Source organism: Gossypium hirsutum, chromosome A02, assembly GCF_007990345.1.
Source record: "Gossypium hirsutum isolate 1008001.06 chromosome A02, Gossypium_hirsutum_v2.1, whole genome shotgun sequence".
Taxonomy (NCBI): domain Eukaryota; kingdom Viridiplantae; phylum Streptophyta; class Magnoliopsida; order Malvales; family Malvaceae; genus Gossypium; species Gossypium hirsutum.
Genome location: NC_053425.1, coordinates 32,885,899 through 33,030,077, shown reverse-complemented (window position 1 = coordinate 33,030,077; position 144,179 = coordinate 32,885,899). Strand labels below are relative to the sequence as shown.

At 36.3% G+C, this 144,179-nt stretch overlaps 1 protein-coding gene, 1 non-coding gene and 1 pseudogene across 2 annotated transcripts; all 3 read right to left on the bottom strand.

Annotated features, from left to right (window-relative positions):
• Positions 1-16,725: 16,725 nt before the first annotated feature.
• LOC107962869 (U-box domain-containing protein 15) lies at positions 16,726-19,300 on the bottom strand. Its single transcript, XM_016899425.2, has 4 exons — positions 18,720-19,300; positions 18,532-18,648; positions 18,014-18,436; positions 16,726-17,927 (listed from the first exon to the last, which is right to left on the bottom strand). Exons 1-4 carry the CDS (start codon positions 19,155-19,157, stop codon positions 16,875-16,877), a joined length of 2,031 nt encoding a protein of 676 aa, XP_016754914.1. The 5' UTR covers positions 19,158-19,300; the 3' UTR covers positions 16,726-16,874.
• Positions 19,301-27,807: 8,507 nt separating this feature from the next.
• Positions 27,808-115,206, bottom strand: LOC107963319 (mitochondrial outer membrane protein porin of 34 kDa-like; annotated as a pseudogene).
• On the bottom strand, positions 108,085-108,189 carry LOC121216332 (small nucleolar RNA R71). Its single transcript, XR_005912497.1, has one exon. It is a non-coding gene; the product is annotated as a small nucleolar RNA R71 (small nucleolar RNA).
• Positions 115,207-144,179: the final 28,973 nt, after the last annotated feature.

The window sequence follows — 144,179 nt, the reverse complement described above, 5'->3', positions numbered from 1 at the left end:
TTTTGGTGAGAAACAGACTCCCTAAGGATTTTGAATTTCTCATGAAATGTTCCATTCCCACCGAATCTACCTGCTGCCAATCTTAGCCTTTAGACATGAAAATCGCTGTAGCGCAAATAGGTAGATTGAGTCCAAGGTAGATTCTAGAGTTAAGAAGACTCATTACTATTAGGAATGTCTTTCGCTATTTCTGAAAGGGAAGGAGCCCAAATAGTTTGTGTGCACCCCGATTGTTATCTCAGTCTAGACCTTGGCATAGTTCAGTCTGCTGAAAAGACGTGGTCGTTTAGTGCTAACAGCTAATTATCTCGGGCTCTTGTGGGAAGATGGAGGGATGCCTTTGGTTTCTTCTATACTATGTGTAATATTCCACCCTGCCACTAGCTTACCTCATATTCGGGGTTCAGGGGTAAGTCTTCAGGTAGGGACTTAATTAAAAATGCTTCTAACCCTATTACTCATCTTGCAAGTGCTACTTATTTCTCGCCCCTGATACCCCTATTCCAACCAAAAGTCATTGATATTGAGGCCATGTTCAAAATTTCACAAAAAAACAATGGATGTGGTTGCTTCAAGTACACGAGCTAGTAATAATAGCTGTAAAAGGTCGAGAGCTGAAATGGGGTCCTCTAGTTAATGGCATCAGGTCACCTCCTCACCAACCTAGCAAAAGTTTGGTCTTTCCAAAGGGTGAATTCCTTGCTCCTCTATTAGTACCCACTGCATCACTCCCATCATCTATTTCTCCAGTACGTTCTTTGTCCCTACCTCCGGCTCTTCTTGAACCTTATGTTGATCCACCAATGGCACAAACCTACCTGCTAACACTTCAGTTCCCCGCGCTTCCCTTATTGGTTCCATCACTTATACTCCCCCTTTGGGGGTAGTCCAAACCTTCTTCCCTTGGCGAAATCATCTCCACACAGGCAGTATCCTTTTTTTTTCCTTTTCTTGTCCAACAATGTCAGGACTAGGAGCTGTCCTCAAAATTGAAGGAGTTAACCTACCCTTCTTCCTCTTCTTCTAGAGTCATAAGCCTAATTTTAGTGAGTTGGTGGGTTCCTATTTCATGCTATCAGGAGAGAATACCCTCACAAACTGGGCTCTCTTACAAGCTTGTGTTGAAACTGAGGCCAAATAGGTCGAGTCAGAAAGGGCCCTTCTCTCTAGTAAGCAATCTCTTGCCTTACTCTGCTAGTCACATAAGGCTTTTATTGAGCAGATTAGTGAGCTTACTAAATCTATCTCCATCTGGGAAACCAAGTACCAATCCTTAGGGACAAGAGCAAGGGAGCTGAAGCAAAGAGTTCCCCAATTGGAGACCCGTGAGCAATAATATCTCGCTAATATAGAGCGCATCCAGAAGAAAAATGCGGAGGCATTGGTGAAATATAAGGAGAATACTGAATAGTGCATTCAATATTTTTTGCCTGGGCTAAGGGCTAACTTAATACTGCAAGCACAGGTTGCCACAGGTCCTTTTAACCTAAGTCAAGTAAACTTTGATTGCCTTCGCCAATTTACAAACACTAACCTCAACTTTAACATTTATAGCTCTTTAAGAGTGAGCTAGGAAGAATTTTGGAGGGAATGTAGGGAGTTTCAGAAACTCTTTTACAACCAAAACATGAATGTATCCAACCTTGATTCTTCAGAAGAGTTTATTCTAAGGGAGAATTGAAATGCTTACATGTTTTGTAATCATTTCCTTAAAATATCAATGGAAATTTATTTCTTTTACTTTTTTCTCTTTATCACTCATGCTTTGTCTCTCATTTCTTTTCCTCAGCCTTGATACACTAAATATTGGTCTTCATAATTTGTGCAACTACATCCACTCCTTTATTATTCGTTAGTCCCATATAATGACACAATGGACACAAAAAAATTATTATAACAAGCTTATAGAGCTATATATCGCCTTCCTAAGTCCAAAGGATTGACTGAACCAAAGCTCTAATACCAGAAAAAATTGTAACACCTATACCCGACCCGCTCTCTGAGTCTAGGTCCCTGATGTTACAAATTTTGAATAATTGACTAACATTATTTATTTTGGCTAAGTCAGGCTTATTCCTTTGCTTAATTTCCGATGGCAACCTTATTTTGAAATTAGGCGGACCATTTATAAGCTTAATTGAATTTAGTGAGATTCTCTATAACAAAAATATATATCAAAATTCAAAGCTAAGGGATTGAAGGTTTAAAGGAATTTTCCACTCCCTAGTCAACCCTAGTGATTTTTCACAAATTGATGTGGCCAATTAGCTTTCTCAGTATACCTAAAGAGTTTTTTCTTAAGCAAAATAAACGTTTTTTTGCATAGTTTTTCATAAATTTTAGATTTTAAGTTAATAATTGAAAATGTCTTATTTTTGCTTATTTTTTAGACCTAAATTGGCCAATTGTGCCATGGGGAACCTAACAAGTTGATTGAATGTTGTAGGGATTCGATGATGGCCTGAATGTGAAGAAAACATCACCTAGAAAAGGGATATCGCGATATCGAAGATGGAAGTCGTGATACCCTTGACAATGCCAAAATAATGAGAATAGAGAGAACCTATTATAGTATTGCGATAACAAGGAGGGTATCGTTATACTGAGATCCAAAAAGTCCTAAATTTCAATACTGAACTAGGTATTATGATATCCAAGCCTGACACAACAAAAAATGACTGTAGGGTAGTTTTTGTTCAACGGCCACACCAATCAAAATTAGGTGCCTAGGGACATTTTGGTACAAAATTTAGGGTTAAAACCATCTATTTAAAGCCATTTTTGGCTGAATGAAAATGGAGAGCTTTTCACTTTTGTTTTCCATCATCTTTTTCCTTAGTTTTAAGTTAAGGTTAGGGTTTTTTTCCTTTTCTTTTTCTTTTCATTTTTAGTTTAGATTTTCTCTTTTCTTTATAGGTTAGATTTTAGTTTTGTTGTTTACTTTCTTCCTTATTGTTAAATATTTTGTAAAAAAGAATAGACAAACTCTTAGGCTTCAATGGAACTTCATCAATTGAATGAGCATTTTCTTAAACCCTTTGCTTTCATTTTATGCTTACAATATGTTTGATAAATTTTTTTTTTAGGATTTGAGTTTGAGTATTTGCTAAATTTGTTGGATGGTTGCTTGTTTGGTTGTTTGTTAGCTTAAGTTTATATCTATTCTTGATTGATTGGTTGTTTTATTATATCGAAATGCTTAATATGCTAGAATTGACACATCTAGCGGAAAACCTAGATAAATGAGACTGAGAAGAGACTTTATCCTTAGATAGTTCAAAATGATTGTGCTGAGTAGTGAGACTGGGAGGTAATTTATATGCCTAGGTTGATGTGATCTCAATCGCATCATGTTGTGGCACCACTCGTTGCTATCATGATTGGCCTAAACACGAGGGCCCCAAGTGCAAGATGAAGCTCAATCTCAGCTCAACAAGCTCAATCTTAGTTTTTCCCAACTCGATTTAGCTCACATGAGCTTAATTTAGCTCGTTTGAGCTCAATTTAGCTTACTTTAGCTCGTTTGAGCTTGGCTTAAGTTTATTTCAACTCATTTATTTTAATGTCTGAATAAATTAAGTAATTTATTAATTTAGCTTAAATTACTACAGCTCATAATTATGTTTTGACTTATTACATGTTTTAAATGTGTCTTGGCCGAATTTAATATGTCTTGTTAAGACTTTATTAAATTTGTCTAATTTAATTTATGTTTAATTAGTGTGTCTAAATTATATTAATGTTTGTTCAGCTGAATTTTATGTGATTTAATTTTGGTTCATGTGTTTTTGTAGGTGAGCTAAATTTGGAGAGTAATTAAACAAGGTTCATGCATGATAGGTTTAAATGTATGGGAGTGTGCATGCACAATTGAGGTTCAATGGATGGCATTTAAAGGAGCACATGCATTTGGGACGTTCATGCAAGAGGGAGTTGCTGAAAGTTCATGTATTTGAAGATTCATGGATCATATTTATGGGGGAAAATACATGGGACGTTTCATGCAAGATTCATGCATTTTCAAGATGACCATTCAAGTATTTTAGGCACATTAATGCCTTATTCAGCCAAGGGAGATGTAGGATCATTAAAGAGCTGCACATTCATAGAATTATAGAGATTCTTCAAGGCTAAGGATGCATGAATGCATCAAGTGAAGCATCATGATGGTTCGGCCAATTCATGTACCATCTTCAAGCATGAACTGGATTTTAATGCTATTTGTGTGAACATGTTAAATACCTGTGTGAACAGAATTTAAGTTAGTGTGAACAACATAGATGCCGAATATCAATAGGCATTTTAGGCTTATAAATAGCTTACTTGTTTATTGTAAAAGGTTACAGAATTTGATTATTAAACTTAATAGAACTTTTGTTCTTGTGAGGTTACCTCCTCTCTTCTTTCGTTCGAGTCTCGAAGCGACTTATCTAGCTTGCTAGTGGCGTCCATCCAAACTCAATTGAACTTATCACCAAACCGGTGTGGCGTTCAACCATATTTTTATACCTTTGGTTCTTACCTCTATATAGGTATTGGGTCAAGGTTCGCTTCTATCCTTCATCAAATTTCACCTTAAGCAATATAAGACTCTGGCAATACTTTTTAGTATTGAACATTCTTGACGTTTAAGTTTTATTTTCCATCTCCATCAATTACCTTTTTCTAACCTACCTTGTTTCTATTCTAAACCGAATTTATCAACACCAAACCACTCATCTAAACCCTCTCAAAGCTTCCGCAACCCTTAGCCTAAATCATCCAATTTTGACAACTCCAACTACTCCTCGTAGACGATCGGGCAACTTTGTGAAACGACTCGATTAACCTGGCCGGATCACATCATAGGTGAAACCGAGAGGTAATCTTAGGTGGTATCTTTTAGTCTAGGATGAGATTTCTAACTAAAAGTGGAAAGCAATAAAATTGGTATACGTTCATTCATTTAAATAGCACTCAACTAATCAATCGCCCATCATTTAATCATTTACATTATCTAAAACATTATGAAGAAAGTTTAGTTTAGTTAGTTTAATTAATTGTTTAATTTTAGTTTATAGAAAATTTTATTTGGACTTGCACTAATAATTTTCGACCCAATTAGATTAGTAATTCCTTAACTTATAATTAACTTGATAAACACATTTACCCACTTGAAAATCCTTTGGGTTTGACCCCTTGCAATAATTTGTGTTTCACCAGAACTATTAATATTACAACTGATACTATTTATTTGCATTTAAACCCCTCCTTAATTATTTTATAAAATCATTTGTTTTACATGCACAAGGACACTCGGTCACCTGACATTTAGCAGATTATATTGACAAGGCCTTTGCCTTCCTGTTTTTTTTCCCTTTAACCCACAGTTGACTAACTTCTCTTCCATTTGTAGTATAAACCAATTTTCTTCAGAGTAGAGATTCTCTAGGTCCACAGACCTAGATGCATCTCAACTAAATTTCTTTCATCCACAACTATGAATGGGAGACACAATATCGGTCATTGCTTGTCAGGCCTTTATTTTCTCGGGTTCAATTTCTTATCCTCCCTATTTCCTGGTGGACTATTTGCTCCCGGTTAGTCCTTGACAGACTCTTTCCTTTGCCAACTAGGACAGCTTTGCCCCGTATAACCTCTACGGACATAACCGCCCTTAATTTTCCCTTATGTCTGCAGACCCTTAAGTACCGATCCTAGGATGAATACATCCTCTTGTTCAATCTGCATTAAAATCCACTCCATTTGGCGATCCTTGCCAACCTCTATCACAAAGCCAAGAATTTACACATTATAAACTCTTGAGTTCACCTTACCAGCTGAATCTTCATGATGCCATAACTGAGTTATTATCTTTTACTCTTTCTACCCACGCTAATTGTCCTAATAGATGTTATCCCGCATTCCATCCTGGCAAATTTCCCTGTGTTTACTGTCTCAATGGACTATCTACGATTCTATGGCATCTTTAGATTACGGTCTTACACAACATAGCCTCGTGTTTACTATCCCAATGGACTATCAAAAGATGTCATAGCGTCTTTCAGCAATGGTCTTACATTCTTCTATCATGATGTCATAACGTCTTTTAGCTAAGGTCTTACTCATTTATGATGCCATAATATATTTCAGTTATGGTCTTACTCATTTATGATTCCATAACATCTTTTAGTTATGGTCTTACTCATGTTTGGCGTATAGCCTCCGATCGGACCCATGGCTTAGCCATGATCTTTCTATTTACTTCTCACATTGCATTCCGTCCATTCTTCCATTTCACCATTCCTAACTTTGATGCTCGAACACTGTAGTGTCCCCTACGTAAGGCTTAGAGCTTCGTGCATCATGATTTGCACTCAATAATACCGTATGGCGGCATCTAATAAGATCACTCATTTACCCAATCCTAACTTAATCTAACCCATCGATTTTTCCCATTGTCTAAACCATATGATACATGCATTTCACTTACATACCAGCATAGAGTGCGTTATCTATTAAAACATGTAATCGTGACTATTTCATGCACATTGAACTATCTTTGGGCGGGCACTCATATACCATGAAAATTCTAACCATTCATAGCATACACAATCAATAGAGATCATTCATCATTTCAAAAATCGAGTATAGAAACTTACTGTAACAGCCCGATTCAGACCCTAATCAGAATGGTGGTTTCGAGATCACGAATCCAAGTTAGAAAAATATTTTAAAAATATTTTCTGTGTTTATTTTGTGTGAATTTATATCTGTTAAATTTTCGTGATTTAATTTTATTGTTTGGGTGTCCGATTAAATAAAAGGAATTAATCGTATAAAATGAAAATTTAGGGGTTATTTCTAAAAGGGGTTGAATTGTTAGTGGCTTTCTAAATTGAAGCCTTAAAGTGGTAATTATGCCATTATTAATATATGTGGAAGGTATTAGGCTTATTATATAAAGTTTTCATAATAATTCATTAAGGTTAAATTGGTAAATTAAACTTTAAGTTATAATATGCTATAATATTTATAATAAAACATAGAACAAAGGTAATATATGTGTTATTATCATTGTTCTTGCCGAAACCAAATAAAAGAAAAAAGAAACTAGGGTTCGGTTGCTTTCCAAGCTCAATCAAGGTAAGAGTTTAGCTCGGTTTTTGATAATTTTATGTTTTTGAGATCGTTGCTTCAAGTACTACAAAACCCATGCTTGAATTTTTTTATTTTGGTGAATATTTTGAGTTATGCCATTGTTGAGAGCTTTTGATTTTTGTTGTTTGATGATGAAATATGATATGTTTTAGATTAACTTATTTTGCATTGGAATTTTTGATGATTTTGAGCAATTAGGACTAAATTGCAAAAATAATAATTTGAGGGACTAAAATGTGAAATAAATGAATTATATGGGCTTGTATGGATATGGGTAATATTTGGCCTAGCTTGGGTATGGAGAAATTTCGTGTATTTTGTGTTTTGTGCAATAAGGACTAAATTGTAAAAATTGTAAATGTCAGGGGTAAAATGGTAATTTTCCCATTTATGTGTTTTTGGACTAAATTGAATGAAAATATGTTTGAATGAGCTTAATTTGAATATGTCTAGATCAAGAACCAAAGAAATCGAATTTGGATCAGGGAAAAACGAAAGTTGTCTACTAGCAGCTCCGTTCCGTTTTATATCGTCCGAGGTAAGTTTATAGGTAAATAGACATGCTTAATTGTAGTTAAATACTAGATATATATGTTGTTATGATATGTATGAATATTTATATGCTATGACCGAATATGAAAAGGCTTGGCTATTATATTTTCGAATTCGTTTCGACCGAGTTACGATGTTCGAAAGCCCCGTATGAACCTTAGGAATAGTTACGATACATATCTCATGACATAGGATTCCGATATATGTGTGCGAGTAAGACCATGGCATCGATATGTGACTTCGATATATGTGTGCGAGTAAGACCCTGTCTGGGACAGTGGCATCGATATGTGGTTACATGTAAGACCATGTCTGGAACGTTGGCATTGTAGGATATATGTGTGATTATTCGAGTGTCCTACCGAATTCTGAATGGTTCATCAAGCAAAGGTAAATTGAGATCGAATGTGTAAAACAAGCTATATGTCAGGTATGAAATAACTTGTTACTTATTTAAGGTAAGGTAAGTAAGTACCTTAGTTATTTATTGTAAATCTTGTAAGGGTGCAAATGAAGAATACATATATATGTGTGTGTGTGTGTGTGTGTGTGTGTGTGTGTGTGTGTGTGATTTGTGTATTTGACTTTGTGAATGAGAAACTTGTATATCATGAATAATCCATAAATATGCGCATATATGATTAGGTATTTTTGGTTACATAATTAGTATATGTATATGTTGAATCATTTTGATACATGGGCATATCTACTTAAGTGAATTTGGACTAAGTTTATTTATGTATATTTGGCTTTGGAGGTTGGTTAATATTATGCTAAAGTGAATGTGCGAGTATTCGGCCAAGTGGATAAATTGTTTATAAATGTCTTAATTATCTCATTTGTAAGTTTGAGGTCAAATGCGATAAGCTTACTCTGTGTTTTAAGTGTGTTTTTGTTTTATAGATTTTGGATTCATGTTACAAGCTCGGGGATTCTCAACAAAGTCTATCACACTATCTACAACTTTGGTATTAAAATAATCGAACTTGAATTATGTCATGTATAGGCTGGAATTTGTTTTGAAACAGTAAACTTTGGTTTTGTATAAAGGCCATGCGAAAATGGCTTATTTCTATGCTAAATTCGGTTATGTTTGATTGTGTTCAAATTCATTTTGGTTATAGTGTTAAGTGCTATGATGAAATGATGTTTGTGATAGGTGAATTATGATTTAAGAATGGTAGATAATATATACTTGAAGTTGGTTAATGACTAGGATTTGGTATGAATGAACCGAACACTAGTAAGTTGATTGGTTTAGGATGTGTTTTATACTAAGATAAAGTGTATGTGAAATTGCTTATTATGCTTAGACTTGGTTTAATATTTTCTTAGTTATAATGCTTAATGAGTTTAGCCTGGGTAATTTGGTGATGGAAATTTTGGATGTGAATGCAGTTTTAAGTAATAAGATTCGATTATGCTAAGTATTAAGTAAATAAAATGTTCCATGATGGTTTCAGTCAAATGTTTTGGTATGAATTTCATTGTTAAACGTGGCCTGGATTTTTAGGGTAAGTGCATGCTACGTATATATATATGCATTAATAGAATGTTTGGTCATCTTATATGGCATTAAGTTGCATATGTGATTGCTAGTTAAATTTTGTAATAAGATTTAAATTGGTTTTATCATATGCATGTGCTAAAGTTGTTTAATGTGTCTAAAAATGGTTATGATAAATTATTGTAATGTACTTAAGCTTGGTGAATCAAGTCGAAATTTTTGGTATGTTAGTTGTTTACTAAACCGTAAGTACGATTTGCTGTAAAGCTTTACTCGAGTATACTTAGTCACCCTCACTTGTACATGCATATATTCGAATGGATTGTTTTAGGTTAATATTCCATTAACATATCTGTTAAATTGTTATATGTTTTATTTATAAATATATAATTTGTTTTAATATATGTTGAATTATGATTTAAACATATTATTATATGAACGATATAAATCTTTATGATTCAACATTAATAATGTCATGAGCATTGATGTGTTTTTTAAAAAAAAATGCAATGCATATTAGTATGAATTGAGATATGATCGGTATGTCTCGTAGCCTAATCCAGCGATGGATACGGGCTAGGAGTGTTACACTTACATCACTTTCTTATCCTTAACAACTTAGCTTGCCCAAATGCCAAAGCCTTCTTCATCCTAGCAGCAGTTCCTAATCTTCCTACTTCTAAACTCAAATCGGCATGATGGCTGCAACATACAGAGCTCTATTCAGCTACGTCTTTTTTGTTCTTCAGGGTGATTGAAGAAGACGTTGGGAAATAGAATTGAGAAGCACTCCGATCCCACGCACATCTATATATATACCATTGAAACATTCTCCACAGACCTTTGTCGTTGCTCAATCCTAATTATTATGTTTCCCATTATAGAACTAGCCGATTCCAATCTAACTAAATTAGGATTGGAATTTAATCATCCCCCAAGAAACCATTCAAGTTTTCTATATATCTTATTTTAGTCCTCAAATTCCCTTTTTCCATCCAACTGGCTCCAGGTCTTTTCTTTAAATTCGAGTCCTCAGGGGGACTATGTAACATCCTGAACTATGGTCTAGTCGGAATAATGGTTTCGAGACCATAAATTTGACATTAAAATATTTAGATTTTGATCATTATGAGATTTAGAATATAAGCTTATGCATGTGGTAAAGTTTCATGAGGAAATTTTAAGAATAAAGTGTCTAATTACAAAATAAGGACTAAATTGAATAAGATGCAAAACTTGGGTTTTAGGTGCAATTTATGAGAAATTGTTTTGAAATATGAATTAGAAGGTCCTAAAAAGCAAATTGTCCAATTTCTAAATTTTTGGACAAATATAGACTTCTATGGAATTTTTTGTAAGTTTAGTGAGTAAGGGCATTTTGGTCATTTGGATATTAAATGAATTAAAAAGGGAAAAAGAGTTAAAAATCAGCTCATCTTTCTCATGTTGCTGCCAAAAATTCAAAGGTACCATAGCTAGGGTTTCTTCAACTTTCAAGCTTGATAGTAAGTCAATCCTAGCCCCGTTTTTAATGTTCTTTGTATTTTTGACATCCTTGCAACTTGCTCTCTTCATTTCTACCCATATTTCATGCTAGGGTTTATTTTTAGAAAATTTCCCATGCATGAGTTAGATGTATTTTGGTGGGTTATGGAAGAATATGATAGTTTAAGGTATGGAGAACAACTTTTGTTAAGAGATTTTGCATGGAAACCCTAAAAAGGACTTATTTGTAAAAGTTATGAAAATGGGTAGAAAAGTGTGAAATGAAGGAAAGTATGGGCTGCTATAAGTACAAAAGGTATTCGGCTAGGCTTGGGTAACCGAAAAATCACTTGCATTTCTTCATACGAACCTAAGGACTAATTTGTGAATAAGTGAAAGTTTAGGGGTAAAAAGGGTAATTTTATCAAAGCATGAATTTAGGGTCGATTTGAGTAATGTATGAAGTTAATGAGCTAAATTTGTTATCATAGATCAAGAAAGATGAGAATCGAGTCTTGATAAAGGCAAGAACAAAGTGTACAATGCATAGGCACTATTTCAAATATTTTGTACCGAGGTAAGTACATGTACAAATAAATACCTTAATTAATGTTTTAAATGTTTAAATAACATATGGATAATTAATATATTATTTGGTTACCTTGTTGCTATAATATGTTTTGATGTTTTATTCTTATGTTACAAGTGTTGCCATGTTAGCATTTGTATATGATAATGTCATATGTTATACGGCCAACATTCCGAGAATGTTCAACAAAGAGACGTAAGTCCGAAAATCCCATTTGAACTTAGGAATAGGTAAGGATACAAGTGACAGGTCACTAGGATAGCTATGTATGTATGAGCTCGTTTGATGACATGATACATGCTAGGTCCGGGAGCTTGTGTAGCCCTGTTGAGAGGCATGTAATTATGTGGTACACGCTAGGTCCGGGAGCTTATGTAGCCCTGTTGAGAGGCATGGTAATGTGATGCATGCTAGGTCCGGGTGCTCATATTTAGCCCTGTTGAGAGGCGTGCTATGTCATGATTATGGCACTTCGGTGCGTTTATATCCGAGTATCCTATCCGTTATTCCAACTGTTCAGCGGGTAATGTATACTAGGTTCAAACGTAAACTAAGTAAAATGCATATGTGTATAGGGGAGCAAAGGTATGTGTTTAATCTGTGTACTTCTATGACTATGATCATCCATAACAATATATGTTTTATGTATTATGCTTATAAAGAAAATTTAGATCACATGTTTGATGAAAGGTATGAAAAAGTGACAAAGGTGCAAATAATATTCTATGGTTTAATTAAGATTTACTTTATTTGTATGTGTACTTACTAAGCTTCATAGCTTACTCCTCCCTTTTTCTATTTCTTTTAGATTCGTCAAGCTAGCTCAAAGGATCGAGAGCGTCGGAGCTCGGGTCACCCTATCAACTAAACTTTGGGTATAATACATTTGATTATTTTGAGTCATGACATGTATAGGTGATTGCTATTTTGTTTATGTGTCATGTCATGTGGCTAGCCCAAAGTAATGGTTCCCTAATTGGTATGATTATTTTGTATATGGCCAAGTGAATTGGTCCATATAGTTAATTGGAGTGTTTTCTTATAATTATCTCTTGATTGCATGCCAAATTATATATGTGATTGTGGTCTATGCTAGATAGTAGGATATTAAGCATGTTGGAGTACATGAGGGTTCTTGGGTGACCAATGGCTTGGAAGATAGCCTTCAAATGGTCCACATGAATAGACACACGAATAGGTGTCTAAACCGTCTGTGACACACGGACAGCCCACACGGGCGTGTCGTTCAGCCGTGTGTCGCCTACACCCAAAATTTCCATGTTGCATGCTTTGTAGTAACTACACGGGTTGGAGACACGGGCATGTGTCTCATCCGTGTGTGACACAAGGGCAGACCACACGGGCGTGTGCTTTGGCCACGTGTCCCTAAATGAATGATGACGTCATAAACAGAATGTCCAGGTTTTTGAACACGGGCGACAACACAGGCGTGTCTAGGCCGTGTGAGAGACGCGGGCATGTGTCTAGGCCGTATGAAAATCACTGCACCTTGAACTGAAATAAATAAATTCTAGGATCCCACACGGGCTACGAGCACGGGCGTGTCCCAAGTACACGGGCGTGTGGTGTGCCTCTACATAGGCGTGTGAGGCCAGAGCATAAAAAATTTTTCTTAAGTTTTTCATACGTTCTCGGTTCAGTCTCGGACCACTTAAAATGTATGCTTCGGGCCTCGTAAGCCCATATAAGGGACAAAATGATGGAATTGAACTTTTATAACCTGCATTTTAGTTGGATGTTTGTATGTTTGTCCAGTAAAGCCTCGTACCTTATCCCGATCTCGGGTACGGGTAAGGGGTGTTACAGACTGGGTGTGACAGCACTACTATGAGCTTCGTTTAGAATATTCTGTTTCAACTCTAAATCAACAGGTGCACATAAGTTGTTACAAAAATATAAGCTACCATCCATACCAATACTGAAATCGGTTGCCTGACTATCTTCGGCTAATTTTCGTTTAGCCAAAAAATTTGGATCATCATTTTGTAACTCCCGAATTTTCTGAAAGAACAAGGGTTTATCCCTTAACTCGGCTAGTAAAGATCCTTCACGCTCTAAGTTCAACTAGACATTCATCGACCTTAATGAAAAAAGTGACTTCTAGCTTAAGGCATCGACAAAAACATTAGCCAGAAGATAATCTATTACCAGATCATAGTATTTCAACAGTTCAAGTTACCTCCGTTACCGCAAATTAACTCTTTCCAAGCCATTAAATACTTTAGACTTTTATGATCAGTATAAACATGACATTTCTTGCCATACGATAGTGTCGCAAATCTTTAAAGCAAATATAACCGCGACCAATTCTAAATCATGTGTTGGGTAATTTCTTTCGTGTGGTTTAAGTTGTCAAGAGTTATAACTTTTTCACCTTGCATCAGAACAAAATCCAAACCATTCAATGAAGTATCACTGTAAATAACAAATTCTTTCAGAAGTCAAGCTAAGTTAACATTGGTGCCTTTTCAACATGGTTTTCAACTGTTCAAAGCTTTGCTGACATTTTTTTACCATACAAAGTTGACATCTTTCAGTAATAGTTTCGTCATCAGTGATGCTATTATAAAAAATTTCTTAACAAAACGTTGATAATATCCAACTAAACCAGAAAATTGCATACCTCAGAAATGTTTCTTGGACTCTTCCAATTCAAAGTAGCAAAATCCTTATTCAGATCAACTCGTATACCTTCCACTGAAATCACATGACCAAGAAATCCAACTCTCTAAGCCAAAACTCGCATTTACTAAACTTTTCGTACAATTGGTTTTTACATAAAGTCTACAATACATTTTTCAAATGTTGAGCATGTTCGGACTCGTTTCTGGAATAAATTAGAATATCATCAATGAATACAACTACGAATCTGTCAAGATATGGATAATAAACTTTGTTCATTAAGTCCATAAATGTTGCATGAGCATTAGTCAATCCAAAAGGCATTACTAAAAACTCATGATGTCCATAACATGTTCTGAATGTAGTTTTCGACACGTTAACATCTTTAACTCACATCTAATAATAGCCAAATCGGAGGCCTATTTTCTAAAACAGAGTGTCTCCTTTCAACTGATTGGATAAATCATCTATACGAGGAAACACATATTTATTTTTTATAATGACTTTGTTCAACTGTCGATAGTCAAAACATAGCCTCATCGTCCTATCTTTCTTTTTCACGAATAGTACTTGCGCGTCCTAAGGTGACACACTCGATTGTGTAAAAGCTCTTTCAATTAATTCCCGCAACCATGCTTTTCATTCTTTTAATTCAGTTGGAGCCATTTTGTGCAGAGCGATTGAGATCGGAGCAGTTCCAAGTACTAACTCTATAGCAAATTCAACTTCCTATTCTAGCAGCAATCCAAGAAACTCCTCAAGGAATACATCAATAAAATCACAAACCATTTGTACTTGATCAAATTTCATTTTTGATACCCTAGAATCTAGAATATAAGTTAAAAATGCTTCGCAACTTTTTCTGATCAGTTTCTTTGTAGGCATTGTCGTTGTCACTTTCTAACACAATCGAATCTATCATATTCAATAGTAATCATCTCACCACTCTGACACCTCAAAGAAATTTATTTTTGTCTGCAATTCATTACTACATCATGTAACATCAATTAGTCCATTCCCAGAATAACATTGAATTCGTTAAAAGGTCGTAACATCAAATCAATAGGAAAGTCATAGCCTTGAACTTTCAGTGGAATTGTCTACATATCAAATCAACTATGATGCTTTAACCTAATGCGATTATTACTTTGACAACATACTCAGTCGATTCTACTAGTATTTCATTTAATGCATATGACCACTAGTTATCATTTTTCACAATTTCTCTCAAGTTTTGCACTTTATTCAACGTAGTCCCTAAAACCGTAACAAACATATTTTTCATATTAAGCCATAAACTTTAAAACTGGATTCATTCTCATCCCTTTATAGCTCTCAAACATCTAAAATTATAATAATTTCATGCCAAATTCAACATATTTTCATTTTAGTCCCTAAACTCAAAACTAAACAAAATTTACTTTACAAAATAGTCCTATTTTATAACAAAGCTTAAAACCCAACCATTAACAACCCAAAAAGCTTTAACAACAACAATGGTAACTTTTCAAAACTTAGACAATTTTATGAAATAATCCATGGGCTAGCTAGATTAAGCTACATCGACCTTAAAAACATAAAATTTAAGAAAAATAACCTTCAGATTCACTTACATGCAAAGACTTAAGCTTGACCGAACTTTCTAAGTCCAACAATGGTGGTTTCAAGTGGAAAGAACAAGAAATGAAGAAGACGACTTAAAATTTTTTGTTTTTTACTGTTATTATTATTACTTTTAGCATTATTATTTTTCATATAATTTAATAAAAAACCACCTAATGACCATCCATTATAACCACTATGGCATAATTGCCAATTAAACCCATCTAATTATGTTTTTAAACTCGTTTAGCACATATAAATCAATATTGATTAACTTTTACATTTTTTTATGCTTTAGTCCTTTTTTTCTTAATTAACTTTTCAAACATCAAAATTTCCTGACCAAGCTTCAATACGACACTTTTATGTCCTCGTAAATATTAAATTATAATATTCATAGACTCATTTATCGAAATTGTAATCCCGAAATCACTGTTTTCAACACCACTGTAAATGGGTTGTTACAAAAATCTTGACCACAACAAAACCTAGATTACTTGGTATCGATTAAGGAACGACTTGGTATGTACCTACCAATACAGTACCAACTACCATGATCTCTATTATATATATAATTTGTGCTTTCTATAAGTCGAATTTGAATTGTGTTATCAAATATAAAAGTACAATGAATTATTATGCTCAAAATTAAAATACTTATAACTTAAAAAATTCAAAATTATTTGAATTTGTCATAGTCCACCCGACTCAAACTGATCAGAATCTAAAAAGATTAAAAATCATATTCAAAAGGGCCCAAGTCTAAGAAATCATAAGCTCGAAAAATTCCAATATAAGAAGATCCGAGCCCAAAACATTCGAGCATAAGTAAATTCAAATCTGAAAAAGCCCGATCCAAGCCCACTCGAGCCTACCCATTTGTCATCTCTACGCATATCTCACATTTTTGTTGCTTTTTAGATAACTATAAGAATTATGACAAATAAAAAATAAAAAAATTGCCAACAATAAAACTGATACACACAGATGAATTGTGGTTTTTCATGTTGGCAAACTTATACCGCAAGTGAATGTGTACTATCACCGTCTTTTTACTACCACATTTCAAGTCGATGATTTGAAATGGTCTGAAATTAGAGCTTTCTTTTTAACATTTTACTAACTGATAGGAATCTATGTTGTATTTCTTTTATATTTTGAAAATATAGCTGTAATTTTGTTTTATTTTGAAAAAAGAAATTAAATGTCTACAATTATATTTTATTCTTATAAAATAAAAAATTCGATCAAAGACATCGTAATTAGTATATTTAATCTATGCCAAGACTGAGTGAAGTGAAGATCAATATGCATGCGGATAGGTACAAGCAAAAGAGTGAAGTTTTAGAAGAAGAATCATGGAAGTTGGTCACTTGTTTTCATAACCTGTAAAAGTCCTCTAGCTTTCCTTTGTGCTCTATTTGTTCCGGTTTCGGAGATGTCAACTAAATGCTCATAAACACCAAACTGAAGGGCTGCAAGAATGTGAGATGAATTATTGGAACTCAACTCCAGAAGAACCGAGGCTGCACACTCCTTGTTCTTCGGGGTCCCCTTTTTGATGATATCAACCAGGGTTCCAATGAATGAAAGCTGCCCAATCTCATATCTACCTTGTGGATGAGTTACAAGTAGTAAGAACATGGAAAGGGCCTCATCAACCATGTTCAGTTTCTTGTCCTTGAGTAAGAGCAGTAAAGGTGGTACAATGCCTGCATCAATAGCCCTTGCTTTATTGGCTTGGTTCAGACATAGGTTGAACAGTGCTGTGACAGCATCTTTTTTGCCTCTAACTGTCCCCTGCTCCAACAATTCTACCAGTGCGGGAATACCGTCTGAGAGTGCTATTGTTACTTTGTTCTCATCCAGCATCGATAAACTAAATAAAGCTGCTGCTGAATTCTCTCTCGACTCCATACGTCCATTTCGCAACACATCTATTATTGTTGGTATTGCTTGTTCATTAGCTATGAGCTTCTTGTTAGTGTCATTAATGGATAAATTCAATAGGGCTGTCACGGCATGCTCTTGAATCTTGGAATCTGGATACGTCAACAACTGCACCAATGCTGGGATTGCTCCATTTTCAGCAAACAAAATTCGGCTCTCAGGGTTCTCTTTGGAAAGCATTCGAATATCCTTTGCTGCCCTTCTCTGCACTTCCAATTGACATGAAGATAGTTCTTCAACCAGAGATGAGATCTCTTCCTGTTTAATAGATGAGCCTTGTGGGGATGCAAGACCCTCTGTATTGGGGCTCTTATAATTTTTCGTCTGTCGCCATTGAGTGATAAGGTTCTTGAGAGCATGATTTGACGCTAACGACAAGTGACCTAACCTCTCCCTCGTCTTCGGGCAGGTCCGATGGTTGGAATCAAACCACTTTTGTATGCTTTCTCTTTCAAATGTCTGAAAACAAAACATGACAGATAATCAAGTGTAAATGACTTAAATGATGTTATTGTTTTCTGTCATGGTACAGGCATCCTTATTACCTGTCCAGTTGCGATGATAACCGGATCTCTCATTACTTCGAGCGTGATCGGACAAAGGAATTCATGCGGAATCACTAAAGACCCAGACTTCGACAACAGTTTAGGCTTGACAGGATCCTCAAAAACATCAATTACTTCCATGGCGAAAACCTGCTTGAATTTGTTGAGTATCTCTACAATTTGCTCTACACATTCTGAAGTTTGGCCTCTTTCTTTAGCGACATTGCTTATAGCTATAGTTTCTTTCTTCAAGTTCTCAACGGTATTCAAATCTAGTTTCTTGGCTAGCCTCTCTATTATGGCAATATCAGCGTTCCTTTCATCGGTTTTTGAGGATATCGCCATTAAATCTACTGCAAGTTCCATATCCTGTGTGTCTTTTCGCCTTTTACCTCGCCTCAATTGTGTCACCATTAGCTCAACCTGAATAACAGCGGGCATGAAAATTTTACAAGGATCTTAATTAAAAGAATTGTTCCTATGAAGGCATCAGTAAGAGATGATAGTTCTATTCATACCTGCTCCCTCACTTCCACAGAAACTTCAATTTCATCGAAAGGTAACTCATCCAGAGCCTGGCATAATTTTTCGTGAACAGCGTGAAATTTGACCATCATAGCCTCACTCTCCAACGCCTGAAGGAAAATGGGTTCATCAGATAAATAAAATTGGAAATTAGAAAGTATACGGATGGATGTATCCTGACCAGGTAAATCTTGCTACCCTCATTGCAAGTTTTCAAAAGTTTCTTGGCCGAACAAAAAACTTTCTTGAGCTTTGACAAAGAAGCAATGCCGTTAGGAGGAATGGCGGAACCGAGGAAGCGAATCTCATCGAACAAGGGCAACAAACTCTTCATCCGCCGGACGAGGCTGTAACATTCTTGTCGTTGGGTGCTTCTGAAATCTCCAAGGCGGGCAACATATTCGATGAGGCTAACGCTTTCCTGAACCAAATCGACCCCATTGGGTGCGGGTGCTGCAGTGACGATTCCAATTTCATCCGCCAACGTATCCCCTCTTCGATCTTCAAAATCTCCGTGTCTCTTTTTGTCTCTCTCTAGCCCCATCGTAGTTCGTGCAAGCTTTCTCCCGGAACGGCTAGGGGCTGTGCTCTCTTCGGGGGTTTGAAGGAGAGGAGACATGATCGGAGAGGAAAACGAAGACGAAGAGGGTTGAAGAGGAGGAAATCAAATCAAGAGACATTAAACCCTAACGCTACTTTCCATGATTCAATATGCTGACGGTGTTTGTTGTGTTCCTCCCTCGGGTCTGTTGCAATAAATTTCGCGGGAGTTTTGCTTCTTAAAATGGAAAATCTGCTCTCTTTTCTTTATTTCTTTATATAAATAGAATAATAGATTATATCAATATTGTAAAAACCACGTCAGATCATTTTCGATTTTTGATAGCCAAATTTGCATTTATTAAATTGAATTAAATAAAAAATTTCGAGTTATTGAATTGATGAATTATATTTATAATGATAAACTTGATATCAAATTTTCTCGAATCGAGTCGAGTGAGATGAAATTCGAATCGAATCGAATACATTTATTCAAATTAAATTAAAAAACAACTTTTGAGTCTTTATAATTACTGTCACTTAGTGCAATTAAATTTTTCTAACATAATCAAATTTGTTATTAACTTTTATCCTCTCATAATTTATTTATTAATATTTTATATACATGTTAGCTTCTTTGCTTGCTTAGTTGCTTTAATTATCTTTTGATTCTTGTTACTATGTATTTTAAAATTAAAAATTATATTAAATTAAAAAAAATGATTTTTAATAAAATTTATTTTCAAAATAAAATGTGAAATTGATACAAATAGAAAATTTTAACACAAATATTTTATGACATTATCAATAATTCAATTTTAACAGAAATTGATAAAGGTTCAACATGATTAAAATATTCAATAATATAAATAGTACAAAATGTGAAATTTAATTTAATAATATAAGTAGTAGACATAAATTCGAAAAAAGAAATTTTGGGATTTCTGTTAAAAATTGAACGTTGATAATGGCAATGTAGAAAGATTGCAAAGAAAAAGAAAGAAAAAATAGAACAAACAGATTTTATATGAAAACCCTTTTGGGAAAAAACTACGAGTAGAGGAGAAGAAAAATTTACTAATGTCGAATTCGAACGATACAAAAGGAGTTTCAACTTCATTTATTTATAGGTTGAAAAATCCTAATTCTAATCAATACCAAATATTATGCTAATAAATGCTAAATATATTATACTAATAAATACTAAATCTTCTAAAAAGAAAATATATTTTACTTGACTTGCAAGCTATCTCGTAAAATTTGAGTCATATAACTCTAATAATCTCCACATTGACACGAATTCTTGATGAACAAGTTCTTCACCTCTTCCACGAAACCCCTTAAGGGTATTCTTCAACAATGAACACCAATGCTTGGACATGGTTATAGGAAATGACTTAGTCATCATATCAGCATAATTATCATGAGTAACTTTGCTCACAATAATATCACCATGAGCAATAATATCATGGACAAAATGATACTGAATGCCAATGTGCTTTATTCTCTCATGAAACATTTGATCCTTCATAAGGAAAATGACACGATGACTATTACGTACTGTACTGATCTGAAGGTCTTTACTGAGTTCACCAAAGAGTCTCTTTGACCAAATAACTTTTTTACAAGCCACCGTAACCGCTATGTACTCGGCTTCAGTAGTAGACAAAGCAACTGTAGTTTGCAAAGTGACTTTTCAACTGGTTGTGCAACCTCCAATAGTAAAGACATACCCGGTAAGAGATCTTCTTTTATCAAGGTCTCTAGCAAAATCAGAATCAACATACATAATGACTCCATCTCTAGTTCTTCCAAACTGTAAGCAAACATTAATAGTACCTCATAAGTATCTAAAAATCCACCGAACTGCTTTCCTGTGTTCTTTACCAGGATTCGCCATGTGTCTTTTAATTGCACTAACTACATATGATAAATCTGAACATGAGCAAATGATAGCATACATGAGAGATCTCATTGCACTAGCATATGCAACACGTGACATGTAGTCAATCTTATCATCTGATTATGGAAACAAAGTCGATGCAAGTCTAAAGTGGGCTGCTAATAGAGTACTTACAGGCTTCACATTCTGTATATTGAATCTATGAATAACTTTCTCAATGTACCATTTCTGACTTAGATACAATTTACATGTTTTTCTATCTTCAGAATCTTCATCCCAAGTATCTTCTTTTCTGCTCCCAAATTTTTCATCTCTAATTCTTTACTAAGATGGGCTTTGAACTTTCTTTTCTCTACTTCATCTTTGTCTTCTATCAACATGTCATCAACATATAGGAGTAGATACACAAAAGAACCATCACCGTTTTTCTTAAAATAAACACAACTATCAAAGTTGCTTCTTTTGAAATCATGAGTGGTAATAAAAAAATCAACCTCTTGTACCATTGCATTGGTGACTGTTTCAAGCCATAAAGAGACTTTTTCAATAAGCAAACATAGTCCTCCTTTTTTTCAGACTATAAAACCCTTTGGTTGTTGTATGTAAATACCTTTCTCAAGTTCTCCATGTAATAATGATGTTTTTACATCTAACTGCTAAAGCTCCAAATCATACATGGCCATAATACCAAGTATGTAATAGCTCGATCTAGGGCCTAGTTAGAACAGTGGTCTCGGGACCACAAATCTGAAGTTTTGAAAATTATTTATTATTTTTATTATGAGGTTATAACGATCATATTAGTGTATGAAAAATTTGGTAAGTTAATTTTGGTGTTGGTGAGCTCGGTTGTGAAAAAAAGACTAAATCGCATAAAAGGAAAAAGTTGTATTTTAGTACCCAAATGTGTTAAATAGCTAGAGAAATAAAATTGGGGGCCTTTAAAGAGCAATTATACCCCTAGAAACAAGGTGGCTGGCCATAGGAGACAAGTTTAGTCAAAAGGTCAATATTAGGTAACTTGATGTCAAAATTTTGTGATAAAATAATACCTATGAGCTTAGCTATTATTTTCTTTCTTCTCCACACCTTCTCTCCACTGAAAATATCAGCAAAAGAGGGGTTTGTGAAGCTTTGAAATTTCAGCAACTTATCAACTCAACAAGTAAGTGATTTCCATGTCATTGGTTGATGATTTTTGCATTTCCTTGAAGCATGGGCTTCCAAATGAGGGGTCTATTTTGCAAAATGATTAAGATTTTAGGGGTTTTCCATGAATGGAATTGTAATATTTGCTGAGTTTTTATGGAAGAATATGAGTCTTAAAAGAGTTCTAAACAACTTTTGTGAAAGGTGTTAGCATGAAAACACCTAAAAGGACTAAGCATGAAAACACCTAAAAGGACTATTTTGCATAAGTTGCAAAATTGGTGATAAGTGTGTGAAATATTGGGATTTTGGGGCTGCTATAAGAGTAAAAAGAGTTCGTCTAGGCTTGAAATACCAAGAAATTCGTTAAAAATCAATTTTCGATCATAGGGGTAAAATAGTTATTTTGCCAAAGTCTAGGGGCAAAATGGTCATTTTACCAAAGATGTGAAATTATGATTGCCTAATTGTAATTAATGACTAAATGAGTGCATTTTGCTATTATAGATCAAGATTTTCCAAATCTGAACCTAGACCGGGGAAAAGCCAAGCAAATTGACTAAACCGGTTAATCGAGTACATTTTGTAAACCAAGGTAAGTTGTATGTAAATAAGACAACTATATTAATAATATATCTGTTTAAGTTGTCACTGAATGGATATAGCATAAATTGTTTGATTGTGTTTTGAGAATGCATAAAGACATCAAGCTAATAGAATTCCCGCTAGAACACTAAGAAACATATCGAATATTGTAGCTGTGACGTTTGGGTCACTTATGTGAGCCAGGGTAAGACATGTTTGGGACATGCATTGGCCACATTATGAGGGCCAGTGTAAGACCATGTCTGGGACATGGCATCGGCATTGAGACGAGTGCTAGAGTAAGACGTGTCTGGGACACGCATCGACCTCAATAATGATAGTCAGTGTAAGACCATGTCTGGGATATGGCATCGACTTGAGATGTGAGCCAGTGTAAAACTATGTCCAGGACATAGCATCAGCACCTTACCCCTAGATTGAGGTTTTAAAGAATGACCAGTAGTGTACCGAATGGTTCAATGGCGTAAGTATGTTTGCTAGTTAATAATGAAAATATAACCATGTTGTAAGTGATACAGGTACCTAATTGGTACGTATGAGAAATGAGCTCATTAGAGAGCAATGACTTGTACAGATGGTAATGAGTAAGACAGGCTTATGCTTATCCTTATGTCATGAGCATGATGATTATTGATGAATTGTTATTGTATATTTATTTATATGCAACTTACGAAGCTTTTATGCTTACCCTCCTTTCTTTCCATTTTCTTATAGTGCTGCCTAATTAGCTCGAGGATAACTTGGAGTCAGAGATATTGATCACACTATCGCCCGAAACCTTCGGTATAGTTGGATTTATATTTTTGAATATAGCATGTATAGGGCTTAAACTTGATTATTTTGTGTCTTTAAACATTGGCCAAATGTGTAGGCTTGAGATAAGTCCCACACTTTGAATTTAGCCTTGACATTGACTGTTACTTATTTTGTTTATATGCAAAGATGATATTTCATTAGTTGAGTAAATTGCCTTAGGAAAGAATGTCTATTTTAGTTAATTTGGTTGTATGGTATAGACTAGAATTGGTGTTGGTTGAGTTTGTGTTATTTGATGTAGGTAAGGGTGGCAAATAGGCTTGGTAAATAGCCTTATTTTGTCCACACGAGTAGGCACACGGGCATGTGTCTAGGCCGTGTGTGACACACGATTAGCCCCATCGGTGTATGATAAGGCCGTGTGTCCCCTGCACGTAAAAATTTCAAGTCAGTATGCATGGTAATAAACACACGGGCAGAGACACGGCCGTGTGTCTTAGCCGTGTGGAGGACATGGCCTAGCATACAGGCGTGTGCTATGGCCGTGTGACATGTTGGGTGTGCTGACGTCAGAAACAAAATACTCAAGTTTCCTTACATGGGCTAAGACACGGTCGTGTCAAGGCTGTGTGAGCAGCATGGGCCAGGGACACGGGCGTGTGTCCAGGCCGTACGAAGTCTGCACTTGAATTATGTAAAAATTGTGTAAATAAATTGGCCACATGGGTAAGCGATACTGGCGTGTCCCTAGGTGTTTAGGCCGTGTGAGACACACGGGCCATCAGCACGACCATGTTAAGGTGGTCACACGGGCATGTTACCCTTCCACACGAGCGTGTGCCTTGTTTTGAATGCAAAGTTTGCATAGATTGGATAAGCACCCAAAGGGATTCCAAATGGTTTCCAATGGTTTTTTTAGGTCTATATTAAGAGGTTTTGAGTAAAAATTTAAAAAGTTTTAATTTGGGCTGAGTCCTGGTGACTTAAGATGGGTTGCATGCTTGAGACCAAATTAGGTAATGCCTTATACTTCACCCCGATTCGAGTAACGGATATGGGGTGTTACAAAGTATGGCTCGAATCAAACTATACTTCACATCTGGAGAAAACATATCTGTGAAGTCTACACTTGGAATTTGACTGTAACCTTTTGCAACCAACCTTGCTTTATATCTGAGTTTTTCAATTTCTGGGTTTTTCAACCTTGCTTCACTAGATCTCATGTTCTATTCTTATGGAGCGATTTCATCTCTTCTTGAATGGAAAGCATCCATTTTCCTGAATCTTCACAGCTAATGGCCTTAGAATAAGTAGATGACTCTTGATTTGCATCTATATCTTCAGCCAAGTTTAAAGCATAAGCAACTAGATCAGCCTCGGCGTACCCCTTTGGAGGATTAATTTCTCTTCTAGGTCTATTCTTGGCAATGAATATTGTGGTGAAAAAGTAACTCTACTATAAGTTTCTGTACTAACATGAGGAATAGACTCTATTATAGATTCTAGATCAATTTGTAACTCCACTTGCCTCATATGTGTCCTTGGACTTTAATGATCTTTATTGGAAGAGTTTTTAAGAGATAACTAGGCAGCATAGCGATTTCATAAAAAATAACATCTCTGCTAATCACAACTTTTCTATTTTCAAGACACCCTAACTTATATCCTTTAACACTAGCCTTATAACCAATAAAAACACATTTAATGGATCTAGGTTCCAATTTCCCTTTATCAACATGAGCATACGTAGGACACCCAAAAATCTTCAAATTAGAATAATCAACAGGATTACCAGACCATACTTCTTGTGGAGTTATTTTCTCAACGAAAGTGGACGGAGACTTGTTAATAAAAAAACATATAGTAGAGACCACTTCAGCCTAAAACAACTTCGGTAAACAAGCATTCGACAATATACATTGAACCTTTTCCATGATTACTCTATTCATCCATTCTACGATGTCGTTTTGCTGTGGAGTATGATGAACAGTCAAGTGTCTCATGATCTTTCTAATTTGTACAATTCATTAAACTCATCATAACAAAATTCCAAGCCATTATCTGTGCAAAAGTGTTTTATTTATTTTTCTGTCTACTTTTCGATCATATTTTTCCAAGTTCTAAATGTGGAAAGCACATCACTTTTCTGCTTCAGGAAGAATGCCCAAATCTTTTTGGAAAAATCATTAATAATCGTCAGCATATAATTAGCGCCACACCTCGAAGGCACTCTAGATGATCCCTAAAGATCAGAATGAATATAATCCATCGTTACCTTTATGTTATGGATTTCTCTAGTGAATCGAACTCTCTTTTGCTTCCCAAAAATGTAGTGCTCACAAAACTTCAATTTGCTAATGCCTTGTCCATCCAGAAGTCCTCTTTTGCTCAATTCTTTCATGTTGTTCTCAGTTATATGCCCTAAACGTATATACCAAAGTCTAGTAATATCATCATCTGAAAAGGAAGAGGAAGCACCATCTGCATTACTAGTAACAGTTGAACCTTACAAAACATATTACTTGGAAGTCTTTCTTTGCCCTTTCATCACAATGAGTTCTTTCAGCTTGAGCAACACCGGAACATCCATTTTTTCTTTCCTACTCTGATTCCATTTAGTGATTTGCTTTCGCTGAAGTTCAAAATTCTCTGCATATAATGTGTCTCCAATTATGCTTTTTGTTGACTTCATGAATTGCTCATTTCCACTTATTGGCACTCCCGCCTTTCAACATAGTGCTGTCACTAGATGAGGAAAGAAAAGTCTGATTTCTGACTCTAGACGCATCTCTTCATTTCTTGAAAAATCCAACGTCCTACAAGATCTGTTTATGCTGCAAGATACCATACAACAAAACAGCTCAGAAAACATTAATATTAGAAACATTAACGTCACGTTTGGTTCACTGTAATGGAATAGGGTTGTAATTAAATAGAGCTGTAATCAGTAATTTAATTGTTTGGTTAGAGCTGTAATCAGTAATTTAATTGTTTGGTTGAATGGAATGGAATGGAACTGTAATAGTATTCATGTGTTTGGTTGAATGGAATAAAAAGCTAAAACGACCAGAGTACCTTTAGCAGAATTTTTTTAGATGATGATTATTGTTATTAGATTTTAATAAGATTACTATTAAATATAATTTAATAAAAATAATAAATAATAAATAATATAATTATATTTTAATATAGTTATTATTAAATATACTTTAATAAAAAATAATATATAATTTAATAACATTCTTAGTATAATTATATTTATTTAAATTATATTAAAAGATTTTTAATTTTTATATAAAATTATATTAAGATATTTAAAATATTTTATTACTACCTTTCAAAATAATACACTATTATTTGAATCAATTGCTTCTCAAGTTATGTTCATTATAGTTGACACACAACAAATAGATTCTAAAAGCTTAATTATTAATGACTTTAAAATATTTAAAAATATTTTTGAATTCGACAAATTCATATCTTTAACTCTTTTTTAATCTAATTTTATTTGTTTAAAATATATACATTTTATTCTTACTATTTAAACCTTCTTTTTGTTTTTAAAAATAATTAATATTAATTGTTAAAAATATTTAAATTTTATATATCAAAATATTAATAATGAACCAATAATAAATTATTTTCTTTTATATCCTTGCTAAAAAATTATAATATTAATGAATTTAAACATCACATTTACTTTAGCCAATAATATTTTATATCATAACATCATGCCTAAAGTAAACGTTTAATCTATCAAAAGTACTTTTTGATAGCAAACTAAACACTTCTAAACTAAATTCTTTAGAGTATTCATCCTCTTTTGGAATATCATCATTCTTGATTGTGCCGTAAAAAAACAATTTGCTCTTTACTTTAGCATAAATGTACTAATTTGTCTATTTCTTAAATAGAGATCAAAATACAATCTGACTCGTAATATAAGAGCCTCCATAATAGTTCTACCTTTAAGCAATCTCACCACTAGTAATGAAAGCTTTCCATGGCCGAGTTTTACAAGCTAATCCAATGTTAGACTTTATGCTTATACCTGTTACCAAGTTCTATACCAAGTAAAAATTGTCCTCAACAAAGAAAAGGTACAACCCTTATTTCCCTTTATTAGCAATTTCCATGGAAAAACAAAGAAAGCCTCAAAAAAAAATTTATGGGGCAAATCTAAGTTATTTCACCATAATTAAACAAAGAATGACTAAAAACAATTATCACATTTTTTTCACATTTTCCTTTTTTAAAATAAAAAACCATTGATATAACAGGGAAGATGGCAACACCATGAAAGTCAACAAGAGACTAAAACTTCAAAAATCTTTTTAAGTCTACCATACTCTTACCAAAATGAGCTTTTTTTTTAAGATCTCAAGGCTTGAGTGCCAAAGCAAGTCCAACCTTGGGGCTCTTATCAATGGACTTTGTATCCACCTTTCTAGAAATGGTAAAGAGGGATTTCGGGCGCCACTCATGCTGGATGAGTGCGCTTGCCTTGTCGGTATTGTTCACTCATGCCTTGGTTGTGGTTAATGGATCCAATACATGTTGTGTACCCACGGTGATGGTGTTCACATTGGTAGAGAAGCTATGGGTCACCTCAACACCAACAACAATGTTGGTTGATGGATTCACAATATGGTAGTAAGATGCATTAACTAAATCACCCTTTTAATTCATTGACAAACAAGGTATTGAACTTGAGATTATATCGTTTGGAATGTTCAGCCATAGATAGGTATATAGCACATAACCACATACAGAGCCAAAGAAGTAATGCGGTTTGCATTAGTAAAGCTCAATCCCGCGTTGTGTTTGGTGAAATTCCCAGTCTTTGTGTTGAATGAGATATCGGTACCTAGTGTAAGAACATTTGTTCCAAGCATACCTGAGAAGTTAACTATTGGGTTGGCAGTCAATCCAATGCTTGAGCTTATCCTAGCACACTCATGCAAATACTGAAGTTCAATCTGGTATACAAAAAAGTGACAAAAAAGACATGTCCAGCAGCATTTCAAAACAAATTCTAAGTAACACGTTCTCATGACAAAAACCAAACCAAGAAAGAAGTTTCAAATGATACAAATTGAAATCTGATACAGGATTTTGTACCTTGCCAGATGTCTGATCAGGTACTCTAAAGCCAAAGATTGCCTTTAGTGCAGGTGCAAGTTCATCAACTATTATGGTGGTAAATAGTCGATAAACATAATGTACTTTAGTACAATAAACGATTTTTAAAAAGGCTTACAAAAGATGGCAAACATATATATCAACAAAAAAGGAATATAAGAAAGTAAAAAAGGAACTACGAACTCAACTAAAGAGAACCTTTAATTGAAAAGCATTTTCGGCAAAATAGGTCAAGTTCTGAGTAGTATGATGTTCTAAACAATGTTATCAAGTAGATATTCTTCTAGTTAAAGCTCGAGTTTCAAACATGGAAGGGATAAGACATGATTACTAATTTTATTATAATAGAAGACGGATGAAGGCCGAAAAATATATAATGGAGGAAAGAGCATCGTATCTAACTTGCAAAATAGAAATTTTGACCAAGAATTCAAACTTATACATAAAACTAGAAACCAACAAAAGGAGTAGATGAAGTACTTACATTGGAGCTCCACTTTGATATTAGTTGTAACATTCCTAGACTTCAATTGGTTATTAACATCAGCTAAGAAAAGATCACCTTTCTTTGTTCCGGTAGCGGTAATTACCTGAAAATAAATGGAAAAACAACAAACAACAAGTTCTCATAGCAAATTGAGAAATCGAACATCTTTCATAATACATTGCAGTTAAAAGATTGAGATAACCATGATGAAATTCAAGAAAAATAGCTGCTATTATACTTCAAAAATTGAACACACACACATGTTTGAAAAATAGACACCTTACTTTTAATTTTAGCTTAAATTAAACATTTTTTTGTAATTAACATAATTTTACAATAAGACATGGATTTTATATAAAATTAAATATGATCAAAATCACAACTTGGGTTTCACATGACAAAGCATTTCAAATGTATTCTTTAATAATAATTAAAGAAAACATAATCTAGAGAAAAAAATTTAAACAAACCCAGAAAATAAGAGTCAAACTTACAACACCAGTAGGAGAGCAAACAATCAAGCAACAACCTTTTTTTCCTTGTATTTATAGAAAATAAAAAATGCTTGGAGAGGGAGAAAAAACAGTGGGATAAGAAAGAGAAGAAAACCCATTAGTTTTGAGCGAGAAAGAATGGTTTGGAAGAAAGAGAGGGAATGAGGCATTTAGAGGGGGTGGAAAAGTGTTTAGGAGAAAGAATTTGAGGCAGTAGATGAGAAGGGAGGTAGTGTTTGGAGGCCATGAAAATGGTAGTTTTGGAGGCAAAAGAGGAGAGATTACGAAGGAGGAGATGGAAGCATTGATTGTAGGAAAGATGACGCAGCATCACTCAAACATTCATATGCTTGTTTGGCTACCTATTTATTTTTCCCTCTACTGGAGTTGAAGGAAAGAAGGGAGTGGCTATCGGTTGGGCTAAGTCTGAGCATTTTTTAGCTGAGAAATTGGGGAGGGTAAAGTTGATTTTCTAAACAACAAATGAGCAATTCGGTGGGGAGGAGAGAGAATAGAAATGCTCCCTATTCCCTGCATAAGGCTATAATGGAATACACTCGTAATAAGGTATTCCACTCAACCAAACGACTATTTGTGGTAGGCCCATTGAATAGAATTAATGGCATAGCCATTACATTGAACCAAACATGGCCTAGGTGCGAGTGCAATTCAGGTTCCTATAAATTGCATCCATATTTTGGAAACATGGAATATAATCGCTTGATTGAAATTAGTCAGCATTTCCAAATCCGACCTGTAATTCCATCTACCTCTACAAATATTGCTAGGGAATAGGGAGTCATCTACCTCTCGGATTGTAATAACAATCACATAAGTTCTAGTGCCGTCTCAGACTATTTGATGTTTAAGAGAGGCATAGAATTCGTGAACTAGAGGGATAACAACATTCTTTTTGGGAATGATACAAAATTGTTCCCAGTGGTGATATCAGACTAAAGTCCAAATTTCTTTCCAGTGGACCATAAAGGGTTCGAACCCTCATTCCTGAATGAACAGTCTCCCCTAGGACTCGAGAAAATACTTTTGTACATTCAAATGATGAATCTAATGGGTTCTAAAACGTCAAGTGTTTCTTGGACCAAAGCTTTCTTGCTCTTTCGTGGAGGCATTTTTTTAGTCAATTTTTTTAATCGAGAAATAGATAAACAGTAATCAATGGAACAATAAATAGAGTTTAGAAAACTTAACTTAATCTCCTTGAACTCGTATATAATTCTTCTTTGATCAGTTGTTGACAATTACTTCTAATTGCTCCTAATGTTAAAAAAGGGTTTTGGAAATTAGGGGTTTTAAAAAGGTTTAAGAAGATTTGGGTGTTAAAACTAGAATAAGTTAACTTAAAAGGATGTTTTTAAGCTTAAAACTATTGGTATTAGGGTTAAAATTCAGATATTTTAAGGGTTAAAATGCTGGGTTGCACGATTGGGTCGGGTTGACCCTACAGAAAATTGCAGCAATGTCGCAATACAGGGGTTCTATGTCGCGACATCCCTAGCAGATTTCCCATGTCACAACATCGGGGTTCAGTGTTGTGACACATCTTCCAGTTTTAAAAAAAACTTGGAAACTGTCTTCTATGTCGCAACACAGGATAGTGATATTGCGATATCAAGTTGATTTTTGAATTTCTTTGTTACTACCCACGGTGTTGCAATATGAAATGTTCGTGTCACGACATTGACATCGTTTTCCCAAATTTTCCTATCTTCAGAGTGCTTCAAGCATGTGTTAATCCTACCTGTAATAAATTGGTTAACAAAATATACAATTTGTACAATTAGTAAGAATTTCTACGTAAAAATGTTATGTCCTACTACCGGACTCACCGTTAGCTCATTCAATATACACTAAGGTACTCCTTGAAAATTGCTTCTACCTATATTGTTCTAACACCCATCATGCCTTTCTACTCATCTACGGTTGTCTTTTTCCCTAAACTTGCCTTTTTGGCCTACTTTAACTATTGACAACTCCTTCTGCAAATCATAGCTATTGATTATTTGTAGGATCACATACTCGTGCAACCACTTGAATTTTTTCTTAACATTCTTACTTCCTAAGAAGGTTGAGAATTGTGGTTCATATTCATCACTCATTTTATTTTTGTTTATCTCATCAATCAGGACTGGCTTATCAAGAGTGAGCTCTGATATGATTGGCAAAGAGATTGGCAGAAAATGTTGCACTATGCTACTTAAACTCTATCTTTGATGCCTTTCAAATTCATCCATTTATTTGCAGATAATTCTCCTGAATGGTTTTTATGAGAATTGGATATTTCGTGGCTCCAGTAGCTCAACGCCTATGTTCATCAATTGTCCTGTTTGAATGACGCTGGTTAGACGATTATAAGTCCTATATATATACATAGTCCTCATATTGTTAAACATCCAGAAAATTATTAGTTCATTGAATTGCTAGGGTATTTGGTTTAGGACTAAAGACATGCAAAGAATAGTCAATTCAGGCTTATTAGCTAAGATTATTGGTTTCTCTATATTTTGCTCTGTGAATTCTTAAATCAGTAGACATGCTTCCATTGAGTTGAGCATAAAGGTTATCGTCTCTGTTGGTGGGTCTGTGTTATGCAGCTCTAGTGTTTCTGCTTGATCGAAAGATCTCACAATTGCGGGAACAATGAGTTCCATGTTTATCAGAGTGTTAGATTCACTAGCCATTTCCCCTACCAACTCCATACCTTCCTCTGTTGTTGTTTTGTTCACCGATTCTGGATATTCTTTTGTCTACTGAAATGAATAATAGTTTAGCAATTATTTTCCCTTGCAAATATCTCTGATGGCATTCTCTCCTTTTCTCAACTCTAGAATTGCCATATCTTGATGCCTTTCTGATGGTATACCAATATGGTCGTTATCATCTTGAGAAATGACTAGATTTCTCCTCAGAGTTGACTTAATTCAATCATTAATAACCGTTGGTTCTTCTATATTCTAGAGTCCTCATAGACTTTTTCTTCATTAATGTCGAAATCATAATCTAAGTCTTCCTCTATCCACATATAATCAAAGTAATCCATTCTCCTGTTGACCAACTGCTTTTGGTTATGACGGTTGTAGTTCTGATTCAGAATGTGCACTAAGCTATTCCTAAAAAGACACAGATGAGTAATCGCAAAGTTAGCTAGTTAGATAAATTAAAATTCGTATCTATAATCTAAAAATTTCCTCATTATTCCTTATGAATGCAAAAATTAAAATTAAACTAGTGACGTTGCCTCCCTAACAATGGCACCAACAACTTGATCACCTCCGGACCTACTAATTTCTAGAGTGTGAGTACTACAGTAAAAGATATATTAATATGGCAGTATTCGCAAGTATACGGGTCTAGTTGTAATATAGTTACAATAGAGTAGGTGAATACTCTAAGGATCATACCCAAGGTAGGCGTGTGCTAAAAAAATTTTAACCTAAACACTTAAAGATCTAATTATTACTTTAGTTTAGTTATAGTATGAAGGTTTTTATAATAGTAAAAATAAAATAATATAAAGAACTAAAATTTGAGAGATTGAAGAATAGAAATAATTGAATCTAGTTATGGGTGATTAGCTTACTTCGGTAATTTCCACCAACTGTCGTTTTGAGTTCTTCATCAATCATCTAGTTGCTATCCCATTAAGGTCTTCTGATCTTCTACTCAATTACCGAGTCGACAAGAACTACTTATCTTTCGACCTCACAGTCCAAACTAGTTTGGGTTGAAGGTGTTCATGGATGGGCCATACTAATTTTGGGTTAATTTCTACCTTGATGACTTCCCAGGGTTGTCAGGCCTAGGGTTTGTTTCACGTTCTTCCTTTCCCAAACAACTATTCCATTAAGTATCCCAACAAAACAGTTAACAGATCATACCTCCACTCACTAATCCTATAACAGCCCGGTTTAGACCTTGGTCGGAACAGTGGTTTCGAGACCATAAATCTTAGTTAGAAAAATATTTTAATATTATTTTTGGTGTTTACAGCATGTGAATTTGTATGTGTGAAAATTTCGTGAGCTAATTTTATCGTTTAATAACTCAATTTGAGAAAAACAACTTAATCGCGTAAAATGCAAAAGTTGCATTCTACTTGTTAAAGTGCCTTATTTGTTAAGAAATTTAAATGTGTAAGTCCTTATGTGGTTAGTAGACCTTTAGTTAATAGGATGGACAAATATAGTAATCCATTAAGTGTGTTATAATGTTAAATTAAAGGTTATTATGTAATTTAAATATTAATGACTAATTAAATAAAAAAATGATAAAAATTAGTGGGAATTGTCATCTTTCTCACCAAAATTTAAAGGAAGAAGAAGCCATTGTTGAGTTTTAAGGTTCGGCAATTGCATTAGCAAATTTGTATGTGATTTTTGCTCGATTTTTGATAATTTCTACATTTTTGAGATCGTTGCTTCGTGTTTTAGCTAACCCATACTTTAATTTTCAAATTGATGATGAATTTGAGATTTTCCATTGTGATAGCTTGATGAATTTTTTGTTTGATGATGAAAAATAAATATATGTTGTTAGATTGTCATGTTTAATTAAGTAATTTTTAGTAAAAATGTCTATTTAGCATTAAATGGTGAATTTTGTAAATTGAGGGGTCAAAATGTGAAAGAAATGAAATAAATGGGCTGCTAGGAACCTTAGTGAAATTCGGCCAAGCTTAGGTGTGGTGAAATTTTGAATATTTTGTGTTTTATGAAATAGGGACGAAATTGTAAAAAATGTAAAATGTTGGGGGCTAAAGTGCAAATTTCCCTTTTATGTATTTTTGGATAAATATGAGTACATATGTGATTAAAGAAGTTAATTTATATTAATTTAGATTAAGAAAAGATGAAATCGGATTTGAATCGGGGAAATCAAAAAGTTGTCGAATAGCCATTCCAGTCTGTTCGTCTCCATATGAGGTAAGTTCATAAGTAAATAATTGTTGTTAAATTCATATGAAAATGTATTTAATTGTGCCGAATTGAATTTTAGTAACTATATATGTGTATGTTGAATTGATATAAATATGGGAGAAGTAACTACGAGCTTGAAACAATCGAATTACAACGTCCGAAAGTCCCGTACAAACTATAGGAATAGTTAGGATACATATGTCATGACATAGATTTTGGTATTTGATTTCGCGTAAGACCACGTCTAGGATGTTGGCATCAATTTGAGATTTACGTGTAAGACCATGTTTGGGACATTGGCATCGTATATGATTTCATGTAACATACTGTCTGGGACAGTGGCATCAATATTTGATTATATGTAAGACCTCGTCTGGGACGTTGGCATTGTATGAGCTTTTCAAGCTACTTGAGTATCCTTATTGATTTCGAATGGTTCAACGAGCAATGTTAAGTTAAGATCAAATGTGAAATCAAGCTAAATGGTTCAGGTACGTGTGAAGTTAAACGTTCATGAAAATAAGGTAAGTATGGTACTTGAGATGATGATATGAACTATGCATGTTAAAGTTGTGATCATTATGTACATGAGATTGTTCATATTCGTCCATGTTGAAATAATCATGCTAATGTTCATTTGATAATTTATTTGCTTCTAACTTACTAAGCTTTAGAAAGCTTACTTTGTGTGTGTTTTTCATTATTTTATAGATTATCGAAGCTACCGTGAACTCGGGGATCATCAAGGATCGTTGTCACACTATCGAACATTATTTTGGTACTTTTGAAGTTGTAAATATCAATATATGGCATGTATAGGCTAGTGATGTCATGATATGTGTTATGTGTATTTCTTGCCATGTGATATGGTATGAATATGATTGAGACTATGGAATTGGTTTTGGTATAGACTATGTGTTGGAAAAATGTTATAATTGATGTATATGTATAGTCTTGGGTGAATGGCCATCTTGGTATGATTTGGTAGTTAAAATGGTATGCTTTGATATGAAATTGATTATGAAATTGATTGGTGATATTGTGGATTGAATTATGCATGTTTGGGTATGGTTTTGGTTGCTATTTGGTCATAAATTATGCTTTGGTTGATGCTTGTAGAGATGACCCTTTTTGGGTGGCATGTTGGCCTTATAAATGACCTATTTTTGTCCACATGGGTAGAGGCACGGGCGTGTGTCTCAGCCGTATGCGACACACGGTCATGTTACACGACCGTGTGTCCCCTAGGGTACCCTACAATTTAAAGTCAGTATACCTTACAGTTTTGACACGGACTAGACACACGGGCGTGTCTACTGGTCTTATGTGGCATGCTGGCTGGCACATGGGCGTGCGGTCGGCCGTGTGACCCAATTCAATAACCTCCCTAATTTTCCCACAGCCATAGCACGCGGGCGTGTCCTTGGCCATGTGGTACAAGTCAGTATGTATGCCCTGTTTTCACACGGCCTGTGACATGGGCGTGTCTGGTAGTCGTGTAAGACACACGGCCTGTTCACACGAGCATGTAACCCTTATATCTTTGAAAATTTTCTATGTTTCCCAAAGTTTTTTTTTTGTCATCAGTTTAGTCCTGAACCCCTTCTAAGCATGTTTAAGGTCTCGTAGACCTATTTAAGGGACATTGTGAATATGATTGAATGTGATTTGATAATGTGTAAGCTATGTATGTAATATGATTGTAATATGTTATAAATGGTTCGATAATACTTCTTAACCCTAGTCTGGCGACGGATGCAGCTTAAGGGTGGTACAAATCCCCCATAGAGGGATTAGTTACTCATGGTTTCCGTAGACAATATAGAATCTATATAAAGAGAAAACATGCTAAATAAATTGACAATATAAAATTTATGAAAGAGCCTGATTGTATTAAGATTGATTGCGAATCCACAAAGTTTTATTGTCTCCACAATACAAATCTCTCAAGATAGAATAGGAACGAATGAAAATAAATTTAACTTAAGAAAAGACAAAACTAAACTAAAATTAAAAGACTAATTCTAGGCTAAGTGAATGGTGTCTATAACATGTGACAAAAGAGCCTATTTATAGATTTCAGGTGGTCGTCATCCTTATCCCTATGGTCACTTGACATTCTCGAGCTTTAAGTTTGATTGTGTAGACCAAAATGCCCCTATTTCGTGTTTATTTCTCATTTAGAGTCGATGTCGCAATACACCAGATCTTGTGTCACGACATAGCAGTCAGTGTACTCCTACTGGGATATCTTCAGGGGTATGTCGCGACGTCGAAGGTAGTTTCATGATTTCTCCATTCTGCTCCTTATGTTGCGACATCAAGCATTTCATGTTACAACATAGTGACTAGTGTCGGTTTATTACGCCTTTTAATGGTATCCTACGCACTTAAAAAGGTCACTAGCTCACACTTAGGCCTCATTCGGCCCCTAAGGTCAATGAAAGACACAAGTTGCACATTTTATTAACTTAATGGAAACTTAAGAAATCATAATTAAAACTTAATAAAAACGCTTGTCTTCAAGCTCATAAAGTGTGGAAATTAATTTAATATGCTACACTAAATTACGACAGATCAGGGGGGAGGCTTACGAGAGGTTCTGCTTCCATACATAAAGGATGCTTATGGAAGGTGCTTGCTCCCAACGTATAGGGGAGGCTTACAGAAGGCCCTAATCCTAACACATGAAGGGAGGCTTAGGAGAGGGTCCTGTTTTCACTCATGGAAGAAGGCTTACAGAAGTCCTGCTTCCACACATGAGTGAAGGTTTACGAGAGGATCCTGCTTCCACACATAGGGGAAGGCTTAAGATAGGAATTTGGATGCTTTATAATGCATGATGTTTGATTTAAAAACATTTTATAGATGAGAAGTCACGGTATTTTATTATTTATTCATGCTATACAAAACTTGTGAAGGAGGAAAGTAATGAGAGTAACCAATAAATTTGAAGATACATACTTTTAATTTATCTATAAAATTTGCATAGATTACAAGTGTTCCAAGTCCATGGCACAACTATATTGTCAATCCAGTCCAGTCAATATGATCCAAATCCAATAACAGCAACTTTGTGATATGGTTCTTCTCATGAGGTTGAAAACCAAATCTCCCACTAGAAACTCTCGTCTATGAACCTTGGAGTTATAATATTTGGCCATCTACTAATCTCTGATTGCTAAGCCAAGGGCTACCTAATTTCTAGCTTCGTCTAGAAAATCCAGGTTCTTGCAAAGAAAGTAACTTCATTGCCTTGAGAAGTGTAGTGCAACACATGATGGATGTTGAGATCGATTTCTATAGGTACCACTACTTCAATCCCAAACAAAAGGTTGAAAGCAGTTTCCCTAGTTCCATAGTGTGATGTTGTTCAAAGAGACCATAAGGTTAGAGGGAGTTCCTCTAATCATTTGCTCTTAGTCCCATCTATTTTTTTCTTTAGTCCTTGGAGGATTTTCTTGCTGGTGGATTCATCTTCACCATTTTTCCATGGAGTCTTGACTGAACTATGGATTTAGGAAATGTAGAGATTCCCACAAAAGTCCTTAAACTTCTCTTGCAATTAGGTTCCGTTATCTACAATTATAAACTTGGGATCCTATACTGACATATAATGGTTTCCCATACAAAAATCTACATGTACTTCTCAAATATGGTGGCTAAAGCTTCTTCTTTTGTGCCATAACGAGTGGGAATGGACCAACTATGTTGATTCCTCAAGTGTAAAAGGGTTAGGGGCTGGAGATTCTCTAGAGCGGTTCTGCTCGCTGTTGAGGAATTGGAGAATTTCTGGCAGGACTCACATTTGGCAACATACTTTGCTGCATGTTTTTACATTGAAGGTCAGTAATAACCCTACCGTAAGATTTTTTGTGTGAGAGCAGTTCTCCTTGAGTGATGCCCATAGATTCCTTCATGGATATTTTCCATTACGTAGTTAGAGTCAAAAGGTTCATCGCCAACAAACCTACGAACGTTTGGACTGGAAATATTGCAGCAAAAAGATATAAAATAAAGAAACGGATGTCCATAAGTATAGGGGTCAAATTATAATATAGTATTATTGTAACATCCCGAAATTGGGCCTAGTCGAAATAGTGGTTTTGGGACCACAAATCTTACATTAAAATAATTTTTTTATGATTATTATGAGGCCTAGGATATGAAAATAAGCATATGTTAAAGTTTCATGAAGAAATTCCAAGTATAAGGTGTCTAATTAGAAATTAGGGACCAAATTGAATAAATTTCAAAACTTGGGTTCGAGAAGCAATTTGTATGAAATTTCTTTGGATTATTAATTAGGAGGTCTTAAATAGCAATTTCCCCAATTTCTAAGTTTTTGGACAAAAATGGGCATGCATGGAAAAATTTGAAAGTTTAGTATACAAGGGCATTTTGGTCATTTGGTAATGAAATTAACAAAAAAAGGAAAATGAAAGCTAAAATCAACCATCTTCTTCCCCATAGCTGCCAAAATTTGTATGTTCTCCATAGCTAGGGTTTCAACATTTTCAAGCTCAATAGTAGGTGCTCCCTAGCCCTGTTTTTAATGTTCTTCGTATTTTTGAGATCCTCTAACATGCTCTATCTATTTCTACCCATATTTTAAGCTAGGGGTCATGGTTAGAAATTTACCCATGCATGAGGTGCTTGTGTTTTGATGATTTATGGAGGAATAGGAGAGATTAAAGGATGGTAAAACAACTTTTACTAAGTAGATTTTCATGGAAATGGCTTAAAGGACCATTTTGTAAAAGTCGTAAAAATGGGTAGAAAAATGTGAAATGAAGGAAAATGTTGGCTGCTATAAGTATGAAAAATATTTGGCTAGGCTTTGGTAACCAAGAAAATTACATGCATTTCATTATACGAACCTAGGGACTAATTTGTAAAAGTTGTAAAAGGTTAGGGGCAAAATGGTCATTTTGTCCAGGTTGAGTTTTACGCTGAAAATGAATAATGTGAGGTATTAATAATTTATTATTGCTTATATACACTCCGAGATACCAATCTCGGAGGTCAACCGAGGAAAACAAAAGGTTTTGGAGTAACCGAAATTCGAATCGGAAACGGTTATCAAGTAAGTTTGTGTAACTCAAATGTAGACTATTTGAATACATTAAAAATGTATATTCATGTGTGAATTATTATATTTCTATTCGTTGTGAGATAATGTATGAAAAATATTGTGTTAATGAAAAGTTGATAAACTGTCCCGGTTGAATAACAAGGATATCTGATGGATTTTTCCGGAAATGAATTGACAGTAAAAAGGATCTAGCTTGGACGGGTGGTCCTAAAGTGATCTAGCCTCCCGAAGAATATGTGTGCTGAAATAGATTTAGCCCAGACGGGTAATCCGATTAGTATCTGAATTTAGCATGGGCTGGTAATTCAGATCCGAGCTCATAAGAGTATTTGTCGTTGTAGGGGATTTAGCCTAGACTGGTAATCCTAACATTACTCCATGAGTTTACATTACAGGGGATTTAGCCTGGACTGGTAATCCCGCCGTAAGAGCAAGGTTCGCGAGAGTGCGTACTTAAAATGATCACTTGCATGAAATGACGGTAAATGGGATATCCATCGAGATTTTGAGAAATTCAACAGGGTTAAAATGAGAAATGAGAATGGAATTTCTTGAATCGATGAGCTCATCTAAGATTAATGCTATAATGTATTGACATGAGACTAACTTGATGATTGAGAGTATATGATAAGGAAATTATATTATACTAGTTGGAGTGAATATCTAATATGGTTGTATGCTAAAAAACTGGTAAGTTTACTTTCCAGTTATCCGAACTTACTAAGCATGTTAATGCTTACCCCTCTCTCATTTCCCTTGTCTTACAGAGCTCGTGGACTCATGAAGATTGGAAGATAGTTGGAGCTCCGATCACACTGTCAAATTGTCTTGTTTTAGTATATAGAAACTTTTATGTTGTTATAATGGCATGTATAGGATTCTTTGTCATTTTTGTTATATGTGTCATTTGGCTAGCCAAAGTAAAGGCTTAAATGATATGCTTATTCATTTTGTATATGGCTATGAGATATGGCTCATATTGATGTAGGTTGTAAGCCTACTAATTGTGCATGTTTATGCTCTAATGTTTCATGTGATGGTTGATGCGATATACCATGAATGGACGTGTGTAATATGACCAAATCAATTGGAAATGGTTTATCTCATAATTGGCATGGGTTATAAACGGGGCCAAGTATAAAATGGGATTTTTGAAATGCTAACCCTAACACAAAGAGGTAATATTAATATAGGTTAAAGAGGGACATGAAGTAGCATGTATGACCTTGACCAAGAAGGTTTAAAGTGTACATTTATCCCATGATAAATGTCCAAGAAGAATATTAGTGTGTATGGATGTTTGACGGTGACCAAAGGCTTGAAAAATAGCCTCCAAAAAGGTCCACATGGGTAGACACACGGGCATGTGTCTAGGCCGTATGTGATACACGGTCAGTCCTCATGGGTGTGTTGTACGGCCGTGTGTCCTTTGCACCTAGAATTTTAGGGCAGTATGCATGGTAGTAAACACATGGGCAGAGACACAGCCGTGTGTCTCATCCGTGTGGAGGATACAGCCTCTGGCCACGGGCGTGTACCTTGGCCGTGTGCTCTTAAATGAATGATGACATCATAAACAGAATGTTTAGGTTTTTGCACACGAGCTGTGACACAAGCATGTGCTCGGCTATGTGAAAACCCCTGTAGGTTCAAAATGAAAAATAATTCCACACGAGCCAAGCACACGGGCGTGTCCCAAGCACACTGGTGTGTTCATTGCCTTCACACGGGCGTGTGAGGCTTAAACGTGAAAATTTTTCTAAAATTTTCTTAAGTTCTCGGTTTAGTCCCGGACCACTTTTAACGCATGTTTTGGACCTCGTAGGCCCATAATAGGGAAAATATGATTTTGTTCAAATGGTTCTAAATTGGAATGAAATTTTATAACCCGTTCTTCCTAGAATGTTCATGGTTGTGTACGGTAATGCCTCGTACCTTGTCCCAGTCTCAGGTACGGGTAAGAGGTGTTACAATTGTACAATGGGGTACAGGAAGTACTCCGAGGATCGTAGGAGGATGGATTAAATCTAAAATTATCTTCTACAATAGCAGGTCTAAATAGTACTCATTGAAAATTATATTACGATAATGAATAATAACAACTAAGGTCATAAAATTAAATAAAATTACTAAAAAGAAATTGACAAACAATGAAATCTCAAATAACAGACAGAAGATTAACTCGCTTCAGTGTTTATAATTAACTTCAGAACTGCGGTTTGAATAAATTAGTTAATACCTAACCAATTATTACCTCTCGACCTTTAACTGATTAATTAATCGATAAAAACCACTTATCTTTCAACCTCACAATTTAAACCAAGATAAATTATGAGGTGCTCGGTAGACTTATCCACTCGACCTATCTATCTAAATTACTTCCTACGGTCATCAATCCTAGGGTTTAAGCATGCATAATTTAAACCAACTAATTCAACAACGAACCCTCATTCTTTCGTTAATTGCTCTCACATTCGCTTGTTAATATTCCTAAAGGAATTAGTTTCTCATGAATCTATATGTCATTTCCCAAGAATTAATTTAATAAGTCAAAACACACAAATTAAACTAAAATGATATGGAGATAGAAATTGATTCATTTGACGAGCTCATGTGCTCAATTTTGCAATTCCTTTACCAGCTAGAGAGATATCGATGTTAACAATAGAGAAGTGAAAGAAAAATACTAAAATACTTAATAACGAAGACTTGGACTCAAATCAAATCCAAGTTAAAAACCAGAAACAAAATTTTTTAGAAAATAAAATAAAACCTAATTAAAACTAAATCTACTAACTAAAACCCTAAGAATGACTTTTTAAATCGCCTCACATAGCTCAGCCTAAGCCTTGCTATTTCTAGGCATCATTAGTTGCCTTATTTAGGTCAAATTCAAGCCTAAAATCTAATGAATATGGATTGCATGGACGAAAACAACCCTGGTTAGTTTCTAGCCCTCATCACAGTTGTGTAGCAATACAGGTTATGCGTGTCGCGACACACAACTTTAACTTCAAGTTTGGAGCTCATTCTAATGTGCTGCGACTCGGTTGTCATTCCTAATGCTTTTAGGCTTAAAAATAGGTATCCTGCGAGGCCAATTAAGCTCATTAAAACTACCTAAGTGCCGTATTGGCCCAATAGGTCAACTAACAAAAAATTATTGCGTAAAAATGTTTATTTTTCAAGAAAATAAATATAAGCTAATAAAACTGAAAATGCATAAAAACAATGTAAAATGGCTTAAAAACAAGCTCGTTAAGTGCCGAAAGGTAACTAATTTGCCACTACAAATTGTGGCAAGTCAAATGCCCTCACATTTAACTCGTTGCTTTTCCTCAACCAAACAAGAAAAAAGTAAAAGAAAAAAAGTAAAGAAAACACACAGTAGAAATAAAGTACTTTAACATGCTTCATACACAAGATTGGATCGAAGCAATATAAACAAGATAATGTGGTTAAACATGTAATTCTAGTGCGATATGTAACTAACTCTTGATTTTTAATGTTAGAGTAGTTAGTTCAGTAAATTAAAAAGAAAACAAATCAAAGAATGTCAAGAATAGTTATCCATCAAAACAAGTACACAAATATACATTTATACTCAAAGAAATATAAGTAGTAAGAATTTTCAATCATCAGTTCAATTTTCATCCATGCAGTGTATCACTTAGGTTACATAGGACTTTTTAGCTTGTAATGTTTTGCGGCTTAGGTTGGTTTTGACTTTGAGAAGAGACTCGATGAAATGAGTTAAGCACAAAAATAGTTTGGCACAATATATTGTTCCCAATACAACCCTAATGTCCCAATTAGGCTCACCACCTTATATTCACTTCCCTCACCTTCCTTTTCTCTTCATTTTCTAAGGTACAATATAGTATTCATAAGTACAATCATTTTAACGAGTCTTTTATGCAAGAATAAGTATATTTTTTCCTTTTTTTTCTACTTACTCTATTTTTATTCATTTAAGGTTTTCTCGCTTGGATCTTCACCTTTACAAAGCTTTTCTTCAATTGATATATTTTTCATTAAGGCACAAACTTGCAAGAATCTTATATTTATTATACTAAATAATTCCTTAGTTTTCACTCTCAATAATATTTTTCTTTATTTTGAAACCTTCATTATGTTTCTACCTAACCCTCAATATTAATGGCTTGACGTCTAAGTTCGTGCCGGGACCAAGAAAAAAAAAGATTAAGAGATTACTCATTTGGCTCATGGTTTCATTCATGGTTCATCAAGAAAATGGATTTAGGCTCAAAATAAGGTAGTAGGGAATTCATGCATTCAGTCGGCTTTTTAGCTCTAGTGTGTACCAAAAAATGCCTTAGGTCATCCCTAGATATTTCAATACATGGATTCAATTAACCAAGTTTATCAATTCTCACAACCTATTATTCAATCAACATTCATGCTTTTTGTGTATCCATTTATCATATGGTATGCTTAACACACTTTAACCTATTCACAGTGTAATAAACTGAACTAATTAGTCTAAAATTAAACAACCTAGAATTAATTATTATTGAACTAAATTTAAATTTATACACACAATCCTATTTACATGCTCCTAACCAATCACTTTTATTTCTTCAAGCTCGAGCACAAACAAAGCACACACACAAAAATTCAACTAAAAATTACTAAAACTAAACAAAAATAATAAAAAATTTTAAAAATTTCTATGTCACCCCAACACACTTTATTTGGCACATTGTCTCTAATGTGCACTAAAAAGTAATTAAGGGAAGAGACTACCTTTTGGTGTAACTACACATGTAACAACTCGTTTTCATTGATATAGAAATAGTGGTTTTAGGACCACAAATACGACGACTAAATTATTATTTTATTATTATTTTAAAGTTTACGAAATTTTATTAAGGTCATACTAAGATTTCATTAAGAAGGTTTGATGTTTGCATGATTAATTAAGTAAAAAGGACTAAATCATAAAAATGATAAAAAGTTGAGTTCTATTAGTTTAAAGGGTTAAATGGCTATGGAATCTTAAACTAAAGGCTTTAAATGGTAATTATACCATTTAATGAATTAGTGGATAGTTATGGACAAGGTTTGTTTTGAAATTTTGATTATTTTTAAAAGGTAAAATGGTAAATAAAGTTAAAAACAAATAGGATAAAATCATCATCTTCCTCCCATTTGTTTCTTCTTAACCGATTCTTCAATGGAGGAATAGCTAGGGTTCAACAAAGTATTGTTTCACTTGCATGGTATGTAGTTTTGTCCCGTTTTTAATGATTTTTATGTTTTTGAGATTGTTTTAGCTTAATCTAGCTAGCCCATAGGTCAATTTGTAAAATTGTTAAAGGTTAAGGGTTATACCATGGATGTTCTTGAATGGTATTTGATGTTAAATGATAGATTATGGATATGTTTTGAAAAAATAAACAAGAAAGTAAAGTGATTTTTTGATGAAATTTGGAATTAGGGACTAATTTGTTCAAGGTATGAATTCTAGGGTTTTATTGCATAGTGATTGTAAATATGAGTTTTTTCAAGGTCCCTTGCATGTTTGATTAACATGGATTTAGATTAAAATGGTTAGATTTTAAGTTATAAGCTTAAGGACTAAATTGTGAAAAAGTTAAAATGTTAGGGGCAAATTGGTTTATTTGCATAAATGTGAAATGTGGATTGAATTGAATGTTTAAGGTTAATTGAAGTACTTAATTGAATATAATTATCTATTTAGATAAAGATAAACCACGTACAGACCTAGATCGAGGAAAAGCAAAAGTTACGGATTAGCTTGATTTAACCTTCACGTCCTTAGTTGTCGAGGTAAGTTCGTATGAACAATTATCATATTAATTCTATTTAAATTGTATGTTATTATGTTAGTTATAATGTGAATTGAACGATGTACAAACAAATCAATGCTATGACGGTTATCGAGTCCCGGTTGAACCTTAGGAATTTGTAGGATACGAATGACATGTCATTAGGGATTTCATGTTTCGGGTGCTCGTCTTGAATGTCCTATCGATGACTGAGGTCTTGCATTTTTTGTGGATTCTCCACAATTCGTGTGAGCAGCATCATGTAGCTTACATTCCAACCCACAGCTCATGTGAGTAGGCCCATTTCACAGCTCATATGAGCAATGATGTAAGGGAAAGGTTACAGTTATGTAAAGGCACACTTCGTGTGAGCTTTCCTGAGTATCCGATGAAATTCTAGATGGTTCAATGGGTATAAAAAGGAAATGAAATGGTAAGTGTTCAAATGGAATGTATCATGAACTTATGAAAAGGAATGGTGATCTAAATGATTTGAATACATGTGTAAATTACTTGTTGTGGATGAATTCATTTGAACCATGTACAAATGTACTAACTTGTGAATTTGATGATGTTGTATAGGCATTATGCCAAGCTTATGGTTTTAGTTGGTATTACACTTATGCTATTTACATTATGCAAATGAAATGGTAAGTTGTGTTTAAGTTATATGAGCTTACTAAGCATTAATTGCTTACATAGTTTCTTTCCTATGTTTTATAGATTATCGGAAGCTCGAGCGGTTTGAGAGATCATTGGAGATCTATCACACTATTCAACATAAATATCGGTAGTTTTTGAATGTTTTGGCCAAGGTTATAATGGCATGTATAGGATGAATTGTAATAATATTTTGTTGAATGTTTAGTTGGTGATTTGGTATGTATTAGCTGTAGAAGTTCACTTGGTTGGTACCATTTGATGCCATGTTGGATTGTGTCATTTTGGTTAACTTATGATGCATGTTTTGAAGGACTCCTATGGTATATTTGAAATGGTATGGTAATGGTCAATTTTGTGGCATGTTTTGGTAAGTTTTAACTAGAATTTGATGATTGAAATGTGGTAAAATTTACATGTTTAAGTAAGTGTTGTTGTGTGCATTTGAGGTGCCTTTGAATGGCATATTGGTTAATTATATTAGGACTTTGGAAATGTCATTTTAGTGTATGTTTTGGTAATGTTTAGGTCCCTTTAATGTGTGCATGAATGGTTTGAGAAGTTAAGCATGATATGGTATTGAAATGGTTTAATTCTAGATAAATTTTAGGACCACATGACCTGAGACACGAGCGTGTGACTCAACCGTGTGTGACACACGGAAATGTGTCATCTAGGAGTTCCTTTGTATGCAAGTTGGTGAGTTACACGGCCTAGCACATGGCTTGAAAAATGGGCATGTGACACGGTTTTATGACCCTATTCAGAGAGGTACACGGGTGAGGACACGGGCTGAGACACAGTCATGTGTCCTTAGTTCAAAGGTTACATGGTTGTGACCCCTGTTTCCAAAATTTTGTGACTTTTTACTAGACTTTTCAAATGACTTCCAGTTTGTCCTGAATCATTTCTAAGGTATTTCTAGGGCCTTGAGGGCTCGATTTAGGGACGGTATGTATGTGTATGATTGGTTTATGATTTGTTTATGTTATTAAATGAAATTAAGTTTAAATGTTTTGATTGTATGGTAATGCTCCGTAACCCTAATCTGACGACAGATACGAGTTAGGGGTGTTACAACAATGTTTGCCAAGTTACCTCCTTCTTGGGTTTCAGCTCCAAAATGTAGTGTCTTCCAAATTGTGGAGTTCTTAAACAAAAATAAGCAAGGATTTTTTTTAATAATAAAAAAATATAGCTAAAGAAAAAATAAGAAAAATCATCCAAGTTTTAAAATTACAATCACCAAATAAAAAATAAAAAAAAGTTCAAATTTAGTAGGAGTCTTGTTTTGATGCCTCGTCCTCTTCTTCTTCGAGATCTTCCTCCTCTTATGGGTCATCCTCATCAATTTTTCCATTGCCTGGTCTTGAGTTGTATTCAAAGGATGGGACCTATGACATGCGCAGGGCGTGTCTCCATGCATAATCCTCGTAAATCAGTCATGTCTCTTGCATCCATCAAATTATTTATTTTGAGTCAAGAATGTTACCTTCGCCTGGACTTTGTTAGGCTTCAAAATCCCTTTTTCATTTCTGAAGCTTTACAAATTGTCTTGCACTGAACTCTCTCATGGGATTCTTTGATGGCTGCAAAAATAATCTTGACTTGCCCATAGAAACCTTCGCATGTTTACATAAGGCTACCACAAGATGTTGTAACAGTAGCCCTAATTTCTAATTACGAATGCAACTGGTCATGCTTCGGTATATCCATGTTCTAATACAAGTCTTTTTCCTTCTATAAGATGGCATAAAGCATAATGGCTACGAAAGTATTGATGTTAGGCACGTTTATCATAGGATGTATCAGAGTGCAAATAAATTGTAACCATATCTTAGTCGTAAGGGGTAGTCTTGTAACATCCTGATTTTGGGCCTAGTCGAAATAGTGGTTTCTAGACCACAAATATGAAGTAGAAATAATTATTTTATGAATGTGTTGAGGTCTATGATATGTTTTCATGATTGTATGTAAGTTTTGTTAAGAAATTTTGTTGATAGAGTGTCCAATTTGATTTTTTGGACTAAATTGCAAAAGTTGCAAAATATGTGATTCTAGAAGCTTTAACCATGAAATAGTTATGGATTATTAACTAGAGGTCCTTAAATAGCAATTTGACCAATTTCTATTTTTATGGACAAAAATGGACATGAATAGGTAAAATTTCAAATTTTAGTAAAAAGACCATTTTGGTCATTTGGTAAATAAAAGAATAAAAGGGAAAACAAAGCCAAAATTTATCCATCTTCTTCAAATCTTGGCCGAATTTAATAAGGGACTCCATAGCTAGGGTTTTTTCATTTTCAAGCTTGATAGTAAGTGCATCCTAGCCCCGTTTTTAATGTTATTTACATTTTTGAAGTTGTTATCAACCGATCTAGCCATTTCTACCATTAATTTGAGCTAAGGTTGATGTCTAGGATTCAACCCATGTGTGACATGCATGTATTTTGATGTTTCATGGTAGATTATGAAAGTTTGATGTGTGATAAACAACTTTTACTAAGTGATTTTCCATGAAAACACCTAAAAAGGACATATTTGTAAAAGTTGTAAAATGTGTAGTAAAAATCTGATTTGATGAGAAATGTGGGCTGATATGAGCATGTGTGTGGGTCGGCTAGGCTTGAGTAACAAAGAAATTGAATTTATTTCATTTTTCAAGCTTAAGGACTAATTTGTAAATATGTAAAAGTTTAGGGGAAAACTATAATTTTGCCAAAATATGGTTTTTGCACTGATCTGAACAATGTGGTAATTAAGTGAGCTAAATTTTCTATTTTAGATCAAGAAAAATGAAGCCCGGACCTAGACCGAGGAAAGAACAAGGTTGTGGACTAAAACGAATTAGTTAGCCATATTTTGTACTGAGGTAAGTTCATGTGTAAATAATGCAATATTATGATCATATTTTTAATGCATTAATATTGTATGAATTGTATAATTGATTCGATGAAAACATTTGACAAGTTCTGACAAGAGAAAGAAAATCTCGTTTGAACCTTATGAATAGAATAGGATACGAGTGACATGTCACTAGGATCCCATGGGATATATATGATTATGTGATCCGAGTGCTGGTCATGTACGTCCTACCGGTGACTAGATAGTTCGGCATGTGTTGTGAATACCTGTAAGCTTATGTAAGCAGCCCGTGTAGCTATGTCTTGATCGTTAGCTTGTGTGAACAGACCCATGATTAGCTCGAGAGCGAGCCTTTATGTGATATGAAATATGAGGTAGCTTTGGCTACATATGTGGCACTTGTGTGCAAAGACCTTTCGTGTATTTGTTTAGTATTCCAAGTGTTCAACGGGTATGTCAAAAACGAGAAAGAGTATGTTAAGTCACGAGTTGGTACAGGTATGTACAAAAAACTCATAAGAATGAGCTTGTTAAGTGATGAGCTTTTGGTAAGATTAAGAATGATTTATGCTTGTGAAACTACGATGATAAATATGTGATTTATGCTAAGTTAAATTGTATGGTATTCATGCTAAATGTTGCTTAATATTGTTTATTATTACATGTGAACTTACTAAGCTTTATACTTACTCCCCTTCCTTTCCATTTTCTTATAGTATCGCCAAGCTAGCTGGGGAATCGAAGGACGTCAAAGCTCGATTCACACTATCAAATTAATCTTTTGGGTATTCATGATTTCACATTTTGGGTATGGCATGTATAGAGGACTTGGCCTTTTTGTTTACGTGTTATATTAATTTGGCCAAGTGTGTTGGCTTATAATGATTTGATGATTCATTTTGTATATGGCCATGAGATATGGCTTATATTGATTATTGGGTTGTAAGCCTATTCATACTTGCATGCTACCTATGCCTTTGAAATGTGGTTTGTGATTGAGTATATGATGGAATATGTTATTGGTTATGAATGATTGTTGATTTAATTGAGAGGTGTTAGTATGATGATAGCTGAGGTCCCAATGTGTAAAATGGAAGTAAACCTATAACTCTTAATGCATGAGGATTTGTAGGATTGGGCTTGACAATGTGTGGTGTCTTGTGTATGTACTAGTTGATACGATACTGCCATGATCATGACTTGTTTGATTGTGTCTAAGTACTCAATTATGCCATGTTAAGTGCCTTTGAAGTTATGTATGTGTTTGAGTATATAAGGGTGGCAAATGGCTTAGAAAATAGCCTTAAAATTGTCCACACGGCATGTGTCTAGGCCGTGTCTGACACACGGTCTGCCCCCATAGGCGTGTGATCCGACCGTGTGTCCCCTGCACCTTAATTTTAGTAACAGAATGCTTAGTATTGAGTACATGGGTACAAGAAACGACCGTGTAAGGGACATGGCCTTGGGACATGGGCCTGGCCGTGTGAAGTCTGTACTTATTTTGTGAAAAAAATTATAGAATTTAATCGTTCACATGGCCTAAGCACATGAGCGTGTGCCTTGGCCATGTGACCTCATTTAGCACATGATGTCATAAACAGAGAGTTACACGGGCTGAGGACACAAGCGTGTCTTAAACCACACGGGTGTGTGTGACCACACGGTCTACCCACATGGGCGTGTGACCCCTGTTGTTATGAAAATCTTCTAAGTGTTGTAAAAGTTTTCAAAGATCTCGATTTAGTCTCGAACCACTCTCAATGTATGTTTTGGGCCTCATAGGCTTGTTTAAGGGACGATACGAATGTTTTTGAAAAGTTTTAAATTTGAGTAGAAATTTATGTCTCGGTTCTGCATGATTGCTTGTGTATAAGTCCGGCAATGCCTCATACCCTATTCCGGCATCGAATACGGGTAAGGGGTGTTGCAAGTCTAATATGTGAAAATGATATTGGCAAATTAGTTCTTAACTGGCATTCCCATGCTCCTTTCCCTTTAGTTAAGTAGTTTATGATGATGTCCATGTCTATGTCTTGGGACTGCCTCTTGACATACTTACATCCAGAGTGTGAATATTGCAACTAAATATATGGATTTGAGGAGGTGTCCGTAAGCATACGGGTCAGGATGTAATATAGTTTGTTGACAATGAAACACTTGGTAAGTATTCTGAGGATCGTACCCAATGGATTACAGTTTGGGAAAAACTACTATTAAGCCAATTACCAAAAATAATTACTAATCTACTCGAGTCATGAATTAGTAGTGTTAATCAAGAAGCAAGATGATAATAATACTAAACTAAATAAATTTAATTAAACTTAAATCGGTTTTTCCAATTACTTTTTTTAACTACACGAGTTCCTTTTTGCCTAGATCCAATTGTTTTACCTAATTAATTATTGATGTAAGGTTCTAATCAATCAACTAGTCGATACCTTAACAGGATCTTCAAATACGTCCACTAGAATAATGAGTCAATAATAACTACTTATCATCCGACCTCACAGTCCAGACCGGTTTGGGGTTAAGGTGTTCATGAATAGGCCATATCAATTTTGGGTTAATTCTCACCTAAATAACTTTCTAGGGTCGTTAAAACTAGGGTTTAAGTTCTTCCTCTCCCAAACAGCTGATCCGTTAAGAAACTCTATCCTTCAAGCAATTAATAAGATTAGAACAGTTGAAACCATGAGAGATATGTATAAAGCATAAATTGATTCTAATCTTTACACAAACATTCAATGAAACAATGTTAAAGAAAGAGATATAAATAATAGAATAAATGAAAAGAGATGTTCATGGATTTATCAATGAAAGTGCGGCTTCAAAACAATATTCACTCGCTAGAGTCTCAGTTCAGAATAGGATATTCTAATTACAAGAACATAAAATACCCTAAGTAGAAACTATGAATCAAATAAAAACCCTAAGTATATTTTTTGTCTCCCTAAAATTATGTGTTTAAACTTATTATAATGGCCTTTATATAGGCTAAACTCGAAATATTAAATTGCCTAAAATATTTTTGAAGTCTTTAGAGTTCGACTAGGACAGATATTCCTAATTTCCCTCAAAAATATAATTAAAACGTACAAGAGTTGTTGGGCTACACAAGGGCTTGGTTGCAACATAGGCCTGGGATGTTGTAACCAACCACGGGGTATCTTGTGACATAAGAGGGTCGTGTCGTAACATCAAGGGCAATTTCACTCCAAAACTTGTTTTTTTGCTTCTGTCTTCGGTGTTGAGACATCAATGTCTTGGTGTCGTGACATATGCATCAGTTTTGGCCTGAATAAGCATCTTTAGCTCCTGACTTGACCTACATGACCATGTAACCTTATTTAAATATATAAAATGTAATAAAAACTACTAGAAAGGACAAATTATTACTTTAAGTATGAAAAACCTAAAAAATGGAAAAAGAGAAAATAAAATAATTTAACACGAAAATGACTTAATTTCTTTCCTTCAACAAGCTAGAGTTAGTGAAAATGGATGTAATAAGAACCTCACACCTAAACTCCCCTACATTTAACTTTTTGATTGTCCTCAAGCAAACCAAGTCTAGACACATAGCATGCAACAAGAACACATCCCTTGGATTTTATTACAACTAAGAACATGATTGCCAAAAATTAAAGGTATAATAATTCTTATCACACATGTAACTTAATCTTGATAGTTCGATTCCTTGAAAATTTTTAAAATAAATTAGGATTAGTTTACAAAGTTACATTACTAACAAATTAGAAGTAATTCACATGACCAAATATTTAATAATATTACCATTTAACATAAATTAAACAGATATGTAGTTGACACAATCATGTGAATCAAAAAATATTCATTGAGTATAATTTCAGCAATTCTAAAATATTATGCACAGAGAATGCTTAAGTCCCATTGGTCTTCTAGGCTTGTTGTAACGCTCCAAAAATCCTGAAATCTTGAATTTTTCTTTTTGCGCTTAATAATTTCGGTTAAGTGCTAATTACGCAAAGGTAGGTCTTGGTCAAGGTTTGAGTTCTAACTAAAGGGTAGAAGAAATTATAAGTTAATTATTAAAAGAATCAGGCTTGACAAGTAGTTGGGATTTTAAATAAAGATAGGGGAAAATAGCAGCAAATAGCCTAGTAGAGGAGTGGCCAAGTGACGCCACTTAGAGTGTAGGGAGGTGGAGTTAATAGCTAGCAATGAGGTCTAAGGTTCGAATCCTAGCTTAGTGTTTTTAGAAGTTTAATTTTGACCTTCTAGAAGGATGGAAGTGGCGTGAAAGTGGACTCCAAGGGAAGTGTTCATGAGAGAAAATTAAGGAAAGGATCAAGGGGTTATCAGGGAGAAAAACAAGGAGATGAGAAGGGAGAAGTGATGGAGCCGAATGGGGAATTGGGCATGGGAAAATCCGGCTATAAGGCTTATAAATAGGTGCCGAATGCTAGGGTATGAAGCTAATGACCGAATTTCCTTCACCCTATTACCAAAAACTCTTTTCTCTAAAAGTCGAAAACCCTCTGCCTTTCTTTTCTTTTTCTCCTTCCTTTGCCGAATTCTATTCTTCCTCTACCTCATTACTGACTTTTCTTTCATTTTCCTTGGAGCCGAAAAACCCTTTTTTGCCATACAAAATCGTAAAAGGGCCAAATCTCTTTGGCCGAATACCCTTGGTGGAATCACTACTCCTTCTACTTCAGTCCCAATCAGTTTCTTTGCTAAGTATCGAATATTGTCCCTCACTCTTTCTAATCAAATGTGGTAGGAAATTAGTATCGGATCTCATATCTTAGCTCATTACCGAATTGCCCCTTAGGTGTTGCGGTTTTGGTAAGTATTCCTCATCCATTGGCTAAGGTTGGCCGAATAGCCATAGTAAGGTAAGGGGACTTGTGTTGGATATGAGTCACCTATTATTCTGGTTTTAATAGTTATGATTGGTGCAAATCTAGGAGTTGATCGTGGTTAGTGAAGGGGCTGTTATACTTATCGCTCAAGGTAAGGTTAAGGTGAGATTTCGGCTTTTGGTAAAGTATTCGATAAGTATGTGAGATTAATCTTTGAGTGATATCGATTGTAGGTTTGGGCTAAGGAAATCGCAACACGCTTGCCTACTAGGTGTGTACATACACTGCACACACACTATGAATCGGCAAAAGCTGAAAGTTTGGCTACGGTAGTCTTACGAGTGCGCGAACACTCGTAAGGGGTGGGAGACCAATAGGTTGCCTGAGACCTACGGGTGATTCTGTGGACTTGGGTTGTGATTTCGCCATACGAGCCAAAATGGGCTAAATGGGCCCGATGGGCTGTTGGGCCCATAATAGGCAAAAACTGAATATTGATTGATAAACCGTAATTTATACATATTTTTACCCCATACTTAACACATTTTATGAATGATTTTTCCTTAGAATTGGTGAATTCGATGCTCCTAATGCCTTAATTTCATGTTTTATACTTAGGTGAGCATAGGAGAGCGAAAGGAACAAGAAATGGGCAAAAAACAGAGAAAATGGGCCAACGTACGAAATCAACACGGCCTGGACTTCCTCACATGGACAGACCACACGGCCGTGTCAATTTTGCAGAATCGAAGTACCACTATAGCAAAATAGACATTTAGCCGCGCTTTCAGCGGCGTTTGGACAAAAAACGCCACAAAATATATACATTAGTGGCAGTTGAATAAAAACGCCGCTAAAGGTTAGAGGTATAGTGGCGCTTGTAAAAAAAACGCCGCTAAAGGGGACTATTAGCGGCGGTTTTGTAAAAACGCCGCAAAAGTGTTGAGGAAAACAACGCCGTGTATTGGTAAGCTATAGAAGCATTAGCGGCGCTTCCTGAAAACACCGCAATATATCGAAAATTAGCGGCGTTTTTTCTAAAATGCCACAATAGGTGAAGCATTAGCGGCAGTTGTTTAAAAATGCCACAAAAGTTTTGAGAAATACAACGTCGTGCATTGGTGAGCTATAGAGGCTTTAGTGGCGCTTCCTGTAAACGCCGCAATATATCGAGAATTAGCAGCGTTTTGCTGAAACACCGCAAAAGGTGAAGCAAATAGCGGCGGCTATTGAAAAACGCCGCAAAAGTTTTGAGCAAAACGACGTCGTCTTTTGGTGAGCTATAGGGGCATTAGCGGCATTTTTTCTGAAATGCTACAATATGTGAAGCATTAGCGGTGTTTTTTATTAAAACGCCGCAAAAAAATTATGTTATTTTAAAGGTTTAATGTTATTAATTTTAGGTTTAATGACTATGGTTAATTTAGAGTTTTAGGGTTTATGATATAATGTTTATTATTTTAGGTTATAGATTTATGTTTTAGAGTTTGAGTTTTGGGGTTTACTGTGTTTTAGGTATATTAACTAGGGTCGAATTAATATTAATGTTTATGGTTTTAGGGGTTATGCTATTAGGGATTAGAGGTTATTATTAATGATAAAAAATTAAATTATTTTAGGGTTTTGGTATGCATTAAGATTCTATTTTAATTACTTTTGTCCCTTGTAATATATATATTATAATTAGAACTTGTAATAAATATTAAGATTCTATATATTTAGGGTGTAAGTTTAGGTTTAGGCTTCAAGTAAATGATACTATTAGAATTGAAGAACATGTGGATTTTACTGAGATTCATGCCATCTTGTACTATACCGATATTATTTAATATGAGAATATAAACATATGTGTTTTAATTTGTACTACACTAACATTGGCCACACGAATTCCCAAAAATATGTCCAGGATTATGGTTTAGGGTTAATAGTTTTTAGAGTTTATAGTTGGGCTTTATGGTCTAGGATTTATGGTTGGTTTAGGCGTTACTGTGAACAGTTTTAGGGTTTAAAGTTTGGGGATATGGTTTAGGGTTTAAGGTTTATGATTTAGGGTTAGGTTTATGGTTTATGGTTTAGGGTTTAGAGTATAATTTTGGATTTTAATTTAGAAGATAAATATAAATAAGATAAATATATATAAATAATTATTTTAAAAGAATATATATCAAAATGGGTTAAATCCCAAATAGCTAAGATGAAAAATGGTTTAGTGTGCAATTGTGTACACGAACTATAAATTGATCTAGATCTTGTAAAATATTAACACAATTATTGATATAAATAGCATCATGTTTTTATTTCATTAATTTATATATTGCATACATAATATTTATATTTATTCAATATAAAAATATATTGATGTATTTTAAAATGTGTATTAATTTATATATTGCATACACCTAATATAAATATGTGAAATATATATTTTGTACTACACTAACATTATTTGGATATAATTTAAAAGAAATTCTAAATATATAGTTTTAAATTTTGATGAATTTTTAAAAAATATTTTTTTATTATCAAAGGTATTAGAGGCATTTATATATAAAACACCGCAAATGATAGGAAATGATGGCGTTTTTAACAAAACGCCACAAAATTTAATTGTACATTAAAGTAAAACGGCGACGTTTCATATGAATATTAACGGCGTTTTTATAAAAAAAGCCACAAATTGTAATCAACTTTAGTTTAGAACGGCGTCGTTTTGTAGTGTAGATAGAAGTGCCATTAGCGGCGCTTTGCATAAAATGCCGCAAAAGGTCTCATTAGCGGCGCTTTGATGAAAACGCCACAAATTCTCCTTATTTGAAACGGTGTCGTTTTTTCTCCCCTGAAGTTTATCTCCTTTACCCGAAATCAGTTCAGTTTTTTGCTAAGTCATTTCCCTATTTCGGTTCTTCCTTTCCTAAATCCCTAAAACAAAGAAATCCCTAACTCTTTTCCCTTTCCTCCCCTAATTCCCCAAACCCGAAATCCCTAACATTTTCCCCAAATCCCCTTTTTTCCCCATAGTCATTTCCCTAACATTTTCCCCAAATCCCCTCTTTTCCCTATACTTTTTTCCCTAAATCTGTTCCCTCGTCCCCGAAATCCCTAACTCTTTTCCCTTGCCCCTCGTCTCACTTGCTGTGATTCCCTGAAACCATTGCGTCTCTGCGATATTGACTTTGGAAGCGGTTGAAAAATACTTTGCTGCACTAATCTTGTAATTTGGGTACAAATTTCTTTACTCCCCGAAACCATTTCGTCATGTTGCATGTAATTTTTTGTTTAATTTATTCGTCAAATGTGTTGTTAAAATGTGGGCTTTTGTAGTTTTACGTTTGATTAGCATTATTAAAATTATGGTTCTCCTCGTGAATACTACCTTTATCATTTTTTACTTTGATTACAGATTCAATGCAAATTTTTGTTACTTTATTTGCAGGTTAATAGCTTTCCAGTATTGGGTTTAAAAAGCTTTATAAATGCTTGATGGATATTTTCCTGCAGGTATTTCTTTTTACTCATTTTTAATCCCGTGCTGTATTTGATTTATGTATGTCTATAACATAAAACATAGTGATTTGGAAAAAGAAATGTTACAGTTACTGCTTCCTGCTCCTATTAAATTTTATGTTTGGAGTTTTATGTTTCTCGGCAAGCAATTGACTATGTTAATTTTCTTTTCCTTTTTTGGAACTATGGAATGTTCATTCCTTTGTAGTAGTTATGCTAAATTTATGCCTAATTTAATCTGGATTTCATGTTTTTGCCCAATTATTTTATCTTTGAGTTGTAATATGCGAAGAGATATTTTTTGCTAGTTTGAATTTGGGAAAAGCAGCAGAAGCTACCATACCTAAATTATTAGTATTTTAAATGATCGCCAGCAATTGTTTTATTTGATAATTGTAATTTTGATCCGAATAGGCATTGCTGCTACCTTGCATTTATACATGCAAAGAAAGATTCCTGTCATGTTTGATCTCAAATGCGTATAATCGTGTGTCAGATACTAGTTTGTGTTCAATATTTTCAAAGCTTTTCCGTATGTTTGAAGGATTTTATCTCAATCCTCGAATATGTGCAGGGCATATGTGCCACTTTTCAGAAAACGAGAACAGTCCGTGTAACATAGCATTAAGTAGGATTGAAGTACATATTCGGTTGAACTTAGAAACATATAGGAAGTTAGTCTTAAACAAGTAGCATTAAACGTTAATCTTACAAGATTAATTCAAATGAACAATTCATGTGTCTGCAACTATTGATTCAACTGAAGCTACCATTTAATCTTCGAAGTAATATTTGGTATTGATATTGGTAAAGTTTTTATATTTGCTTGAACTGAAATATATTTGGTGCTACTCTTATTATCTTACATCTTTTCTAAGTACTATCGAGCACCTAAATTAATATTTGGTGCAACTAAATACACCACAGCCATTAGCATCTGTTCTAGGTACATGTTTTGTTGCTAAATTACTTAACTTATTTCTATGCATTTTTTCTTTAACTTACTTAAGAAATACAACTCTTTTTACTCCAGCCTCTGTTTGCTGGTGAGAGTGGAATAGACCAGGTTGTTGAAAAACTACTTTGTCAGGTGAAAGGGGAACCAAATATATCTTACATCAGTTCTAGGTACTATCGAACACGTGTTTCATTGCATACTTTTTTTTGCTTATTTATATGAATTTCACTTTCAATTACTTAACAAATACTATTTTTCTGACTCCAGCCTCTGTTTCCTAGTGAGAGTGGAGTAGACTAGCTTGTTGAAATTATTAAAGTACGTTTTATTTCAAAATTCTCATCAATAATAGTTTCATCATGATGATTTTGAAAAAAATCATTTTACTTAGATATATGATTTGGTCTGAAGAAATGATAAGTATGGTTTATAATTAGCTCATCTTGGTAAGATTGTTAATTGGTATGGTATGCATTTGTGGTTGTTATAATTCGGCTCAAGTGAATTAAGTATGGTTGTTGGATGTGTTTCGGGTATGGTTTATTATTGAATTACATTTTGACTGTAATTTGTTTATTTATTAGTTTGGGAAATGGAAGTGATGAGCTGTTATATTTGGTTGATGATAGATAAATGAATACATATGTACCTATGTCATGAATTTTGGTGATTTGGGATGTAAAGGTGAAATTGTTATATATATATATATGTTATTGTATGTTTGGCTATGATATTTGACTATTTATGTTTGGTTTACGATGGCAAGAATAAATATGTTTTAACTGTTATATGGAAGTCATATTAAATGACCGAATATATATAAATTGATTTAGTTGTGTATATGAAATTTTAGCATGATTTATAGCATATGAAATTGACATGTTTTGATTTGGCTAAATTACATGAAAAATGATTAATGTTAGTCAAGTGAGCAATGTATGAATTGGTTATGTTGCAAGTGAAATTTGGTTATTTAGATATGCTTGTATGTGTTTGTAAAATTTTGCTTAGTTAACCATGAGGTATAGTTCAACTTAGGCTAATATGCGTATGTGAGAAAGCTTATAAATGAATGTATTGTTGTGAGTTGAGTACATGAAAATGAATTATGATTAATGATTATTTTAAGAGTTCAACTGCCATATTATTTAGTTAATATGTTCGGCTAATAGAAATATAAAGTATAGTGTTTTCTTACTTTACATATTGGATCATTTTCAAATATTGAATCATTTTCAAATATTGAATCATTTTACTTACTTTACATTTGTCATCTAGTTTTCTGCCTTATGTTTTCTGTTATCTACCATTCAGTTTGCCATGTTCCTTTTTTGGAAAAAAATTATTACCATGTTCTTTTGTACAAATTAGTTGTGAACAAGGTAATATATAGTTTTGAAATGAAATATGGAAGTAGAACTTATAAAGATTTGATTATGTTATTTTATTTTTAATATCAATTATTATTAATCATATTTTTCATGCAAACATAAATTGGATAATAACACAAATATGGATTTATTTCTGTTATTAAACTGGGCCAGTTTAGTCATAAAATAAACTTCTTTGCTAGTCTAGTCATTTAAACATATACAATGACGGTGTTAGCTTGGATGATTGAGATGACATTGTACTGACCTTATCTTGATTTAATTCCGTAGCTTGCGTTTCTATTAAAATAACAATAATGGCCGACTTTTTCTCCAACCTTATTTTAAATATTTTATTTTATTTTTAAATTACCTAATTAAATTAAATTGTATTTAAAGTTTTATTTTAAATATTTTATTTTATTTTATTTTAATCACGAAAAATATTGTCTACTTTTATTTTTATTTTTAAATTACCTAATTAAATTAAATTGTATTTAAAGTTTTATTTTAAATATTTTATTTGATTTTAATTTAATCACTAAAAATATTTTGTCTACTTTTATTTTAATTTTTAAATTATCTAATTAAATTAAATTGTATTTAAAGTTTTATTTTAAATATTTTTTTATTTTAATCACGAAAAATATTGTCTACTTTTATTTTATTTTTAAATTACCTAATTAAATTAAATTGTATTTAAAGTTTTATTTTGAATATTTTATTTGATTTTAATTTAATCACTAAAAATATTTTGTCTACTTTTATTTTAATTTTTATATTATCTAATAAAATTAAATTGTATTTAAAGTTTTATTTTAAATATTTTATTTTATTTTATTTTAATCATGAAAAATATTGTCTACTTTTATTTTATTTTTAAATTATCCAATTAAATTAAATTGTATTTAAAGTTTTATTTTAAATATTTTATTTGATTTTAATTTAATCACTAAAAATATTTTGTCTACATTTATTTTAATTTTTAAATTATCTAATTAAATTAAATTGTATTTAAAGTTTTATTTTAAATATTTTATTTCATTTTATTTTAATCACGAAAAATATTGTCTACTTTTATTTTTATTTTTAAATTACCTAATTAAATTAAATTGTATTTAAAGTTTTATTTTAAATATTTTATTTGATTTTAATTTAATCACTAAAAATATTTTGTCTACTTTTATTTTAATTTTTAAATTATCTAATTAAATTAAATTGTATTTAAAGTTTTATTTTAAATATTTTATTTTATTTTATTTTAATCACGAAAAATATTGTCTACTTTTATTTTTATTTTTAAATTACCTAATTAAATTAAATTATATTTAAAGTTTTATTTTGAATATTTTATTTTATTTTAATTTAATCACTAAAAATATTTTGTCTACTTTTATTTTAATTTTTAAATTATCTAATTAAATTAAATTGTATTTAAGGTTTTATTTTAAATATTTTATTTTATTTTATTTTAATCATGAAAAATATTGTCTACTTTTATTTTATTTTTAAATTACCTAATTAAATTAAATTGTATTTAAAGTTTTATTTTAAATATTTTATTTGATTTTAATTTAATCACTAAAAATATTTTGTCTACTTTTATTTTAATTTTTAAATTATCTAATTAAATTAAATTGTATTTTTAAATATTGTTCAAAAAATTAGACTTGACTTACTTGGAAAATATTTTTTTTTAATTTATTTTAAGGAATTAGCCCATTCATTCCTGAGTTGATTTAGCATTCATGTGACTCAATAAAAAATAACCATAATTTAGCACACATGATGGACTTAATTCAAACTAATTAATTAACCCTAAACTTGCAAATTTAATCTAATAACCACATCTTCACTTCCCTTGTGTTTTCCCATCAACACAATCACAATCCCATCAACATAAATATATATCATATCTTACATAATTTACATAACTTACATAATACATAAATATATATATCATATCTTACATAATTTACATAAGATAAACAAATTACATAATTTACATAACTTACATAATACATAAATATATATCATATCTTACATAATTTACATAAGATGAACAACTTACATAATTTACATAACTTACATAATACATAGATATATATCATATCGTACATAATTTACATAATTCAGATAACTTACATAATACATAAATATATATCATATCACAACTTACATAACTTAGTTATACTTATAAATAAACAACTTAACCGTGTAATTTATTGTCAACTTTAGATTTCAAGAACTACGAAATGGATAGGAGTTGGATGAAATTGTAAAGGGTAAGCAATGCCTATCGAAATGGAGTACAAACTTTTCTAAATTTTGCATTTCAAAATGCAAGCCAAGAGAATATGATTCTTTGCCCGTGTAAGAAGTGTGGCAACATCAATTGGCATTTTCGTGAAGTTGTCTACGAGCATCTAATTGTTGATGGCTTTATTCGGGGGTATAAAAAATGGATTTTCCATGGAGAGTGTACATCTAGTGGAACTTCTTCAACGATTAATCTGACTTATCCTGATACTGATTACCACCAGTATGTTAGACAAGATGACATGGAAGGTATGTTGCGGGATGCATTTAATATGCACAATCATGGTGAGCAATCGTTTCCACCTAACTTTATTGCATCCGACGATTGTAATATTAGTGGAAATGTTTTTTGCGAAACGGGAACAAGTGCACCTGATGAGGAGCCAAATGAAGAAGCGGTGAAGTTCTATAATTTACTTAACGAAATGAACGAATAACTTTACGAGGGATCAAAATATTCTAAATTGTCCTTCTGTATTCGTCTATTTCACTTAAAATGTTTGGGAGGGTGGACCGGAAACTCTTTTACAATGCTGCTAGAGTTTCTGAGAGAGATGTTTCCATTTGCAAAAATCTCTCAGTCTTGTCAAGATATGAAGAGACTAATAAAAGATTTGGGCCTTGGATACGATAAAATTCATAGTTGCCCAAATGACTGCATGTTGTACTGGGGTGATCAGAAGAACCAACAGTCCTGTCATGTTTGCAGTAAGTCTCGTTGGATGAATGGGAATACAGAAGATGTGAATGGGGATAAAGGTGGGGCACATTTAAGAAAGAAGCCGGTCAAGGTTATGCGATATTTTCCCCAAATACCAAGACTTCAAAGGCTTTTCATGTCGTCAAAGACGGCCGATTCTATGAGGTGGCATAATGATCAACGAACCAATGATGGATTATTAAGGCATCCTACTGATTCTTTAGCTTGGAAATCGTTTGACAGTAAATTTCCAAGCTTTGCAAGCGATCCTCGGAATGTGAGGCTTGGGCTAGCAGCTGATGGCTTTAATCTTTTTAAAATCATGAGTACTTCGTACAGTACTTGGCCTGTAGTGCTTGTTCCTTACAATTTGCCTCCATGGATTTGCATGAAGCAATCTTCATTTATTTTATCAATGATTATCCCTAGAGAGAAAGGTCCCAGAAATGATATTGACGTCTATTTGCAGCCACTTATTGAAGAGTTAAAATAGTTATGGTCGGGTGTTGAGACATATGATGTATTAAGAAAGGAGAACTTTAATTTACGTGCAGCTTTATTGTGGACAATTAATGATTTCCCGGCTTATGCTAATTTATCGAGTTGGAGTACTAAAGGACGTTATGTCTGTCCTTGTTGTGCTACGCAAACTTGTTCGAAGTGGTTGTATAATGGGAAGAAGTTCTCTTACATGGGCCATCGTCGGTGGTTAGATGGAAATCATAAATTTAGATTTCAGAGGACTCTATTTGACGGTACTGAAGAGTACAGAGGAGCTCATGAGTAGACCGTTGGATCTGAAATCTTGTTTATGTTAAAAGATATCAACTTTAGTTACGGTAAGATGAATCAACCACCTATCACGCAAACAAGGAGAAGATCGAGGGATGAATCTGATGATGAATCTGATGAAGAGGATGATCCTAATGAGGCGGACTTGTGGAAAAAAAAGGAGTATTTTTTTAGTTGCCTTATTGGGAGCACAACATTTTACGCCACAATCTTGATGTCATGCATATTGAGAATAATGTTTGCGAGAACATAATTGAGACAATTTTAAATGTCGATGGAAAATCAAAAGACAATCTTCAGAGTCGACTTGATTTAGTTGACATGAGAGTTCGGCGTGATCTTCATCCTCAAGTACTTCTGAATGGGAAATATCGGTTGCCGCCTTCTATTTTTTCAATGTCAAAGAAAGAGAAAGAGGTGTTTTGCATAGTGTTGAAGGATATATAGGTCTCAGATGCGTATGCGTCAAATATATCTCGATGTGTGAGTCTTAAAGATCGAAGATTATATTCATTAAAATCATATGATTACCAAATCTTGATGCAAGATTTACTCCCAGTTGCTATACGGTGCTGCATGTCAAAAAATGTGACGTCCTGTATAATTAAACTATCCAATATAATGAAAGCTATTTGTGGCAAAGTTTTGGATGTTGAATAACTTAAGAAAGTACAGGATTAAGTTGCTTTGACTTTATGCAATTTGGAGAAGATCTTTCCACCTTCCTTCTTCACTATTATGGTGCACTTGGTAATCCATCTCCCTCACGAAGCAATACTTGGTGGACCGTTTTTTTATCGATGGATGTATCCTATAGAAAGGTGCTAATTTATTTGTCAAGTATTTATTCATTCGCCTCTATACATTTAGTTACAACTTTTGATAAATATTGTATATCGTGTTTAGGTTCCTAAGAAAATTGAAATCGTATTGTCGCAATAAGCGTTATCCAGAAGGATCAATTGCTGAAGGCTACTTGGCAGAGGAGTGTATGACCTTCTGTTCTAGATATTTAGAAGATGTTGAAACACGATTGAATAGACTAACTAGAAATGCTAGGCTCAATGATCATAACTTGGCCGAAACTTATTTATTCCAAAGTTATGGAGAACCAATTGGCAAAGTTGAAATTGCAGAATTAGATGATATATCGTGGATACAAGCACATCGATATGTACTTTTTCACCACGATTTAGTTGAACCGTTACGCAAGTAAGTTCTAAAATTTCCTCACATATTCGTTTTTTACAAACAAATTTTAAGATCTCGTGCACGCTCTCGAAGATTACAACATCGAGAGATTAATAAGTTATTCACAGAATCTTTTCATGAATGGTTAAGCTAAACAGTATGTAACTAAAGTTAATAAGTTACATATAATCGCGAAATTTAGTTAATGAAATAAGAATGTTTTTACATAATACATTTATAATTATTCAATTTACTTTCGATTCAATAGGTTTGGAGTGGGAAGGACGTCAATGACGAAGTTAAATGGCTTTCCCAAGGTCCGAACAAAGTAATAAAAAGATATAGTGCCTTCCTTATCAATGGATATAGATTTCATACAAAGTATCGCGAGAGAATGAGGAGAACTCAAAATTGTGGAGTTGTTGTTAATTCTTCAATTACAAGTTATGCTAGTGCTAGGGACAGTAATCCGGTTGAGGGTAATGTGGAGTATTACAGACTTCTTACCGACATTATTGAGTTGGATTATTATGGCAGATGGAAAGTTGTCTTATTTCAATGTGATTGAGCTGATGTTAATACTGCTCGAGGAATTAAAAAAGATCAACTTGGTTTTACAATGGTGAATTTCTCTCGCTTGATTCACACTGGACAACAATTGATGGACTAGCCATATGTATTTTCCTCTCAAGTGAAACAAGTTTTTTATTCGAAAGATCCAACTGATAAGTGTTGGTATGTTGTACTCCGGAACACCCCTAGAGACTTGTTTGACATGGGTAATGGAAGTAGAGATGACATCATCGAAAGATCAGAAACATTACCTTTTCCAGAACAAAACTTAGATGAAAATATCCCTAGTACTAGTACACAACATCAATGGGTTCGACATGATGTGGATGAAGATATTTATGAATAATGATGTAGTAAGATTTTACAATTTTTTAATTATATGTAATATTATAATTTTAATCTTGGTCATGTTATATAATTTAACTATTTTATATGTACTATTATTGTTGTAATTTGTTACTAAAACCTTAACTATTTTATGTGTATTACAGGAAAAATGCGTAGAAGAAGATTACGAGATTTAAGTATTGTCCAGAATACTCCAAATTCAGAAGAAGCAAATAGTGAACAGCAGACAGTTGTTGGATCTTCGAATATGCCGGAGACACTTGACGAGCCTGAAGAATTTCAAAGTAATGTTAAGTTCATTTTACATGTGTTGGCTTTTATTATTGATTTATTTGTCAATTTTAATATAATAATAGTATATCATTTTTTAGCTGAAAGTGGTGGGACGCGCAGAGTTCGAGGACGTACGTTGCTTAGAGATTTATACGACTTAGATCCTGTCGAGCGTGTCAAAGTAAGTAGAAATACTCATGGTCAGCCTGTTAGATCTGAAGCTCGACTTTTAGCAGGCTATTTGGGCATTTTAGCATGAAATACCAATATGTTGCCCATCAACTACGAATCATGGCATCACATGCCTGATAGCAACAAAAATACTTTAAGAAAGACATAAGCCTTGAGGAAAAATTGAGAAATGTCCTGCCGGGAATGCTGAGGTACCAATGTGAAGATGCGGTTAGATTCTGGAATTCAAAGAAAGGAGAGGTATTGCGTATTTCCAAACTCTTATATATAGTGTTTGCTATATACGTAATAATAATTTCATTATGTAGGACCGTGAGCGAGTTGGAACAAGCAACAAGCAGCAAGCAAAAACAAAAATTCACACACACGGTAGGGTCGAGAAGTTTTGCTTCTGTAGCTCGTTCGAACACACGCCCGTGCCATTCTAACAGCTCGAGTACAGCCTGAAGTAATCGCACACGGGCGTGTCCCTGCCGAGCCCAAGTTGAGTCCAATTCGGAAAAGGCTAATTTTGAGGGATTTTAGGCATTATAAAGCCTATAAACACACCCTAAAGGAGGAGGAAAAAGAGAAACAGAAAAAAGAAGGCAGGGAACTGCTCAAGGGAAGCCGATTGATCCATCACAGAAGCCGAATTCACCATCAAGACTGAAGATCTCCCCTCAATTTCCCTTCTGGAGTTTTGGGTTTTCTTTATGTTTTGTATTCATTATTCTTCTGAGATGTTTTCCTTTCTAGTTATGAACTAAATCCCCTAAATACCTAAGGGGAATGAAACCTAAGATGAATCTTGTTATTATTTTCTGAATTGTATTATAAATATTTAACTTGTTCTTAATTATGTGTTCTTAATTCTTGTTTTGATATCCCAGGATACTAATTCAAGATAAGCTCTTATTTAGAGGATGAATAGATCCTGTCTAACAGTACATTTTTCATAATTAAGCGGAGTTGATTGCGCGCCTAGAGGTAGGGTGACAAGATTTTTCCGGATTAGGGTGAAACCTAATAAGGGGATCCATAGATCGAGTTAATACAACCCTAGGGTGTTAATTAGAGAAAAGTCTCAATTATTCAATCTAGGGATTAAACGTTATTAGTCTTGAATAGGGATAATAACATAACTTAGGGATCTCTACAAAACAAGTTAAATGAATAAATCATCCGATTCAGAGTCAAAATAACAAGTGAAGTCTAGGTGGATTCTTCCTTAGGTATTGTCTTAATTCAATCGTTTTTCCAAAAGTAATTCCCCAATTCTATTTTCTGTGAATTCTTAGTTTAGATAATTAGTTAGTTAAAACAAAACCCTCTTATTCTTAGGCTAGATAATAAAAAGACAGTCATTACTAGTACTTTTAGTTCCTTTGGGTTCGACAATCCGGTCTTGCTAAAACTATACTATTGTTCGATAGGTACACTTGCCTACATCGTGATAATAGTTAGTTTTAAGAACGATTAATTATAAATATATAAAACTTACCTGCCACAAAATCACGATCAAGTTTTTTGCACCATTGCCTGGGAACTAAGATATTAGGAACACTCAATTTTTATTACTTTAGCCATTTATTTCTCTTGCAAGTTAATTCTATTTTATTTTTATTATTATTTATTAATTTACTTTTTCTTCATCTTGGCAGGTTTTTATAGTTTATGACTAGAAGAAACCCGTTAGGACCACTACTTTTTGACGAAGAAATTGATCGCACAGTTCGCAGAATCCTAAGAGAAATAAGGCGAAGCTTAAGATACACAGAGAACGAGCAAGAGGACGATATTCAAACCCCAATCGAGGAGATGGCTGAAAACCAAGACAATCAGCTACTTCTTGCGATACCCGTTGAACTAGCAAATCAAAATCCTGCTCTTAACAGGAACTAAGTCAAGTATAGTTAGGCCTACTATTGCTGCAAATAATTTTGAACGAAAACCTAACACTATTCAAATGATACAGGAAGTTTTTCAGTTTGATGGTTTGCAGGATGAGGATCAAAACACTCACTTCGCAAATTTCTTGGAATTCTGTGATACATTTAAAATTAATGGTGTTTCTTACGATGTCATTCGTCTTCAGTTATTCCCTTTTTCATTGAGGAACAAAGCTAAATAGTGGTTAAACTCGTTACCACGAGGGTCAATTACTACTTGTGTAACACCCCGAACCCGAGACCGACACCGGAGTCGGACACGAGATGTTAACAAACTTTGAAAAATTTTTTTTCCAGACACTGCCCAGTCTGAGTACTAGTCGCTTCAAAAATCATATCTTGAGTTTCACAACTCAAAAATCAGTTTTGTGATTTTTCTCTGAAGCTAGACTCATGTCCCCACCTATGGAATTTTTTCTAGAATTTTTGGTCGGGCCAATTAGTATAGTTTATTAGTCAAAGTCTCCCATGTTACAGGGGTCGACTACACTGACCTTTTCCCATTACGACTGGGATATCTCTCTGCACAGAGATTCAATACTGATGCCGTTTATTTCTATGGAAACTAGACTCAGAGAGGAATCCATACATATATGGTATGACCCCTAATTATCTCTGGTCAATTTATAGTGAATTTCCAAAGGCGGAACAGTGAATCTAGAAACTGTTCTGGCCCTGTTCCACAAGAACCCGAATATCTCTTTCTGTACTGTTCCTATAATTGTTTCGTTACTTCCATATGAAAGTAGATTCATCAAGGTTCGATTACATAATTTATTCACTATTTAATTCCACTCCTACGAATTCTTGTGATTTTTCCAATCCACACCACTGCTGCTATCAGCTTCTGTTTTCAAAGTGAACCTTACCTAATTTGGGGTTTCATGGACCAACTAGGGCCTTGTCATACATAAGCCCACATATGATCATACTTAGCCATTCTAGTGGCTGATCATTTGCTCAACACTTCCATTCCAACATAGTTACATCATGAAACCATCTATACATTCATAAATACGAATGGTCTAATGCCATACTCCACTTCTACAAGCCATTTTCGCATGGCTGTACACTTATACATTTCATAAAGTACTCGAAAGACAACAATGGGTAGTCCTATACATGCCATAACAAAATTCAACCAAAATAGTACCCAAAAGAGCCTTTGATAGTGTGGGCGACTTAGACTTCAAGATCCCGAGTCCGATAGCTGGAGAACCAAAAATCTATAAAACAGAGGAGCAATGTAACGAGTAAGCAATTTATGCTTAGTAAGTTTGAGCAAGGAATTCCAGCATAAACAAAGAATATCACACATTTAGCTAAACGGAATATTTCATAATACGCAATTTATCGATATTAAACTTGCTTCACAACATTAACAACCCTTATGCACATACACAATAGACTAACTTAGCCGAAGGCCGATAGCTCGTTTATCAACTGAGCGAACATTTATTTGTAAGGGCTCGATTTAATTCAACACATACGTAACATATCCCCATATTGGGATGTTTTTCGAGTATTCGCTGGAATTTTACAGCAAGCTCATTCATTACCAAATCACGTACCTTCGGGATTTAACCGGATATAGCTCCTCGTTCAAATGCCTTCGGGACATAGCCCGGTTTTAGTAACTCACACCATGCCTTCGGGACGTAACCCGGATTTAACAACTCGCACGAATGCCTTCGGGACTTAACCCGGCTTTAATAACTCGCACGAATGCCTTCGGGACTTAACCCGGATTTAATAACTCGCACGAATGCCTTCGAGACTTAACCCGGATTTAGTATCTCGCACAAAGGCCTTCGGATCTTAGTCCGGATATATTCGCTTAGCACAAAGCCTTCGGGACTTAGCCCGGACAGCATTCAATTAATCATGCACATCTAACAATAATTCATGGTACATTCATATTTCATTTTCGTTTACGAAACTCAAACATAAGGCACATATTGTCCTTGCACATTCGGCTTAATAGCCATACATAGAGCATGATTTAATCACATCGAAATTTAAGCTCTCTTACTCAAGAACTTACCTCGGGTGTTGTCGAACGATTCCGCTAGCTATTCAACCACTTTTTCCTTCCCTTTATCGGTTTTATTTCCCCTTTGCTCTTGAGCTTAATCAAACAAATAAATTGATTTCATCATTTAGGCATCAAAAGATGAACACAAGGCACTTAGCCCATATTTATACATTAGACATTAAAGTCTCATACATGCAAAAATCATGCATCAACACAACATATTAGCTAATTTCTTTGCCCTTGGCCGAATATGCATGTCCATTTTTGGGGTCGATTTCAACACTTAATACACACATATACACACTAGTAAAGCATCCTCCCCCTTTTCATCAATTTAACACATGCATTGCTCATTAACATGCAAAGTTACATTCGGCCTTAGCACACATCTTGCTAGCCGATTCTTCTCCATTTAGCAACCAATGCACATATGTGCTCACACACAAAAAAAAATGCTAAAAAGGAGGTTCAAGAATCATCAAGCCATCATCACATGCATCATTAACAAGCTTCATATTTTGCATGCAATGGCATTAACACAACCTCCACCTAGGCCGAATCTTAACTCATCCTCATGCCTCATCACCACAACATCAAACATCAACCAAGAATGATTCATCCATGGTCAAATGCCATTTCCATCACATAGTAAGATTTAGACCATGGGTTAGGTAGAACTCAAGCTAACAACTAAAACATGCATGCCTCTCATGGAACATCATCAAACATACCTTAGCCTAGCTACATGCATGGCCGAATCTCTTCACCTTTCTTCTTCTTTCCTCCTTAAAATTTTTGGCCAAGGATGAACCAAAGGATGAGAAAATTTTTCTTTGTTTTTTCTTTCTAGTTTTTGGCAAGCATGAAGATGAGAAAAGGATGAACAAAATCCCCCCCTTTCTCTTCTTTAGCTCACGGCAATGGGGGGAAACAAACACTACACACACATTTTTTTTTATTTTGTTTTCCATTTCTTTATTACCCATACTCCTTATTTTATTCTTCCACTAACAAAACATGTTTCATGACATGTTTTGCCCATCCTTCCTTGTCATGGCCGGCCACTACTCATTAGGGGGGGGGAATTTGACATGCAAGTCCCCCCTTTGTCCACATGCACTAATAGGTCCTCACACATTGACCTATCACATTTTAGAATTTTCTCACATAAGTCCTATTGACTAAATTCACATGAAATCAACCAAATTGAAGCTTGAAATTTTCACACATTCCTAATTACATATTCTACACAATAAGTATCACATTCAAACATTTCGGTGACTCGGTTTAGCGGTCCTGAAACCACTTCCCGACTAGGGTCAACTTTGGGCTGTCACAACTTGGGAACAAATGACCGAAAAATTTCTATTAAAATATTTCTCGCCAGCTAAAATAGCCAAATTACATAATGATATCGCTTCGTTTGTGCAGATGGACTTAGAAACTGTTTACGATGCATGGGAGAGATACAAGTACCTACTGCCAATGGGTCTTCACCATGGACTACCTCTATGGTTGCAAGTTCAAACGTTCTACAATGGTGTGAACCTCTCGACAGGGCAAACGATTGATGCAGCAACCAGGGGAACCATCAACAACAAAACACCTGAAGAGGCTTACGAAATTATTGAAGAGATGTCACTGAATAACTATTAGTGGCAAGTCATGAGGAATAAGCCAACTAAAACAGCAGACGTTTATAACGTCGATTCGGTTGCTATGCTGTCAAACTAGGTAGAACTTCTGAATAAAAAGATTGATGGTTTACTTGGTCCTACTTAGGTACATCCAGTAATGAGGTGCAAGACGAATGGAGGAGGAGCATGCACAGAGTATCAACCCTTCAACCCTAGCATCGAGAAGGAACAAGTCCAATATATGGGTAACAATAACTCTAGATCCCAAAATAACCCATATAATAACACTTATAATGCAGGTTGGAGGAACCATCCCAATTTCTCGTGGGACGATCAAGGAAATCAAATACCACAACATCCTCTGGGTTTTCAACAACCACCCTATCAACAGGAAAAGAAACCGAACCTTGACGAGATGCTGTCTAAATTTATCTTGATGTCAGAAACCCATTTTCAGAACATCGAGACAGCACTTAAAAAACAACAAGCATCGATCCAAGGGTTCGAAACTCAGATAGGATAGCTTTCCAAACTAATCTCTGAATGACCATAAGGTAGGCAAGTAATACTTAACCCAACCCAAGGGAATAACTCAACGCGATTAATGTTCAAGATGAAGAAGGATTTGTTGAGCCTGAGCTAGAACCGAAGCAAGAAACGGTGGTGAGCAGAGATCAAGGTGAGGTAGTCATAAAAAAAACAAATCAGTGAATGTCGAATATAAACCTCATGTGCCATACCCCAACGCGACAAGGGAAGACCGCTCAGATGAACAATTTGGTAAATTCCTTAAACTCTTAAAACAATTACATATTAACTTACCATTTATTGAAGCTCTATCGAAGATGCAAAACGCAATGAAATTATTAAAGGAGCTTTTAGCAAATAAATGGAAGTTGGACGAGGCGTCGCATGTGGAGCTAAACGCAATTTGCTCAGCTATTTTATAGAATAAATTACCGAACAATCTAAAAGATCCAGGGAGTTTTACGATTCCTTGCTTAATTGGTAGTTTAGATGTTAATAATGCATTAGCTGATTTAGGGGCTAGTATTAACATCATGCCTTACCAAATGTTCAAACAATTAGGTCTTAGGAAACCCAAACAGACTAGGATGAGCATTCAATTAGCAGATAAAGCTATAAGATTTCCTAGGGGTATTATTGAAGATGTGCTAGTTAAAATCAATAAATTTATATTTCCCGTTGACTTCATTGTTCTAGACATAGAGGAGGATAGCAACACTTCTTTGATTTTAGGACGGCCCTTTTTAGCAACTGCTAAAATGATTATTGATGTTGGCACAGGTGAGCTCACACTCCGTGTGGGAGACGAAACAATCACCATCAAGCTCGTAATTCTGGCAACACATCAGAAATTTAAGGTGATCGTCTAAACCATTCTACTAATACTAACAATATGGTGCAACCTACTTTGCAGGAAATGAGTCTGAAGGAAGTACATGAGCCATTCTCAAGCAGTAGCAGAGGACCTATTCAAGAAGATCGAAGGTTACAAATCGAGGAGCTAGATGAATGGCAGACGCATAAACCAAGAATACACGATAAACCAAAACTACGCCAGAACGAGCTCAATACCTTCCCAAATCAAGTTAAGGTTGGAGATAAAGTATTATTAGATGCCGCAGATCCTCACATTATCACTGCCAAATCGAATGAAGAAATCCCTCTTACAGTACTTAGCATTTTCCCATTCGATACAGTTAAGGTAAGTCATCCTAAGTTCAGCACTTTTAAGGTAAACAGCATCCGTCTAAAACCTTATTTTGATGAGAATGATAGCGGGAATGAGGAGTATAAACTCCTCGAATCACCATGACCATTCAATGGAGAGGTAAGTTGAGCTTAGACTATAAATAAGCGCTTCTCGGAAGGCAACCCGAGCACTAACTGTATTAACTTCTTTTAATTTTAGTGTTTAACACCTAACTTACTAACGAAGCTCTTGAATACAGGTTTACCACACAGACACGGCCAAGCACACGGGCGTGCTTATGACCGTGTGGAAATAGGGCAAAGATTTCCCCAACACGAGCTACGACAAATCACTATGGTCGTGCGACATGGCCGTGGGTGAACCTGGTAAAACAGCACGGGCGTGCGACACACCCGTTCCTTGAACCCATGGCTGAACCTGTCAAATTAACATGGGCGTGCGACACGCCTGTGCCAAGAAACTGTGCACTAACCTGTTAAATTAACACGGGTGTGGGCCTACATACACAGGCATCTGAGAAGCGAACGAATCCAGACACGGTCGTGCGACACGGTCGTGTGTACCCACATGCCCAAGGGACACGGGGGTGGACAAAATTTCAGACATGCCCAAATTTAAAATTCACGAGTCACACAGGAAAAAATTGGGGAACACGGGCGTGTTCCCTGGCCGTGTGCCCCAAAATCTATAAATAGGCTATACTATTCATTGTCTTCTTCACCCAAAATCCCTAACCCTTGCTGCTGCAAGTCCACACGCCCTCCCTGCCACGCCTATACGCCGCTTCCCACTCTATGTTTGACGTTCAATCTCTCTCTTAGCATTTGTTTACTCCCTTCACTTCTATTTTACTTATTTCTAATGCTTATTATCAAAATAATCTACATTTTTCTCATACTATTTTTCATTTTGCTCTTTATTCTACAATTTAATTTGCATTCGTAGGTTATTTATCATACATTTCGTGTTAAATCGAGTTATTAGGCAAACCTCATACCCATGACATTACTACGCTCATTCTCATGCTATTACCATGCCAATGTTATGAAATTAGGCTATCAAATTGATTATTTTGGTTGTGTTTGCTTAGTATTAGTAGTTTTGGCTGAAATCGTTAGTTCAAATTTATGGTTTTTTCCTTTTCAAATTCGTTTACCTACTAACATTATTCTTTATATTGCAGGTATACAATGTTGTCTTCAGGAGAAAAGAAGACCGTTGTCCCTGTTTCAAAGAAAATGAAGGGAGCGTCATCTTCCTCGGGTCCCACCACGAAAATTAGCCACCCTTTCCTGCAATTCCTTATCGGGCCCCAAGAAGAACTTTTCCAAATACTCTGGGCCCGACCTCTAATTGCGAGCCGCTACATCGATTGGATTGCAGTAGAACAATTTCAGTTGGCTGATGCAATTCGGGCCCTCCTAACCACTGATCATTGGGAGATTTTCTTTGGGATCATCGAGCCAACATATCTCGAGCTCACGATGGAACTATGCTCAACGTTTCATCTTCAGACCGTAATGACGAACTACGATGATCCCGACACGGTGCAATTTTGCCTAGGCAGATTAGTCCGCCAGCTCAGCATCCTAGAATTCGGTACTGCACTGGGCTTATATACAAAGGAGTTCAAGGAGAAGAATGACTTAGATTCTCTCAACCGCCATATCCATCATTCTCCTTCACGGTGTTGGGACGCACTAGTACCAGGTTCAGCCACTTATAATCCTAGTCGCTCCAAGGCATCAGCTCTCCCTCCATCTCTAATGTACCTACACGCCATTTTGGCTCACACATTAACAGGAAGGTGAGAGAGCACTAGCGTTGTCAACACTCACAACGCCTACTTTCTATGGTGTATGTCGCACGGGCACATCATTGACCTTGCCTATTTCATTGCCCTCGCCATTCAACACCAGGCGGAGTGACATAGGAATGAGGTCATCTCCATTGGCCCCTATGTTACTCGGTTGGCTCGACACTTCGGGCTCCTCAACACTACGGCCAAGGAATCATTCTTGACCCTCATTGGCCAGATGTCTCCACAAGGCATCTCGAGCATGCTAAGCATGAGGATAATCGTAAAACGCCAAGGAACCTACCCTCCTCAATCTCGTCTCGCCCAATCCACGAAGGAGGAGGCCCTCGAGGACATTACTGATGATGTCCCTCCACAACACGAGGACCCACCGTCTCAGCCACCACCACCCTCTCGTCCAGTTCATGCGGCAGCTTCATATGCAGACATTTCTAAGCGCCTCACTCGATTTGAGCAGCAGTGTTTTCAATGATTTGACAACATTGATGCTACTCTAGAGCAGATCTGTCAGCACCCCACATCTCATCGCCACCCTCACCTCGCTAACCATCTAGCGATGAAGTTGTTTAAAAACTTTCATTTATTATTTTATGTTTTTACTTTTATTTTATTTTATTTTAAGACTACTTTTTATTTTTCTTTCAACTTATTTTTATTAGGATTTATAATTTTTATTTAACAATTTTGAATTCTGGCTATTTCCTATAGAGTAATCATTCTTCCGTATATATTTTCTAAAAGAGTTCCTGATGTTATTCCATTTATAAAAAGCTCCAAAGCTCATCATCACACAGGAACTAAAAACTCCACCGGGAATGGTTCTCCACGATTGCCATGTCCTGCTTGACCACGACCATAGCCACCACTAGATATAATATTCTTTTGGCGCAGGACTTATGGACTAATGAACCTCTACCACCGCCGGAGTATCCTCCTCCACCCTCACGCCGATTATTCTCCAAAACTCTAGTTCAAGGAAATTCATTCATCACTCAGGAGGTTTCACTTGTCTCCCTATCTTATTTTTATATTCTTATACCTATCTTTGTACATTGAGGGCAATGTAAATCTTAAGTGTGGGGGGTATTCATTTCACTATCAGAAAAATCCCTGAATGATTGCCTTGTTCTCTTGAAAAGCTCTCATATCATGTTTAGGATAAATTTTGATTGATTTATGACTTTTATTGATATATCTTAAATTAAAACATAGGCATTTATCCATTGATTGTTTAGACTTTAAGACAGTAGGGAATCAAGCATGATAAGTTGATTTTTAAGAATTTAAAAATTTTAGGTTGTTTTCCCAAGTCCAAGTATTATCTTAAATTAGAATTCACAAGTTTAAACATCAAAAAGCCATAATTTTTTGTGAGATCTTGAGCCTTTAGAGCATCTATTATTTTTTTTCATGCTCACTGTCATTATGAGTGCGTCAGTATTGAATTGTTATTCTAAAACTTGCTTGATTATGCATGTCAAGACCACACCATTTGACTTGATATGTCAAAATGAGAAAGGTACTTAGGTTTAACCCACTCACTCCACAAATGCCTACCTTCACAATTAACCCTTAGTGAACCCCCTTGAGCCTAACAACCCATTTCTTGCATTACCCTTAATATTAACCTTTAACCCATTATTGTTGAAATCCCCTCAATTATTTTGATCCCTATTTTTGTCGAGATTTGATTTGAATAAATTGCTTAGTTATGTCTTGTTCTTAATGGTTAGTTATTTAACTTGTTCTTAAAAAAATGTATGTATACATATTAGTAGTAGTAATCTTTTGAGCCAAAGAAGTTAAATCTCATATTCTGAGAAGAAGCTCTGTTGTACGCGATTAATGACTAGTCATTTTTCTAGTTAGGTAATTTTTCAATTCAATCTCGATTCTAACTTTTTCTTTCAGCTTGTGACCACACCCCCTAACCAAGCCTCATTACAACCCTCTAAAGACCTTTTGATTGAGGTATCATCTCAATTTATAGTGGGGGAGATTTGATTTTCATGCAGGCCTATGGTAATGACTTTTCATTATTGACTATTGAGTGCTTCATTTATTGACCTTAAACACCTCGAGTGATTTGAGTGAATCTTTAGTAAGGATGCGAAACTCTGTGACATTTTGAATCATAGGTAATTACTTAAACGAGGGGAGACACCTATATTTTCATGATAAAGTGCTCAACTTGGAATGTTTGAAACTTTGGTGTTCTGTCAGTTGAATTTTCAATGTATGATTACCTATGGATTATTTTGAGATATTATCGATAGAAATTATAAGTTGAGAAGAATTTATTTTAATTATGAGTTGAGAATTTTGCTTGAGGACAAGTAAATGCTTAAGTGTGGGGGTATTTGATAAATCGTAATTTATACATATTTTTACCCCATGCTTAACACATTTTATGGATGATTTTTCCTTAGAATTGGTGAATTTGATGCTCCTAATGCCTTAATTTCATGTTTTATACTTAGGTGGGCATAGGAGAGCGAAAGGAATAAGAAATGGGCCAAAAATGGAGAAAATGGGCCAACGTACGAAATCAACACGGCCTGGACTTCCTCACACGGGTAGAACACACACCCGTGCCATTCTAACAAGCTCGAGCACGGCTTGAAGCAATCGCACACGGGCGTGTCCCTACTGAGCCCAAGTTGAACCCAATTTGGAAAGGGCTAATTTTGAGGGCTTTTAGGCATTCTAAAGCCTATAAATACACCCTAAAGGAAGAGGAAAAGGAGAAACAAAGAAAAGGAGGCAGGGAACTGCTCAAGGGAAGCCGATTGATCCATCGTAGAAGCTGGATTCACCATCAAGACTGAAGATCTCCCCTCAATTTCCCTTCTGGAGTTTTGGGTTTTCTTTATGTTTTGTATTCATTATTCTTCTAAGATGTTTTCCTTTCTAGTTATGAACTAAATCCCCTAAATACCTAAGAGGAATGAAATGTGACAGCCCAAAGTTGACCCTAGTCGGGAAGTGGTTTCGGGACCGCTAAACCGAGTCACCGAAATGTTTGAATATGATACTTATTGTGTAGAATATGTAATTATGAATGTGTGAAAATTTCAAGCTTCAATTTGGTTGATTTCATGTGAATTTAGTCAATAGGACTTATGTGAGAAAATTCTAAAATGTGATAGGTCAATGTGTGAGGACCTACTAGTGCATGTGGACAAAGGGGGGACTTGCATGTCAAATTCCCCCCCTAATGAGTAGTGGCCGGCCATGACAAGGAAGGATGGGCAAAACATGTCATGAAACATGTTTTGTTAGTGGAAGAATAAAATAAGGAGTATGGGTAATAAAGAAATGGAAAACAAAAGAAAAAAAAATGTGTGTGTGGTGTTTGTCCCCCCATTGCCGTGAGCGAAACAAGAGAAAGGGGGAATTTTGTTCATCATTTTCTCATCTTCATGCTTGCCAAAAACTAGAAAGAAAAACAAAGAAAAATTTTCTCATCCTTTGGTTCATCCTTGGCCAAAAATTTTAAGGAGGAAAGAAGAAGAAAGGTGAAGAGATTCGGCCATGCATGTAGCTAGGCTAAGGTATGTTTGATGATGTTCCATGAGAGGCATGCATGTTTTAGTTGTTAGCTTGAGTTCTACCTAACCCATGGTCTAAATCTTGCTATGTGATGGAAATGGCACTTGACCATGGATGAATCATTCTTGGTTGATGTTTGATGTTGTGGTGATGAGGCATGAGGATGAGTTAAGATTCGGCCTAGGTGGAGGTTGTGTTAATGCCATTGCATGCAAAATATGAAGCTTGTTAATGATGCATGTGATGATGGCTTGATGATTCTTGAACCTCCTTTTTAGCATTTTTTGTTGTGTGAGCACATATGTGCATTGGTTGCTAAATGGAGAAGAATCGGCTAGCAAGATGTGTGCTAAGGCCGAATGTAACTTTGCATGTTAATGAGCAATGCATGTGTTAAATTGATGAAAAGGGGGAGGATGCTTTACTAGTGTGTACATGTGTGTATTAAGTGTTGAAATCGACCCCAAAAATGGACATGCATATTCGGTCAAGGGCAAGAAATTAGCTAATATGTGGTGTTGATGCATGATTTTTGCATGTATGAGACTTTAATGTCTAATGTATAAATATGGGCTAAGTGCCTTGTGTTCATCTTTTGATGCCTAAAATGATGAAATCAATTTATTTGTTTGATTAAGCTCAAGAGCCAAGGGGAAATAAAACCGATAAAGGGAAGGAAAAAGTGGTTGAATAGCTAGCGGAATCGTTCGACAACACCCGAGGTAAGTTCTTGAGTAAGAGAGCTTAAATTTCGATGTGATTAAATCATGCTCTATGTGTGGCTATTGAGCCGAATGTGCAAGGACAATATGTGCCTTGTGTTTGAGTTTCGTAAACGAAAATGAAATATGAATGTGCTATGAATTATTGTTAGATGTGCATGATTAATTGAATGCTGTCCGGGCTAAGTCCCGAAGGCTTTGTGCTAAGTGAATATATCCGGATTAAGATCCGAAGGCCTTTGTGCGAGATACTAAATCCGGGTTAAGTCCCGAAGGCATTCGTGCGAGTTATTAAATCCGGGTTAAGTCCCGAAGGCATTCGTGCGAGTTATTAAATCCGGGTTAAGTCCCGAAGGCATTCGTGCGAGTTGTTAAATCCGGGTTATGTCCCGAAGGCATTGTGTGAGTTACTAAAACCGGGCTATGTCCCGAAGGCATTTGAACGAGGAGCTATATCCGGTTAAATCCCGAAGGTACGTGATTTGGTAATGAATGAGCTTGCTGTAAAATTCCAGCGAATACTCGAAAAACATCCCAATATGGGGATATGTTACGTATGTGTTGAATTTAATCGAGCCCTTACAAATAAATGTTCGCTCAGTTGATAAACGAGCTACCGGCCTTCGGCCAAGTTAGTTTATTGTGTATGTACATAAGGGTTGTTAATGTTGTGAAGCAAGTTTGATATCGGTAAATTGCGTATTATGAAATATTCCGTTTAGCTAAATGTGTGCTATTCTTTGTGCATGCTGGAATTCCTTGCTCAAACTTACTAAGCATAAATTGCTTACTCGTTACATTGCTCCTCTGTTTTATAGATTTTTGGTTCTCCAGCTATCGGACTCGGGATCTTAAAGTCGAAGTCGCCCACACTATCAAAGGCTCTTTTGGGTACTATTTTGGTTGAATTTTGTTATGGCATGTATAGGACTACCCATTGTTGTCTTTCGAGTACTTTATGAAATGTATAAGTGTACAGCCATGCGAAGATGGCTTGTAAAAGTGGAGTATGGCATTAGACCATTCGTATTTATGAATGTATAGATGGTTTCATGATGTAACTATGTTGGAATGGAAGTGTCGAGCAAATGATCAGCCACTAGAATGGCTAAGTATGATCATATGTGGGCTTATGTATGACAAGGCCCTAGTTGGTCCATGAAACCCCAAATTAAGTAAGGTTCACTTTGAAAATAGAAGCTGATAGCAGCAGTGGTGTGGATTGGAAAAATCACAAGAATTCGTAGGAGTGGAATTAAATAGTGAATAAATTATGTAATCGAACCTTGATGAATCTACTTTCATATGGAAGTAACGAAACAATTATAGGAACAGTACAGAAAGAGATATTCGGGTTCTTGTGGAACAGGGCCAGAACAGTTTCTGGATTCACTGTTCCGCTTTTGGAAATTCACTATAAATTGACCAGAGATAATTAGGGGTCATACCATATATGTATGGATTCCTCTCTGAGTCTAGTTTCCATAGAAACAAGCGGCATCAGTATTGAAGCTCTGTGCAGAGAGATATCCCAGTTGTAATGGGAAAAGGTCAGTGTAGTCGACCCCTGTAACATGGGAGACTTTGACTAATAAACTGTACTAGTTGGCCCTACCAAAAATTCTAGAAAAAAATCCATAGGTGGGGACATGAGTCTAGTTTCAGGGAAAAATCACAAAACTGATTTTTGAGTTGTGAAACTCAAGATATGATTTTTGAAGCGACTAGTACTCAGACTGGGCAGTGTCTGGAAAATTTTTCAAAGTTTGTTAACATCTCGTGTCCGACTCCGGTGTCGATCTCGGGTTCGGGGTGTTACATTTTATTGGTATCAGAGCTACGGTTTAGTCGATTCTAGGACTACCGTAATGTTTTGGCTCTAGCTATACATGCCATTTTATGTGATTACTTGATAGTGTGGTGATTTCCGACAATTGTAAATGTGTTTATTTATAGTAATGGATCCCGATCGTGACCGAGAGGTAGCTGATGATCTTGAGAGTGTAACGCCTGCTCCCGCACAAGGGACAGTGCCGGCAAACTCTCAACCTAATGCTAGTAATCAGAATGATGAAGCTAGACAAGCATTCTATAGCGTGATGAATGATTGGTTTAACCAATACATTCGAACTAATATGGCTGTTCCACAACCTCCATTCCCAAACAAATACTACCCCCGCACCTACAATACCGCCGGTAACGGACCAAATAAGGTCACATAAGCCCCAGTTGACAGAATCCGAAAACATGGGGCTACTGAATTTAAGGCTATGGATAGCGATGATGCCGAGCAAGCTGAATTTTGGCTGGACAACACTATCCGGGTACTCGATGAGCTATCTTGTACACCCGATGAATGCCTAAAGTGTGCTATCTCCTTGCTACGTGATTCTGCCTACTATTGGTGGAGTACTCTGACTTCTATTGTGCCCCGAGAGCAAGTAACTTGGGAGTTTTTCCAAACTGAGTTTCGGAAAAAGTATATCAGTCAGAGATTTGTTGATCAAAAACGGAAGGAATTTCTTGAGCTTAAGCAAGGCTCCATGTCGGTTACTGATTACGAGCGAAAATTTGTTAGACTTACCAAATACGCTCGGGAATGTGTTTCGTCCGAAGCTGTTATGTGTAAACGCTTCGAGGATGGGCTGAATGAAGATATAAAAATGTTCGTTGGCGTTCTTGAAATACAAGAGTTCGTGGTACTTGTTGAACGAGCTTGTAAAGCCGAAGAGCTTAGAAAAGAAAAGCAAAGAGTTGATGAGGGAACTGGAGAGTTTCGTAAAACATCCTCGGGGAGGTCTCTTCAACAGACATCGAAGAGATTTCGAGATGATGCGGGCCAGTTTAGAGGCACTTCGGGCCTTTTTGGACGAGATCGTGATCGACCCCCTGTGGGTACACGAGGCACTTCGGTCGCCAGTGTTGGGAATGAACGTCGAGACAGGACGAAATACCGATATTGCGGTAAATGGCATTCGGGGAGTTGTAGATTTCCTGACCGCTCCTGTTACAAATGCGGATCAGTGGACCACTTCATTAAAGATTGCCCGAGGTTGTCGGGACAGAATGCAAATCAGAGTGGGAGACCGGGTGCTACCACTGCTCGAGGTAGACCATCTGGAAATATGGGCAATGCTGGTGGTGGTCAGAGAGGATCTAGAGATGATATAACCAGATCCGAAGCCCGTGCGCCTGCTAGAGCTTATGCTATACGTGCCCGCGAGGATGCTTCTTCGCCTGATGTTATTACCGGTACATTCACCCTCTTTGATACTAATGTAATTGCTTTGATTGACCCCGGTTCTACTCATTCTTACATATGTGAAACCTTAGCATCCAGTAAGACTTTACCTATTGAGTCTACTGAGTTCGTAATTCGGGTGTCAAATCCCTTGGGTCGTTACGTGCTTGTCGACAAAGTGTGTAAGAAATGTCCCCTGGAAATTCGAGGTTCCTGTTTTCCAGCGGACTTGATGCTTTTGCCGTTTGATGAATTTGATGTTATCCTTGGGTTGGATTGGTTGACCGCGCATGATGCGATTGTGAATTGCAAGAGCAAGACTATTGATTTGAGGTGTGCAAATAACGAAGTAGTCCGAATTGAGTCTGCGGACTTGGAGGGGATGCCAGCTGTAATATCAGCAATGTTGGCACAGAAATATGTAAGAAAAGGGTGCGAAGCATACCTTGCATATGTGCTTGATGACAAAGAATTAGAAAAGAAACCCGAATCTGTGCCGGTGGTTTGTGAATACCCGGATGTTTTTCCGGAAGAATTACCGGGTTTACCACCTGTTCGGGAGGTAGAGTTTGGTATTGAGCTTGTACCTGGGACTACGCCGATTTCGATAGCTCCGTATCGTATGGCACCAACTGAGTTAAAGGAGTTGAAAGCTCAGTTGCAAGAACTGACGGATAGAGGTTTCGCTCGACCAAGTTTCTCACCTTAGGGTGCACCAGTATTGTTCGTGAAAAAGAAGGACGGAACCATGAGGTTGTGCATTGACTATCGTCAGCTGAATAAAGTGACGATAAAGAACAAATATCCGTTGCCGTGCATCGATGATTTGTTCGACCAACTGAAGGGAGCCTCCGTGTTCTCAAAAATAGATTTGAGATCGGGCTATTATCAGTTGCGAATTCGAGATCCAGATATTCCCAAAACTGCCTTCAGAACGAGATATGGTCACTACGAATTCTTAGTGATGCCGTTTGGGCTCACTAATGCCCCTGCGGTATTTATGGATTTGATGAATCGGATCTTCAGACCGTATTTGGATCAGTTCGTAGTTGTGTTCATTGATGACATTTTGGTCTATTCAAGAGATGAGACCGAACATGCTGGGCATCTGAGGCTAGTGCTGCAAATTTTGCGGGATAAGCAGTTATATGCTAAGTTCAGTAAGTGTGAGTTCTGGTTAAGAGAGGTTAGCTTCTTGGGTCATGTGGTATCCACGTCGGGTATTCGAGTTGACCCGAACAAAATTTTAGCCATACTTGACTGGAAACCTCCGAGAAATATTACTGAAGTTCGGAGCTTTTTGGGGCTCACCGATTATTACCGACGATTTGTGAAAGGTTTCTCGATGATAGCCACACCAATGACGAAGCTACTTCAAAAGGATGTTAAGTTCGAGTGGACAGAGAAATGTCAGAAAAGTTTCAACCAACTGAAAACTCATTTGACTGAAGCTCCAATTTTGGTGCAACCCGAATCAGGTAAAGAGTTTGTCATTTATAGTGACGCATCCCTACTTGGGTTGGGTTGCGTATTGATGCAAGAAGGTCGAGTCGTGGCCTATGCGTCGAGACAATTGAAGCCACACGAGAGGAATTATCCGACCCATGATCTCGAACTAGCTGCCATCGTGTTTGCTTTAAAAATATGGCGACATTATCTGTTTGGTGAGAAGTGCCATGTATTTTCGGATCACAAAAGTCTCAAATATTTGATGACTCAACGAGACTTGAATCTGCGACAAAGACGTTGGCTTGAGTTGTTGAAAGATTACGAGCTTGTCATTGATTACCACCCGGGAAAGGCTAACGTGGTTGCGGACGCCTTAAGCCGGAAGTCATTGTTTGCTTTACGAGCGATGAATGTGCATTTGTCTGTTCTACCAGACAGTGTGTTAGTAGCTGAATTAAAAGCTAAACCATTATTGACTCACCAAATTCGTGAAGCTCAGAAAGTCGATGATGAATTGGTTGCAAAACGGGCTAAGTGTTTTCCGAACGAGGAATCGGAGTTTCAAATTGATGATGATGATTGTTTGAGGATTAGAAATCGTTTGTGTGTTCCAAGGAATTCGGAACTCATTTCGATGATTCTGAACGAAGCCCATTGTAGCCGAAGGTCAATTCACCCGGGGAGTACGAAAATGTACAACGATTTGAAACGTCAATTTTGGTGGCATGGTATGAAACGGGACATCTCCGACTTTGTTTCGAGATGTTTAATATGTCAACAAGTGAAAGCGGAACATCAAGTGCTTTCAGGATTACTCCAGCCGATCATGATACCCGAGTGGAAATGGGATCGAGTCACAATGGACTTTGTGTCCGGACTGCCCTTGTCAGCAAGTAAGAAGGTTGCGATATGGGTTATTGTTGATAGACTGACTAAGTCGGCTCATTTCATCCCCGTACGTACGGATTTTTCATTGGATAAACTAGCTGAATTGTACGTTTATCAAATTGTGAGATTACACGGGGTACCTGTTTCTATCGTGTCGGATAGAGATCCGAGATTCACCTCACGATTTTGGAAGAAATTGCAAGAAGCTCTGGGTACTAAGCTGCATTTTAGCACTGCTTTTCACCCCCAAACCGATGGTCAATCCGAGCGGATAATTCAGATACTTGAGGATATGTTGAGATGTTGCATCCTCGAGTTCAGTAGTTCATGGGAACGGTATTTACCTTTGATTGAATTCGCTTACAATAATAGTTTTCAATCAAGTATTAAGATGGCACCTTATGAGGCTTTGTACGGTCGTAAATGCCGTACACCATTGTTTTGGACCGAGCTCGGTGAAAGCAAAATTTTCGGAGTTGATTTGATTAGAGATGCTGAACAGAAAGTAAAGGTAATCCGTGAAAGTCTGAAGGTATCCACGGATCGTCAGAAATCGTACGCAGATTTGAAACGAAAAGACATCGAGTATCAGGTGGGAGACAAAGTGTTCCTTAAGGTTTCACCTTGGAAAAAGATACTCAGGTTCGGCCGTAAGGGCAAGTTGAGCCCAAGATTCATTGGGCCGTACGAAATCTCCGAACGAGTTGGTCCGGTTGCGTATAGATTGATTTTGCCCCCGGAGCTTGAAAAGATTCATGACGTCTTTCATGTTTCGATGCTTCGACGCTATCGATCTGATCCATCGCACATAATTAGCCCATCGGAGGTTGAAATTCAAGTCGACATGAGCTATGAAGAAGAACCGATGCGTATCCTAGCTCGTGAAGTGAAGGAGTTGCGAAACAAAAGAGTTCCGCTAGTAAAGGTGTTATGCCTCAAACTCGGGATCGAGGAAGCTACTTGGGAGACCGAGAGCTCGATGAAAGAACGATACCCAAACCTATTTACCGGTAAGATTTTCGGGGACGAAAATTTCTTAAGTGGGGGAAAGTTGTGACAGCCCAAAGTTGACCCTAGTCGGGAAGTGGTTTCGGGACCGCTAAACCGAGTCACCGAAATGTTTGAATATGATACTTATTGTGTAGAATATGTAATTATGAATGTGTGAAAATTTCAAGCTTCAATTTGGTTGATTTCATGTGAATTTAGTCAATAGGACTTATGTGAGAAAATTCTAAAATGTGATAGGTCAATGTGTGAGGACCTACTAGTGCATGTGGACAAAGGGGGGACTTGCATGTCAAATTCCCCCCCTAATGAGTAGTGGCCGGCCATGACAAGGAAGGATGGGCAAAACATGTCATGAAACATGTTTTGTTAGTGGAAGAATAAAATAAGGAGTATGGGTAATAAAGAAATGGAAAACAAAAGAAAAAAAAAATGTGTGTGTGGTGTTTGTCCCCCCATTGCCGTGAGCTAAACAAGAGAAAGGGGGATTTTGTTCATCCTTTTCTCATCTTCATGCTTGCCAAAAACTAGAAAGAAAAACAAAGAAAAATTTTCTCATCCTTTGGTTCATCCTTGGCCAAAAATTTTAAGGAGGAAAGAAGAAGAAAGGTGAAGAGATTCGGCCATGCATGTAGCTAGGCTAAGGTATGTTTGATGATGTTCCATGAGAGGCATGCATGTTTTAGTTGTTAGCTTGAGTTCTACCTAACCCATGGTCTAAATCTTGCTATGTGATGGAAATGGCACTTGACCATGGATGAATCATTCTTGGTTGATGTTTGATGTTGTGGTGATGAGGCACGAGGATGAGTTAAGATTCGGCCTAGGTGGAGGTTGTGTTAATGCCATTGCATGCAAAATATGAAGCTTGTTAATGATGCATGTGATGATGGCTTGATGATTCTTGAACCTCCTTTTTAGCATTTTTTGTTGTGTGAGCACATATGTGCATTGGTTGCTAAATGGAGAAGAATCGGCTAGCAAGATGTGTGCTAAGGCCGAATGTAACTTTGCATGTTAATGAGCAATGCATGTGTTAAATTGATGAAAAGGGGGAGGATGCTTTACTAGTGTGTACATGTGTGTATTAAGTGTTGAAATCGACCCCAAAAATGGACATGCATATTCGGTCAAGGGCAAGAAATTAGCTAATATGTGGTGTTGATGCATGATTTTTGCATGTATGAGACTTTAATGTCTAATGTATAAATATGGGCTAAGTGCCTTGTGTTCATCTTTTGATGCCTACAATGATGAAATCAATTTATTTGTTTGATTAAGCTCAAGAGCAAAGGGGAAATAAAACCGATAAAGGGAAGGAAAAAGTGGTTGAATAGCTAGCGGAATCGTTCGACAACACCCGAGGTAAGTTCTTGAGTAAGAGAGCTTAAATTTCGATGTGATTAAATCATGCTCTATGTGTGGCTATTGAGCCGAATGTGCAAGGACAATATGTGCCTTGTGTTTGAGTTTCGTAAACGAAAATGAAATATGAATGTGCTATGAATTATTGTTAGATGTGCATGATTAATTGAATGCTGTCCGGGCTAAGTCCCGAAGGCTTTGTGCTAAGTGAATATATCCGGATTAAGATCCGAAGGCCTTTGTGCGAGATACTAAATCCGGGTTAAGTCCCGAAGGCATTCGTGCGAGTTATTAAATCCGGGTTAAGTCCCGAAGGCATTCGTGCGAGTTATTAAATCCGGGTTAAGTCCCGAAGGCATTCGTGCGAGTTGTTAAATCCGGGTTATGTCTCGAAGGCATTGTGTGAGTTACTAAAACCGGGCTATGTCCCGAAGGCATTTGAACGAGGAGCTATATCCGGTTAAATCCCGAAGGTACGTGATTTGGTAATGAATGAGCTTGCTGTAAAATTCCAGCGAATACTCGAAAAACATCCCAATATGGGGATATGTTACGTATGTGTTGAATTTAACCGAGCCCTTACAAATAAATGTTCGCTCAGTTGATAAACGAGCTACCGGCCTTCGGCCAAGTTAGTTTATTGTGTATGTACATAAGGGTTGTTAATGTTGTGAAGCAAGTTTGATATCGGTAAATTGCGTATTATGAAATATTCCGTTTAGCTAAATGTGTGCTATTCTTTGTGCATGCTGGAATTCCTTGCTCAAACTTACTAAGCATAAATTGCTTACTCGTTACATTGCTCCTCTGTTTTATAGATTTTTGGTTCTCCAGCTATCGGACTCGAGATCTTGAAGTCGAAGTCGCCCACACTATCAAAGGCTCTTTTGGGTACTATTTTGGTTGAATTTTGTTATGGCATGTATAGGACTACCCATTGTTGTCTTTCGAGTACTTTATGAAATGTATAAGTGTACAGCCATGCGAAGATGGCTTGTAGAAGTGGAGTATGGCATTAGACCATTCGTATTTATGAATGTATAGATGGTTTCATGATGTAACTATGTTGGAATGGAAGTGTCGAGCAAATGATCAGCCACTAGAATGGCTAAGTATGATCATATGTGGGCTTATGTATGACAAGGCCCTAGTTGGTCCATGAAACCCCAAATTAAGTAAGGTTCACTTTGAAAACAGAAGCTGATAGCAGCAGTGGTGTGGATTGGAAAAATCACAAGAATTCGTAGGAGTGGAATTAAATAGTGAATAAATTATGTAATCGAACCTTGATGAATCTACTTTCATATGGAAGTAACGAAACAATTATAGGAACAGTACAGAAAGAGATATTCGGGTTCTTGTGGAACAGGGCCAGAACAGTTTCTGGATTCACTGTTCCGCCTTTGTAAATTCACTATAAATTGACCAGAGATAATTAGGGGTCATACCATATATGTATGGATTTCTCTCTGAGTCTAGTTTCCATAGAAACAAACAGCATCAGTATTGAAGCTCTGTGCAGAGATATATCCCAGTTGTAATGGGAAAAGGTCAGTGTAGTCGACCCCTGTAACATGGGAGACTTTGACTAATAAACTGTACTAGTTGGCCCCACCAAAAATTCTAGAAAAAAATCCATAGGTGGGGACATGAGTCTAGTTTCAGGGAAAAATCACAAAACTGATTTTTGAGTTGTGAAACTCAAGATATGATTTTTGAAGCGACTAGTACTCAGACTGGGCAGTGTCTGGAAAAATTTTTCAAAGTTTGTTAACATCTCGTGTCCGACTCCGGTGTCGGTCTCGGGTTCGGGGTGTTACATGAAACCTAAGACGAATCTTGTTATTATTTTCTGAATCGTATGATAAATATTTAACTTGCTCTTAATTATGCGTTCTTAATTCTTGTTTTGATATCTCAGGATACTGATTCAAGATAAGCTATTATCCAGAGGAGGAATAGACCATGTCGAAGAGTACATTTGTCATAATTAAGCGGAGTTGATTGCGCGCCTAGAGATAGGGCGACAAGATTTTGCCGAATTAGGGTTAAACATAATAAGGGGATCCATAGGTCGAGTTACTGCAACCCTAGGGAGTTAATTAGAGAAAAGTCTCAATTATTCAATCTAGGGATAAGACGTTATTAGTCTTGAATAGGGATAATAACATAACTTAGGGATCTCTACGGAACAAGTTAACTGAATAAGTCATCCGATTCGGATTCAAATAACAAGTGAAGTCTAGGTGGAATCTTCCTTCGATATTGTCTTAATTCAATCGTTTTTCCAAAAGTAATTCCCCAATTCTATTTTCTGTGAATTCTTAGTTTAGATAATTAGTTAGTTAAAACAGAATACCCTTATTCTTAGGCTAGATAATAAAAAGACAGTCATTACTAGTACCTTTAGTTCCTTCGGGTTCGACAATCCAGTCTTGCTAAAACTATACTACTGTTCGATAGGTACACTTGCCTACATCGTGATAATAGTTAGTTTCAAGAAATATTAATTATAAATATATAAAACTTACCTGTCACAAAATCGCGATCATGTTTTTTGCGCCGTTGCTAGGGAACTAAGATATTAGGAACACTCAATTTTTATTACTTTAGCAATTTATTTCTCTTGCAAGTTAATTATATTTTATTTTTATTATTATTTATTACTCTACTTTTTCTTCATCTTGGCAAGTTTTTATAGTTTATGACTAGAAGAAACCCGTCAGGACCACTACTTTTTGAAGAAGAAATTGATCGCACAGTTCCCAGAAACCAAAGAGAAATAAGGTGAAGCTTAAGATACATAGAGAACGAGCAAGAGGACGATATTCAAACCCTAAACGATGAGATGGCTGAAAAGCAAGACAATCAGCTACCTCCTGCGATACCCATTGAACTAGCAATTCAAAATCTTGCTCCTCGTACTATGTATGATTATGCTAAACCTACTTTAACAGGAACTGAGTCAAGTATATTTAGGCCTACTATTGCCGCAAATAATTTTGAACTAAAACCTAACACTATTCAAATGATACAGGAATTTGTTCAATTTGATGGTTTGCAGGATGAGGATCCAAACACTCACTTGGAAAATTTCCTGGAATTCTGTGATACATTTAAAATTAATAGTGTTTCTGACAATGCCATTCGTCTTCAGTTATTCCCTTTTTCATTGAGGAACAAAGCTAAATAGTGGTTGAACTCGTTACCACGAGGGTCAATTACTTCTTGGGAACAAATGACCGAAAAATTTCTATTAAAATATTTCCTGCAGGCTAAAACAGCCAAATTATGTAATGATATCTCTTCGTTTGTGCATATGGACTTAGAAACTCTTTACGATGCATGAGAGAGATGTAAAGACCTACTGCGAATGTGTCCTCACCATGGACTACCTTTATGGTTGCAAGTTCAAACATTCTACAATGGTGTGAACCCCTCGACAAGGAAAATGATTGATGCAACAGCCGGGGGAACCATCAACATCAAAACACTGAAGAGGCTTACGAATTTATTGAAGAGATGTCACTGAATAACTATCAGTGGCAAGTCATGAGGACTAAGCCAACTAAAATAGCAGGAGATTATAACGTTGATCCGGTTACTATGCTGTCAAACCAGGTAAAACTTCTGAATAAAAAGATTGATGGTTTACTTGGTTCTACTCAGGTACATCCAGTAATGAGGTGTGAGACGAATGGAGGAGGAGCATGCACAAAGTATCAACCCTTCAACCCTAGCATCAAGGAGGAACAAGTCCAATATCTGGGTAACAATAACTCTAGATCCCAAAATAACCCATATAATAACACTTACAATGCAGATTGGAGGAACCATCCCAATTTCTCGTGGGGCGGTCAAGGAAATCAAATACCACAACATCCTCCGGGTTTTCAACAACCACCCTATCAACAGGAAAAGAAACTGAACCTTGAAGAGATGCTGTCTAAATTTTTCTAGGTATTAAAAACCTATTTCCAGAACACCGAGATAGCACTTAAAAATCACCAAGTATCAATCCAAGGGCTCGAAACTCAGATAGGACAGCTTTCCAAACTAATCTTCGAATGACCACAAGGTAGCTTGCCAAGTAATACTGAACCCAACCCAAGGGAACAGCTCAACGTGATTAATGTTCAAGATGAAGAAGGATTCGTTGAGCTTGAGCCAGAACCGAAGCAAGAACTAGTGGTGAGCAGAGATCAAAGTGAGGTAGGTCATAATAAAAACAAATCAGTGAATGTTGAATATAAACCTCTTGTGCCATACCCCAATGCGACAAGGGAAGACCACTCAGATGAACAATTTGGTAAATTTCTTAAACTCTTAAAAAAATTACATATTAACTTACTATTTATTAAAGCTCTATCGTAGATGCCAAACGCAATGAAATTATTAAAGGAGCTTTTAGTAAATAAACGGAAGTTGGACGAGGCGTCGCATGTGGAGCTAAACGCAGTTTGCTCAGCTATTCTACAGAATAAATTATCCAACAAACTAAAAGATCTAGGGAGTTTTACGATTCCTTGCTTTATTGGTAGTTTAGATGTTAATAATGCACTAGCTGATTTAGGGGCTAGTATTAACGTCATGCCCTACAAAATTTTCAGGAAATTAGGTCTTGGGAAACCCAAACAGACTAGGATGCGCATTCAATTAGCAGATAAAACTATAAGATTTTCTAGGGGTATTATTGAAGATGTGCTACTTAAAATCGATAAATTTATATTTCCCGTTGACTTCATTGTTCTAAACATAGAGGAGGATAGCAACACTCCTTTGATTTTAGGGCGACCCTTTTTAGCAACTGCTAAAACGATTATTGATGTTGGCACAGGTGAGCTCACACTCCGTGTGGGAGACGAAACAATCACCATCAAGCTCGTAATTCTGGCAACAAATCAGAAATTTAAGGTGATCATCTAAACCATTCTACTAATACTGACAATATGATGCAACCTACTTTGTAGGAAATGAGTCTGAAGGAAGTACATTAGCCATTATCAAGCAGTAGCAGAGGACCTATTCATGAAGATTGAAGGCTATAAATCGAGGAGCTAGATGAATGGTGGCCGCTTAAGCCAAGAACACACGATAAACTAAAACTACGCCAGAACGAGCTCAATACCATCCCAAATCAACTTAAGGTTAGAGATAAAGTATTATTAGATGCCGCAGATCCTCACATTGTCACTACCAAACCGAATGAAGAAATCCCTTGTATGGTACCTAGCATTTTCCCATTCGGCACAGTCGAGGTAAGTCATCCCAAGTTCGGCACTTTTAAGGTAAACAACACCCGTCTACAACCTTATTTTGATGAGAATGATAGCTAGAATGAGTATAAATTCCTCGAACCACCATGACCATTCAATAGAGAGGTAAGTCGAGCTTAGACTATAAATAAGTGCTTCCCGAAAGGTAACCCGAGCACTAACTATATTAACTTCTTTCAATTTTAGTGTTTAACACCTAACTTACTAACAGAGCTCTTGAATACAAGTTTACCACACAGACACAGCCAAGCAGACGGGCATGCTTATGATCGTGTGGAAACAGGGCAAAGATTTCCTCAACACGGGCTACGACAAATCACCACGATCATGCAACATGCCCGTGGGTGAACCTACCAAAATAGCACGGGCATGCGACACGCCCGTGCCTTGAACCCGTGGCTGAACCTGTCAAATTAACACTGGCGTGTGACAGCCCGTGTCAAGCAACTGTGGGCGAACCTATTAAATTAACACGAGTGTTGGCCTACGTACACGGGCCTCGGAGAAGCGAACGATGCCAGACACGGTCGTGCAAAACGGCCGTGCGACATAGCCGTGTGCAGCCACACGATCAGAGGACACGGGCGTGAAAAAAATGTCAAACACACCTAAATTCAAAATTTGTGAGTCACACGGGCAAAAATTGGGGAACACGGGCGTGTTCCCTGGCCATATGCCCCAAAATCTATAAATAGGCTGCACTATTCATTGTCTTCTTCGCCCAAAAACCCTAACCCTAGCCGTTGCAAGTCCACACGCCCTCCCTACAACGCCCGTGCACCGCTTCCCATTCTATTTTTTATGTTCAATCTCTCTCCCTTAGCGTTTGTTTACTCCCTTCACTTCTATTGTACTTATTTCTAATGCTTATTATCAAAATAATCTACATTTTTCTCTTACTAATTTTCATTTTGCTCATTAGTCTATCATTTAATTTGCATTCTTAGGTTATGTATCATACATTTCGTGTTAAATTGAGTTATTAGGCAAACCTCATACCCATGACATTACTATGCTCATTCTCATGCTATTACCATGCCAATGTCATGAAATTAGGCTATCAAATTAATTATTTTGGTTGAGTTTGCTTAGTATTAGTAGTTTTGGCTAAAATCGTTAGTTCAAATTCATGGTTTTTATTTTAATACTACATTTTTTTCTTTCATCTTATTTTTATTAGGATTTATAATTTTTATTTAACAATTTTGAAATCCGGCTATTTCCTACAAAGTAATCATTCTTCCTTATATATTTTCTAAAAGAGTTCCTAATGCTATCACAGTTATAAAAAGCTTCAAAGCTCATCATCACATAGGAATTAAAAACTCCACCGGGAAAGGTTCTCCACGACTGTCATGTCCTGCTTGACCACGACCATAGCCACCACTAGATATAATATTCTTTTGGCGCAGGACTTATGGACTAATGACCCTCTACCACCGCCAGAGTACCCTCCTCCACCCTCACGCCGATTATTCTCCAAAACTCCAGTTCAAGGAAATTCATTCATCACTCAGGAAGTTTCACTTGTCTCCCTATCTTATTTTTATATTCTTATATCTATCTTTCTATATTGAGGGCAATGTACATCTTAAGCGTGGGGGGGTATTCATTTCACTATCAGAAAAATCCCTGAATGATTGCCTTGTTCTCTGGAAAAGCTTTCATATCATGTTTAGGATAAATTTTGATTGATTTATGAATTTTACTGATATATCTTGAATTAAAACATAGGCATTTATGCATTGATTGTTTAAACTTTAAGACATTAGGGAATCAAGCATGATAAGTTGATTTTTAAGAATTTAAAAATTTTAGGTTGTTTCCCCAAGTGCAGGTATTATCTTAAATTAGAATTCACAAGTTTAAACATCAAAAAGCCATAATTTTTTGTGAGATCTTGAGCCTTTAGAGCATCTATTATTTTTTTTCATGCTCACTATCATTATGAGTGCGTCAGTATTGAATTGTTATTCTAGAACTTGCTTGATTATGCATGTCAAGACCACACCATTTGATTTGATATGTTAAAATGAGAAAGGCACTTAGGTTTAACCCACTCACTCCACAAAAGCCTACCTTCACAATTAACCCTTAGTGAACCCCCTTGAGCCTAACAACCCATTTCTTGTATTACCGTTAATATTAACCTTTAACCCATTATTGTTGAAATCCCCTCAATTATTTTGATCCCTATTTTTGTCGATATTTGATTTGAATAAATTGCTTAGCTATGTCCTGTTCTTAATAGTTAGTTATTTAACTTGTTCTTAAAAAATATATATGTATACATATTAGTAGTAGCGATCTTTTGAGCCAAAGAAGTTAAATTCCATATTCTGAGAAGAAGCTCTGTTGTACGCGATTAATGACTAGTTATTTTTCTAGTTAGGTAATTTTTCAATTCAATCTCGATTTAACTTTTTTCTTTCAGCTTGTGACAACACCCCCCAACCAAGCCTCATTACAACCCTCTAAAGACCTTTTGATTGATGTATCATCTCAATTTATAGTGGGGAGATTTAATTTTCATGCAAACCTATGGTAATGACTTTTCGTTATTGACTATTGAGTGCTTCATTTATTGTCCTTAAACACCTCGAGTGATTTGAGTGAATCTTTAGTGAGGATGCGAAACTCTCTAAAATTTTGAATCATAGGCAATTACTTAGACAAGGGGAGACACCTATATTTTCATGATAAAGTGCTCAACTTGGAATGTTTGAAACTTTGATGTTCTTTTAGTTGAATTTTCAATGTATGATAACCTATGGATTATTTTGAGATATTATCGATAGAAATTGTAAGTTGAGAAGAATTTATTTTAATTATGAGTTGAGAATTTTGCTTGGGGACAAGCAAATGCTTAAGTGTGGGGGTATTTGATAAACCGTAATTTATACATATTTTTACCCCATGCTTAACACATTTTATAGATGATTTTTGCTTAGAATTGGTGAACTCAATGCTCCTAATGCCTTAATTTCATGTTTTATACTTAGGTGAGCATAGGAGAGTGAAAGGAACGAGAAATGGGCCAAAAATGGAGAAAATGGGCCAACGTACGAAATTAACATGACCTGGACTTCCTCACACGAGCAGACCACACGACCGTGTCAATTTGGCAGAATCGAAGCACGACTCACACGGGTAGAACACACGCCCGTGCCATTTTAACAAACTCGAGCACGGCCTAAAGCAATCGTACACGGACGTGTTCCTACCGAGCCTAAGTTGAGTACAATTTCGAAGAGGCTAATTTTGAAGGCTTTTAGGCATTCTAAAGCCTATAAATACACCCTAAAGGAAGAGGAAAAGGAGAAACAAAGAAAATGAGGTAAGGAACTGCTCAAGGGAAGCCGATTGATCCATCTTAGAAGCCGGATTCACCATCAAGACTGAAGATCTCCCCTCAATTTCCCTTCTGGAGTTTTGGGTTTTCTTTATGTTTTGAATTCGTTATTCTTCTGAGATGTTTTCCTTTCTAATTATGAACTAAATCCCCTAAATACCTAAGGGGAATGAAACCTAAGACGAATCTTGTTATTATTTTCTGAATTGTATGATAAATATTTAAATTGCTCTTAATGATGTGTTCTTAATTCTTCTTTTGATATCTCAGGATACTAATTCAAGATAAGCTTTATTTAGAGGAGGAATAGACCATGTCTAAGAGTACGTTTGTCATAATTACGCGGAGTTGATAGCGTGCCTAGAGATAGGGTGAGAAGATTTTGCTGGATTAGTGTGAAACCTAATAAGGGGATCCATAGGTCGAGTTAATGCAACCCTAGGGTGTTAATTAGAGAAAAGTCTCAATTATTCAATCTAGGGATTAGACGTTATTAGTCTTGAACAGGGATAATAACATAACTTAGGGATCTCTACAGAACAAGTTAAATGAATAAATCGTCCGATACGGAGTCAGAATAACAAGTGATGTCTAGGTGGATTCTTCCTTCGGTATTATCTTAATTCAATCGTTTTTCTAAAAGTAATTCCCCAATTCTATTTTTTGTGTGACAGCCCAAAGTTGACCCTAGTCGGGAAGTGGTTTCGGGACCGCTAAACCGAGTCACCGAAATGTTTGAATGTGATAATTATAGTCTAGAATATGTAATTATGAATGTGTGAAAATTTCAAGCTTCAATTTGGTTGATTTCATGTGAATTTAGTCAATAGGACTTATGTGAGAAAATTCTAAAATGTGATAGGTCAATGTGTGAGGACCTATTAGTGCATGTGGACAAAGGGGGGACTTGCATGTCAAATTCCCCTCCCCTACTAGTAGTGGCCGGCCATGACAAGCATGGTAGACCAAGTTTGATGGCCAAGACATGTCATAGACATGTTTTGTTGGTGCATCATGGGTGGAAAAAAATAAAATAATAGGCATGGAAATTAAATAATGAAAAGGAGTATGATGATTACACAAAAAAAAAGTGTGTAGTTGATTCTTCCCCCCCATTGCCGTGAGCTAAAGAAAAGAGAGGAGAAGATCTTTGTTCATCCTTTTCTCACCTTCATTTAGCCTAAATTAGAAAGAAAAACAAAGAAAAAAATTTCTCATCCTTTGGTTCATCCTTGGCCAAAAATTTTAAGGAGGAAAGAAGAAGAAAGGTGAAGAGATTCGGCCATGCATGTAGCTAGGCTAAGGTATGTTTGATGATGTTCCATTAGATGCATGCATGTTTTAGTTGTTAGCTTGAGTTCTACCTAGCCCATGGTCTAAATCTTGCTATGTGATGGAAATGGCACTTGACCATGGATGCATCATTCTTGGTTGATGTTTGATGTTGTGGTGATGAGGCATGAGGATGAGTTAAGATTCGGCCTAGGTGGAGGTCGTGTTAATGCCATTGCATGCAAAATATGAAGCTTGTTAATGATGCATGTGATGATGGCTTGATGATTCTTGAACCTCCTTTTTAGCATTTTTGTGTGAGCACATATGTGCATTGGTTGCTAAATGGAGAAGAATCGGCTAGCAAGATGTGTGCTAAGGCCGAATGTAACTTTGCATGTTAATGAGCAATGCATGTGTTAAATTGATGAAAAGGGGGAGGATGCTTTACTAGTGTGTATATGTGTGTATTAAGTGTTGAAATCGACCCCAAAAATAGACATGCATATTCGGCCAAGGGGAAAGAAATTAGCTAATATGTTGTGTTGATGCATGATTTTTGCATGTATGAGACTTTAATGTCTAATGTATAAATATGGGCTAAGTGCCTTGTGTTCATCTTTTTGATGCCTAAATGATGAAATCAATTTATTTGTTTAATTAAGCTCAAGAGCAAAGGGGAAATAAATCCGATAAAGGGAAGGAAAAAGTGGTCGAATAGTTAGCGGAATCGTTCGACAACACCCGAGGTAAGTTCTTGAGTAAGAGAGCTTAAATTACGATGTGATTAAATCATGCTCTATGTGAGGCTATTGAGCCGAATGTGCAAGGACGATATGTGCCTTGTGTTTGAGTTTCGCAAATGAAAATGAAATATGAATGTGCCATGAATTATTGTTAGATGTGCATGATTAATTGAATGCTGTCCGGGCTAAGTCCCGAAGGCTTTGTGCTAAGTGAATATATCCGGACTAAGATCCGAAGGCATTTGTGCGAGATACAAATTCCGGGTTAAGCCCCGAAGGCCTTTGTGCGAGATACTAAATCCGGGTTAAGTCCCGAAGGCATTCGTGCGAGTTATTAAATCCGGGTTATGTCCCGAAGGCATTGTGTGAGTTACTAAAACCGGGCTATGTCCCGAAGGCATTTGAACGAGGAGCTATATCCGGTTAAATCCCGAAGGTACGTGATTTGGTAATGAATGAGCTTGCTGTAAAATTCCAGCGAATACTCGAAAAACATCCCAATATGGGGATATGTTACGTATGTGTTGAATTTAATCGAGCCCTTACAAATAAATGTTCGCTCAGTTGATAAACGAGCTACCGGCCTTCGGCTAAGTTAGTCTATTGTGTATGTACATAAGGGTTGTTAATGTTGTGAAGCAAGTTTGATATCGGTAAATTGCGTATTATGAAATATTCCGTTTAGCTAAATGTGTGTTATTCTTTGTTTATGCTGGAATTCCTTGCTCAAAACTTACTAAGCATAAATTGCTTACTCGTTACACTGCTCCTCTGTTTTATAGATTTTTGGTTCTCCAGCTATCGGACTCGGGATCTTGAAGTCGAAGTCGCCCACACTATCAAAGGCTCTTTTGGGTACTATTTTGGTTGAATTTTGATATGGCATGTATAGGACTACTCATTGGTGTTTTTCGAGTACTTTATGAAATGTATAAGTGTACAGCCATGCGAAAATGGCTTGTAGAAGTGGAGTATGGCATTAGACCATTCGTGTTTATGAATGTATAGATGGTTTCATGATGTAACTATAGTTGGAATGGAAGTGTTGAGCAAATGATCAGCCATTGGAATGGCTAAGTATGATCATATGTGGGCATATGTATGACAAGGCCCTAGTTGGTCCATGAAACCCCGAAAATAGGTAAGGTTTACTTTGAAAACAGAGGCTGACAGCAGCAGTGGTGTGGATTGGAAAAATCACAAGAATTGTAGGAGTGGATTAAATAGCGAATAAATTATGTAATCGAACCTTGATGAATCTACTTTCATATGAAAGTAACGAAACAATCATATGAACAGTACAGTAAGAGATATTCGGGTTCTTGTGGGACAGGGCCAGAACAGTTTCTGGATTCCCTATTCCGACTTTGGAAATTCACTATAAATTGACCAGAGATAATTAGGAGTCATACCATATATGTATGGATTCCTCTCTGAGTCTAGTTTCCATAGAAACAAACGGCATCAGTATTGAAGCTCTGTACAGAGAGATATCCAAGTCGTAATGGGAAAAGGTCAGTGTAGTCGACCCCTGTAACATGGGAGACTTTGACTAATAAACTGTACTAATTGGCCTGACCAAAAATTCTAGAAAAAATAAATAGGTGGGGACATGAGTCTAGTTTCAGGGAAAAATCACAAAACTGATTTTCGAGTTGTGAAACTCAAGATATGATTTTTGAAGCGACTAGTACTCAGACTGGGCAGTGTCTGGAAAAATTTTTCAAAGTTTGTTAACATCTCGTGTCCGACTCCGGTGTCGGTCTCGGGTTCGGGGTGTTACATTAAATTGGTATCAGAGCTACGGTTTAGTCGATTCTAGGACTACCGTAATGTGTTGGGTCTAGCTATACATGCCATTTTATGTGATTACTTGATAGTGTGGTGATTTCTGACAATTGTAAATGTGTTTATGGTAATGGATCCCGATCGTGACCGAGAGGTAGCTGATGATCTTGAGAGTGTAGCGCCTGCTCCTGCACAAGGGACAGTGCCGGCAGACTCTCAACCTAATGCTAGTAATCCGAATGATGAACCTAGACAAGCATTCTATAGCGTGATGAATGATTGGTTCAACCAATACATTCGAACTAATATGGCTGTTCCACAACCTCCATTCCCGACAAATACTACCCCCGCACCTACAATACCACCGGTAACGGACCAAATAAGGTCAAATAAGCCCCCAGTTGACAGAATCCGAAAACATGGGGCTACTGAATTTAAGGCTATGGATAGCGATGATGCCGAGCAAGCTGAATTTTGGCTGGACAACACTATCCGGGTACTCGATGAGCTATCTTGTACACCTGATGAATGCCTAAAGTGTGCTATCTCCTTGCTACGTGATTCTGCCTACTATTGGTGGAGTACTCTGACTTCTGTTGTGCCCCGAGAGCAAGTAACTTGGGAGTTTTTCCAAACTGAGTTTCGGAAAAAGTATATCAGTCAGAGATTTGTTGATCAAAAACGGAAGGAATTTCTTGAGCTTAAGCAAGGCTCCATGTCGGTTACTGATTACGAGCGAAAATTTGTTAGACTTAGCAAATACGCTCGGGAATGTGTTTCGTCCGAAGCTATTATGTGTAAACGCTTCGAGGATGGGCTGAATGAAGATATAAAAATGTTCGTTGGCGTTCTTGAAATACGAGAGTTTGTGGTACTTGTTGAACGAGCTTGTAAAGCCGAAGAGCTTAGAAAAGAAAAGCAAAGAGTTGATGAGGGAACTGGAGAGTTTCGTAAAAGATCCTCGGGAAGGTCTCTTCAACAAGCATCGAAGAGATTTTGAGATGATGCGGTTGTGAATTGCAAGAGCAAGACTATTGATTTGAGGTGCGCAAATAACGAAGTAATCCGAGTTGAATCTGCGGACTTGGAGGGGATGCCAGCTGTAATATCAGCAATGTTGGCACAGAAATATGTAAGAAGAGGGTGCGAAGCATATCTTGCGTATGTACTTGATGACAAAGAATTAGAAAAGAAACCCGAATCTGTGCCGGTGGTTTGTGAATACCCGGATGTTTTTCCGGAAGAATTGCCGGGTTTACCACCTGTTCGGGAGATAGAGTTTAGTATTGAGCTTGCACCTAGGACTACGCCGATTTCGATAGCCCCATATCGTATGGCACCAACCGAGTTAAAAGAGTTAAAAGCTCAGTTGTAAGAATTGACGGATAGAGGTTTTGCTCGACCAAGCTTCTCACCTTGGGGTGCACCAGTATTGTTCGTGAAGAAGAAGGACGGAACCATGAGGTTGTGTATTGACTATCGTCAACTGAATAAAGTGACGATAAAGAATAAATATCCGTTGCCGCGCATCGATGATTTGTTCGACCAACTGAAGGGAGCCACAGTTTCTCAAAAATAGATTTGAGATCGGGCTATTATCAGTTGCGAATTCGAGAATCGGACATACCAAAAACTGCCTTCAGAACGAGATATGGTCACTATGAATTCTTAGTGATGCCGTTTGGGCTCACTAATGCCCCTGCGGTATTTATGGATTTGATGAATCGGATCTTCAGACCATATTTGGATCGGTTCGTAGTTGTGTTCATTGATGACATTTTGGTCTATTCAAGAGATGAGACCGAACATGCTGAGCATCTGAGGCTAGTGCTGCAAATTTTGCGGGAAAAGCAGTTATATGCTAAGTTCAGTAAGTGTGAGTTCTGGTTAAGAGAGGTTAGCTTCTTGGGTCATGTGGTATCCGCGTCGGGTATTCGAGTTGACCCGAACAAAATTTCAGCCATACTTGATTGGAAACCTCCGAGAAATATTACTGAGGTTCGGAGCTTTTTGGGGCTCGCCAGTTATTACCGACGATTTGTCAAAGGTTTCTCGATGATAGCCACACCAATGATGAAGCTACTTCAAAAGGACGTTAAGTTCGAATGGACGGAGAAGTGTCAGAAAAGTTTCGACCAACTGAAAACTCATTTGACTGAAGCTCCAATTTTGGTGCAACCCGAATCAGGTAAAGAGTTTGTCATTTATAGTGACGCATCCCTACTTGGGTTGGGTTGCGTATTGATGCAGGAAGGTCGAGTCGTGGCCTATGCGTCGAGACAATTGAAGCCACACGAGAGGAATTATCCGACCCATGATCTCGAACTAGCTGCCATCGTGTTTGCTTTAAAAATATGGCGACATTATCTGTTTGGTGAGAAGTGCATGTATTTTCGGATCACAAAAGTCTCAAATATTTGATGACTCAACGAGACTTGAATCTGCGACAAAGACGTTGGCTTGAGTTGTTGAAAGATTACGAGCTTGTCATTGATTACCACCCGGGAAAGGCTAACGTGGTTGCGGACGCCTTAAGCCGGAAGTCATTGTTTGCTTTACGAGCGATGAATGTGCGTTTGTCTGTTCTACCAGACAATGTGTTGGTAGCTGAATTAAAAGCTAAACCATTATTGACTCACCAAATTCGTGAAGCTCAGAAAGTCGATGATGAATTGGTTGCAAAACGGGCTAAGTGTTTTCCGAACGAGGAATCGGAGTTTCAAATTGATGATGATGATTGTTTGAGGTTCAGAAATTGTTTGTGTGTTCCAAGGAATTCGGAACTCATTTCGATGATTCTGAACGAAGCCCATTGTAGCCGAATGTCATTTCACCCGGGGAGTACGAAAATGTACAACAATTTGAAACGTCAATTTTGGTGGCATGGTATGAAACGGGACATCTCCGACTTTGTTTCGAGATGTTTAATATGTCAACAAGTGAAAGCGGAACATCAAGTGCCTTCAGGATTACTCCAGCCGATCATGATACCCGAGTGGAAATGGGATCGAGTCACAATGGACTTTGTGTCCGGACTGCCCTTGTCAGCAAGTAAGAAGGATGCGATATGGGTTATTGTTGATAGACTGACTAAGTCGGCTCATTTCATCCCCGTACGTACGGATTTTTCATTGGATAAACTAGCTGAATTGTACATTTCTCAAATTGTGAGATTACACGGGGTACCTGTTTCTATCGTGTCGGATAGAGATCCGAGATTCACCTCACGATTTTGGAAGAAATTGCAAGAAGCTCTGGGTACCAAGCTGCATTTTAGCACTGCTTTTCACCCCCAAATCGATGGTCAATCCGAGCGGATAATTCAAATACTTGAGGATATGTTGAGATGTTGCATCCTCGAGTTCAGTAGTTCATGGGAACGGTATTTACCTTTGATTGAATTCGCTTACAACAATAGTTTTCAATCAAGTATTAAGATGGCACCTTACGAGGCTTTGTACGGTCGTAAATGCCGTACACCATTGTTTTGGACCGAGCTCGGTGAAAGTAAAATTTTCGGAGTTGATTTGATTAAAGATGCTGAACAGAAAGTAAAGGTAATCCGTGAAAGTCTGAAGATAGCCACGGATCGTCAGAAGTCGTACGCAGATTTGAAACGAAAAGACATCGAGTATCAGGTGGGAGACAAAGTGTTCCTTAAGGTTTCACCTTGGAAAAAGATACTCAGGTTCGGCCGTAAGGGCAAGTTGAGCCCAAGATTCATTGGGCCGTACGAAATCTCCGAACGAGTTGGTCCGGTTGCGTATAGATTGATTTTTCCCCCGGAGCTTGAAAGATTCATGACGTCTTTCATGTTTCGATGCTTCGACGCTATCGATCTGATCCATCGCATATAATTAGCCCATCAGAGGTTGAAATTCAAGTCGACATGAGCTATGAAGAAGAACCGATGCGTATCCTAGCTCGTGAAGTGAAGGAGTTGCGAAACAAAAGAGTTCCGCTAGTAAAGGTGTTATGGCTCAAACACGGGATCGAGGAAGCTACTTGGGAGACCGAGAGCTCGATGAAAGAACGATACCCAAACCTATTTACCGGTAAGATTTTCGGGGACGAAAATTTCTTAAGTGGGGGAGAGTTGTGACAGCCCAAAGTTGACCCTAGTCGGGAAGTGGTTTCGGGACCGCTAAACCGAGTCACCGAAATGTTTGAATGTGATAATTATCGTCTAGAATATGTAATTATGAATGTGTGAAAATTTCAAGCTTCAATTTGGTTGATTTCATGTGAATTTAGTCAATAGGACTTATGTGAGAAAATTCTAAAATGTGATAGGTCAATGTGTGAGGACCTATTAGTGCATGTGGACAAAGGGGGGACTTGCATGTCAAATTCCCCCCCTACTAGTAGTGGCCGGCCATGACAAGCATGGTAGACCAAGTTTGATGGCCAAGACATGTCATAGACATGTTTTGTTGGTGCATCATGGGTGGAAAAAAATAAAATAATAGGCATGGAAATTAAATAATGAAAAGGAGTATGATGATTACACAAAAAAAAAAGTGTGTAGTTGATTCTTCCCCCCCCCATTGCCGTGAGCTAAAGAAAAGAGAGGAGAAGATCTTTGTTCATCCTTTTCTCACCTTCATTTAGCCTAAATTAGAAAGAAAAACAAAGAAAAAAATTTATCATCCTTTGGTTCATCCTTGGCCAAAAATTTTAAGGAGGAAAGAAGAAGAAAGGTGAAGAGATTCGGCCATGCATGTAGCTAGGCTAAGGTATGTTTGATGATGTTCCATGAGATGCATGCATGTTTTAGTTGTTAGCTTGAGTTCTACCTAGCCCATGGTCTAAATCTTGCTATGTGATGGAAATGGCACTTGACCATGGATGCATCATTCTTGGTTGATGTTTGATGTTGTGGTGATGAGGCATGAGGATGAGTTAAGATTCGGCCTAGGTGGAGGTCGTGTTAATGCCATTGCATGCAAAATATGAAGCTTGTTAATGATGCATGTGATGATGGCTTGATGATTCTTGAACCTCCTTTTTAGCATTTTTGTGTGAGCACATATGTGCATTGGTTGCTAAATGGAGAAGAATCGGCTAGCAAGATGTGTGCTAAGGCCGAATGTAACTTTGCATGTTAATGAGCAATGCATGTGTTAAATTGATGAAAAGGGGGAGGATGCTTTACTAGTGTGTATATGTGTGTATTAAGTGTTGAAATCGACCCCAAAAATAGACATGCATATTCGGCCAAGGGGAAAGAAATTAGCTAATATGTTGTGTTGATGCATGATTTTTGCATGTATGAGACTTTAATGTCTAATGTATAAATATGGGCTAAGTGCCTTGTGTTCATCTTTTTGATGCCTAAATGATGAAATCAATTTATTTGTTTAATTAAGCTCAAGAGCAAAGGGGAAATAAATCCGATAAAGGGAAGGAAAAAGTGGTCGAATAGTTAGCGGAATCGTTCGACAACACCCGAGGTAAGTTCTTGAGTAAGAGAGCTTAAATTACGATGTGATTAAATCATGCTCTATGTGAGGCTATTGAGCCGAATGTGCAAGGACGATATGTGCCTTGTGTTTGAGTTTTGCAAATGAAAATGAAATATGAATGTGCCATGAATTATTGTTAGATGTGCATGATTAATTGAATGCTGTCCGGGCTAAGTCCCGAAGGCTTTGTGCTAAGTGAATATATCCGGACTAAGATCCGAAGGCATTTGTGCGAGATACAAATTCCGGGTTAAGCCCCGAAGGCCTTTGTGCGAGATACTAAATCCGGGTTAAGTCCCGAAGGCATTCGTGCGAGTTATTAAATCCGGGTTATGTCCCGAAGGCATTGTGTGAGTTACTAAAACCGGGCTATGTCCCGAAGGCATTTGAACGAGGAGCTATATCCGGTTAAATCCCGAAGGTACGTGATTTGGTAATGAATGAGCTTGCTGTAAAATTCCAGCGAATACTCGAAAAACATCCCAATATGGGGATATGTTACGTATGTGTTGAATTTAATCGAGCCCTTACAAATAAATGTTCGCTCAGTTGATAAACGAGCTACCGGCCTTCGGCTAAGTTAGTCTATTGTGTATGTACATAAGGGTTGTTAATGTTGTGAAGCAAGTTTGATATCGGTAAATTGCGTATTATGAAATATTCCGTTTAGCTAAATGTGTGTTATTCTTTGTTTATGCTGGAATTCCTTGCTGAAAACTTACTAAGCATAAATTGCTTACTCGTTACACTGCTCCTCTGTTTTATAGATTTTTGGTTCTCCAGCTATCGGACTCGGGATCTTGAAGTCGAAGTCGCCCACACTATCAAAGGCTCTTTTGGGTACTATTTTGGTTGAATTTTGATATGGCATGTATAGGACTACCCATTGGTGTTTTTCGAGTACTTTATGAAATGTATAAGTGTACAGCCATGCGAAAATGGCTTGTAGAAGTGGAGTATGGCATTAGACCATTCGTGTTTATGAATGTATAGATGGTTTCATGATGTAACTATAGTTGGAATGGAAGTGTTGAGCAAATGATCAGCCATTGGAATGGCTAAGTATGATCATATGTGGGCATATGTATGACAAGGCCCTAGTTGGTCCATGAAACCCCGAAAATAGGTAAGGTTTACTTTGAAAACAGAGGCTGACAGCAGCAGTGGTGTGGATTGGAAAAATCACAAGAATTCGTAGGAGTGGATTTAAATAGTGAATAAATTATGTAATCGAACCTTGATGAATCTATTTTCATATGAAAGTAACGAAACAATCATATGAACAGTACAGTAAGAGATATTCGGGTTCTTGTGGGACAGGGCCAGAACAGTTTCTGGATTCCCTATTCCGACTTTGGAAATTCACTATAAATTGACCAGAGATAATTAGGAGTCATACCATATATGTATGGATTCCTCTCTGAGTCTAGTTTCCATAGAAACAAACGGCATCAGTATTGAAGCTCTGTACAGAGAGATATCCAAGTCGTAATGGGAAAAGGTCAGTGTAGTCGACCCCTGTAACATGGGAGACTTTGACTAATAAACTGTACTAATTGGCCTGACCAAAAATTCTAGAAAAAAATAAATTGGTGGGGACATGAGTCTAGTTTCAGGGAAAAATCACAAAACTGATTTTCGAGTTGTGAAACTCAAGATATGATTTTTGAAGAGACTAGTACTCAGACTGGGCAGTGTCTGGAAAAATTTTTCAAAGTTTGTTAACATCTCGTGTCCGACTCCGGTGTCGGTCTCGGGTTCGGGGTGTTACATTTTGTGAATTCTTAGTTTAGATAATTAGTTAGTTAAAATAAAACCCCCTTATTTTTAGGCTAGATAATAAAAAGACAGTCATTACTAGTACTTTTAGGTCCTTCGGGTTCGACAATCCGATCTTGCTAAAACTATATTACTGTTCGATAGGTACACTTGCCTACATCGTGATAATAGTTAGTTTCAAGAATGATTAATTATAAATATATAAAACTTACCTATCACAAAATCGCAATCAAGTTTTTGGCAGCGTTGCCGGGGAACTAAGATATTAGGAACACTCAATTATTATTACTTTAGCAATTTATTTTTCTTTCAAGTTAATTTTAATTTATTTTTATTATTATTTATTAATCGAATTTTTCTTCATCTTGGCAGGTTTTTATAGTTTATGACTAGAATAAACCCGTTAGGACCACTACTTTTTGATGAAGAAATCTATCGCACAATTCGTAAAAAGCAAAGAGAAATAACGCGAAGCTTAAGATACACAGAGAACGAGCAAGAGGACGATATTCAAAACCCAACCGAGGAGATGGCTGAAAACGAAGACAATCAGCTACCTCTTGCGATACCCCTTGAACTAGCAAATTAGAATCCTGCTCCTCGTACTATGTATGATTATGCTAAACCTACTTTAACAAGAACTGAGTCAAGTATAGTTAGACCTACTATTGCTGCAAATAATTTTGAAATAAAACCTAACATTATTCAAATGATGCAGGAATTTGTTCAGTTTGATGGTTTACAGGATGAGGATCCAAACACTCACTTGGAAAATTTCCTAGAATTCTGTGATACATTTAAAATTAATGGTGTTTCTAATGATGCCATTCGTCTTCGGTTATTCCCTTTTTCATTGAAGAACAAAGCTAAATAGTGGTTGAACTCGTTACCACGAGGGTCAATTACTACTTGGAAACAAATGACTGGAAAATTTCTATTAAAATATTTCCCGCCGGCTAAAACAGCCAAATTATGTAATGATATCTCTTCGTTTGTGCAGATAGACTTAGAAACTCTTTACGATGCATGGGAGAGATATAAGGACCTACTGCAAATGTGTCCTCACCATGGACTACCTCTATGGTTGCAAGTTCAAACATTCTACAAAATCACGATCATTGATGCTATGTGATAGGAATTTGTATGTAAGCATGAATATGAATGTGACTGGGCCTAACGGGCCATATAAATGTGATTTGGGCCTAATGGGCCATATACAGGTGATGTGGGCCTAATGGGCCATATGAATATGATTGGGCTTAATGGGCCAGATACAGGTATGTGAATTTGTTTGGGCATTGTAAGGGGTTTTGGGCCTGTATATGATAACTACGTAAGACTTAATTAATATATTATGACCGTTGACAAGTCAAAGGGTTAAGGTGTGGCAACGGGTATATGCATGTCTAGGACTGGGTCTAAGGAGAGCTTGGTACTTAAGCGGTCTAAATGACCCACCTCCAATTCTCTGGAATCCTACCTGGTGCATAGTATTCGTTCATCTTAGCTCACGGGACTTGTTAACCGGTCAAGGTAAGTGAAAACCATAATTATGAAAAAATTACCGAAATGCCCCTAAGGGAAAAAATGACCAAAATATCCCTCGGTGTTGAATGTAAGTTTTATGAATGTGACATGCATACATATGATGTTCTGCTTAGGTTGCATATGGGGTAGGAACTATGGAACGGAGGAAGTATATGAAGGTCGCATGGTTGCCTGAAAATCGTGGATCCACCGACGGCTTTTAAAGCCTAATATGTAATTGAAGGTAGTTCCGCAATCGGGCTACCATTGGTGTGTGGGCTGGGTGGGTTGATATTTATATCCCCACATGGTGTGACGAGGGACGGAGCTGGTGTGTAGCAGATGGATAATTTTGATGGGATTGCATTGCATGTTTGATGATTTTTCTTTGAATGCTTGTTTTTCATCGAGGGTTGTACACACTGAGTTTGTGAAAACTCACCCCCTCTTTTATTTTATTTTCAGGAGATGCTCAGTAGAAGGTTCGATGTTTGGAGGGACTCTGGGTGGCCGGCTAGCAAGATAATTCGAACTTGATTTCTTTTTAAACATTTAAGTTTTTATTTCTTTTTAAGTGTGTTCAAACCAGATTGTAATAAGGTTTTCATTATGTTATTATTACTTGAATTATTATTATTTTCATTGTAATTACGAGAAGTTGAACATGGATTTCTTAAATTATAGTATGTTTTCTACGTTTCCGCAACTACATTTTTTTTAAATCAAATGTTTTAAACAAGGCTTTCGTAATTGAAAGATTTTTTTTAGGTTAATTAAGGTTTCTTTTATTTTAAGAAGGGTTTTCAATGAAAACACGATTTTCGCTAAAACACTTCAATGTAACACGCCGGATATGGCCATAACGTCTGGCCCGGGTTTGGAGTGTTACACTTGTAATGTTCTGAGGTTCAAGACGGTATGAGTTTAAAAAACGATAAGGCTCAAAATGGTTCAAATACTAGAAATAGTTAGACACATGACATAGTTCCCCTTATTCCTCCTTAATGTCCTATCCAAGCTCATTGCCTTTTATCCCCTCTCTCACCTACCTTATCTCTCCATGTAAGAAGATACAATATAATACTAGCAACTATGGTCGACTTAACGAGTTTTTGTGACAGCCCTAAATTGACCCTAGTCGGAAAGTGGTTTCAGGACCACGAAACCGAGTCATAAAAAAAATAATTAACAGTCATATTTGATGCTTATTATATATGAATATGCATGTGTGAAAATTTCATGCTTAAATTTTGTATATAGTATGTGAAATTTATTAAATAGGACTTGTGTGAGAAAATTAAGAAATGTGCTAGGCAAAGGTTAAAGTGGTCTATTAATACATGTTAGAAAATGCTTGTACTTGCATGTCAAATTAGCCAAATTTTAGATAGTGGCCGGCCATGTTATGGATTAAAACATATTATAAATATTTTATGTTAATATTTTGTGTTAAAAATAAAATAAAGAATATGGATAATAAAATAATAGTGGTTAGTGGGAGGAGAAACCAAAGTTAGCTTATGTTGCTCCTCCATTACCGTAACTAGAGGAAGAAGAAGAAGAAAAATCCGGCCAAGGTGGTTCTCTAGATTAAGGTATGTTCAATGTTACTTTTGGAAGTTTATACATCCTTTGGATGATTAGTCTAAATTCTATCTATCTCATGGTTGGATTTGGGGTTGTTGGAGAGTTAGGATTCGGCTAAGAAGCTTAAAAATTTTAGTTGATGCCTTGATGCTATTAGCATGTTAGTTATGTGGATGTGTTAAGTTGCTGGTTATGTTAGCATAAAAGTTGAAAATTTTAACTTATTTTGTTTGGAGGTGCCGAATTTAGATTTAAGAAAAGAATGGGTAATCGGTTGTGTTTGGTAGAATGGTGGATGAAAGTTGCCGAATGTGGTCTTTGGTTTGGGCATAAGAAATAATATTATGCATAGGTTTCGGTTTTGGTAGTACTTATATAATTATAATTAGTTCATTTTGATAGTTTGGTATGAGGTGATAAGTAAAAGTTTAAAGGTAGCTTAAGTCAATTGATATTCGGCTAATGATTTCGAATTGAAGTTTTGTTAGGTTGTGGAATGAGTGGCCGAGAGAACTATAGGCTATGTAAGGATGAAATTTGCTTATAAGCTGTGTGTGTATGGCTTTATTTATTGATGACATTTAACATTAATTTTTATCATTTGTATAATTGTGCATTCTGTCTTTGGGAGTTAATAGACGAAGCTAAAATGATGAAAAATGTTTCTAATTAGACTTGTAAAGTTGTTGTGGCTATTGCCGGATGTATGTTTGGTTAATAGAGTCTCCAAATTGGTTATATATGTGTATGCTATTAGAAATTCAAAGAATTTTCGGCAAAATGTGGTTAAGGGTTAAGTCATGAGAACTTTGGGGGTATTCATATTTGGACCTTAAGATTATATATATATACTTTGGCTATGTGAGTTAGGTGTTAAATAACTTAATTATGTGATAGGCATATTCGGTCTTTGGTTGGTAATAATATAACCCAACAAAAAAAAATTAAAATTAATTATAATATTAAAAGCATGCATTATGTATATGTATTGAAGTTTATATGATTGTCTATTGTGACTACTAAAAAGTAAAATCGAGTAAGTAATTTAAATAAATTTATTTGTTCTAAATTAAGCTCAAGAGCAAAAGGGGTCTCAATCAGATAGGGGAAAGGAGAAAGCAGCCGAGTAGATTATCCACAACTGTTCAAAACACCGAGGTAAGTTTTGAGTAATCACCTTTAGTAAATGATTGATGATACTTGGATAAGTGTAAAGCTGGATCTTTTAGTCTTATTTGAATAAAGTGTATGATTAATAACTTATTTATATGATTCATAGATGATTGATCATTATAGGATAAGTTGAATGATAGAAGGAGTATGTGAGAATTTTCTATGATGTTTGAACTGTAATATTAACAATGGTACTCGTATGAAGCTTATTTTGAATGTGGAAATGACTACTGTTGTGATATGTAGAATGAGATGTGGTAAAATATGAATATATATACATGATATATGGTGATTATATCCGGACTTAAGGTCCGTAGGCTATATGCGGGAATTATATCCGGACTTAAGGTCCGTAGGCTATATGCGGGAATCATATTCGAACTTCGGGTTCGTTGGCTATGTGCTGGAATTATATCCGGGCTAATAGTCCCGAAGGCTTTGTGCTAGTGATTGGACTCGGGTTTTAAACCTAGCAGGCTTAACGCCGGTGATTTGAGTAAAATCGTGAATTTGAATATTCGAGAAAACCACTATTGATTTGGTATGATACACTAAGATAGCCAGGCACGTACTACGTACTCATATGTCAATTGATGTTTTTGAAACAAACCATTAATATAAAGAATGATAATTAGATATATATATACATATGTATTTATCAGTTTGTATATATATATGTATGTGTGTGGATGAGTACCGTATCTACGAATAAGAGAATGGTCTATTTGGCTAATGTTCATTGTTATAAGGAAGTTTATGTCTAAATTTAATTGTATGAGCTAAATAGTACGGTAAAGTATGTGCTAAAAGCCTTGTGAGTATACATGTATGTATTAGGCCAATCAGCCTTATAACTAGTATGCTTGTGTTCAACCGGTCAAATGATTTACAGTTTAAGTATGAACTTAGCGATACTTAATGTTTGATTTTAAATGAAATGCTTATAACTTACTAAGCATGTTAATGCTTACTTTGTTGTCTTAATTCTATGTTTTGTAGATTTTGTTCGTCAGCTACGGTTTTCAGGGATCTCAAAGTTGAAGTCATCCACACTATCTAAGCCCCTTTTTGGTACTCTTTTAGTTGAATTTTGATAATGGCATGTATAGGACTGACCTTTGTTGTTAATTAAGTATCTTTTGGTAATGTATATTCGTATAGCCATGCGAAAAAGGCTTGTATATTTTGAGTATAGCATTATAATCATTTTGTATATATGGTCTTATGATATGGTTATTGAGTGGTATGGAAATGCTTGGTAATGATTAGCCATTGGAATGGCTAATCATGATCATATCTGGTGCTATGTATGTCAAATTGCTAGCTAATCCATGGAAACCATGAAATAGGTAAAATTTACCACAAAATAGATTCAGACAGCAGTAGGACGTGAATTTGAAAAATCACTAAAAATAGTAGAAATGGAATTAAATAATGAATAAGTTATGGAATCGAAGCCTGATGAGTCTATTTTCATATGGAAGAAGCAAAAAAGGTATATGAGCTATATTTTATGAGATGTTTAAATTTTTGTGAAACAGGGCCAGAGCGATTTCTGGATCCCCTGTTATGACTTTGGAAATTCACCAAAAATTTTACAAAGATAATTATAAGTCATGATTTATATGTACAGATTCATTATTGAGCCTAGTTTTATTAGAGACAAACGGCATAGTCATTGAAGCTCCGTACAAGGAGATATCTGATTCGTAATACACAGAGGTCAGAATAGTGGAACCCTGAAACAGGGGAGACTTTAACTAATAAACTGTACTAATTGGCCTGACCAAAAATTCTGAAAAAAAATTAGTAGATAGATGTATGAGTCTAGTTTCAGGAAAAATTTACGGAACTGGATTTCGAGTTTTGGAACTCGAGATATGATTTTTAAAGCGACTGTGATGCAGTTAGCTAGCTTGTCTTGAAATTTTAAAATGAATTGTATGAGCTGTTTAAGAAATGAATTAAGTCCGTTAACACCTCGTGTTCGACTCCGGAAACGGTCTCGGGTACGGGGCGTTACAGTTTTGGTGTATTGGTGACTGTGTTTTCTCATTTTTGTGACTTTTTAATATTTTCTTAGTCACAATGCTTTTGTTTCTGTTCTGTACCTTTTCTTCTTATTTTTACTTTTGAATTTTTTCTAAATTTTTCTTTGTCACACATTTTTGCCCTTCCTATAATCACTGTATCACATTGTTTTTTTTTCCCTTTTTTTGCTCTTTTTTTTTTGAAACCATTGTGATGTATCTACCTAAACCTTCAAAATCTATTGCCTGACATCTATTCCGTAATGTATTAAAAGACAAAGGATAAGGAAGAGTTCAAGTTTTATGTATGGTTTTTGGGTTTCAATTTTCCTAGTTCATCAAAAAGGAGTTATCTGGCTCAAATAAGGAGACTAGGGATTCATAACATTAGCGTATGGTCATTTGAGAACTGGCTATTCAAATAATGCCTAGGTTATCCCTAAGCATCCACCATGCACAATTTCTTACATGTTTTATATTAAACCTAATGAATAATAATCAATTCAAGCATTCATGTCTCTACGACTATCTAAAAGACTTGTATCTTATATGGCATTTACTTAGGTACTTCTAATCTATTATACAATTTAACTAAGTAACTTAATCAATTCCCCTTAAAAAATAATCAAATTATCTCATACTAATAAAAAATTTCATGCTTGACAAAAATTATTACATGCTTTATTATTTTCAACCACTATTCATAGTGTTAATATAATCCAAGCAAAATGCAACAAAGCAATAATATTTTTTTTATAAATAATCGACTAAAGCAAAGTAAATAAAAACACACAAACTAATCATTTGTATTTTCCCCCACACTTTAGAACATCCAATGCCCTTAACGAAAAATAACTAAAGTGCAAAGAAGAAAACTTCCCTGAGTAGGTTGGATCCTTGTTGAAACGATAATCTCGGGATTTGTGTGCTCCAAGCAGACAAAAAGAGTACCTAAAATATATATATTCTAAGATAATAAATATGAAAAATAATATAAAGAAAATAAAAAGAAGTGTCGGTAATGGATGACAGAACGTCTAAAAATATTCAGATGAACTTGGGCCTTCAATGTTGCAAAGTACGTTCTGTCTAGGATGTCGCGACATTAGGGTGCAATGTCGTGACATCGAGCCCAACTTCTGGCTTTTTCAAAATTTATTCTTTAGTTTTATCACTCCATGGTATCTACACCTGTTGTGGGAAAACTAAACACAACGAAGATTAATAAAATAAACAAATAAAAAATGAAAATAAAAATAAAATAAAATTTAAAACAGGGAATAGAATTTCTTTAAAAATCAAGACGATCTGTGTCGCTGCCATAGAAGAACTTCCAGCTGGTTCTCGATACTTTGATCTAATGTTTGTTCATCTATCGATGTATATAAACCAACCTCTCCAGTAGACTCCATTGGTATTGCCTTATTTTTTACCGTTGCGACATCTACATTACAAGCCACTTAGTACCAAATCTAAACCAACCCCAAATCATTTTTTGGGGTATTATTGCCTCAAGCTTCCTTCTCTTTATGCCGCGTGAAGTTTTGGTCACCCAAGCTTTGTTGACCTTATGAGATGAAAATGAGTCAAAATCATTGATCTCTTCGGCTGATACCTTTTTTGCTACAACCAAAAGGTGTATTCGCTCTTCTACACCTCTATTTAAAATTGGCTTAAGCTCCATGTTAGTGGTTACTTCTACTTTTACATCAGTGGCTACATCTACTATTATGTCTGATTCTATGCCAATTGGATCAGAGACCACTTCGACCATATTCGATTCATCCATATGATCTTCAATGCTAGACTCTTGTTGACTATTATTGTCTAATTTAAGGGGTCAATGTTAAAACAAAGGTCCTCTGGATCAAGGTTGGAAACATCATGCACGACCTCTTCCCTTAGAGATAGCACCTTAGATATCTCTTGGAGCATTTCTCTCATCTATTCTATCATGTTGGACATGTTTGATAATCTTTTGGAGTTGGATAGCTTAGTAGTTTCACATGAAGGAATCTCATGCAAATCATAAAGATATTCATTTGAGTTGTTAGGTATATCATTGTCTTTATCGTACGACTCATAAAGAGGTCCTTGTGAGTATTCATTGTTCTCAAACTCAGTATTATTGCTCCATTGGTTTGTCGCGACTTCGTTCAACCATCCTATTATGTAGTTCCATTCGTCATCCCAAGAGGTTATTTCATCATGAAACCACCTGTAATCAAAATTTTCGATAATTAAATCATCTAGTCAACAAGGTAAATACTAATAAAAAATTGAAAAAACACTATTAATTAATATAAAAATTAGTACACTATCTACCTCATTCATCTTTCGACTAATATTATTTGCAAGTAATTGATTTATTAACAGTTATCACCGTCACAATCCCCGGCAACGACGTCAACAACTTAACTTGACCATCTCTTGAAGTACTTATGTCCAGAGTATGAATACTACAACTAAGGATATGGATTAAAGGTGGTGTCTGCAAGTATACAGGTCAAGTTTTAATATAGTTTGTTTATAACAAAACACTTGGTAAGTATTTTGAGGATCGTACCCAAGGGATTGCAGTTTGGGGAAAACTTCTATTAAGCCAATTACCAAAAGTAATTACTAATCTACTCGAGTCATGAAGTAGTAGTGTTAATCAAGAAGCAATATGATAATACTAAACTAAATAAATTTAACTAAACATAAATCTACTCCTAGGTTCATGTATCAACTTTTCCTATTCTTTATTTTGACTACCCGAGTTCCTTTTAGCCTAGATCCAATTGTTTTACCTAATTAATTATTGATGTAGAGTTTTAATCAATCAACTAGCTGATACTTTAGTAAGATCTTCGATACGTCTGTTAGAATAATGAGTTAGCAATAACTACTTAACATTCGACCTCACAATCCAGACCGGTTCGGGGTTAAGGTGTTCACGAATAGGCCATACAAATTTTGGGTTAATTCCCACCTAAATGACTTCCTATGGTCGTCAAATCTAGTGTTTAAGTTTTTCCTCTATCAAATTGTCAATCCGCTAAGAAACTCTATCCTTAAATCAATTAATAAGATTAGAATAGTTGAAACCATGCAAGATATGTATAAAGCGTAAATTGATTCTAACCTTTACTTAAACATTCAATTAAAAAATGTTAAAGAAAGAAATATAAAAAATAGAATAAAGGAAAATAAATGTTTATGGATTTATCGATAAAAGTGTGGCTCCAAAATAATCTCCACTCGCAAGAGCCTCACTTCGAAATTTATTACAAGAACATAAAATACCCTAAGTAGAAACTACGATAAAATAAAAACCCTAAGTATATTTTTCTCTCCTTAAAATTGTGTGTTTAAACTTATTACAATAGCCTTTATATAGGCTAAAATCAGAATATTAAAGTGCCTAAAATATTCTTGAAGTTCTTAGAGTTCGACTAAGATAGGTACTCCTAATTTCCCGTAAAACCGTAATTAAAATGTGCAAGAGTTTTTGGGCTACGCAGGGGCTTGGCTGCAACATAGGCCTACAATGTTGCAACCAACCATAGGGGGTATGTCGTGACATACGAGGGCTGTGTCATGCCATCAAAGGTAGTTTTACTCCAAAACTTGTTTCTGCCTTCTGTCTTCGATGTTGAGACATCAATGTCTTGGTGTCGCAACATAGGCATCAGTTTTGGCCCGAATAAGCATCTTTAGCTCCCGACTTGACCTAGAAGACTATATAACCTCGTTTAGATATATAAAATGTAATCAAAACTACTAGAAAGCTTAAATTACTACTTTAAGTATGAAAAACCTAAATATATACTAATATGCTTTGATTTAGCTATTAAACAAGCTAAAGTTACGTGTAAAAAGGATGTAAATGCTAGTGTAATTCATTGCAGATCATTTTGGTAAAAAAATTAAATTAGACCTTTGCAGAAAATCATACATGTAGAATGGAACATCATAATATTTACAAATTTCTGGGGGTGATACAAATATTTCTATGCCCCTAACAATGACGTGCGACCACGACTCACCCAATTGTCGCTTGGCTTCTATTTTTTTTAAGGATGTATAAAATTCTTGTCCAATGGGAACGTAAGCTAGTTGTATCAAGGTTTGACAAAAACTGTCCCACCTATGATACTGAACTAAGTCCCTTATCTTTCTACCTAATGCCATTAGGGACTCGAATGCCCTTTCGTGAATAGGTATTTTTTCTTTTAATTTAAGTGAGGTAGGTATCAGCTTCCTTCTCTCTAAGTATTTTGAAATTATTCTCCCCTGATGGCTCACTATCTGGGGTTGTACTATTATGCCCATATGCCATTCACTATACTGACAACAGTTTCAACACACCATAAGTTGAAAATTCAAATGTTTGATCAAAATATAAAAATATAATCACAAATTTGGAAAGTCTAACCTCTTTCTTGATGTTGCTCAGGTTTGTTAAACAAGCTCATCGTTCTGGTTGCAATAGATTATTCCTGCAATGGATAGAGACTAGACAGACCACAAAGTATGGGTGGACAAATAAGAAGCAATGATACTTTCAAAACACTAGGAATGGTGTTCTCGATGCTGGTTGGTGGCTATAACTAAACTTTCAAAACACACAATTAAAATAAAATGAGAGGGAAATAGGAATTCATTTGTTTGATGAGTTGGATATGGTCAATTTTGCAAATTCCTTTAACATCTAGAGAGATATCGATGTTGACAAGCAAGAAATGAAAGAAAAATACTAAAATACTTAATAACGAAGACTTGGACTCAAAAAGAATCCAAGTTAAAAACAAGAAATAAAAATGTTTACAAAATAAAATAAAGCCTAATTAAAAATCTTAATTAAAAGTAAATCTACTAACTAAAACCCTATGAATGGCTTTCCAAACCACCTCTCATAGCTCAACCTAAGGCTTGCTATTTATAGGCATCATTAGTTTCCCTAATTAGGTCAAATACAAGCCTAAAATCTGATATATATGGATTACACAAATAAAAATATCCCTAATTAATTTTTGGCCCTTGTCACTGCTCTGTCGCGACATAGGCTATGTGTGTTGTGACACACAACTTCAAATTTCAAGTCTGAAGCTCGTTCTACTGTGTTACAACCCTAGAAGCTTATGTTGCGACCCGGTTGTCATTCTTGATGCTTTTTTGCCCTATTGCTCCCTAACTTAGAACTTTTGTGCTCTAAAAGAATTTTTCACCTTTTTATGATGTTAATATTGGCTCTTAACTTGAAAGAGTGTCAACTTTGGCATTCTCTCCCCTAGGGACCTTATTTACATGAACCTCTAGGAACCTTTTCAATAGATTCATGGATAAAGAGTAGTATTTGGCCAGTGTAGGTTTTTTGACCTCATACTCTCCCTAGATTTAATTTGTTAGTAGGTGGGAATCTATGGACTTGGACATTCCAAATGTTCAACTTCTAAACCAGCTCTAGTCCCACTATTCGAGCTTCATAGTCAACAATGTTATTAGAGGTAAAGAATGCAAAAGATATAGTATACTATCATTCTTCTCCTTTGGATCCTATTAGCGAAACTCTAGCCTCAGAACCCTTTTTTCTTGCAAACCTGTCTACATAGAGAATCCAAGGTTTTTCTTTCAGCAGGTAGGGGTTTGCAAAAAGAATTTTTTGGGTGCATTTGTTGGACTGTTAATGGTTTTATTGCCATTAGAAGCTTTAGAAGATTGGGAAAATGAACAATCGGCTACAAAGTTAACTATGGATTGAACTTTGACTACTTTCTGTGGAAAAAATTCTAATTCAAACTCACTTATTTCAGCACTTCACTTAATTATCCTTCTAGTGTTGTCAACTTTACCCAAATTGCCTTTAACTGGTCGATTAGATCGTACGCTATAAAGTGAGCATGGAAATAGGGATAGAGTTTTCTTGTGACCATGATCAGGATTACAACAATCTTTTCAACTCAGAAGTAATTCAACTTCCCATCTTGTAGAACCATGCTAATATTGGGTGTTGTTTTCATTCGACTTCCTTAAACAATATTATTACAAATGTTTCATAAGACGCAGTAAGGTAGATGTATAATAAGTCGCTAGGTGAGGGAGATGCTACGAGCGGAGTACCACTCCGGTACTGCTTGAAAGATTGCTGACATTTTCTGTCCATTGGAAAGGATCTTTCAATGTTTAGAAGACTGTAAGGCAATTGTTAGCCATCTTTGAGATGAATCTATTGAGTGTAACTATTCACCCAATTAATTACTAAATTTCCTTAGGGTTCTAGAGGGATTCATTTCTAAGATTGCATTGATTTTATTTGGATTGGCCTTGATTCCTCTATAGGATATCATGAAACCCAAGAATTTCTTGGCGCTCGCTCCAAAGGTGCACTTACTCAGATTGAGTTTCATATTGTATCTGTGTAGTACTGTGAATACTTTTCGAAAGTCATTTATATGTTGTTCCATGGAAACGATTTTAACCAAACTGTCATCGACATATATTTCCATGCATCTCCTAATTTGGTTCTGGAAGAACTTGTTCACCAATTGTTGGTATGTAGCTTCAGTGTTCTTTAAATCGAAAGGACCATCTTGTAACAAAACAACCTATCTTCAATAATAAAGGTCATTTTTTTCTTGGTCTTCTTCTACCATGAATATCTTGTTATAGCTTCAGTAGGCATCCATGAAACTCATGTATTGGTGGCCTATGGACGTATCCACCAAAGATCTATGGAGGGGAGCGGAAAGTTGTCTTTTAGGCACACCTTGTTAAGGTTGGTGAAGCCTACACTCATTTTCCATCTACTTTTGTACTTAGGTACCATTACTACATTGGACACCCAATTTAGGTATGTAACCTCCCGAATGGAACCTAACACTAGTAGCTTTTTTACTTCTTTTTAGTAGCTGAGACTTTCTCATCGAAGAATTTTCTTTTCTTTTGCTTCATTAGTCGAGCACTAGGATCCACTCCTAAGGAGTGCTGAATAATGGACAGGTGAAATCAAACATGTTTGTTGTTTTCCAAGTGAAGACGTCCTGGCACTCTATCAACAAGGACTTTAAATATTCTTTTTCTTCAAGGGGAAGGGTAGAAGCAATTTAGCTAACCTTCTCAGGTTCCTTTTGATACAGGAAAATGGGATTTGCCATTTTCGCTAGTTGCACCTTATGAAGTTGGGCCTCAGGCTTAGCTTCAAGGCCTTCCAAATAAATTCTTTTCTTTTTAATGATATTCACCCCAACAAAAGATCAGAGTGGTGTACTACAAGACGGAGTGGGTGGCAGGGAGGGTTGATATTTCCCGGTGAGTTGCAGTGAGACAATGTGGCATTCTTATGGTTATCTTTTTCTTAGCTTTAATCTATCTTTCACCTGTAAGAGTGGGAAACTTGGTTGCCATACAAATGGTGGCCACCACCATCTTCGTCATCTTTTTTATTAGCCTTTTAAAAATGGCATTGTAGGCCATCTAATGGTCAACTACTAGAAATTCCACCAATTCTGTGGTGGTGTGCTCACCTCCACTTAGGACTATCATGAAGATAATGGATCCCTTAACCACGATGAGTTGATTTGCAAATTCATAAACTAGACTTGCAAGCTTGAGTTGAGTGTCCTTAAGGCCCATCTTATAAAACTTATTGTTGTTAGAATATCAACCAAGTTACTCGTATCAAATAGGATTCTTCTATCCTAGAAAGAATATATTGGCTAAGACTACTAGAGGATCTTCACGTTTCGCATATAAAACATCCTTTTTGTTCTACTCTAAAGAGTGAAGCTCCAAGGGGAAGATTTGGGTTTTTTTTTAATCGTAGCTGAAACTAACAAAATACTTCTCATGTGATCTTTTTACTTTGAATTGGAGCTGACCCACTTAACATTTCTCCCTCTTACCAACACATCGGTGATTCTTTTAATAGGTTTTTTTCTCATGTTTTCATGTTGTGACCATGACGGTCCTACTTCCCTAACTTGAGTCTTGTTTGATTGCTGGAGGTCTTAAGCCAAATACTACTTTAGATGCCCCTTTTGGATTACCATTTCAATAACTTTGTTCTCGAGTGCACACATTCCTCAGTTTGATGCCCTTAGGCATTATAGTATATGTAATGATGATTAGAGTTGCTATGATGTTGGCTAGGTGGGTGATGCAGGGTTGACTCTAAAACCCATTGATACTCTACTTGGTCAAATATCTGAGCTGAGGAGTATTTGAGTTCATGGTAGGTCCTGAAATAGTTGTAGGAGCTTGGGCTCTCTAGTCTTGGTCTACCCTACAATTACAAATAGGTTATTGGTGCTCTTCAGTATGGACATTGTTCACTCGTTGATGATTCCTTTGGTTTGGTTCATTGTAGTATCCATAACCACATCCGTTTATCCTTGGAGTGGTCATTGGCTGCTAATAGCCTTGAAATCTCCTAAGAGGTGATAGTTTTGGGGAGTTGTTTGCCTAGGGGCTAATGTAAAAGAATCAACACGAAATTCTTCAACTTTATCACCTTTTAAGAATTTGTGCACCATCTTGTATAAGTGGGAAAGCTTAATTGTAGTATTGCCAATAATGATGTACCTCAAATGTTGGTGGCTAGTTTTGACGATGAAGCCTTTGGATAGCCCATTCATCATAGTAGCTTCACTAAATTGCCAGGCATAATCACGAAAGGATTTATTTGTTCCTTGATGAATGGTCATCAAGTACGCTGAGGATTATTGAAATGTTTTTTTACCAAGAAACGATTCATGAATTGACCTGCTAGCTAATTAAAAGAATGGATAGACCCTCGAGACAATGAAAGGTACCACTATCGAGCCGTATGTGAGAGCGTCATGAAGAAAACCCTACACTTGACCCCATCAGATGCTACCAATATGTTCATATGATAGTTATACTGAGCTAAATAGTCTTCTAGGTCCTTTGAACCATTGTATATGAACTTTAAGAATTTGAAAGAAGTTGAGATGTGGTTGTCGAAGACTTCAGGAGCTAATGGTTTACTAGAGTAATTTCAAGTAGACTCGTGTATCTTTACGCTTTTTACTTCTTTCATTAGCTCTGTTATGAAATACTTGAGTTGTTCTTCTATAGAGGCATTATTACCTTAAGAATGTTTAGATGTAGCCAAGAGGTTAGCGTCATTCTAGGAGAGGTCACCTAGATCACCATGCTCACAATTTTTGCAAAAGGCAGATTGTGCTTGATCTTCTTGATGAGATGAGTTCTCTTGTTTGGGAACCTCCTCTGTAGCCTTTAATTCAATGATTAATGATGCATTGTTGTTCTTATTTCTCTTTAAAGCGACACTCCTATTGGGAGAATTGTTGTTCCAGTCATTGCAATTTCTCTTGGGTTTCTGAATCATGAAGTTGAGAACCAGAAGCTTGCTGACAAGAGCCTTGGTCTAGAGGGGGCCAATATCACAGTCAGGGAAGGTGGTGTAGCTATAAGGCAAGCTATAGCTTGTTGCAAGTAACAATTTACTTGTTTTATGGACCAAGAGAAGGATGACCAGATAATGATTGATGCTCTACAGTGGTTAAGGGAACCGAGAATGTTGGATGGATAGGGTCTATTGGTGCGGCTAAGATGGTTGGGTTGAAACTTGGATGGTTTTTAGAGCACTCATGAGCTATTCTAAAGTGGGGAGGAGAACATGTGCATACACAAAGATGGTCCTAGAAGAGAAAAAGAAGAAAGAACATTAGTGGATTCAAACCAGAGGAAGATTTTGATCCAGGTGGGATGAAGGTGTTGGTTGGGGCAAATGAAAAAATCTGTTGGTTGGGCTAATTGGGTCAATCGGGGCGTTGTTTTGGGATTACAAAGCCATAGCATCCATGTTCACCATAACAATTATTGATACAATGTTACAATAAGGATGTGATAAGGAGAGGAGTGTAGAGGTTGTCATGGAGGCCGATTCACCAAGACCGGGAGGAGAGCTAGAAGTTACAAAAATTAAATGAGAGGAGAGAGTTAAGGCTAAAAACTAAAGGTAAGCTATTAGAGTATCGACTTGTTATCATTGGAGAGTCAATCATTTCTTCATCATTCCTGAAGGTATTTATGGGAGAAGGTCCAGTGTAGGATGGTGTTAACGTGTTGAAGTTGCAATTTATCCATCATTACAGAACTCTTGGGTAGAGGTGTTTGTTGGGACGGGGATGTCTATGATAGGAAAGATATTGCCATTCATTTCGACTTGATGGTATAGAAAAGTTAAACCCATAAGGTATTTGGTAACCGATGACATTACATTTCTCATGGAAGCCTAAAGGTCTGGACAACGGATGATTTGTGGTTTTCTGGATGGTTCTGTTGGGAGGAGGGCCTATGAGCGACCTTCCAGTTCGAGGTGGTGTAATAGCCCGTTTTTAGTTAAATCAAAACAGTGGTTTCGGGACCACAAAGCTAAAGTCAAAATAATTATTTTATTATTATTTTAATATTTCCAGCATCATAATATGTTTGTGTGAAATTTTTTGTTAAGAAATTTTATCGTTTGAATGCTCAATTCGATAAAAAGACTAAATAGAGTAAAGTGAAAAAATGATGTTCTATTAGCTAAAGGTGTCAAATAGCTATGGAATATTAAAGTAAAGGTCCTTAAGTAGTAATTAGACCATTAATAAATGTTAGTGGACATTTATGGTGTAACAACCCGTTTTAGGGTCAAGTCAGAACAGTGGTTGTGGGACCACAAGTCTGAAGTAGAAATGTTAATGTTATTATTTCTTTAACGTCTACAGTATGATTGAATGATTGTGTGAAAATTTCATTAAGAAATTTTATCGATTGAGTGTCCAATTTGACTAATAAGACAAAATTGCATTAAGTGCAAAATGTGTGTTCTAGAAGCTAGAGGTGTCTAACTACTATGAAATTCTAAATTGGAGGTCCTTAAATGGTAATTAAACCATTATACTTTAAGTTTGACAAAAATGGACATGGTTAGATAAAATTTCAAAGTTTTAAGTGAAGGGCATTTTGGTCATTTGGTAAATAAAGACAAAAATAACTAATAAAAAGATGTCATCTTCCCCAATGTAGTCCCCCATGGCCGAATTTCTCAAGGGTTTCCATAGCTAGGGTTTGGCCACTTTCAAGCTCAATTGTAAGTCCGTTCTTGTCTCATTTTTAATGATTTTTAAATTTTTTATGATTGTGGTAACTTGATTTAGCTATTTCAATGACTAATTTGAAAGAAAATCAAAGTCTAAAATTTTAATCATGTGGAATATTTGTGTATTTTGATGTCTAATGGTAGAAAATGAATGTTTGGTGTTAGATAAACAACATTTACCAACTGATTTTTGATGAAAATGTCAAATAGAAACTTATTTGTAAAATTTGTGAAATGTGCGTAAAAATGTGAATAAATGAAAAATATAGGCTGTCATGAGCATGAAAAAGATTTTGCTAGGCCTGGGTAATGAAGAAATTGGATGAAAATCATTTTACGAGCCTAGGGAATAAAATATAAAAAGTTGAAAAGTTAGGACAGAAATGGAATTTTTTCCATAAGGTGTTTCTAGGATTAAAATGAATAATGTGATAATTGAAAGAGTTAAATTTGATATTATAGATCAAGAAAGACGAGGTTCTGACCTAGACCGGGGAAAGAACAAAGTTGTGGACTAAATCAAACAATTATCCATTTTGTACCGAGGTAAGTTCGTATGTTAAAAATAAGCTTTAATATGATTGTATTTTATTGCTTTAATATTGCATGAATTGCATGTTTGATAAATGTGGATGAGCTTAATCCTATGAACGAGTCCGAAGACGAATGGACAAGTAGAAATCCCATTTGAACCTAAGGAATAGGGTAGGATACAAGTGACATGTCACTAGGGTAGTTACGTGTTATGTGATTATGTGATCTGAGTGTTGGTCTTAAACGTCCTACCGGTGGCTGAGTATATTGGTATATGTTGCAGATACTTGACAGCTTGTGTGAGCAGCACCGCTTACCTACGTCTTGACTGATAGCTTCTGTGAGCAGGCCTGTTGATAGCCTGAGAGCTAGCAACTATGTGATATGAGACTTAGGTAGCATTGGCTACATATGTGGCACTTAGTGTGTAAATTTTCCTGAGTATCTGACATTATTATTCTGAGTGGTTCACGGGTATCTCAAAAATGAGAATATGTGTAAATTCATTTCGAGATGGCTCAGGTATGTGCATAAAGCTCATACTTATTAAATGTATGACATGGTGAATATGAGGTAAGTTTTGTGATGGAATAGATTATGATCATGAAACTATGGTAGGTTTTCATTAATTATGTTATATCAGTAGAATGTTATGAGCATGGTAAGGATTGTTTATTTCTTGCATACGAGCTTACTAAGCTATATAGCTTACTCCGTTTATTTTCCATGTTTTTATAGTGTCGCCAAGCTAACTCGGAATCAGAGATCGTCAGAGATTCGGATCACACTATCAAACTCTAATTTTTGGTATTAATGGTCTTAGCATTTTGAATGTATGGCATGTATAGGGACTTGGTCATTTTGTTATATGTGTCATTTGATTTGGCCAAATGTATTATGTTACATTTTTTTAAGGTGATTTGGTATTTAGCCATGTAATTGGATTATTTTGGCTAAAATGGTTGTAAGCCATTTATATATGTATATGTGCTAATGCCTTTGTTTATGTGTTTTGTTCATGGGTTACAAGTCAGTGAGTTACACAGGGTCGGGATATGGGCGTGTCCCAAACCACGTGGGCGTGTGACCCCTGTTTAGGGAAAAATTTTTCTAAGTTTTATAAAAATTTCTTAAGTGCTCAGTTTAGTCATGGACCACTTCCAAAGCATGTTTCGGGCCTTGTAGGCTTGTGTTAGGGACATTATGATTGAATGTGAATGGTTTTAACTTGGACACAAGTTTATGACTCGACATTGTATGATTGTTTGTGTGGTAAGTCTGGTAATGCCTCGTACCCTATTTCAGCGTCGAATATGGGCGAGGGGTGTTACGTTTAGTGGTATCAGAGCTATGGTTTAGTCGATCTCTGCTAACGTAGCGTGTGTAAGAGTCTAACTATACATGCCATATATAAATTTTAATAGTGTGACGACTCCTGACAATTTAAACTATGTTTTAATATAGTAAATGGATCCTGACCGAGAAGTGGCTGATGATGCAGAAAGTAATGCGCTGGCTCCTGCTCAAGGGACCACGCCGTCTGAAAGTAGACCTATGACGATTAGTCAAGGAGGAGAAGCTAGGTAAGCCTTCTTCCAAAGATTGAATGAGTTGGTTGCCGAGTTTTTTTGAACAAATCCAGCTACCCAAAATCCTCCACCCCCACCTAACCCCCAATCGGTTCCCGTAGCTCCCCAAGGTATGGAATTGGTAAGACAAAACAAGCCTCTAGTCGATAAAATTCAGCAACAAGGGGCTGAAGAATTTAAAGCAAATGTCGATGATGATCCCGAGAGGGCAAAATTCTGGCTTGAGAACTTTGTCCGGGTGCTTGATAAGCTCTCTTGCACACCAGAGGAGTGCTTGAAATGTGCTAGATCACTCTTGAGGGATTCGGCATATCATTGGTGGAACACTTTAGTATCATTAGTACCAAGGGAAAGAGTTACTTGGGATTTCTTCCAAGAGGAGTTCAGAAAGAAATATATTAGGAAACAGTTTATTGATAAGAAAAGTAAAGAGTTTTTGGAGCTGAAACAAGGTCGAATGACTGTGACTGAATACGAACGAGAGTTTGTTAGACTCAGTAAGTATGGTCAGGAATGTGTATCAATAGAGGCTATCATGTGTAAGAAAATCGAAGATGGATTGACTGAGGACATCATACTGTTAGTTGGGATTTTAGAGTTGAAAGAATTTGTTGTACTAGTTGAACGAGCCTGTAAAGTCGAAGAGTTGAGCAAAGAACAGAGAAAAGCTAAGTTTGAGGCTAGGGACTCGAGAAAAAGGTCGATGAATAAGACATTTCAATCCTCGTTAAAGAAATCAAGGGATTTGCGTACTTATTTGAATGCTTCTACCGAGTATCCCAATTGAAATCGTGGGAAGCACTATTCGAATTCTAAGGCCCAAACTATATCCATAGTGAGCGTTGGTAATGCTAGGTCTAATAAGCCTGAATGCCAACATTGTGGTAGACGACATCCTAGTGAATGTAGGATGAATAACCGGGCTTACTTTAGATGTAGCTCCTAAGATCACTTTATTCGAGATTGTCCTGAAATGGCTGAAAACGATAATTTTCAAAATGCAAGATCGAGTAATACTACTGCTAGAGGGAGGCCAGTGAGAAAGACAGGAAATGGGACTAGTAGCAGAGTTGTATCCAAGGATTCAGCTGTGAGATTGAAAGCGAGAGCACCTACGAGAGCTTATGCTATTCGTGCACACGAGGATGCATCCTCACTGATGTGATCACTGGTACATTTTCTCTTTATGATACTAATGTAGTTGCATTAATTGATCCTGGATCGACTCATTCCTATATTTGCATGAATTTGGTATCTAGTAAGAATTTACCTGTAGGGTCTACTGAGTTTGTGATTAAAGTATCAAACCCCTTAGGAAAATATGTTATAGTTGATAAAGTTTGCAAGAGTTGTCCTTTAATGATTCGGGGTCACTGTTTTCTGGCTAACTTAATTCTTTTTCCATTTGATGAGTTTGATGTGATTCTTGGAATGGATTAGTTGACTCTACATGATGTAGTAGTGAATTGTAGACAAAAGGTTATTGAATTGAAAAGTCAAAACAATGAAATTCTTTGGGTTGAATCAGATGAGTCGGGAGAATTGCCTATTGTGATTTCATTAATGTCGGCTTAGAGGTATGTAAGAAAGGGTTGTGAAGCATTTCTTATGTATGTATTGAATACGAAAGTGTCTGAATTAAAGATCGAATTAGTATAGGTGGTTTTTTAATATCCAGATGTGTTTCTAGAACAGTTGCTAGGGTTACCACCGATCAGAGAGGTTGAGTTTGCCATAGATTTGGTACTGAGGATTGCACCATTATCAATAGCTCCGTATAGAATGGCTCCGATTGAATTGAAGGAATTGAAGTCTCAGTTGCAAGAATTGACAGATAAGGGTTTTGTGAGACTGAGGTTTTCTCCTTGGGGTGCATCGGTATTATTCGTCAAGAAGAAAGACAGATCCATGAGACTTTGTATTGATTATCGTCAGCTTAACAAGGTTACAATAAAGAACAAGTATCCCTTACCGAGGATTGACAATTTTTTGATCAGCTAAAAGGGGGCAACAGTGTTTTCGAAAATAGATTTGAGATCCGGCTACTATCAGTTGAGAGTTAAAGACTCATATGTGCCGAGAACCACGTTCAAAATGAGGTATGGGCATTATGAATTTCTTATTATGCCTTTTGGATTAACTAATGCTCCTACCATTTTTATAGATTTGATGAATCGAATCTTTCGACCATATTTAGACAAGTTTGTGGTTGTATTTATTGATGACATTTCGATTTATTCTCGGGATAAGACTGAGCATGCCGAGCATTTAAGAATTGTGCTGCAGACTTTGAGAGGTAAGAAATTGTTTGTTCAAAAAAAGTGATTTTTGGCTCCGAGAAGTCATATTTTTCGGACATATTGTCTCCGCGAAAGGTATAAGGGTTAAACCGAGTAAGATTTTGAAAATTTTTTATTGTAAACCATCGAGGAATATATCCGAGGTTAGAAGATTTTTGGGCTTAGCCGGGTATTATCGACATTTTTTAATGGATTTTCGATGTTTGCTATGCCTATGACAAAATTGTTATAGAAAAATGTTAAGTTCGAATGGTCTGAGAAATGCCAAAAGAGTTTTGAACAGTTGAAAGCATTGTTGACTGAGGATCGGTTTTAATGCAACCAGAGTCAAGAAAAGAGTTTGTAATTTTCAACGACGCTCCATTCAACGGTCTTGGTTGTGTGTTGATGCAAGAAGGCAAAGTGATAGCTTATGCCTCGAGACAGTTGAAATCGTATGAGAATAACTATCTAACGCACAACTTGGAATTAGCTGCCATTATGTTTGCTTTAATGATTTGGTGACACCATTTATTCAGTGAGAAATGCCACATCTTTACCGACCACAAGAGTTTGAAATATTTGATGACTCAAAAGGATTTGAATTTGCGACAATGGAGATGGCCTGAACTATTGATAGATTATGAGTTAGTGATCGACTATCATCCGGGAAAGGAGAATGTGGTCGTCGATGCTTTAAGTAAAAAGACTTTGTTTGCTTTGAGGGCAATGAATACATGGTTAACCTTATCCGATGATGGATCAATTTTGGCAGAGTTGAGAGCTAGATCGGTATTTCTTCAGCAAATTTGTAAAGCTCAGAAATGTGACAAAGAACTTCAAGCTAAAAGAGTTCAATGCGAATCCACTGGTGATTCAGATTTTTAAATAGGGGTTGATGATTGTTTGATGTTCCGAGGTAGGATTTGTGTACCAAGAGATACCAGAATTATTCAGAAATTTCTTCACGAGGCACACAGTGGTTGTCTGTCTGTACATCCGGGAAGTACGAAGATGTATAATGATTTTAAGAAATTGTATTAGTGGTGAGGTATGAAACAAGATATCTCTGAATTTGTATCGAAGGCCGAACATCAAGTACCTTCAGGTTTGCTTCAGCTTGTGATGATTCCCGAGTGGAAATGGAGCAGAATTACAATGGATTTCATAACCAGGCTACCTCTGACTCCGAAGAAGAAAGATGTTGTGTAGATCATTGTTGATAGATTGACGAAATCGACTCACTTTATTCTGGTACATACTGACTACTCGCTTGATAAGCTCGCTCGCTGAATTGTACATTGCTAAAATTGTGAGATTGCACGGAGTGCCTATTTCTATTATATCATATAGAGATTCGACGTTTACATCTCGATTTTGGAAAAAGTTACAAGAGGCTTTGGGAAAAAAGTTGAATTTTAGTACTGCATTTCATCCGCAAATCGACGGTCAGTCTGAAAGAATGATTCAGGTACTCGAAGATATGCTTCGTTGTTGTGTATTAGAGTTCGAAGGTAGTTTGGAAAAATATCTACCTTTAGTTAAATTTTCTTATAACAACATTTTTCAGTCAAGTATAAAGATGGCACCGTATGAGGCATTGTATGGCCGCAAGTGTTGAACTGCATTGTACTGGACCGAGCTCAGTGAGAAACAGATTCACTGGGTTGATTTGGTTAGAGAAACTGAAGAAAAAGTGAAAATAATTCATAATTGTTTGAAAGCAGCTTCGAATAGACAAAAATCTTACGCAAATTTGAAACGAAAGGAGATTGAATTTCGAGTCGGTGATAAGGTATTTCTAAAAGTGTCTCCATGGAAGAAAATTCTTAGATTTGGTCACAAGGGTAAACTGAGTCTGCGTTTTATTGGTCTGTATGAGGTTATTGAGAGAATTGGGTTGATGGCATATTGGCTAGCTTTACCATCAAAGTTAGAAAGGATCCACAATGTGTTTCATGTATCGATGTTGCACCGTTATCGTTTAGATCCTTTGCATCTAATTTCACCGGCAAAGGTCGAGATTCGACCTGATATGACTTAAGGTGAGGAACCGATCAAGATTTTGGCTCAGAAAGTTAAACAGTTAAAAAATAAAAGCATAGCCCTAGTGAAAGTGTGATGGCAAAGATATGGGGTCGAAGAGGCTATGTGGGAACTCGAGGAAGCTATGAGAACATAGTACCCAAACCTCTTTTTCGATAAGATTTTCGGGGACGAAAATCCCTAAAGGTGGGAGAGTTGTAATAGCCAGTTTTAGGGTCAAGTTAGAACAGTGGTTTTGGGACCACGAATCTGAAGTAGAAATGTTAATTTTATTATTTCTTTAACGTCTACAGTATGATTGAATGATTGCGTGAAAATTTCATTAAGAAATTTTATCGATAGAGTGTCCAATTTGACTAATAAGACAAAATTGCATTAAGTGCAAAATGTGTGTTCTAGAAGCTAGAGGTGTTTAACTACTATGAAATTTTAAATTGGAGGTCCTTAAATGGTAATTAGACCATTATACTTTAAGTTTGACAAAAATGGACATGGTTAGATAAAATTTAAAAGTTTTAAGTGAAGGGCATTTTGGTCATTTGGTAAATAAAGACAAAAATAACTAATAAAAAGATGTCATCTTCCCCAATTTAGTCCCCTATGGCCGAATTTCTCAAGGGTTTCTGTAGCTAGGGTTTGGCCTCTTTCAAGCTCAATTGTAAGTCCGTTATTGTCTCATTTTTAATGATTTTTAAATTTTTTATGATTGTGGTAACTTGATTTAGCTATTTCAAGGACTAATTTGAAAGAAAATCAAAGTCTAAAATTTTAATCATGTGGAATATTTGTGTATTTTGATGTCTAATGGTGGAAAATGAATGTTTGGTGTTAGATAAACAACATTTACCAAGTGATTTTTGACGAAAATGTCAAATAGGGACTTATTTGTAAAAGTTGTGAAATGTGAGTAAAAATGTGAATAAATGAAAAATGTGGGCTATTTTGATCATGAAAAAGATTCAACTAGGCTTCGGTAATAAAGAAATTGAATGAAAATCATTTTACAAGCCTAGGGACTAAAATGTAAAAAGTTAAAAAGTTAGGGGCAAAAATGTAATTTTACCATAAGGTGTTTTTGAGATTAAAATGAATAACGTGATAATTGAATGAGTTAAATTTTCTATTATATCAAGAAAGACGAGGTTCTAACCTAGACCAGGGAAAGAATAAAGTTGTGAACTAAATCGAGCAATTATCCATTTTGTACCGAAGTAAGTTCGTATGTTAAAAATAAGCTTTAATATGATTGTATTTTATTGCTTTAATATTGCATGAATTGCATGTTTGATAAATGTGGATGAGATTAATCCTATGAACGAGTCCGAAGATGAATCGACAAGTAGAAATCTCGTTTGAACCTAAGGAATAGGGTAGGATACAAGACATGTCACTAGGCTAGTTATGTGTTATGTGATTATGTGATCCGGGTACCTGTATGTCCTACCGGTGGCTAAGTATACCGGCATATGTTGTGGATACTTGACAGCTTGTGTGAGCAGCACCACGTAGCTACGTCTTGACTGACAGCTTGTGTGAGCAGGCCTGTTGATAGCTCCAGAGCTAGTAACTATGTGATATGAGACTTAGGTAGCTTTGGCTACATATGTGGCACTTAGTGTGCAAATTTTCCCAAGTATCCAACATTATTATTCCGAATGGTTCACAGGTATGTCAAATATGAGAATATGTGTAAATTCATTTCGAGATGGCTCAGGTATGTATATAAAGCTCATATTTATTAAATGTGTGACATGGTGAATATGAGGTAAGTTTTGTGATGGAATAGATTATGATCATGAAACTATGGTAGGTTTTCATTAATTATGTTATATCATGGGAATGTTATGAGCATCTTATATCTTGCATACGAGCTTACTAAGCTATATAGCTTACTCTATTTTTTATAGTTTGGCCAAGCTAACTCGGAATTAAAGATCGTCGAAGATTCAGATCACACTATCAAACTCTGATTTTGGGTATTAATGGTCTTAGCATTTTGAATGTATGGCATGTAACACCCCGAACCTGAGACCGTCGCCGGAGTCGAACACGAGGTGTTGACAGACTTTTAAAATTTTTTCCAGACACTGCCCCGTCTGAGTACTAGTTGCTTCAAAAATCATATCTTGAGTTTCACAACTCGAAAATCAGTTTCGTGATTTTTCCCTGAAACTAGACTCATGTCCCCACCTATGTATTTATTTCTAGAATTTTTGGTCGGGCCAATTAGTACAGTTTATTAGTCAAAGTCTCCCATGTGACAGGGGTCGACTACACTGACCTCTTCCCATTACGACTTGGATATCTCTCTGCACAGAGCTTCAATACTGATGCCGTTTGTTTCTTTGGGAACTAGACTCAGAGAGGAATCCATACATATATGGTATGACCCCTAATTATCTCTGGTCAATTTATAGTGAATTTCCAAAGGCGGAACAGGGAATCCAGAAACTGTTCTGGCCCTGTTCCACAAGAACCCGAATATCTCTTACTGTACTGTTCATATGATTGTTTCGTTACTTCCATATGAAAGTAGGTTCATCAAGGTTCGATTACATAATTTATTCACTATTTAATTCCACTCCTACGAATTTTTGTGATTTTTCAAATCTACACCACTGTTGCTGTCAGCATCTGTTTTCAAGGTAAACTTTACCCATTTTGTGGTTACCATGGACCAACTAGGGTTTTGCCATACATAGGTCCACATGTGATCATTTTTAGCCATTCCAATGGCTGATCATTAGCCCAACACTTCCATTCCAAACCATAGTCACATCGTGAAACCATATATACATACATAAACACAAATGGTCTAATGCCATACTCCACTTCTACGAGCCATTTTCGCATGGCTTTACACACATACATCACAAAAAGAACTTAAACAACAGGGGGTAGTCCTATACATGCCATATCCAGAGTTCAACTAAAAGATTACCAAAAGAGCTTTGATAGTGTAGATGACTTCGACTTCGCTGATCCCGAATCCGATAGCTAACGAACAAAATCTATAAAACAGAGAGCCAAAGCAACCGGGTAAGCATTTTAAGCTTAGTAAGTCTCAAGTAATGAAATCGGCTTTGACTACAGTATTACATTCACATAGCTAACTAAGTCACTTTATTAACACACATTCTCATAATCATACTTACTTCACACTTCATCAACATATATACACAAGGTATCAACCTTTCTAAAAGCCGAAAGTTCGTTAGCCGATCGCACGAATACTATTTAAAACGAATCGACTTTTCCAATGCACATGCAAACATACCTTATCGTTCGGGTTGGTCGAGCATATTTATTGAATTAGTTACAGCACAAAACGCTCACATTCAAACCCAAGTTTCTTCGGTATTTAACCGAATATAGCCGCAAACACATTTGCCTTCGGGTCTTAACCCGGACATATCAACTTGTATAATTGCCTTCGGGTCTTAGCCCGGATATATCATCTCGCATAATTGCCTTCGGGTCATAGCCCGGATATATCAACTCGCATAATTGCCTTCGGGTCTTAGCCCGGATATATCAACTCGCATAATTGCCTTCGGGTCTTAGCCCGGATATATCAACTCGCATAATTGCCTTCGGGTCTTAGCCCGGATATATCAACTCGCATAATTGCCTTCGGGTCTTAGCCCGGATATATTCCAATGCTCATGCACACATATATCAATAATCATAACACATCCATATCATTTCTTCGTTACTAAGGCTCAAACACAAAACATTTATTAAACCTTGCAAATTTCGGCTCAGTAGCCACACACAAAGAGCATGATTTCAATTGGCTTTATAACATAGTCTCTAAGCACATTCGACTATCCGTCATAGTATGACTATTCATTTCAATATAATTCAAGTAGGGTCATTACTCGAAGACTTACCTCAAATGTCGTCGAACGACTTCAACGGCTATTCAATTACTTTTTCCTTCCCTTTATCGGATCTAGTTCCCCTTTGCTCTTGAGCTTAAGTTCAACAAAATTTAAAATAGTCATTAATCGACTATTCAAGTATTACTTTCAGAATAATATATATATTGATCCGACTTTCACACACATAGATTATAGTAAGCTTTATAATAATCAATAAATAATTCATTGGCAAACTTTCATTAATGTTTACAACAAAATCACATATTCACTACGAGCTGTTTTCCTGAGCAGTAGTTACTAAATTATTTATAACTGGAGCTACTAAACTCCAATTTACTTGTCGTTAATTTTCCCTGAATATAGACTCGTATATCTTCCATCCATAAAATTTTCAGAATTTTAGGCTTGGCCAATCAATACCAGATTTTTCTTAAAGTTTCCCCTGTTTCACTGTTTGACTATTCTGACCACTCTTCACTACGAATCTAATTTCTCATTTTACAGAATTAAAAATGTGTTGTATTTGATCTCATTTGAAAATAGACTCATTAAGGAGTCTAAGCATATAAATTTTATCTTATAATCATTTTTGTACAATTTATAATGATTTTCTAAAAACAGAACAGGGAATCCAGCAGTCATTTTGACTCAGCCCCACAATACTTCAAATATCTCTAGATCGGTAACTCTTTTGTTTTTATAGTTTCTTTTGTAAGAAAATAGACCCTTGAAGCTTTAATGACATAATTCACTCAGCTTCTAATTCAACTCCTACAAATTATGGCGATTTTCCAAAATCACCTTACTGCTGCTGTCCCCAAACAGATTATTACCAAATCAAATACTAACATTAGCATTTCACCTTAATAGCTAGCTTACCAAAACTTAATTTAACATATAATTCACACATATCACATTCAGCTATATATACATTTATCATATTTATCATTAACAAAATATGCTCATGTCAAATTTACTCCCAATCGCATCTCAAAATTCAGCAAGCTTAGAACACATTTAATAATTAAATTCGGTAGTTTAATCACTTTGCTAACTACTTATACATATAATTCAATTCAACATTATAAACCATTATCACTCATTTAGCCAATTATAGAGAATTAAACATAATATCTCTAGGATATACTCTACATGGCCGAATATACTACATTAATCTTCAACATTACCTATAGGTTCTTATACCTTAAATTCACACATTTAGCCTTTTAATGCCTATTGATCATTCCTTTGGTCTTATCAAGAACCATTTAACATGCAAGGAAAATAATCATAGAGGAAGAAATTTACATTCTAAATAGACTCAATCTTTGACCGAATGTACAAGGCTCCTCTAAGCCACTCATCCAAAAATCTTTACCCATTCTAGTCATTCCCCCATTGTTCCATACAACATGAAATAGCCCCTAATCCCAACACTTAATCATTCGGCATATTGCTCAAATCACCATAAGAAATCTCAACTTTCTTGACATTACCAAGAGTGCATCCACAATTTAACTTAGCATATTATAAAGCCAAATCAACAAATTCAAAGCTTACCTCCTAATAGCTAAAGATGAATGCCGAATTGCTCTAGGTAAGTTTTCCCTTCTTTTTCCTCCTTGTTTCGGCTTGAGGGAGGTATGAGAAGAAGATGAACACCATCCTCCTTCTTCTCTTTTATTTAATTCCTTTTATTTCAATTATTAAATCATTTGTTAATACAAAATTATTTTAATTTTTGAATTAGTGGAGCATATTCTTTCCTTGGCCGGCCACTATGTTTTTCATGGGTAAATTGACATGCAAAACCACTCCTTTCAATGCATGTACTATTAGACCATTGTAAGATTAACCTCTCACTTTCCAACAAAGTTTCATATAAGTCCATATTAATAAATTCACATAAAGATGATCAAATTAATGCATGAAACTTTCACACATGCATTTACTCACATCATAAACACAGAATATAACTTTTAATTATTTATAAGACTCGGTTTCGTGGTCCCGAAACCACTTTTCGACTAGGGTCAACTTTGGGCTGTCACAACTCTCCCCCACTTAAGAAATTTTCGTCCCCGAAAATCTTACCGGTAAATAGGTTTGGGTATCGTTCTTTCATCGAGCTCTCGGTCTCCCAAGTAGCTTCCTCGATCCCGTGTTTGAGCCATAACACCTTTACTAGCGGAACTCTTTTGTTTCGCAACTCCTTCACTTCACGAGCTAGGATACGCATCGGTTCTTCTTCATAGCTCATGTCGACTTGAATTTCAACCTCTGATGGGCTAATTATATGCGATGGATCAGATCGATAGCGTCGAAGCATCGAAACATGAAAGACGTCATGAATCTTTTCAAGCTCCGGGGGCAAAATCAATCTATACGCAACCGGACCAACTCGTTCGGAGATTTCGTACGGCCCAATGAATCTTGGGCTCAACTTGCCCTTACGGCCGAACCTGAGTATCTTTTTCCAAGGTGAAACCTTAAGGAACACTTTGTCTCCCACCTGATACTCGATGTCTTTTCGTTTCAAATCTGCGTACGACTTCTGACGATCCGTGGCTACCTTCAGACTTTCACGGATTACCTTTACTTTCTGTTCAGCATCTTTAATCAAATCAACTCCGAGAATTTTACCTTCACCGAGCTCGGTCCAAAACAATGGTGTACGGCATTTACGACCGTACAAAGCCTCGTAAGGTGCCATCTTAATACTTGATTGAAAACTATTGTTGTAAGCGAATTCAATCAAAGGTAAGTACCGTTCCCATGAACTACTGAACTCGAGGATGCAACATCTCAACATATCCTCAAGTATCTGAATTATCCGCTCGGATTGACCATCGGTTTGGGGGTGAAAAGCAGTGCTAAAATGCAGCTTGGTACCCAGAGCTTCTTGCAATTTCTTCCAAAATCGTGAGGTGAATCTCGGATCTCTATCCGACACGATAGAAACAGGTACCCCGTGTAATCTCACAATTTGATAAACGTACAATTCAGCTAGTTTATCCAATGAAAAATCCGTACGTACGGGGATGAAATGAGCCGACTTAGTCAGTCTATCAACAACAACCCATATCGCATCCTTCTTACTTGCTGACAAGGGCAGTCCGGACACAAAGTCCATTGTGACTCGATCCCATTTCCACTCGGGTATCATGATCGGCTGGAGTAATCCTGAAGGCACTTGATGTTCTGCTTTCACTTGTTGACATATTAAACATCTCGAAACAAAGTCGGAGATGTCCCGTTTCATACCATGCCACCAAAATTGACGTTTCAAATCGTTGTACATTTTCGTACTCCCCGGGTGAATTGACATTCGGCTACAATGGGCTTCGTTCAGAATCATCGAAATGAGTTCCGAATTCCTTGGAACACACAAACGATTTCTGAACCTCAAACAATCATCATCATCAATATGAAACTCTAATCCCTCGTTCGGAAAACACTTAGCCCGTTTTGCAACCAATTCATCATCGACTTTCTGAGCTTCACGAATTTGGTGAGTCAATAATGGTTTAGCTTTTAATTCAGCTACTAACACATTGTCTGGTAGAACAGACAAATGCACGTTCATCGCTCGTAAAGCAAACAATGACTTCCGGCTTAAGGCGTCCGCAACCACATTAGCCTTTCCCGGGTGGTAATCAATGACAAGCTCGTAATCTTTCAACAACTCAAGCCAACGTCTTTGTCGCAGATTCAAGTCTCGTTGAGTCATCAAATATTTGAGACTTTTGTGGTCCGAAAATACATGGCACTTCTCACCAAACAGATAATGTCGCCATATTTTTAAAGCAAATACGATGGCAGCTAGTTCGAGATCATGGGTCGGATAATTCCTCTCGTGTGGCTTCAATTGTCTCGACGCATAGGCCACGACTCGACCTTCTTGCATCAATACGCAACCCAACCCAAGTAGGGATGCGTCACTATAAATGACAAACTCTTTACCTGATTCGGGTTGCACCAAAATTGGAGCTTCAGTCAAATGAGTTTTCAGTTGGTCCAAACTTTTCTGACATTTCTCCGTCCACTCGAACCTAACATCCTTTTGAAGTAGCTTCGTCATTGGTGTGGCTATCATCGAGAAACCCTTCACAAATCGTCGGTAATAACCGGCGAGCCCCAAAAAGCTCCGAACTTCAGTAACATTTCTCGGAGGTTTCCAGTCAAGTATGGCTGAAATTTTGTTCGGGTCAACTCGAATACCCGACGCGGATACCACATGACCCAAGAAGCTAACCTCTCTTAACCAGAACTCACACTTACTGAACTTAGCATATAACTGCTTATCCCGCAAAATTTGCAGCACTAGCCTCAGATGCTCAGCATGTTCGGTCTCATCTCTTGAATAGACCAAAATGTCATCAATGAACACAACTACGAACCGATCCAAATACGGTCTGAAGATCCGATTCATCAAATCCATAAATACTGCAGGGGCATTAGTGAGCCCAAACGGCATCACTAAGAATTCGTAGTGACCATATCTCGTTCTGAAGGCAGTTTTAGGAATATCGGAATCTCGAATTCGCAACTGATAATAGCCCGATCTCAAATCTATTTTTGAGAACACTGAGGCTCCCTTCAGTTGGTCGAACAAATCATCGATGCGCAGCAACGGATATTTGTTCTTTATCGTCACTTTATTCAGCTGACGATAGTCAATGCACAACCTCATGGTTTCGTCCTTCTTTTTCACGAACAATACTGGTGCACCCCAAGGTGAGAAACTTGGTCGAGCGAAACCTCTATCCGTCAGTTCTTGCAACTGAGCTTTCAACTCCTTTAACTCGGTTGGTGCCATACGATACGGAGCTATCGAAATCGGCGTAGTCCCAGGTACAAGCTCAATACCAAACTCTACCTCCCGAACAGGCGGTAAACCCGGTAATTCTTCCGGAAAAACATCCGGGTATTCACAAACCACCGGCACAGATTCGGGTTTCTTTTCTAATTCTTTGTCACCAAGTACATACGCAAGGTATGCTTCGCACCCTTTTCTTACATATTTCTGTGCCAACATTGCTGATATTACAGCTGGCATCCCCTCCAAGTCCGCAGACTCAATTTGAATTACTTCGTTATTTGCGCACTTCAAATCAATAGTCTTGCTCTTGCAATTCACAACCGCATCATGCACGGTCAACCAATCCAAACCAAGGATAACATCAAATTCATCAAACGGCAAAAGCATTAAGTCCGCCGGAAAACAGGAACCTCGAATTTCCAGGGGACATTTCTTACACACTTTGTCGACAAGCACATAACGACCCAAGGGATTTGACACCCGAATTACGAACTCAGTAGACTCAATAGGTAAAGTCTTACTGGATGCTAAGGTTTCACATATGTAAGAATGAGCAGAACCGGGGTCAATCAAAGCAATTACATTAGTATCAAAGAGAGTGAATGTACCGGTAATAACATCAGGCGAAGAAGCATCCTCGCGGGCACGTATAGCATATGCTCTAGCAGGTGCACAAGCCTCGGATCTGGTCGTAGCATCTCTAGATCCTCTCTGACCACCACTAGCATTGCCCATATTTCTAGATGGTCTACCTCGAGCAGTGGTAGCACCCGGTTTCCCACTCTGATTTACATTCTGTTCAGACAGCCTCGGGCAATCTTTAATGAAGTGGTCCACTGATCCGCACTTGTAACAGGAGCGGTCATGGAATCTACAACTCCCCAAATGCCATTTACCGCAATGTCGACATTCCGTTCGGCCTCGACGTTCATTCCCAACACTGGCGACTGAAGTGCCTCGTGTACCCACAGGGGGTCGATCACGATCTCGTCTAAAAAGGCCCGAAGTGCCTTTCGACCGGCCCACATCATCTCGAAATTTCTTCGATGCCTGTTGAAGAGACTTTCCCGAGGATATTTTACGAAACTCCCCAGTTCCCACATCAACTTTTTGTTTTCCTTTCTAAGCTCTTCGGCTTTACAAGCTCGCTCGACAAGTACTACGAACTCTCGTATTTCAAGAATGCCAACGAACATTTTTATATCTTCATTCAGCCCATCTTCGAAGCGTTTACACATGACAGCCTCGGACGAAACACATTCCCGAGCGTATCTACTAAGTCTAACAAATTTTCGCTCGTAATCAGTAACTGACATAGAACCTTGCTTAAGCTCAAGAAATTCCTTCCGTTTTTGATCAACAAATCTCTGACTGATATACTTTTTTCGAAACTCAGTTTGGAAAAACTCCCAAGTTCCTTGCTCCCGGGGCACAACAGAAGTCAGAGTACTCCACCAATAGTAGGCAGAATCACGTAGCAAGGAGATAGCACACTTTAGGCATTCATCGGGTGTACAAGATAGCTCATCGAGTACCCGGATAGTGTTGTCCAACCAAAATTCAGCTTGCTCGGCATCATCGCTATCCGTAGCTTTAAATTCAGTAGCCCCATGTTTTCGGATTCGGTCAACTGGGGGCTTATTTGACCTTATTTGGTCAGTTACCGGAGGTATTGTAGGTGCGGGGGTGGTGTTTGTCGGGAATGGGGGTTGTGGAACAGCCGTATTAGTTCGAATGTATTGGTTGAACCAATCATTCATCACGCTATAGAAAGCTTGTCTAGCTTCATCATTCGGGTTACTAGCATTAGGTTGGGAGTCCACCGGCGCTGTCCCTTGTGCGGGAGCAGGCGCTACACTCTCAAGATCATCAGCTACCGCTCGGTCGGGATTGGGATCCATTACTATAAATAAACACATTTGCAAATGTCAGAAATCACCACACTATCAATTAATCACATAAAATGGCATGTATAGCTAGACCCCAACACATTACGGTAGTCCTAGAATCGACTAAACCGTGGCTCTGATACCAATCAATTGTAACACCCCGAACCCGAGACCGTCGCCGGAGTCGAACACGAGGTGTTGACAGACTTTTAAAATTTTTTCCAGACACTGCCCCGTCTGAGTACTAGTCGCTTCAAAAATCATATCTTGAGTTTCACAACTCGAAAATCAGTTTCGTGATTTTTCCCTGAAACTAGACTCATGTCCCCACCTATGTATTTATTTCTAGAATTTTTGGTCGGGCCAATTAGTACAGTTTATTAGTCAAAGTCTCCCATGTGACAGGGGTCGACTACACTGACCTCTTCCCATTACGACTTGGATATCTCTCTGCACAGAGCTTCAATACTGATGCCGTTTGTTTCTATGGGAACTAGACTCAGAGAGGAATCCATACATATATGGTATGACCCCTAATTATCTCTGGTCAATTTATAGTGAATTTCCAAAGGCGGAACAGGGAATCCAGAAACTGTTCTGGCCCTGTTCCACAAGAACCCGAATATCTCTTACTGTACTGTTCATATGATTGTTTCGTTACTTCCATATGAAAGTAGGTTCATCAAGGTTCGATTACATAATTTATTCACTATTTAATTCCACTCCTACGAATTTTTGTGATTTTTCAAATCTACACCACTGTTGCTGTCAGCATCTGTTTTCAAGGTAAACTTTACCCATTTTGTGGTTACCATGGACCAACTAGGGTTTTGCCATACATAGGTCCACATGTGATCATTTTTAGCCATTCCAATGGCTGATCATTAGCCCAACACTTCCATTCCAAACCATAGTCACATCGTGAAACCATATATACATACATAAACACAAATGGTCTAATGCCATACTCCACTTCTACGAGCCATTTTCGCATGGCTTTACACACATACATCACAAAAAGAACTTAAACAACAGGGGGTAGTCCTATACATGCCATATCCAGAGTTCAACTAAAAGAGTACCAAAAGAGCTTTGATAGTGTAGATGACTTCGACTTCGCTGATCCCGAATCCGATAGCTAACGAACAAAATCTATAAAACAGAGAGCCAAAGCAACCGGGTAAGCATTTTAAGCTTAGTAAGTCTCAAGTAATGAAATCGGCTTTGACTACAGTATTACATTCACATAGCTAACTAAGTCACTTTATTAACACACATTCTCATAATCATACTTACTTCACACTTCATCAACATATATACACAAGGTATCAACCTTTCTAAAAGTCGAAAGTTCGTTAGCCGATCGCACGAATACTATTTAAAACGAATCGACTTTTCCAATGCACATGCAAACATACCTTATCGTTCGGGTTGGTCGAGCATATTTATTGAATTAGTTACAGCACAAAACGCTCACATTCAAACCCAAGTTTCTTCGGTATTTAACCGAATATAGCCGCAAACACATTTGCCTTCGGGTCTTAACCCGGACATATCAACTTGCATAATTGCCTTCGGGTCTTAGCCCGGATATATCATCTCGCATAATTGCCTTCGGGTCATAGCCCGAATATATCAACTCGCATAATTGCCTTCGGTCTTAGCCCGGATATATCAACTCGCATAATTGCCTTCGGGTCTTAGCCCGGATATATCAACTCGCATAATTGCCTTCGGGTCTTAGCCCGGATATATCAACTCGCATAATTGCCTTCGGTCTTAGCCCGGATATATTCCAATGCTCATGCACACATATATCAATAATCATAACACATCCATATCATTTCTTCGTTACTAAGGCTCAAACACAAAACATTTATTAAACCTTGCAAATTTCGGCTCAGTAGCCACACACAAAGAGCATGATTTCAATTGGCTTTATAACATAGTCTCTAAGCACATTCGACTATCCGTCATAGTATGACTATTCATTTCAATATAATTCAAGTAGGGTCATTACTCGAAGACTTACCTCAAATGTCGTCGAACGACTTCAACGGCTATTCAATTACTTTTTCCTTCCCTTTATCGGATCTAGTTCCCCTTTGCTCTTGAGCTTAAGTTCAACAAAATTTAAAATAGTCATTAATCGACTATTCAAGTATTACTTTCAGAATAATATATATATTGATCCGACTTTCACACACATAGATTATAGTAAGCTTTATAATAATCAATAAATAATTCATTGGCAAACTTTCATTAATGTTTACAACAAAATCACATATTCACTACGAGCTGTTTTCCTGAGCAGTAGTTACTAAATTATTTATAACTGGAGCTACTAAACTCCAATTTACTTGCCGTTAATTTTCCCTGAATATAGACTCGTATATCTTCCATCCATAAAATTTTCAGAATTTTAGGCTTGGCCAATCAATACCAGATTTTTCTTAAAGTTTCCCCTGTTTCACTGTTTGACTATTCTGACCACTCTTCACTACGAATCTAATTTCTCATTTTACAGAATTCAAAATGTGTTGTATTTGATCTCATTTGAAAATAGACTCATTAAGGAGTCTAAGCAT

What these genes read in the sequence shown, in the direction of transcription:
- LOC107962869 (XM_016899425.2), bottom strand. Translation starts at nt 19,157, where the DNA reads ATGTCTCCTCTCCTTCAAACCCCCGAAGAGAGCACAGCCCCTAGCCGT. An exon ending in AGGGTAGCAAGATTTACCTG is followed by an intron (nt 18,649 to 18,719) that starts GTCAGGATACAT and finishes ATTTTCCTTCAG; the next exon opens with GCGTTGGAGAGTGAGGCTAT. An exon ending in TTATCATCGCAACTGGACAG is followed by an intron (nt 17,928 to 18,013) that starts GTAATAAGGATG and finishes TTTTGTTTTCAG; the next exon opens with ACATTTGAAAGAGAAAGCAT.